The following is a 144,179-nucleotide window of genomic DNA, read 5'->3' as shown; positions in this document are numbered from 1 at the left end:
TAAATGGGAACACGTTTTTATCCTGTTTTAAATTGTACAGAAATATTATAGACAACTAGAAATTTATCTGACCTGCATATCCCTCTTCTACTTTGGTAGTGTGGAATTACACAGAATTGAATTCACTTGGGAACAACTGACTTTTTGATGTGAAATAGAGATAATATTTTTTCTTTTTACCTGCTATTTTAAAAAATTTTGATTGAATTTTGAGACATTATTGAATTTATGACAAGTTTCATGATATCTATTACAATTCTTATAACACGTTGAATATTAAAGGCATGAGAACACATTGCAAAATTAATAATCAAATAACCTAATAGCCTTGGAATAATTTAATTTACCATGGTCGTGAGTGTTTCCTCTATGTTTAAAATAAATTCATAGAAGGTAGACAGACAGAGGACGACAGAAAAATCTAAAGGAACACAGAAAACATGTCACTTATGCTGAAAAATGAAGACTGATATGTAATGATATTTTTGTTCTTTGATATGAAATAAGTAACATTACATTACATGTGAGTTATGGGAAAATACTAATTTTTCTTTCAAAATATTTTGGTAGGAAACATCTATGGGTGACCAATAATAATATAATAATGATAATAATCAATAACTTTATAGAGCTATCTTCTTGTGCATGCATTCTCCAATGTACTTATATACATTTTATTTTGTAATTATCAAATAATCCTATAGTAGATACTATTATGTCATCTCATTTTGCACATAACGAAACTGAGGTTTAAGCATATTGCTCAAATTTATCCAACTACTAAACAGTGGCATAGGTATTCAAACTCTAGAGACCTGGCCATTAAATATGAACTTTTACGTTTAGACAACCTTCAGATGAATGCAGCTACCAGTTTAAATGTTTATTATTAGATCAGTCATGTAACTTTTCTGAACTTCGTAATTCATGCTGATTAAATGTGAAATATACATTTATTTCACATTATATGAACTGTTTGTCCAGCGAATAGAATGCCTGATATAATAACATTTTCAAATACTGTTAATTTAAAATAATTTCATCTTAAATTTAAATCTACAGAAGACTTTCAAAATCATATTCATTGAATCTTGGCATCTGAGAAACACTGGAAAGCTGCCCTTAAGCTCAGGGCCTTAGCAGGTGGTTATCAAATCGCGGAAGCAGAGAATGAGCCCCGCTGGAAACAAATGAAACCAGTGCTCCAGTACAGCTGTCTACCAAAGTCTGCGAATTTTCCCAGTCTAGAAACAAGGAGAGTGGCTCATAGGAAAGTAAGTGACCTTCCCCAAATATCACACATATTTGTGAACAAAATATGGACAGGTCTTTAGAGTTCTGACTCCTAGTCTTCGTGTTATTTAAGCAACTCGTAACTCGTATGTCTATACCCAGTGTGCCCTGACCCAGGGCAGGCTTAAGTGAATGAACTTTGCATGTCATGACCTCCAGTTCAGCGGCAGCCAGAGACACAGACCTGTCCATCCACCCAATGCAGTGAGAAACGCTAACAAAGAAAATAGATTAGAAAAGGAAAATGTTTCCTTAAAAATAGAAAGTCATATGAATTTAAAAAGTAATAGGAAAACACAGCTTACCTGAAACTAATAGGAAAGTGAATACATTATTTAAAAAAAAAAAAATCTACAGACACAGACTACTTTACACCTATGTTTTAATGGCCTTTAAGGACACTGATTATCCCTATTTTGTTTAAAAAAAAAAAATCAGAGACTACAAATTAAAAGATGAACTATAGCAATACATTTTGTGAGTTTAATATGTTAAATATTCATGCATGCAAAGACAGTACAACGTAATATTAAATCAACAATGATCATAGATTCAAACAACTTATATATATACCAATAACAAGTTGTTTGATCCAAATAACATTGAAATTGTTTAAAATGGTAGCCTATTAATGAAATGCAGAACATTAATATTAAATTATTAATATCATATAAGTATCCCAAATATATGTAAGATAAAATGCAAAACTTCAGTCCAAAATAACAAAAATGTCAAATATATAAAATCAACTGGAGAAGATATTCACAATGCATATAAATAACAAGTTATAAAGATATGTAAATTATATATATAAATATATAAATTACAAAATACATGGGAAATTCTTTAAATTATTAAGAAAAAGCCAAACTAGAAACCATGAATAAGAGATAGTAACAGTTTGCAGAACAAATCCATGAGGTCGATGAATAGATTAAAACAGTTTCTGCCATGTAACTTAAGTGACATGCAATTTAAATTTATTTTCACACTTATATGATTGCTGTTAATTATCGCATCTAACAGTAAAATATGTGGAGGAATTATCACACAAATTGACAGTTGACTGGAGTGTAAAAGGTGGAGATGCAATTATCTTAAGCCCAAAATATTCTAGTAAAATATTTACTTGAGAAAATATTGCCACATGCACAAGGATATGGGTTATATTAACAAAAGATTGGAAAGAAGCTAAGTATTCTTAAATAAACATTATATATATATACACATCTATATTTATATATATATAAATTGCATATATATGATGTAATAAAAATTGGCAGTAGTTAACGATATATTAAACTGAATATATATATATTTCACTCAAAATATATATATTTGAGGGAACAAAGCATAAAAGAATGATATGCTCACTATTATAGCATATTTATATAAATTTTGAAAAATGGAACATCTACATATTTTAATGATATGAAAGTCATTGTTGGTATATACTAAGAATCAAAAAAATTTTAATATGTATTTAAGGTGTGAAGATCATAGACCATTCACAAAATTTGCAATGTTTTCCAAATAAGTTACAGAAAAACTAAAAAAGTATTTACTACACCACAGATTATGAATGAAGTCCAAACATAATACTGTTGGTAATCCTGAATTCACAGCTCTCTTTGAAAATTTGAATTTGTGAGCAAGAACACCACTTACCTAAGTATAATAGGTGAATCCATTTACTTGTGCATCCATTTCTACCACCAAAAATACTTACACGTAAAAGAAATGGAAGTTGTAGGTTCTAGTGAAAAGAGGAACTATTCTGAAAGTGAATGAGTACCTGTATATTTTACCTGTGGGAGATGTTGGACCTCAGGTTCATTATATGAGAATATCATTTGGATAAGTCATAATTAATGGATTAGTTTTTGTCTTCTACTTTTAAAAGTATAAGATTATTGATATCCAAATTTATATGAAAATTACATGCAATATGAATTATGTTCATTTATGAAATTATTAACTTTTTTTTGAATGGGTAAATCCAAAACACCTGTGCTGTCAAGTCAATTCTGACCCTATAGGACAGAGTAGACCTGCCCCATTGAGTTTCCAAGGAGTGGGTGGTGAGTTTGAACTGCCAACCTTTTGGTTAGCTGCCGAAAGCTTAACCACTGTGGCACCAGGGCTCCCTTAGAATGGATATATAAATTAAAACCAGCAGCATTGTTTAAGAACATAATACATAAAAGTTTAATTGTTGAGGGGGTTCTAAACTTAACGAGATGTAGGCACCATGATCCGGAACGCAAGTCATGATAATATAAATGATGTGGTGATGGGTACAGTAGAATCTGTGGCGGCTGAAAGCCTAGTGTGTTTAGAGCACAGGCTGCATGTAAGTGTGGAATAGAGAATTTTTGCTTCTGTTTTTTCCCCATCAAACTTAGTTTTATTGGTTGTAATTTTTTTTGAAACTTTTGAAATTTTAATTTGTCTTGATATTGAAGAAAATCATGTGAGAATACATTAAGCAAATATCTAAAACACATGCAAAAGTAATAACTATAGTCATATCACCTCAATACCTACTAAAGTGCATAAATCTGAATTTCCTTCAATATAGAAATACCCAAAGTGTAAAGAACTCGGATTGCGTAAGTAATATTTCTTAACACCATGAGTAAATTACGTGTGGCATACTGACAAATTATTAAAAAACAATAGAGGTATATTTGTACTACTGTATATGTATGTGTTATCTAATTTTGTGTGAATAAAAAATAATGTATAGTAACAGCAGAGATGGATAGTAGAGATGGATAGTAGTATGCTATGGCAAAAATCTTGTTTGTAAGTGAAAGATTAAAGTAGTAATTAGCCCTCCAAGTCTGAGATTTCCCAAGTCATTTGATCAAGTTTTCATAAAGATATGTACAAGCTTCCTTTTAAGCAAATCTCACTTCTGCATCATTCTTACATCTTTCAGGCACCAGTAGAGCCATGGTCAATGCAAACGGCACTACAGGAATAAACTTCATTCTTCTAGGGCTCTTTAACCACACACAGATCCACCTATTCCTGTTTGCCATGGTGCTTATGATCTTCATCACCTCACTGATGGGCAACACCCTTATGATCATTCTCATTCATGTGGACCCTCAACTCCACATGCCCATGCACTTCCTGCTTAGCCAGCTTTCTTTCATGGACATGCTGCTGGTCTCCACCATCGTTCCCAAAATGGCAGCCAACTACCTGAGGGACACTAGGTCTATCTCTCCCACTGGCTGTGGAGTCCAAATCTTCCTGCTTCTCACTCTGGGAGGGAGTGAATGCTTCCTCTTAATGGCCATGTCCTATGACTGCTATGTGGCCATATGTCACCCACTGCGCTACCCCATTCTCATGAGTCAGAAGCTCTGTTTACTCATGACATCAGGTTCCTGGCTCCTGGGAGGGATCGATGGGCTGATGCAGGCTGGTGCCACTTTGAGCTTCCCTTACTGTCACTCATGGGAAATCAATCACTTTTTTGTGAAGCACCATCACTGGTACGCCTTGCCTGTGCCGACACCACGATTTTTGAGTTTTTCATGTATGTCTGCTGCATTCAGATGCTCTTGATCCCTTTGTCTCTCGTTTTGGCCTCATACAGCCTTATCCTGGCTGCAGTGCTCCGCATGCGGTCAGCTGGAGCTGGGAAAAAAAGCCTTTAAGACCTGCTCCTCTCACCTGGTGGTTGTGGGACTCTTCTATGGCACCATCATGTTCATCTACATGAGGCCCAAATCTAACGATTCAGAGGACCATGATAAGGTGGTCTCAGTGTTTTATACCATCTTCACACCTGTCTTGAACCCTCTTATATACACTGTGAGAAATAAAGAAGTCAAGGGGGCCTTGAGGAGGTGGCTGGAAAAATATTTTATGTGATATCAATGCTGAGCATAATTCGCCAAAAGGGCAGCAACAAAACTGGATACAGGTTACGTTTCTAAAATATTGTTTTGCTATTTTGTTCATCCCATTTAAATTCTTCTTTTGTGTTGTATCAAGTTATTTTGCTCTTACTTTGCCAATCTGGCTGCATTGTTCCTATATGACTTTTTATATATGGTAAATTAATTAAAAATTATATTCGTCCTCCTGTCATAATTTGCAGTGGTGTTTTTGCTCTGAAATTAGGGCTCTGGCAATAAGTATGAGTGAGTGAGTTTCTAAATAGCATATGATAAGTGTATAATTTGTATTTTTTGATAAATAATAGAAATCATTAATTTTGATGGGGATAATACCTTTTGAAAACTAAATATAGATCCTAAATCACATAATGAAGATAAAATAAATTCAAATGAAATAAGGACCCAATGTGACCATCAAACATAAAATACGTAAGAAGACATCAAGAAATATTTGCAAAATGTTGCTGTGGGAAAATTTGTTAAAGAAACTTCCAGACAGAATATAAAAATGCTAATTGGCTTTTCATGACCTATGTTAAAACCTAAGAGTAGAGAGATGAGCTGAAGAAAAAAATATATTGTGTACAAAGGAGTCAGTACACAGTGGATTCAAAAATAAAACTTTCTTTCAGCGAAGAGGTCTCAAATTAAGAAAGGGCTTCAGGCCAAAGATCCAACACAAGTCGTGATTCTAAAATCATTTATTAAGGCTTCAGGACGATTTAATTTTTTTTACCTTAAATAAACATCCAAACAGACAAAAGACCTTCTATAAATCTTGAGAGTCTTGTAAATTCTCTTTAGTTAAAAATAAATAGGACTACTAAAATGTTTTAGGGCACTGTAGTGCAGCAGAGTCACAGGAAGCCCAAGGTTGGTAGTTGTGGGTTTTGTCTAATGGAGTAAATTCCAGTAAGATTCATGGAAAACTCGCAATGTTTGCAAGCATGTTTTTCTGACAGAGGTATCACTAGTTTGGTCTAAAGAGTAAGCTGATTGAGGTGACTACTCAGTTTTCTTATGGTAGAGCAAGGGTAACTCAGAAAGCAGAGGCAAAAATCATGTAGAATAATTCCCAGAGAATCACACTGAATCTTAATTAAGGAGCTGGCAACAATTTCTACCAGAATTGCAGAATTGCAAGTGACTGTATGCCGCCCCATTCCCTGTTTTAAGAAATGTCTTAAGAGTAATTGTGTTAGTGCAATTATATAATCCCCATGCTGTGACAAAGAGAGAAACCAAGACTTCTACTGCACATCCCCAGCTGAGAGCCCGGCCAAATTCAAAGCCATTTTTTTCAGTCCTTGGTGGCACATCATGCAAGTGTATCTTTCAGCTCCCAGTTGAGCCACTTCCACTGATGAAGTGTGGAGTAGAGATGAGCTGTCCCTGATGAAACCTGCTGAAATTGCAAATTCATTTGCAAAATAAATAATTGTTGTTTTAAACTGCTGTGCTTTGTGGATACACACACACACACACACACACACACTGGAATAGTGCTTAGGGGAATATATGTGTTACCTAAAACCCATAATAAAGGTATCAACTACATTTGAATAAAAGGGGTTATAATTCTCTTTCCCTACTTCATATAATCTGGAACCATTGTTCTGAAAATAATATTATTATCTGTTTAGAATTATTTTATATTACAGAGAAGTCTTACCACTTTGGCTTTGATTAAAGTTTTAAGATGTTCTAGAAGTGAAAAATCAAAAACAATGTGGTTGAGGAAAAACCACTTAGATTTTTCTGTGAGAAGGCCAGGGGTTGCCATCTGGGATCAGTCAACTAAGAACATGTACCTTGGGTAAGTTAGCTTCTCTGATATACAGCTATTCCGTCTATAAAAACAGCATTCCTAAAATTAAAAATATATACATAATCAAGATTAAATTTAAGTTAGTAATGTGAAAATAACATGACAGAGACTTCAGTACCTGGAAACATGGCAGATGAGGTATCATAACCAACACACAGAGCTAGTTGAATAGATAGACTTGGAAACACATTATAGGTATGTAGATCTAAGTTTTTCTTTCATGCATTAAAGAACTGCATATATATACCACAGACACACACATACACAAATAAAAACAGTAATTAGAACAATAAGGCAGAAGGAAATAGCTTCTTTACCAGAATGTTTGTCAAAGCAAATAAAAAAACAATGCTGTATCAACTTTCATGGCTCTGTGTTTCATGGACAACAGGAGATAAACTACAAGGCCCCTAAAGGTGAGGATTCAGAAGAACTCTGAATAAACCAGGGAATGTGAGGGACAACACAATTCTGTCTGAGTTAGCTAGAAATTAACCTCCCAGCTCCTCAAGTAGGTCCAGGAAATCTGCAGAAAATTCTTTCTCAGTGAATGGCACCAAGTAGAGTGGCTGAGAACTCGGTCAAGAACTTGTAGGTCACATAAAAAGCCCATAATTGTCTGCTGGAGAGAGAGGTCCCACGGAGCAGCATTGTGGCACTAGACATGGGAGTGAAGAAGTATTCTTGGACATCCAGCCCAACAGGTTTTCAGATGACTCCAGCCAGTATCTGATTGCAACTTCAAAATAGACATTCCAGCAGAGAACCAACCCACTCAACCCAGAATCCTGGGGAGATAATAACTTATTGTTTTAAACCGCCAAGTTTTGTGGTGTTTTGTTAGACAGCAATAGCTGTGAAGATACGAGTTAAAATATATAATACCTTTTATTGTTGGAGTAGATGAAGTTGTAATAAAATAAGTTTTTGATTAAGTGTATGATACATTGTCCTAGATTATCACTAAACATAAAGAAGTAAAGTGCATATTGTCTTAAATGATACAAAGAAATTGTGAAAAGCAAAAAATAATCAATCCAAAGAAGACAAGAATGAGATGAAGGGGGCACACGGAGAAGACAGGTAACTAAAAATCAGTACATTGAATAATATAAAGTTTTTTTTTTAATTTAAAATAAAAACACTAATAAGCTGAAAAACATAAGTTTTTCAGCAAATGTAAATAGACTAAACGTTCCATGCAAAGAATCTAGACTGGAGAAAACCTTTTAGTATTTTAAATTGTTGTTGTTAGGTTCCTTCATGTCGGTTCCTACTCAGAGCGACCCTATGTGCATCATAATGAAACACTGCCCCATTTTGCCCCAACCTAACTATCATTTCTATGTTTGAGCGCATTATTGCAGCCACTGTGTGAATCCATCATTTTTGCTTACCCTCTACTTCACCAAGCATGATGTCCTTCTCCAGGGACTGGTTCCTCCTCATAATATGTCCCATCTTCACTTCTAAGGCGCATTCTCGCTGTACTTCTTCGAAGACAAATTTGATTATTCTTTTGACAGTCCATTTTATATTCAATATTTTCCACCAACACCGTGATTCTAAGGCATCGATTCTTCTTTGGTCTTCCTTACTCATTGTCCATCTTTCACATGCATAAGAGGCAACTGAAAATACAATGGCTTGGGTCAGGTGCACCTTAGTCCTCAAAGCAACATTTTTGCTTTTTAACACTTTAAAGAGGGCTTTTGCAGCCAATTTGCCAAATGCAATACATCCTTTGATTTTTTTGACTGCTGCTTCCATTGGAGTTAAATGTAGATCAAAGTAAAATTAAGTCCTTGACGACGTCAGTATTTTCTCCGTTTATCATCATGTTGGTTACTGGTCCAGTTGTGAGGATTTTTGTTTTCTTTATTTTGAGGTGCAATTCATACTGAAGGCTGTAGTCTTTGATCTTCATCAGCAAGTGCTTCAAGTCCTCTTCACTTTCAACAGGCAAGGCTGTGTGTTCTGCATATTGCAGGTTGTTAATGAGTTTTTCTCTAATCCTGATGCTGCCTTCTTCATATAGTCCATCTCAGATCACTTGCTCAGCATACAGATTGAATAAGTGTGGTGAAAGGATACAATCCTGATGCACATCTTTTCTGATTTCAAACTAAGCAGTGTCCCATTGTTGTGTTGCAATTACTGCCTCTTGGTCTATGTAGAGAATCCACATGAGCAAAATTAACTGCCCTGGAATTCCCACTCTTTGCAATGTTATCCAAAATTTGTTATGGTCTACTCAGTCAAATGCCTTTGAATAGTCAATAATTAACACAGATAAAAATCTTTCTGTTCCACAGTCAGCCCCTGGCCTTGTTTTGACTGATGATATTGAGCTTTTCCTTTGTCTCTTTCCGTAGATGTAGTCGTTTTGATTTCTGTGTATTCCATCTGGCGAGGTCCATGTGCATAGTCGCCGTTTATGTTGGTGAAAAAAGGTATTTGCAATGAAGAAGTCATTGGTCTCGCAAAACTCTATCATTCAATCTCCGGCATTGTTTCTATCACCAAGGCCGTATTTTCCAACTACCAATTGTTCTTCTTTGTTTCCAACTTTCACATTCCAATCACCAGTAATTATCAGTGCATCCTGATTGCATGTTCAATCAATTTCAGACTACAGAAACTGAAAAAAATCTTCAATTTCTTCAACTTTGTTCTTAGTGGTTACTGTGTGAATTTGAATGATAGTCATATTAACTGGTCTTCCTTATACGCCTATGGATATTATCCTATCACTGACAGCACTGTACTTCAGGATAGACCTTGAATTATTCTTTTTTCTTTTTTTTTAATTAATTTTTATTAAGCTTCAAGTGAACATTTACCATTCTAATCAGTCTGTCACATGTAGGTTTACATACATCTTACTCCCTTCTCCCACTTGCTCTCCCCCTATTGAGTCAACCCTTTCAGTCTCTCGTTTCGTGCCAATTTTGCCATCTTCCCTCTCTCTCTATCTTCCCATCCCCCCTCCAGTCAAGAGTTGCCAACACACTCTGCAGTGTCCACCTAATTTAATTGGCTCACTCTTCATCAGCATCTCTCTCCCCCCCGCTGACCAGTCCTTCTCATGCCAATTAGGCTGACCTTCCTTGTATTGTGTGTTGTCTTTCCCTTCACCCAAAGCAGTTCATATCTACTGATTGATCAATAAAAAACCCTCTCCCTCCCTCCCCCCTTTGTAACCACAAAAGTATGTGTTCTCCGTTTTTTCTATTTCTCAAGATCTTATAATAGAGGTCTTATACAATATTTGACCTTTTTCCTCTGACTCATTTCGCTCAGCATAATGCCTTCCAGATTCCTCCATGTTATGAAATGTTTCAGAGATTCGTCACTGTTCTTTATCGATGCATAGTATTCCATTGTGTGAATATACCACAATTTATTTACCCATTCATCCATTGACGGACATCTTGGTTGCTTCCAGCTTTTTGCTATTGTAAACAGAGCTGCAATAAACATGGGTGTGCATATATCTGTTTGTGTGAAGGCTCTTGTATCTCTAGGGTATATTCCCAGGAGTGGGATTTCTGGGTTGTATGGTAGTTCTATTTCTAACTGTTTAAGATAACGCCAGATGGATTTCCAAAGTGGTTGTACCATTTTACAATCCCACCAGCAGTGTATGAGAGTTCCAATCTCTCCACAGCCTCTCCAACATTTATTATTTTGTGTTTTTTGGATTAATACCAGTCTAGTTGGTGTGAGATGGAATCTCATCGTAGTTTTAATTTGCATTTCTCTAACGGCTAATGATCGGGAGCATTTTCTCATGTGTCTATTGGCTGCCCGAATATCTTCTTTAGTGAAATGTGTGTTGATATCCTTTGCCCACTTCTTGATTGGGTTGTTTGTCTTTTTGTGGTTGAGTTTTGACAGAATCATGTAGATTTTAGAGATCAGGCGCTGGTCTGAGATGTCATAGCTGAATATTCTTTCCCAGTCTGTAGGTGGTCTTTTTACTCTTTTGGTGAAGTCTTTAGATGAGCATAGGTGTTTGATTTTTAGGAGCTCCCAATTATCTGGTTTCTCTTCGTCATTTTTGGTAATGTTTTGTATTCTGTTTATGCCCTGTATTAGGGCTCCTAGGGTTGTCCCAATTTTTTCTTCCATGATCTTTATCGTTTTAGTCTTTATGTTTAGGTCCTTGATCCACTTGGAGTTAGTTTTTGTGCATGGTGTGAGGTATGGGTCCTGTTTCATTCTTTTGCAAATGGATATCCAGTTATGCCAGCACCATTTGTTAGAAAGACTATCATTTCCCCAATTGACTGACACTGGTCCTTTGTCAAATATCAGCTGCTCATATGTGGATGGATTTATATCTGGGTTCTCAATTCTGTTCCACTGGTCTATGTGCCTGTTGTTGTACCAGTACCAGGCTGTTTTGACTACTGTAGCTGTATAATAGGTTCTAAAATCAGGTAGAGTGAGGCCTCCCACTTTCTTCTTCTTTTTCAGTAATGCTTTGCTTATCTGGGGCTTCTTTCCCTTCCATATGAAATTAGTGATTTGTTTCTCTATCCCCTTAAAATATGACATTGGTATTTGGATTGGAAGTGCTTTATATGTATAGATGGCTTTTGGTAGAATAGACATTTTTACTATGTTAAGTCTTCCTATCCATGAGCAAGGTATGTTTTTCCACTTAAGTATGTCATTTTGAATTTCTTGTAGCAGAGTTTTATAGTTTTCTTTGTATAGGTCTTTTATATCCTTGGTAAGATTTATTCCTAAGTATTTTATCTTCTTGGGGGCTACTGTGAATGGTATTGATTTGGTGATTTCCTCTTCGATGTTCTTTTTGTTGATGTAGAGGAATCCAAGTGATTTTTGTATGTTTATTTTATAACCTGAGACTCTTCCAAACTCTTCTATTAGTTTCAGTAGTTTTCTGGAGGATTCCTTAGGGTTTTCCATGTATACGATCATGTCATCTGCAAATAGTGATAGCTTTACTTCCTCCTTGCCAATCTGGATACCCTTTATTTCTTTGTCTAGCCTAATTGCCCTGGCTAGGACTTCAAGTACGATGTTGAATAAGAGCGGTGATAAAGGGCATCCTTGTCTGGTTCCCGTTCTCAAGGGAAATGCTTTCAGGTTCTCTCCATTTAGAGTGATATTGGCTGTTGGCTTTGCATAGATGCCCTTTACTATGTTGAGGAATTTTCCTTCAATTTCTATTTTGGTAAGAGTTTTTATCATAAATGGGTGTTGAACTTTGTCAAATGCGTTTTGTGCATCTATTGATAAGATCATGTGGTTTTTATCTTTTGTTTTATTTATGTGATCGAGTACATTAATGGTTTTTCTGATATTAAACCAGCCTTGCATACCTGGTATAAATCCCACTTGATCAGGGTGAATTATTTTTTTGATGTGTTGTTGGATTCTATTGGCTAGAATTTTGTTGAGGATTTTTGCATCTATGTTCATGAGGGATATAGGTCTATAATTTTCTTTTTTTGTAATGTCTTTACCTGGTTTTGGTATCAGGGAGATAGTAGCTACATAGAATGAGTTGGGTAGAATTCCGTGTTTTTCTATGCTTTGAAATACCTTCAGTAGTAGTGGTGTAAAGTCTTCTCTGAAGGTTTGGTAGAACTCTGCAGTGAAGCAGTCTGGGCCAGGACTTTTTTTTGCTGGAAGTTTTTTGATTACCGTTTCAATCTCTTTTTTTGTTATGGGTCTATTTAGTTGTTCTACTTCTGAATGTGTTAGTTTACGTAGGTAGTATTTTTCCAAGAATTTATCCATTTCTTCTAGGTTTTCAAATTTGTTAGAGTACAATTTTTCATAGTAATCTGAAATGATTCTTTTAATTTCATTTGGCTCTGTTGTGATGTGGTCCTTCTCGTTTCTTATTCGGGTTATTTGTTTCCTTTCCTGTTTTTCTTTAGTGAGTCTAGCCAATGGTTTATCAATTTTGTTAATTTTTCAAAGAACCAGCTTTTGGCTTTGTTAATTCTTTCAATTGTTTTTCTGTTCTCTAATTCATTTAGTTCGGCTCTAATTTTTATTATTTGTTTTCTTCTGGTGCCTGATGGGTTCTTTTGTTGCTCACTTTCTATTTGTTCAAGTTGTAGGGACAGTTCTCTGATTTTGGCTCTTTCTTCTTTTTGTATGTGTGCATTTATCGATATAAATTGGCCTCTGAGCACTGCTTTTGCTGTGTCCCAGAGCTTTTGATAGGAAGTATTTTCATTCTCGTTGCTTTCTATGAATTTCCTTATTCCCTCCTTGATGTCTTCTATAACCCAGTCTTTTTTGAGCAGTGTATTGTTCATTTTCCAAGTATTTGATTTCTTTTCCCCAGTTTTTCTGTTATTGATTTCTAGCTTCATTGCCTTGTGGTCTGAGAAGATGCTTTGTAATATTTCGATGTTTTGGATTCTGCAAAGGTTTGTTTTATGACCTAATATGTGGTCTATTCTAGAGAATGTTCCATGTGCACTAGAAAAAAAAGTATATTTTGCAGCAGTTGGGTGGAGAGTTCTGTATAAGTCAATGAGGTCAAGTTGGTTGATTGTTGTAAGTAGGTCTTCCGTGTCTCTATTGAGCTTCTTACTGGATGTGTTGTCCTTCTCCGAAAGTGGTGTGTTGAAGTCTTCTACTATAAATGTGGAGGTGTCTATCTCACTTTTCAATTCTGTCAAAATTTGATTTATGTATCTTGCAGCCCTGTCATTGGGTGCATAAATATTTAATATGGTTATGTCTTCCTGATCAATTGTCCCTTTTATCATTATATAGTGTCCTTCTTTATCCTTTGTGGCGGATTTAAGTCTAAAGTCTATTTTGTCAGAAATTAATATTGCTACTCCTCTTCTTTTTTGCTTATTATTTGCTTGATATTTTTTTTCCATCCTATGAGTTTTAGTTTGTTTGTGTCTCTAAGTCTAAGGTGTGTCTCTTGTAGGCAGCATATAGATGGATCGTGTTTCTTTATCCAGTCCGTGACTCTCTGTCTCTTTATTGGTGCATTTAGTCCATTTACATTCAGCGTAATTATAGATAAATAAGTTTTTAGTGCTGTCATTTTGATGCCTTTTCATGTGAGTTGTTGGCCGTTTCATTTTTCCACATACTTTTTTGTGCTGAGATGTTTTTCTTAGTAGATTGTGAGATCCTCATTTTCATAATGTTTAACTTTATGTTAGTTGAGTCGTTACGTTTTTCTTGGCTTTTTTCTTGAGTTATGGAACTGATATTCCTTTTTGTGGTTACCTTATTATTTACCCCTATTTTTCTAAGTAAAAACCTAACTTGTGTCGTTCTATATCGCCTTGTATCACTCTCCATCTGGCCGTTCAATGCCTCCTATATTTAGTCCCTCTTTTTGATTATTGTGATCGTTTATCTATTGATTCCCATGATTCCCTGTTATGTGTATTATTTTGTTTATTTATTTATTTTTTAGAATTAATCTTAATTTGTTTGTTTTTGTGCTTTCCCTATTTGAGTTGCATTGATATCAGGACGTTCTGTTTTGTGACCTTGTATTGTGCTTGTACCTGATATTATTGGTCATCAGGCCAAACAATCTCCTTTAGCATTTCTTGCAGTCTTGGTTTAGTTTTTGCAAATTCTCTAAACTTGTGTTTATCTGTAAATATCTTAATTTCGCCTTCATATTTCAGAGAGAGTTTTGCTGGATATATGGTCCTTGGTTGGCAGTTTTTCTCCTTCAGTGCTCTGTATATGTCGTCCCGTTCCCTTCTTGCCTGCATCGTTTCTGCTGAGTAGTCTGAACTTATTCTTATTGATTCTCCCTTGAAGGAAACCTTTCTTTTCTCCCTGGCTGCTTTTAAAATTTTCTGTTTGTCTTCGGTTTTGGCAAGTTTGATGATAATATGTCTTGGTGTTTTTCTTTTTGGATCAATCTTAAATGGGGTTTGGTGAGCATCTTGGATAGATATCCTTTCGTCTTTCATGATGTCAGGGAAGTTTTGTGTCAGGAGTTCTTCAACTATTTTCTCTGTTTTCTGTCCCCCCTCCCTGTTCTGGGACTCCAATCACTCGCAAGTTATCCTTCTTGATAAGAGTCCCACATGATTCTTAGGGTTTCTTCATTTTTCTAAATTCTTCTTTCTGATTTTTTTCCAGCTATGTTGGTGTTGATTCCCTGGTCCTCCAGAAGTCCCGGTCTACATTCTAATAGCTCGAGTCTGCTCCTCTGACTTCCTATTGCATTGTTTAATTCTGTAATTTTATTGTTAATCTTTTGGATTTCTACATGCTGTCTCTCTATGGATTCTTGCAACTTATTAATTTTTCCACTATGTTCTTGAATAATCTTTTTGAGTTCTTCAACAGTTTTATCAGTGTGTTCCTTGGCTTTTTCTGCAGTTAGCCTAATTTCATTTGTGATGTCTTTAAGCATTCTGTAAATTAGTTTTTTATATTCTGTATCTGATAATTCCAGGATTGTATCTTCATTTGGGAAAGATTTTGATTCTTTTGTTTGGGGGGGTTGGAGAAGCTGTCATGGTCTGTTTCTTTATGTGGTTTGATATGGACTGCTGTCTCCGAGGCATCACTGGGAAACTAGTTTTTCCAGGTAATCAGCTAAAAAAAAATGCAGTCAGATCCCTATCTGAATTCTCCCTCTGGCTCAGGGTATTTGGATGTTAATGGAGCCGCCTGGGGAGGGATCAGAGATCTAGGAGTGTAGCACCTTAGAATATAGAGCTGATCCCTGTGTTCACGCTCCACCCACGCCCGCCAAAATCCCGGCAGGACAGCTCCCCGGTTGGGACGCTGCTCTCCCCGCTCCAAGACCAGTCACTTCCTCTCGGGGACTTCTCCCTCCGGCGCGCCGTTCCGCTTTCGCTAACTGGGTGGGCATCGCCCGCACGAACGGCTTGGCCCCCCCCCGGGGTCAATTCTGACAAATATAACTGGTCCCCGCGCTCACGCCCAGCCCGCGCCAGCCAAAATCCCAGTGGGACGGCTCCCTGGCTGGGACGCTGCTCTCCCCGCTCCAAGATCAGTCACTGCCTCCCGGGTGCTTCTCCCACTGGCTGCGCCACTACGCCGCCCGTGCCAACCGGCTAGGCTCCCTCCCGGGATGAGCTCGGGGGGTAGGGCTGGGGCCCTTGTCTGTGCCGTCTGCCCCCCTGGGCTCTGCCCCAGATCGGGCTCCGAAGGTCACCTGCCTGGTACGCTGGCTCCTGGTTCTGAAAACGATCGCTGTCTGCCCGTATTTGTTCGTTCTCTGTCTCTAAGTCTGTGTTTGTTGTTCAGAGTTTGTAGGTTGTTATGTATGTGATCGATTCACTTGTTTTTCTGAGTCTTTGTTGCAAGAGGGATCCGCGGTAGCGTCCACCTAGTCCACCATCTTGGCCCCGCCTCTGAATTGTTCTTTTTGACGATGAATGTAACACCATTCCTCTTCAAGTTGTCATTTCTGGCGTAGTAGGCTATGTGTTGTCCAATTCAAAATGGCCAATACCAGTCCATTTCAGCTCACTAATGCCTAGGATATCGATGCTTATGTGTTCCATTTCGTTTTTGAAGATTTCCAATTTTCCTAGATTCATACTTCGTGTATTTCAGGTTCCAAGCATTAGTGATATTTTCAATTGCCTCACATGCATGTGAAAGCTGGACAATGAATAAGGAAGACCGAAGAAGAATTGATGCCTTTGAATTGTGGTGTTGGCAAAGAATATTTAATATACCAAAAGAACAAACAAATCTGTCTTGGGAGTAGTACAGCCAGAATGCTCCTTAGAAGCCAGCATGGTGATACTGCATCTTACATACTTTGGCCATGTTGTCAGAAGAGATCAGTCCCTGGAGAAGGACATCATGCCTGGTAAAGTACAGGGTCAGCTTTTAAAAGAGGAAGACCCTCAATGAGATGGATTGACACAGTGTCTGCAACTATGGGCTCAAGTATAACAACGATTGTAAGTATGGCATGGGACCGGACAGTGTTTCTTTCTGTGGTACATAGGATTGCTATGAGTTGGAAGCAACTCCACTGCACCTAATAACAACAACAATAAACATCTTTCTGGTATTCTCAGCTTTTAGCCAAGATCCACCAGACATCAGCAATTATATCCCTCCTTCCGTGTCATTTTCTTTATTTTTTTCTTTCAAATCAGGATTTTTTTATTTTAATATTTATTTAACCACAACTTATTTTTAAAAAAGAAAAGAAAAGAAAGGGAACATATATCTGTGTACCCAAAGCCTAGCACACAGAGCACATGTTTCTTGTAGATCAGAGTCATTATACATGGTTGTCTGCCCGATGGATCAGAATCAAGTCATACAGAAATACAGCTGTATATGGCTTCAGTATGTCATATCTTCTTTGACAAGACAAGTGATGGGACTTACCATTGTGCCAGTTGGGTAGTGCTCACATAGTTCATCTGAAGAGTTAGTGTTTCTTACTCTTTGGTCTGCCATCCCAATGATCCAGATCTTTCTTCATTATAATACCCTGATTCCATTATCTTTGAGATCCTTCCACTGGCTATATACTTACATATTCAAATTTATCTCTCTGGGTTTATAGTCTCAGTCTTCCTCAATACATTTAATCAATTAATATACAAAAACAGAACCACCGTGGCCAGAAGTAGAACTGAAGTTAATGTAACAGTGGTTAAGAATTTCAACCTAGGTTTACATTCCTACCCATTACTATCCACAGGACTCTGGATGTGAAAATAGCACCTACTTCATGGGGTAAATACGTGCATGGAACGTGCAATGTATGAAAAGTACTTGGTACTGTTCCTGACAGTGCACAATAAATGTTGTAATTATAATTAACAATAAACATGTTATAATTGTTATTATGTGATAGCAATGATGGAAATAATAGTAATTCCCAAATGTTATCAGGTGGATATTTTGATTTTTCTATCTCTTTTTTAAATTATGCTTTAGATGAAGATTTACAGAGCAAATTAATATCTCATTAGGCAATAAATACACATATTGTTTTGTCACATTGGTTGCCAATCCTACACCATGTCAACATTCTACCCATGTCAACCTTGGGTTCCCCATTATCAGCTTTCCTGTTCCCTCCAGCCTTCTCATCCTTGCCCCTGGGTTGGTGTGCCCATTTAGTCTTGATTTGTTTTACGGGTCTGTCTAAATTTTGGCTGAAGGGTGAACCTTCGGAGTGACTTCAGTACTGATTTAATAGGACACTTAGGGTCCATACTCTCGAGGTTTCTCCAGTCTCTGTCAGACCAGTAAGTATGGTCTTTTTTTGTAAGTTATAGTTTTGTTCTGCATTTTTCTCCAGTTCTGTCCTGGACCCTCTATTGTGATCCTTGTCAGAGCAGTTGGTGGTGGTAGCTGGGCACCATCTAGTTATGCTGGACTCAGTCTGGTGGAGACTGTGGTAGTTGCGGCCCATTAGTTTCCACATCCTTTTCTGAATCGGCTTGAATTTCTGGCAGTTTCCTGTTGATGTACTGCTGCAGCCATTTTTTAATTATCTTCAGCAAAATTTTACTTGAGTGAAATTTTAAGGAGGCATATTTAAATATAAAGACAAAGAATATATGAAATTTAAAAGGTCAAAAAGATACATAAGACAAATATTAATTAAAAGGAAAGGTGGTTTAGCTATAAAATATTAAACAAAGCAGATTTTAAGAAAAAAAACTCTAGATATGAAGATGCTCACACACACCATATAAGACAGGCTCTATTTTTTTTTGGATTATTAGCTTGGAGTCCTGGTGGTTCAGTGGTTAAAAGCTGACACTTATCAAAAGGTTGGCAGTTCAAATCCACCAGCTGCTCCTTGAAAACCCTACAAGGCAGTTCTGCTTTGCCCTATACGGTTGCTATGAGTTGTAATTGACTCAACATGACTGGTTTTTATTTTTTCATATTAGCCAGCATGTTTTGTAATGCTCCTTGGTTTTCAGATATTTTCACTGACTTTATTTGACTCTATACCAAGGAGAACTACATTTCCCAAGATCCTTTGCCAGCATATTTCTTGTAGGAAATCACAATGTAAGACTGTCGGAAGATTAGAAAGGCTATAGAACATAAGTCAGCAAATTTCTCCTTCTCTCTTTCCCCACTTCAACTATAGTTCCTGGAAGTAACCGTGGCTCGCCATGATTTCACTTCGAATAAATAGCCACTCTCTTCATGGTTTCAAATATTGTCTGCTGGTCCTCACCTTGGTTCTGGATTCTGCATGAGGGCCCCACCCATGGCATCCTGGAAGCCATCTTGTCCTGCTGTTTGACGGTTTCCAGGGTGTTGGGAGCAACATACTGATGGGAGTCTCTAGGTTGATTCAGCTTCCCTTGTTTGGCTCCTTGATTCCTTCATCTCCTATTGAAGTACTTATCTGAATTCTGTTCTCTCTTTTGAAATAGCTAGTGATCTCTCTCCTGATAACTGGTTTTTAGATGAGGAAATTAGGCTTAGAAAACTTAAATAAGTTTTTGAAAGAGACAACCTACTGGAGACATTTTCTTCTCATGATGATGGAAGAAACAATAGAGAAATATGAAAATATAATATCGCTGAAACTCTAGGCTTGGAAGTGGTATACAGACACTTTCAGCCACATGCTATTCAGCAAAGTTTATCACATCACTAGGTTAACGCGTGATGGAGTGAAGAAGTGTGCTCCTCATGTGATCAGCAGAAGGCAGTAAATACTTGTCAAATGATAGTCTCTTTATCACAGACTCCAATCACCATGGGCAGAAAGTTAGTTGAAAAAACTCTTTAGCAACCATAAGAGTATATTCCACAATTATCAAGGCAGATAGGAAACCCTGGTGGCGTAGTGGTTAAGTGCTATGGCTGTTAACCAAAAGGTTGGCAGTTCGAGTCCACCAGGCGCTCCTTGGAAACTCTATGGGGCAGTTGTACTCTGTCCTATAGGGTCGCTATGAGTCAGAATCGACTCAACAGCAGTGGGTTTTTTTGGGTTTTGCATCATGGCAGATAAGGCAATATGAATCTTTTAAAAAGCATATCTCAGAGAGAAGATCCAGGGGCAATGCTATCAAAAAAATGAAATGTGAAAACTACTCCAAGGAGGCAGAAAAGTGGCCTTATCAGTGACTATTCCTCATCAGAAATATAGTGGGCCTTTAAATGTCTGCCTAATGGAATTTCAGAATTTCTGGGGACCCACGATTCCTGTGGATATCTCATTCTTTCTTTCCTAATACCACTGTTTATTTCTGTTATCCTGTCCCTGTCCAACCAAGACATGCTGGATATTTGGATAACTGGGAAATTTAGATAATTCACAGGTCATCAGATAAAAGATGGACCTTATTGGTGACTGCTTATCACCAAGAGATCCTGGGCTTTGAGCTTATTCCATGACTGAATGGGACATTTGATTGTCTCCTTTGGAGAGGAGTTGGGACCCAGAAGGGTGAACTACTTGATTAGGAATGTGGGTTAGTCATCTGATCTTCATCCTTCCTGGCTCAAGTTTAGATTGCACTTCCCTTTTCTTTGAAGTTAGGTGTGGACTGTGAAACATCAGTGCAAGTGACATGTGTAACCCATGGCAAGAATTAAGAGCCAGTGAGTGAAATTCCATGTTCTTTATGTCTCGGAAACTCTATGGGGCAGTTCTACTCTGTCCTATAGGGTCGCTATGAGTCAGAATTGAGTCGACGGCACTGGGTTTTGAGTTTTACATCTTCCATAAATTGCTGTTGCTTCACAATGAGGGAAGCATCATCAGCCTGTGTCCCTGAGGGAGGACAAATCCCAAGATAACATGCAGCGTGATCCAGAAATCCACTATTGTGGTTTTATGACAGAGATTTTTTTAAATCACTGGTGTTATACTACAGCATAAACTAGAATATTATAACTAATTGCCCACATTCTAGACAAGAATTCATGTTTGTGATTCCACTCATCTAAAATTAACAAAATCTTGTCATTCCAGTGAGAAATTTGGGAATGTAGCTAAGTACACAGAGGGTAAAATTTCAGTGTTGAAGGGGAATTAGATTTGTGTATAAGTGGTAAAGACCAATGTTAAAATAATTTGGTAGTTTTTAAAATTTTTTCTAACAAAATAAGACATAAACTCTGAAGTAACCCAATCTTCAAAAATACTGATATAGGATAGATGGAAATTACATAGGAGAATACAAAATAAATTCTTTTGTTCTTCTCAAGTTTTATAGAATTAATTAGGAGTCCCAAAGAGAAGGATATAATCCCAGAAATTATACTTTTCATTAAGATTTCTGCCATTTTATTTTCATATCAAAAATATTTGAAAGGTAAAAATAAATATATCCTTCCAGCTTTCAAAAATAGTCACTGAGTGTATCACAATAAAGTGTTCTCTTAATTTGTTTTATTTCTGGGAGTATGCAATAAAATTGCCAAGGAAAACAATAAGGCATCAGCTGATATACTGGATTATGCAATGCTGAGTATATTCCTCAGCCTCCCTCAGAGGGTGCACATGACCCCTTTCCTCACGAAAGGTGCTCTCACTAGTAAATTACTTTCACAGAAAAACAAACAAATATTTCTAACGCTAAGAAAACGTGGCTATAGGCATCAGATGATAGTGGGTAGAGCACCAAAATCAGAAAAAAAGTATTTACTTTTTATTAGATGAAATAAATTTCTAAATGTTCACCATCACTACTCATTTTTCTTTTGGTATCTGGAGACCATAAACATCACTATTCGTGGCACCATGACCTGCACAGTGACTAATAAATGATAAGTGTTTGATAACCTAACTGTTGACCTAAATAATATGTAAATTGGTGGCTATATTTTCTTTTTTTATGTAGCAAAAAGTAAGTTCCCTAAAACTCGTTGCCATCGAGTGGGTTCTGACTCCTACCAACCCTACACGACAGAGTAGAACTGCTCCATAGGGTTTCCAAGGAGTACCTGGTGGATTTGAACTGCTAACCTTTTGGTTTGTAGCTGTAGCTCTTAACCGCTATGTTACCAGGGTTCCCAAAGTGAATCCAGGGTCTTATATCAAAACTTGCTACTACATTCTGTAAATTGTATTTCCAGGCTTGGAGTGGATAAGAAAAGAAATTATAAACAAGAAATTGAAAAATGGACTCATTGAGAAAAAATGTATATATATATAGTCCAATCAAATGAATTATTTGCAAAGGAAAAAGAATTAATATTTTGTTATAAAAGCTATGATTGGCAATAAATTTACTTTAAGTGAAATAATAATAGCAAGATATAAAATTGTTCTAATTTGAAATTTTTGAGCTTAGTTTAAAAATCATAAACAGAGTGAGGGTAATGGGGAAGTTATGGTATACGGAAGTTTTCAGAAGTAAATATTTAGCAAATGTGTATGGATAACAATTCTTTTTTTTAATATTAAGTATTCTTTTTATTGTGCTTTAAGTGAAAGTTTACAATTCGAGTAAGTTTCTCATACAAAAAACTTACACAGACATGGTTAAGGTGATCCTAGTTGCTCTCCCTACAATGTGACAGCACTCTCCTTCTTTCTCCCCTGTGTATTTCCTGTGTCCATTCATCCAGTTCCTGTCCCCCTCTGCCTTCTCATCTCGCCTCCAGACAGGCCATACCCACACAGTCACAATGTGTCTACCTGAGCTAAGAAGCACAATCCTCACCAGTTTCATTTTATGTCTTATAGTCCAGTCTAATCTTTGTCTGCAGAAGTGGCTTCGGAAGGGTTTTAGTTTTGGGCTAACAGAGAGTCCAAGGGCCATGACCTCTGGAGTCCTTCCAGTGTTCAGTCAGACCGTTTAGCCTGGTCTCTTTTACTAGAATTTGAGGTCTGCATTCCACTTTTCTCCTGCTCCATCAGAGATTCTCTGTTGTGTTCCCTTTCAGTGCAGTCATTGGTGGTAACCGGGCACCATCTAGTTATTTCCTTGAGTCTTTGGTGTTCTTCATTCTCCTTTGCTCCAGGCGGATTGAGATCAATTGATACATCTTATATGGCCGCTTGCTAACTTTCAAGACCCCAGACGCCACTCATCAAAGTGGGATGTGGAATACTTTCTTAACACAATTTGTTATGTCAGTTGACCTAGATGTCCCCTGAACCACGGTCCCCAGACCCCCACCCTTGCTACTCTGTCCCTCAAAGTGTTTCATTGTATTCAGGAAACTGCTTAGCTTTTGGATTAATCCAGTTGTGCTGATTTCCCCTGTATTGTGTGTTGTCCTTCCCTTCACCTAAAATAATTCTTGTCTACTCCGTAATTTTTTTTTTTTTACTCCGTAATTAGTGAATATCCCTCTTCCTCCTTCCCCATTCTCATAATCATCATAGAATGTTTTCTTCTGTGTTTAAACCTTTTCCTGAGTTCTTATAATAGTGGTCTCATGCAATATTTGTCCTGCGACTGACTAATTTCAATCAGCATACTGCCTTCCAGATTCCTACATGTTATGAGATGTTTCATGGATTCATTGTTTTTCTCTATTGTTCCATCCTATTCCATTGTGTGAATATACCATAATTTGTTTATCCATTTATCCATTGGTGGGCACCTTGATTGTTTCCATCTCTTTGCTATTGTAACAGTGCTGCAGTGAACATGGGTGTGCATATATCTATTCTTGTAGGGCTCTTATTTCTCTACACTATATTCCAAGGAGTGGGATTGCTGGATCGTATGGTACTCCTATCTTTTTAAGGAAACGCCAAATCGATTTCCTAAGTGGTTGTACCATTTTACATTCCCACCAGCAGTGTATAAGTGTTCCAGTCTCTCCACAACCTCTCCAACATTTGTTATTTTGTGTTTTTTAGATTAGAGCCAGCTTCGTTGTGGTAAGATGGTATCTGATTGTAGTTTTGATTTGCATTTCTCTAAAGGCTATTGATCATGAGCGTTTCCTAACGTAGCTGTTAGCCGCCTGAACGTCTTATTTGGTGAAGTTTCTGTTCATACCCTTTGCCCATTTTTTAGTTGGTTTATTTGTCTTTTTGTTGTTGAAGTTTGGCAGTATCTTGTAGATTTTAAAGATTTAGACACTGATCGGATTTGTTGTAGCCAAAATTTTTTTTCCCAGTCTATAGGTAGTCTTTTTACTCTTTTGGTGAGGCCTTCCTTTGGATGAGGATAAGTGTTTCATTTTTAGAAGCTCCCAGTTATCGACTTTACCTTCCAGTGTTTGTGCATTGTTGGCAATGTTTTGTATACTGTTTATGCTATGTTTGAGGGCTACTAGAGTTCTTCTTATTTTTTCTTCCATGATCTTTATCATTTTAGATTTTATATTTAGGTCTTTGATCCATTTTGAGTTAGTTTTTCTGCATGGTGTGAGAGGTATGGGTCTTGTTTCATTTTTTTGCAGATGGATATCCAGTTATTCCAGCACCATTTGTTAAAGAGACTGTCTTTTCTCCATTTAATGGACTTTGGGCCTTTGTTAAATACAAGCTGCTCATACATGGATGAATTTATGTCTGAATTCTCAATTCTGTTCCATTGGTCTATGTACCTGCTGTTGTGCCAGTACCAGGCTGTTTTGACTACCCTGGTGTTATGATATGCACTAAAATCAGGTAGTGTGAGGCCTCCCACTTTGTTCTAATTTTTCAGTACTGTTTTACTTATCTACGGCCTATTCCCTTTCCATATGAACTTGGTGATTTGTTTCTCCATCTCATTAAAAAATGCCATTGGAGTTTGGATCAGGCTTGCATTTATCTACAGATTGCTTGGAGTAGAATAAACATTTTCACAATCTTGAGTCTTCCCATTGAAGAACAAGGTATGTTTTTTCACTTATGTAGGTCTCTTTCGGTTTCTTGTAGCAGTGTCTCATAGTTTTCTTTGTATAGGTCTTTTGTGTCTCTGGTTAGATTTGTTCCTAAGTATTTAATCTTCTTGGGGCTATTGTAAATGGTATTCATTTCATGATTTCCTCTTTGACTTTCTCTTTGCTCATATAGAGGAATCCAACTGGTTTTTGCATGTTTATCTTGTGTCCCGATACTTTGCTGAAATCTTCTATTAGTTCCAGTAGTTTTCTTGTGGATTCTTTAGGGTTTTCTGTGTATAAAATCATATCATCTGCAAATAGAGATAGTTTATTTCTTCCTTACCAATTTGGATGCTTTTTTTTTTTTTCCCCTAGACTAATAGCTCCGGCTAGGACCTCCAGAACAATGTTGAATAAAAGTGATGATAAAGGGCATCCTTGTCTGGTTCCCGTTCTCAAGGGGAATGATTTCAGACTTGCTCTATTTAGGGTGCTGTTGGCTGTTGGCTTTACATAAATGCCCTTTATTATGTGGAGGAATTTTCCTTCTATTCCTATTTTGCTGAGAGTCTTTATCATGAATGGGTGTTGGACTTTGTCAAATGCCTTTTCTGCATTAATCCATAAGATCATGTGGTTCTTGTCTTTTATTTATATGATGGATTACACTGATTGTTTTTTAAATGTTAAACCATCTCAGCATACCTAGTATGAATCCTACTTGGTCATGGTGAATTACTTTTTCAATATGTTGTTGGCTAGAATTTTGCTGAGGGTTTTTGTGTCTAAGTTCATGAGGAATATTGGTCTGTAATTTTCTTTTTTTTGTGGTGTCTTTTTTTTTTAGAATGAGATTGGGAGTATTCCATCCTTTGGTATGTTCTGAAATACCTTTAATAGTAGTGGTGTTAACACTTCTCTGAAAGTTTGGTAGAATTCTCCAGTGAAGTCATCAGGGCCAGGGCTTTTATTTATTGGGAATTTTTAATTATCTTTTCTTCTTTTGTTATAGGTTTATTTAGTTGTTCTATATCTGTTTGTGTTAGATTAGGTAGGTAGTGTGTTTCTAGAAATTTATCCAATTCTTCTAGGTTTTCAAATTTGTTGGAGTACAATTTTTCATAATATTCTGTTATGATTCTTTTAATTTCAGTTGGGTCTGTTGTAATATTGCCGATCTCATTTCTTATTTGGGTTATTTGCTTTCTCTCCTATTTTTCTTTTGTTCATTTGGCCAATGGTTTATCGATTTTGTTGATCTTTTCATAGAACCAGCTGTTGGTCTTGTTAACTCTTTCAATTGTTTTTCTTTTTTCTATTTCATTTAATTCTGCTCTAATTTTTATTATTTTGTTTCTACTGGTACCCTAGGACTTCTTTTGCTGCTTTCTTTCTATTTCTTTGAGTTGTAGGGATAATTCTTTGATTTTGGCCTTTTCTTCTTTTGGATATGTGCATTTATTGCTATAAATTGACCTCTGAGCACTGCTTTTGCTGTGTCCCACAGGTCTTGGTAGGAAGTGTTTTCATTCTCATTTGATTCTACGAATTTCTTTATTCCATCCTTAATTTCTTCTATAACCCAGTAGTATTTCAGCAAGGTGTTGTTCAGTTTCTGTGTGTTCGATTTTTTTTTCACTTGCTTTGTGTTATTGGTTTCTACTTTTATGCCTTTACGGTCAGAAAAGGTGCTTCGAGATATTTTGATGTCTTGGATTCTGTTAAGACTTGCTTATGACCTAATATGTGGTCTATTCTGGAGAACGTTCCATGTGCATTGGAAAAGAAAATATGCTTGTCTGCCGTTGGGTGGGGTGTTCTGTATGTGCCTATGAGATCAGGTTGGTTGATTGTGGCATTTAGATTTTCACTGTCTTTATTTAGCTTCTTTCTGGATATTCCGTCCTTCACCAAAAGTGGTGTGTTGAAGCCTCCTACTATTATTGTAGAGCTGCCCATCTCTGTTTTTAGTGCTTTTAGAGTTCATTTTATGTATTTTGGAGCCCTGTCATTGGGTGCACAAAAGGGTCCTTCCTTATCCTTTGTGGTAGAGTTGACTTTAAAGTCTATTTTGTTAGAAATTAATATTGCCACTCTTCTTTTTTGGTTGTTCTTTGTTTGGTATCTCTTTTCCATCCTTTGAGTTTTAGTTTGTTTGTATCTTTATGTCTAAGGTGTGTCTCTTGTAGGCAACATATAGGCAGATCATTTTTTTTAATCCATTCTGCCACTCTCTGTCTCTTTATTGGTGCATTTAGTACATTTACATTCAGCGTAATTATGTCTAGGTATGAGTTTAGTGCTGTCATTTTGATGCCTTTTTTGGGGTTGTTGACAGTTTCTTTTTTCCACTGAATTTTCTGTGCTGAGTAATTTTTCTTTATATATTGTCTTTTCCTCTTTTCCATTGCTTTTGCTTTTGTTTTTGCTGTCTTCATGTTTTTCTTTTTTTATTATTATTTTGATGTGCAGGATTGTTATTTTCCTTTGTGATTACCTTGATATTTACCCCTATTTTCATACTCCATATGAAAGATCTATGACTATATCTTTTAGTCCTTCTTTTTTGAGTTAATGTTGTCATCTTTTACTTCTTGATGTCTGTTTCCCTGTTCTGAGCATTTTAACTTTGATTTAGTTTTGTGATTTCTCTGTCTTGGATGATATCTGGTTTCCCTGTTCTCTGTTCTGGTCGTGGATTGTTATCTGATGTTATTGAGTTTCTAACTGGAGGATTTCCTTTAGAATTTCTTGTAATTTTGGTTTGGTTTTGGCAATGTCCCTCAACTTCTGTTTATCTGGAAATGCCATAATTCACCTTCATATTTGAGACAGTTTTGCTGGATATATAATTCTTGGCTGGCAATTATTTTCCCTTCAAGTCTTTATATATGTCCTCCCATTGTCTTCTTGCCTGCATGGTTTCTGCTGAGTAGTCCAAGATTAGTCTTACTGACTGTCCTTCGCAGGTGACTTTTTGTTTATCCCTAGCTGCTCTTAAAATTCTCTTTTATCTTTGGTTTTGGCAAGATTGACTATAATATGTCTTGATATCTTTCTTTTGAGATCTACCTTCTGTGGGGTTAGATGAGCATCTTGGATGGATATCTCATCTTTCATGATATCAGGGAGGTTTTCTGCCAACAAATTTTCAACAATTTTCTGTGTATTTTCTGTTTTTCCTCCCTGTTCTGGTACTCTGATTACTCGTAGGCTATTTCTCTTGATAGAGTCCCACATGATTCTTAGGGTTTTTTCATTTCTTAAAATTCTTTTATCTGATTTTTCTTTGAATATATTGGTGCCAAGTATTTTGTTTTCAGTCTCACTCATTCTGACTTCACCTTCCTGAATTCTGCTCCTTTGACTTTCTACTGAGTTGTCTAATTCTGAAATTTTATTGTTGATCTTCTGAGTTTCTGACTGCTGTCTCTCTAAGGATTCTTGAAGCCTATTAAATTTTTCGTTATTCTCTTGAATAACCTTCTTAATTCCCTCAACTGCTTTATCTGTGTGTTCCTTGCCTTGTTCTGCATTTTGCCTGATCTCTTTTTTATTTTTTTTCTTTCCTGATATCTTGAAGAGTTCTGTATATTAATATTTTGTATTCTATCTCTGGTAATTCTAGGAATATATCTTCATCTGGAAGATTCCTCAATTCTTTGCTTTGGAAGCTTGCTGACATGATCATCGTCTGCTTCTTTATGTGATTTGATATTGACTGTTGTCTCTGTATGTTTGCATACTGTGTCCTAGCTTCTTGCTCTGTTTTGTTTTGAAATACTTAATAGGCTGCTCAAATTAGTTGGCTTGATTAATGGAGCCTTTGATGCTCTAATGTCCTGTCACCAGATGGCTAGAGCTGTTATCAGATATATGAGCCTAGAAGTCCATTCAGTTTTCTTGTAAGGATTCAGCTCATATTTCCAGGTAGTTGGTCACCAAGTGTGTGGTGTAGGCTCTCACCTACTGTCTTTGAGGAGCAGTGGTGATTGGTGTATGCACAAGTCTCTTGTTGCATCAGGTGGTCACACTCTGAGCAAGGTAGGGGGCTGACAACCTTTCCCTGAGCGTTTGTGAGGAAGACACGTCCCTGTTCTCTAGAGTGCACAAGCGGGTGGGCTCTGCAGCCATACCATTGACACCCGATACTTTTAACTGTAAGGACTGGGAGACACCACTTATCCTTGTATCCCTGATATGGGTGGCTAGGTGGCATAGGTGGAGCCACCAGTCCTCAGGCCCCTGATGTGGGTAGTTGAGGACCCTGCTTAATAGAGCAGTGTCAAGCATCAAGAACCCACCTCGCCACTGCACAGCTGAAACCGTTAAAGTCAGACCTTAGGCCACACGCCCATGCAGTGTAAGAAGAACCCAGCTCCTGAAATGGGCCACACAGTTCTATGCAGGGGTGAAAGCCATTCAAAGTCTATGGACCACTAGTGCCTGGACAGGAGCTGCTTCTGCCCTGAGTTTCCAGCTTAGAGGAGCCATCAGATTATTTTTTCCCTCTTTGTTAATTTGTTCCTTCTCCAATGGCTCTGGTTGCGTGCCAGGACCTATCTCAGGCCCAGGGAAATCGAATGTCACTGAAGCCAGCTCGGGGGCCTGGGACAGAGGGGTGAGGGATCAGATAAATGGGGGAGAGTTCCTTTGAAAGGGGAGGTATATGATCTGTGCAGTGAATTAAATGCTAGCACTTATGCAGAGAGCGCTGTTCTTCTCTGATTCTGGAGGCGTGAGTAGACTCTGTGCCACTGGCTCTCTGTGGCTGGGGAAACCGTGTACAGAAAGCTACTGCCAGCCCCTCTGCAGTCACACCAGCAGATCAGGGATGAGGGGCGCTGGTTCACACTGAGTTAGGTCCGGCAACTTCTTGCTGCTTCTGAACCGTATCTCCCTCCCTCTGTTGCTAAGTCCAATTTCTTAACTTTGCCTTTGATGTTCAGGGCTCCTAGCTTGTCATATATATAATCAATTTACTTGTTTTTTCAGGTCTTTGTTGTAAGAAGGACTATCAGAAGCATCTGACTACTCCACTGTCGTGGCCCTGCCTGCATCTGATGCATTCTTGTCTAGCTATATTTGATAGATATTTTTCTAGGTTAGAATATAAGTTTTCCTCATGCTTTCAAAGTAGACATTATGTTCTCATGCCTGACTGATGGAAATTCACAGTCATGGGAATTCTTTCCTTTTTTTTTTTTTTTTGATTCAAAAAATCCTCTTATAAAATGTAATGAAGAAAAGTATGTAAAATTGTCTATGTGCATTTTATGAATTCCTAACTTGGATTATTTCTAGCATAAATATAAATATTGAAAACTGCAAATATATCATCACAAAGTTTCACAATCCATATTTGCAACAATGGTTGAGGGCACCTGCTTTCCCTTGGACCATTACTATTTTTAAATCTTCCAATATCTGCTAAACCATTTGGAAAAATGATGAATTCCAACTGCCATTTTAATTTAAATTTTTTTTTAGTGAAATTAGATAAATTTCCATGAATATATTAGTGCCTTCTTATCTTCTACTGGACTCTCCTGACATATATTTTGCTCATTTTTATACTTTTATGTTGATTTGAGGAGTGCTATAGGAAACCCTGGTGGCATAGTGGTTAAGAGCTATGACTGCCAGTCAGAAGGTCGGCAGTTTGAATCCACCAGGTGCTCTTTGGAAACCCTATGGGGCAGTTCTACTCTGTCAAAATAGACTCAATGACAATAGGTTTTGGTTTATATGTATCATAAAGACAGGAAAGAAAGAAAAGACCAAAACGGATGTCAAAAGAGACTTCAAAACTTGCTCTAAAATATCCGGTAGCTAATGGGAATAGAAGAAATTAAGAAGTAGAAGAGCTGAACAGAAGATTCAAAGGGCAGCTTGAAAGACAAAATAAAATATTATAATGAACTGTGCAAAGATCTGGAGGTAGAAAATCAAAAGGGAAGAAAACTCTCAGTATTTCTCAAGTCAAAAGAACTGAAGAAAAATTCAAGCTGCAAGTCGCAATATTGAAGGATTCTATGGGCAAAATATTGAACAACTCAGGAAACATCGAGAGAAAGATGGAAGGAATACACAGAGTCATTATACCAAAACTAATTGGTCAATGTTCAACATTTCAGGATGTAGCATATGATCAAGATCCAATGGTACTGCAGGAAGAAGTCCATGCTATGCTGAAAGGAATGGCAAAAAACAAGGGTCCAGGAACTGACAGAATACCAATTGAGATGTTTGAACAAACAAATGCAGCACTGGAAGTGCTCACTTGTCTATGCCAAGAAATTTGGAAGAGAGCTACCTGGCCAACCAACTGGAAGAGAGCCAATATATACGCCTATACCCAAGAAAGGAGGTCCAATCAAATGCAGAAATTCTTGAACAATATCATTAATATCACATACAAGCAAAATTTTGCTAAAGATCATTCAAAAGTGGCTGTAGCAGTGTATTAACAGGGAACTGCCAGAAGTTCAAGACGAATTCAGGAGAGGATATGGAATGAGGGATATCATTGCTGATGTCAGATGGATCCTGGCTGAAAGCAGAGAATACCAGAAAGATGTTTACCTGTGTTTTATTGACTATGCAAAGACATTCAACTGTGTGGATCATAACCAATTATGGATAACATAGCAAAGAATGGGAATTTAGAGCACTGAATTTTGCTCATGAGAAACTTGGACATAGATCAAGAGGCAATCGTTCCAACAGAACAAGGGGATACTTCATGGTTTAAAGTTAAGAAAGATGTGCATCAGGTTTGTATCTTTTCACCATACTTATTCAATCTGTGCGCTGACCAAGTAACCTGAGAAGCCAGACTGTATAGAAGAACTTGACATCAGGATTAGAGGAAGACTCATTAACAACCTGTGATATGCAGATGACAAGACCATGCTTACTGAAAGTGAGGAGGACTTGAAGCACTTAGTGATAAAGATCAAAAACCACAGCCTTCATTATAGATTACACCTCAACATAAAGAAAACAGAAATCCTCACAACCAGACCAGTAAGAAACGTCAAGATAAAAGGAGAAAATATTGAACTTGTCAAGGATTTCATTTTACTTGGAGTGACAATCAAAGCAGCATTCAAGAAATCAAATGACGTGTTACTTTAGGCAAATCTGCTGCAAAAGCTTTCCTTAAAGTGTTAAAAAGCAAAGACGTCACTTTAAGGACTACAGAGTGCCTGATCCAAGCTATGGTGTTTTCAACTGCCTTACACCTGTGTGAAAGCTGGACAAGGAGTAAGGAAGACCAGAGAAGAGTTGGTGCCTTTGAATAATGGTTTTAGTGAAGAATATTTAATGTACCGTGGACTGCCAAAAGGAGAAAAAAAATCTGTCTTGGAAGAAGTACAGCAAGAATATCCTACTGAGCAGTTACATCTCTCTTATAGGGTTGCTGTAAGTTGGAATCAACTCAATAACAATGGGTTTCATTTAGTTTAAGTGGAGTTCAAGGCAAAAATGTTTTATATAAATATCACAAAATACATTTCCTAAATCTAAATTGATAATTTAGATTTAGGAAATGTATAAATTTTGTTGCATTTTTTATTTATGAGAAAATAAAATTTGTAACTCTTCAGGGTTATACTTTATCTATATTAATGGGGTGCCAATTATACTTTCTGAGCATTCTTTTTAGTTCATATGATTTTTCAGTTGAGTCTAATAGTGTTTCAGGTTGATTATATCATACGTAATTACCGTTCGTTTTTGCTAGCTTTTCAAAGGTAAGATATTTTTGGTTCCAGTGTTGTTTGCCATGATATCCAGGTCTACGATTTCCAAGAAAAATGTTGAGTATTTGATCCTTAATGTTTGATTCTAACATTGATGGAAAACATTAACAGTGTTTTATTTTCCATTTAAAATATGTATGCATTTTATCATATTACAGATTTTTTTCTGCCTCTTCTAGACTATCAAAAAAAATTAGTATGTTTGTATTTAGTGTTCTATGGGAATTTGTATTATTTTTTACCAAAAATGTTTATCCCCCACTTATGTGATGTCAGGATTTTTCTCTAATTTGGAGTCATCATTGACTTCTCTCTTTCTCTAACATCTTATATACAACACTTTCTGTTGGTTGTATCTTCAGAATAGATTCCATATCTGCCCACTTCTAAATTACTCCCTTGCCAACACCCAGGGCCTGGCTGCCACTACAGCTTGCTCAGACACTGCAAGGGCCTCCTAACTGCTCTCCCAACCTTCAATTTTTCCCTCTAGAGTCTAATCAGACAACAACCAGGGGGAAGTTCTTAAAACATTAATTAGGTGACATGTCTCTCTGATCAAATCTTTCCAAAGATTTTAAATAAATCCAAGTCCTTTAGGCTGCCATGATAGTCTTTTGGACATATCTCTCACCTCACTACAGAGCACCCCTCTCTCCCTTGATTTCTGCTGTGCATCCTCCTTGTTTTGTTTCATTGCCTCCAGGCCTTTGGACTGGGGTTGGTTCTCTCTCCTAGCATTTTGGCGTTTTTTTTTTTTTTTTTGCATATTTTCCTGTTGGTTGTCTCTCCCCTTTCTTTCAGATCTCTGCTCAGATATCACTCTTAAGAAAGGACTTTGCTGACCAACTAATTTAACCTATAAATTAACATTCTACTTCAATGCCTTGCTCATTTTGTAAGCATTAGCATTACTTTGAATTTTACTGTATCTCTATTTGTATACGCATTTTTTGTGTATTTCTACATTGGAATGTAAGTTTCTGATGGGCAGAGATTTGTCTGATGGTTTACTTCTGTTTCTATGGGACCTGAAACAGCAGTTGACAAACAATATGCACTTACTTAATATTTTTTAATGAATGGATTATTGTACTGGTCCTATTGTAGGGCCATCTTAGGAATTTTGTAATTACAAATATACGTTTAAAATGCAGTATCTTTTTTATCTACTGACAGCATTCATTTTCTGGGATTTGATTTATGGTATTAAATAATATGCATAAGTGAGGCTTGTCCAACTTTATATTTTTGTTCTTTTTATCAAATGTTTCAGTGATAATGCCATAAATATTCATGATATATTGATAACAATTTCTGATAACAATTAAGTAGCAACTACAATATACCAAGCAGTGTTCTACACATTTTGTTTATAATAAGTCACTTAACTTTCACAGGGAGTCCCTAGTTGCACTAAAAAAAAAAAAAAAATTTTTTTTTTTTTTTTTTGCTGTTAACCAAAATATTTGTGGCTTCAGTCTGCCCAGATGCACCTCAGAAGAAAGACCTAGTGATCTACCTCCAAAAGGTCACAGCAATTGAAAGCCCTACAGAGTATGGGTTTGCCATGAGATGAAATCAGTTGGATGGCAACTAGTTAATCCTCACAACATCAAAACCTATTACTTCTATTGAATCTGTTACTGTTGTTACTGCCATTGTACAGATGACAAAGTTGAGGCTCAGAGAGGTTAAGTAACTTGTTCTTGGTCATGCAACTAGAATTCATATGATTATTATTAATCACACGGTTTTGTTCTATTTTATATTCTCCATTGTCTAAACAGAAGCATCGCAAAAGGGGGGCAGAGGAGGGCACATGCACCAGGGTCCAAGTCCAAGGGTGCAGCAGACAAGGTACAGAATACTTTTAGGCACCACAAATATGAAAGCCAGACAAGAGGGGGAAGACATTTCTGCTGACTCATCAACATCTATTCATCTTGAAATTTGGGATAGGGAAAGGCTGAACATAGAGATTGCCCCTGGAAACTCCTTACCCTCACTATGCCCTGTGTCTGCAATATATTACAAAGTATGAGAATTGCAAGTTTCTTGCTATTTTGATAAAAGTAACATAAAAATTACATGACAGTGATTTGCTTTGGATTTTAATGGCTCAGTAGCTTTCTAGTTTAGGTATTTTCTATTCAGTGTTTTTTTGGTATTTTATTGATTATATTTTGTTGATGTATATCTGTGAACAGACTTACACGGGTGTATATGAACACACACATGCATGCACACACTCCTACACTCATGAACACACATATCCACTCAAGGATTTCACGGATAAAATTATAATATTGACATGAAGGTAAATCTCAATAATTCTTGAGATATAGAAAGTTAATGGTTAAGAAGACTAAATTCCATCAATACTGTTTATATATTCTATGCAAATCTAATAAAAATCACAACAAAATTTGTAAAGAAAATGACAAACTAATTCTAAAACTTACGTAGGTATGTAAAGGCCCAATAGTAGCTAGAGTAGTACTAAAAAATAAGTAACAGCCCCTACCAGATACCTGACATTTTGTAATAAATGAACAGTGCTGTGTCCTTATTTAAATAAACAGACTTCTCATTTGACTAAATCGTTTATGTCATTGTTTAATTTCTATCTCTATGTTTACAACTACCAAATTTATATCTCCAAATAGAATCTCTTCCCTGAAATCTATGGTTGAATATCAACTTCCAAGTTAATCTCTCCATGAGGATATATGTTAAGTATTCAAAGTTGACGTACTTGAAGTTTAAAGGTTGATTAGGCTCTCCAAGATATTTTTCTGCTCAATCTTCATCCTATCAATAAATGATGCCTTTATTCAACCAAAGCTTTAGTAGCATCCCTGACTCCACTGTTCTCTCAAAGAATGCATTGTTCAGCATTTGCTCATTGTCTTCAGGATTTTGCTACTTTTGCTATTTTCCATACTTGATGGTTCAAGTCATCATACTTACTCACCTGTACTTTTGTAATATCTATCTAAATTGTCTTACTGTGCCCATCTTTGTACCATAAAGCACATGGAATAATCCATTTAAAGTATGTTAGATTTTATTACGGTTCTATTCAATTTTACAAAAACCTGAGTTGAATGGAAAGCTTTTAAAATTAAACTCAAGGCCCAACTCCACCTGGCCTCCATTGTTGTGTGCTCCTCAATTCCTATTACATCACTGGGCTCTTTCATTGTATTACAGCTATATTTTGCTGAGGTTTCTTCTTTGGATACTAACTCATCTCTTATTTCAGGGCTTTAGCCAGTTCATTTGCTTTGAGCAGTCTGCTTCTAGAAATGATAGAGAGACTTCATCCCTGAACCAGTTACTATCTTGTCCTTTACCCTACTTTTTAAATTTTTCTTCAGAGAGCAAGGCACCATCTAACTATATATGTAATTATGTGTATCTATTTCTGTCTACTACTAGAAAAAGAATTGATGCATGCAAACTCCAGCGTTGATGAAGAATATTGAATATACCATAGACTCCCAATAGAATGAATGTTTACTCATGCAGTCTTAGAAGAAATACAACCAAAATATACCTTAGAAATTAGGACGGTGTTTTAGTCATCTAATGCTGCTATATCAGAAATACCACAGGAGGATGGCTTTAACAACGAAAAATTTATTCTGTCACTGTCTAGTAGGCTACAAGTCCAAATTCAGGTCGTCGGCTCCAGGGGAAGGCTTTCTCTCTCTGTCTGCTCTGGAGGAATGCCCTTGTCATCAATCTTCCCTTGGTCTGGGAGCATCTCAGTGCAGGAATCTCAGACCCAAAGGACATGCTCTGCTCCAGCACTCCTTTCTTGGTGGTATGAGGCCTCCATGTCTCTCTTCTCACTTCTCTCTTTTGTATCTCAAAAGAGATCCACTTAAGACACTACCTGATCTTATAGATTTCATCAACATAACTTCTGCTAATACATTTTATTACATCATAGTGATAGGGTGTACAACACTTAGCGAAACCACATCAGATCGTAAAATGATAGGCAATCATAGAATCGGACAAGGGAATCATGACCTAGGCAAGTTGACAGATATTTTGGGGGGGGGACACAATTCAATCCATGACAGATGGTGAGACTTCAAATTGCTTACTTTGGACGTGTCATCAGGAAAAACCAATTGCTAGAAAAAGGTACCATGTTTGGTAAAGTAGAGAGCCAACCAAAATGGGGGAAACCCTCAGTGAGACGGAATAACTCAATAGCTGCAACAATGGACTCAAAATACCAAAGATCATGAAGATGTTACAGGACATGGCAATCTTTCATTTTATTATGCATAAAGTCACCGTAACTCGGAACCAACTTGATGGCAGCTAACAACAACTAGAATGCATATACTTTGAATCCTGCTTTGGTATCTGAAAAAAATATTTGTGTCCAGAAAGTATTTCTTGGATGAGTGAATGCAACTTGTGTAGATTAGATTATTAGTCACCAAATATTGACATTATTCCCCTGCTTGACCCCCTCCCCACAGACCTACACTGTCTCCATGGGAGGAGTATATTTCCTGACCCATTGACACTAGTCTTGGCCATGTTACTTGGTTAATGGAATGTGGATATGAGTGTGAGTGTGGTGTTTCCCAGCCTAGTCTGTAAGAGACTTCTCCTCTGAAAGCTTGAAGTTCTACCATGAGATGAACTTGCCTCAAGTGTCTGCCGCCCCTTCAACTTGTCCAAGGAAATTAAGAGATGCATGGAAACAACCTGAACTCAAAACCTAGCTGATTTGTAGAGTTGCATGAAATACTTTTTATTACATGTCACTAAGATTTTGTGGTTGTCTTTTATGCATCATTATTGTAGTAAAATTCTGACTAATATCCCAACCCAGTGCCTTCGAGTCGATTCCATGACTAATATAGGAACATGATATGGAAGCCAAATACAGACCTAATGGTATATGAAGTATATGATTAATTCACTATACCTAGAAACAAGGGAGAGGGTTATCCTTGGTGCATCCTGAGTAGCGGGGTATTTCTCATCTCTTCCACATCAGGATTTGCCATATGACTTGCTGGGCAAATGGAATATGAATGAAGTGAAAGATTCCACTTTCAAACAGAAGAATTAAGTGCCATTTCCCTGGTTCCATCCATATTCCTATGCATTTGCCATGATAGTGACTAACATAAGAGCTGCTAACCAGAAATGAAATAGGAAAGATGATAATACAGAGCAGATTTGCACTTGACTCACACCCAAGAGGTATTATAAATGAGAAATATCCCCACATTTTAAGTCAATGAAACTTGTGGATTGTCAATCAACTAGGATAGAGTTCAAGCCCGGTTCCAAGGATATAACCCAACCATTTCACCAATAACAGTAATCCCATTTGTCGTGATTATTTCTGGAGCATGAATTAAACCAGATGTTGTCTAATTAGGTCAACTGTTTATTTATTCTAGAAGGGGTTCATGCACCTGTAATTATTATACAAGTTTGAACCCAGGTTTTTTTTTTTTTTTAACCCAGTTAACACAAATTTTAACTGATTTAGTGATAATGCAAAAAAAGTGCTGCTGCTGATGATAATGGCGATGATATACACCCATCCCAACCCATATGTATTTTATATAATTAATACTGACAGAAGCTTGGGTGAAATTTTGACTTGCTCTACAAGCATGACTAGAAACCAGTGAGATATCACAGGTGTCTCCTATGAACAATAGGCATATTGGTTTTGACAGACCCTAAACCAAAGATGTCCCTATAATAGCTGACTTGAATATCATATTTTTAATACCATTAGGTGACCATTTATATATTTTTATAACTGGTCCTTATTAATGGTAAGATAAACGGGACATTAATAGATTTGAATATCAGTATAACAACAGAGAACTGCAAAAAATTCAAGCCAGATTCAGAAGAGGGAGTGGAACCAGGGATATCATTGCTGATGTCAGATGGATCCTGGCTGAAAGCAGAGAATACCAGAAGGATGTTTACTTGTGTTTTACTGGCTATGCAAAGGCATTCGACTATGTGTGGATCATAACAAATTATGGATAACATTGTGAAGAATGGGAATTCCAGAACACATAATTGTGTTATCAGGAATCTGTACATGGATCAAGAGGCAATTGTTCAGACAGAACATGGGGAGACTGAGTAGTTTACCGTGAAGAAAGATGAATGTCAGGGTTGTGTCCTTTCACCATACCTATTCAATCTCTATGCTGAGCAAATAATCTGAGGAACTGGACTGTATGAAGAAGAATGAGGTATCAGAATTGGAGGAAGACTCATTACAGCCTGCATTATGCAGATGACACAACCTTGCTTGCTGAAAGTGAAGAGGATTTGAAGCATTTACTGAGGAAAATCAAAGACTACAGCCTTCATTATGGATTACACTTCAACACAAAAAAACAAAAATCCTCACAACTGGACCAATAAGCCAAACCACGATAAACAGAGAAAACATTGAAGTTGTCAAGGATTTCATTTTACTTGGATCCATAATCAATACCATAGCAGCAGCAATCAAGAAATCAAAAGATGCTATTTCCAGAGGCAGAGCCAAGGTGGCAGAATAGACAGGCGCTTCCAGCAAACTCTCTTTACAACAAACACCTGAAAAAAACAAGTGAAACAAGTATATTTATGACAAGCTAGGAGCCCTGAGTATCAAAGGCAAGCTTAGAAAAAGAACTGAGGGGCAGGGGGAGGAAGAGATGGTTCAGAAGTGGAGAGGAGTTACCAGACCTGAATCATGGGGAGCCCTTAGGCCCCATTCCCAGGAGCTGCAGTGGCGGGTTGGTACTAGTGTTCGGCCACAGTTTCCTCAGGGAGAAGCAGCCAGCCATACAGCCTACTCAGACCTCTGGAACCAGAGAAGAATGGCGCTCTCAGCAAAAGCTAATTACCTGCATATATTTCACTGCACCCCCCACTCTGCCCCCCCGCCCCCCCTACTCCCAAGATGGCTTCAGTGGCTGACTTCCCTGGGCCTGAGATAGGTCCTGTTGAGAGCCTAGACCTATCCTCACGGGCTTTGAGAAGGAATAAATTTGCAATTGGGGAAAAACATAATTTACCAGCTCCATTAACTGGGGAAGCTCAGGACAGAAGCAGCTCCTGATCAGACATAAACGGTCTGTGGACTTTGACAACCTTTCCCCTCTGCATGGACCTGTCTGGGCCTATTTCAGGAGAATAGGCCCCTGTTGGCAAACACCAACTCTTTCAGCTGTGTGGTGGAGAGGTGGGTGTTTGATGTTTGACATTGCTTTGCCTATTAAACAGGGTCCTCACCTACCCATATCAGGGGCCTAAAGACAGATGGCTCCACTCAGGTCACCCAGCCACCCGCAAAAGGGGTCTGAGGATAACTGGTACTTCTCAGTCCTTACAACCAAAAATATTGGGTGCCCATGGTCCGTCTGAAGAACCCACCCAACTGTACACTCTAGGGAATAGGGGCACACTTTCCTCAGAGACACTTGGGGGATGATTCTCAGCCCCCTGCCTTGTTCAGAGTATGACCATCTGCTACAACCAGATACAGGTACCTGCACCAATCACCCCTGCCCCTCTAAGGGTGTGGGACACAGCCTGTACCACACACTTGATGATCAGCTACCTAGACACCTGAGCTGAATTCACACAAGAAAACCGAATGCACTCCTAGACTGATCTACCTGATAACAGCTCTAACCATCTGGTGAGAGGACATCTGAGCTCCAAAAGTGAAAATAATCAAGTTAGCTCACTCAAGCAACCATCTGGGCATATCAAAACAAAACAAAGCAAGAAGCTATGACACAGTAAGCAAACATAAAATAAACTAATGCAATAACTTATAGATGGCTCAAAAAAAAACAGTCAATTTCAAGTCACATAAAGAAACAGACCATAATTACCTCAACAAACTCTCAAAACAAAGAATCAAGGGATCTTCTAGATGAAAGTGCATTTCTGGAATTACCAGAGGCAGAAAACAAAACATTAATATGCAGAACCTTTCAAGACATCAAGAAGGAAATAAGGCAATGTGCAGAACAAGCCAAGGAACATACAGATGAAGCAATTGAAAAAATTAAAAAGATTATTCAGGAACATAATGAAAAATTTCATAAGCTGGAAAAATCCATAGACAGACAGCAATCAGAAATTCAGAAAATTAACAATAAAAATAAAGAAATAGACAACTCAATAGAAAGCCAGAGAAGCAGATTTGAGCAAATGGAAGGCAGAATTTCTGAACTTGAAGATAAAGCACTTGGCAGTCATATGTTTGAAGAAAAATCAGACAAAAGAATTTTTAAAAAATGAAGAAAGCTTAAGAATCATGGCAGACTGTATCAAGGGAAATAACCTACGAATGATTGGAGTATCAGAACAGGGAGGGATAACACAAAATACAGAGAAAATTGTTGAAGATTTTTTAGCAGAAAACTTCCCTGATATCATGAAAGAGGAGAAGATATCTATCCAAGATACTCGTCTAACTGAACATGAGGCAGATGTCAAAAGAAAGTCTCCAAGACAGATTATACTTGAACTTGCCAAAACCAAAGATAAAGAAAGAATTTTAAGAGCAGCTAGGGATAAAGGAAAAGTCACCTAGAAAGGAGAGCCAATAAGAATAAGCTTGGACTACTAGGCAGAAACCACACAGGCAAGAAGGCAATGGGATGACATATAAAAAGTTGAAGGAAAAAATTGCCAGCCAAGAATCATATATCCAGCAAAAATGTCTCTCAAATATAAAGGTGAAATTAAGACATTTCCAGGTAAACAGAAGTTTAGAGAATTCATAAAAACCAATGCAAAACTACAAGAAACACTAAAGGGAGTTCTTTGGCTAGAAAATCGATAATATCAGGTATCAACCCAAGACTAGAACACTGGGCAGAGCAACCAGAAGTCAACCCAGATAGGGAAATCCAAAAAAACAAAGCAAGATTATTTAAAAAAAAAAAAAAAACCCTCAAAACAGGGTAACAGCAATGTTATCATAGAAAAGAAGACAACATTAGAATAATAAAGAGGGAGTAAGAAATGTTATCATACACCTTCCATATGGAGTGGAAAATACGGCAATACAAAGAAATAAAAGTTACATTTAAATTTAGAAAATTAAGGGTAAATAATAAGGTAACCACAAAGGAGACAAGCTACCCTACTCATTAAAAAAAAAAAAATAGAGACTCAGCAGAAACAAAATCAACAACAACAGATATGAGGAAAGGACAATATATAAAGAAAATCTACTCAGCACAAAAAATCAAGTGGAAAAAAGAAACTGTCAATACACAAAAAAAGACATCAAAATGATAGCACTAAATTCACACCTATCCATAATTACTCTGAATGTAAATGGACTAAATGCACCAATAAAGAGTCAGAGAGTCTCAGACTGGATAAAGAAACACGATCTGTCTATATGCTGCCTACAAGAGACACACCTTAGACTTAGAGACACAAACTAAAACTCAAAGGATGGAAAAAATATATCAAGCAAACAATAAGCAAAAAAGAGCAGGAGTAGCAATATTAATTTCTGACAAAATAGGCTTTAAAGTTAAATCCATCAGAAAAGATAAGGAAGGACACTATATAATGATTAAAGGAACAATACACCAAGAAGCTATAACCATATTAAATATTTACACACCCAATGACAGGGCTGCAAGATACATAAAACAAACTCTATCAGCATTGAATAGTGAGATAGATAGCTCCACAATAATACTGGGATACTTCAACACACCACTTTCGCTGAAGAACAGGATATCCAGAAAGAAGCTCAGTAAAGACACGGAAGATCTAAATGCCACAATCAACTAACATGACCTCATAGACATATACAGAACACTCCACCCAACAGCAACCAACTAAACTTTCTTTTCTAGTGCACATGGAACATTCTATAGAATAGACCACATATTAGGTCATAAAGCAAGCCTTAGCAGAATCCAAAACACTGAAATATTACAAAGCATTTTCTCTGACCAGAAGGCCATAAAAGTGGAAATCAATAACAGGAAAAGCAGGAAAAAGAAATCAAACACTAACTAAACAATACCCTGCTCAAAAAAGATTGGATTATAGAAGACATTAAAAAAAAAAAAATAAGGATGGAATAAAGAAATTCATAGAATCCAATAAGATGAAAACACTTCCTAACAGAACCTTTGGGACACAGCAAAAGCGGTGCTCAGAGGCCAATTTATATCAATAAATGCACACATACAAAAAGAAAAAATGGCCAAAATGAAAGAATTATCTCTACAACTTGAAGAAATAGAAACAGAGCAACAAAAAAAAACTCACAGACACTAGAAGAAAACAAATAATAAAAATTAGAGCAGAACTAAATGAAATAGAAAACAGAAAAACAATTGAAAGAATTAATAAGACCAAAAGCTAGTTTTTTTGAAAAAAATCAACAAAATTGATAAACTACTGGCCAAACTGACAAAAGAAAAACAGGAGAGGAAGCAAATAACCCGAATAAGAAATGAGATGGGCGATATTACAACACACCCAACTGAAATTAAAAGAATCATATCAGATTACTCTGAAAAATTGTACTCTAACAATTTGAAAACCTAGAAGAAATGGATGAATTCCTAGAAACACATTACCTACTTAAACTAACACAAACAGAGGTAGTACAACTAAATAGAGCCATAACAAAAGACAAAGCGAAAAGGGTAATCAAAAAACTGCCCCCCCCAAAAAAGCTCTGGCCCGGACAGTTTCACTGAAGAGTTCTACCAAACTTTCAGAGAAGGGATAACACCACTACTACTACAGGTATTTCAGAGAGCAGAGAACAGAAAAGGACAGAATACTCCCAAACTCATTCTATGAAGCCACCATATCCCTGATACCAAAACCACATAAAGACATCACACACACACAAAATTACAGACCTATATCCCTCATGAACTTAGATGCCAAAATCCTCAACAAAACTCTAGCCAATAGAGTTCAACAACATATCAAAAAAAAATAATTCACCATGACCAAGTGGGATTCATACCACGTATACAGGAATGTTTCAACATTAGAAAAACCATTAATGTAATCCATCATATAAATAAAACAAAAGACAAGAATCACATGATTTCATCAATTGATGCAGAAAAGGCATTTGACAAAGTTCAACACCATTCATGACAAAAACTCTCAGCAAAATAGGAATACAAGGAAAATTCCTCAACATAATAAAGGGCATTGATACAAAACCGATAGCCAACATCATCCTAAATGGAGAGAGCCTGAAAGTATTCCCCTTGAGATAGGGAACCAGACAAGGATGCCCTTTATCACCACTCTTATTGAACACTGTGCTGGAGGTCCTATCCATAGCAATTAGGCTAGATAAAGACATAAAGGGCATCCAGATTGGCAAGGAAAAAGTAAAAGTATCTCTATTTGCAGATGACATGATCTTATACACAGAAAACCCTAAGGAATCCTCCAGAAAACTACTGAAACTAATAGAAGAGTTCAGCAGAGTATCAGGATACAAGACAAACATACAAAAATCAGTTGGATTCCTCTACACCAACAAAAAGAACATCGAAGAGGAAATCACCAAATCAATACCATTTACAATAGCCCCGAAGAAGATAAAATACTTAGGAATACATCTTACCAGAGATGTAAAATACCTAAACATAGAAAACTAGAAGACACTACTGCAAGAAACCAAAAGAGACCTACCTATGTGGAAAAACATACGTTGCTCATGGATAGGAAGACTTAACATTATAAAAATGTCTATTCTACCAAAGGCAATCTATAGATTTAATGCAATTCCGAGCCAAATTCCAACTTTTTAAAAATAATTTGTATTGTGCTTTAAGTGAAAGCTTACAAATCAAGTCAGTCTCTCACATATAAACTTATAATATACGCCTTACTACACAATGAGACAGCCCGCTCCCTCCTTCCAGTCTCTTTTTTGGTGACCATTTTGTAAGCTTCTAACCGTCCCATCTTCCCTCCAAACAGGAGATGCCAACATAGTCTCAGGTGTCCACCTGATACAAGTAGCTCACTCCTCATCATCTCTCGCTCCAATCCATTGTCCAGTCCAATCCATGTCTAATGAGTCCAATGACATTTTTTAATGATAAGTAAAGCATTACTGCAAAAGAAGAATAAAGTGGGAGGCCTCACTCTACCTGATTTTAGAACATATTATACTGCCACAGTAGTCAAAACAGCCTGGTACTCCTACAACAACAGATTCATAGACCACTGGAACAGATTTGAGAATCCAGACATAAATCCATCCACATATGAGCAGTTGATATATGACTAAGGCACCAAAACAGTTAAATAGGGAAAAGACAGTTTTTTAAACAAATGATGCTGGCATAACTGGATATCCATCTGCAAAAAAATCAAACAAGACCCATACCTCACCCCATGCACAAAAACAAACTCAAAATGGATCAAAGACCTAAATATAAAATCTAAAATGATAAAGATCATGGAAGAAAAAATAGGGACACTGTTCGGAGCCCTAATACATGGCATAAAGAGTATATGAAACATTATTAATAATGCAGAAGAAAAACCAGGTAACTGGGCGCTCCTAAAAATCAAACACCTATGCTCATCCAAAGACTTCACCAAAAGAGTTAAAAGATTACCTAGACTGAGGAAAAGTTTTTAGGTATGACATTTCCAATCAGTGCCTGATCCCTAGAATCTACATGATACTGCAAAAATTCAACTACAAAAAGACAAATAACACAATTAAAAAATTGTCAAAAGATATGAACAGACACCTCACTAAAGAAGACATTCAGGTAGCTAACAGATACATGAGGAAATATTCATGGTCGTTAGCCATTAGAGAAATGCAGATCAAAACTACAATGACATTTCATCTCACTCCAACAAGGCTGGCATTAATCCAAAAAACACAAAACAAGAAATGCTGGGGAAGTTGTGGAGAGATTGGAACACTTACACACGGTTGGTGGGAATGTAAAGTGGTACAACCACTTTTGAAATCAATTTGGCGCTTCCTTAAAAAGCTACAAATAGAACTACCATAAGATCCAGCAATCCCACTCCTTGGAATATATCCTAGAGAAATAAGAACTTTTACAGGAACAGATATACGCACCCTTATGTTCATTGCAGCACTGTTTAGAATAGCAAAAAGATGGAAGCAACCAAGGTGCCCATCAATGAATGAGTGAATAAATAAACTATGGTATATTCACATGACAGAATACTGCGCATTGATAAAGAACAGTGATGAATCTGTGAAACATTTCATAACATGGAGGAACCTGGAAGGCATTATGTTGAGTGAAATTAGTTACAACAGAATAAGTATTGTATAAGACCACTACTATAAGAACTGAGAAATAGTTTAAACAGAGAAGAAAATATTCTTTGATGGTTAAGAGAGATGGGAGGGAGGGAAGGAGGGAGGGAGGGAGGGAAGGAGAGGGATATTCACTAATTAGGTAGTAGATAAGAACTACTTTAGGTAGTAGATAAGAACTACTTTAGGTGACGGGAAAGACAACACACAATACAGGGGAGGTCAGCACAACTGGACTAAACCAAAAGCAAAGAAGTTTCCTGAATAAACTGAACGCTTCGAAAGCCAGAGTAGCTGGGGCAGGGGTTTGGGGACCATGGTTTCAAGGGACATCTAAGTCAATTGGCATAATAAAATCTATTAAGAAAACATTCTGCATCCCACTTTGGAGATTGGCATCTGGAGTCTTCGGCCCTAGCAAGCGGCCATCTAAGATGCATCAACTGGTCTCAGTCCACCTGGATCAAAGGAGAATGTAGAACACCAAGGACACAAGGTCATTAAGAGCCCAAGAGACAGAAAGGGCCACATAAACCAGAGACTACATCAGCCTGAGACCAGAAGAACTAGATGGTGCCCAGCTACAACTGATGACTGCTCTGACAGGGAACACAGAGAACTCCTGAGGGAGCAGGAGAGCAGTGGGATGCAGACTCCAAATTCTCGTAAAAAGACCAGACTTAATGGTCTGACTGAGACTAGAAGGACCCTGGTGGTCATGGCCCCCAGACCTTCTCTTGGCCCAGGACAGGAACCAACTCTTCAGACAGGGATTGGACTGGACAATAGGTTGGAGAGGGATGCTGGTGAGGAGTGAGCTTCTTGGATCAGGTGGACACTTGAGACTGTGTTGGCATCTCCTGTCTGGAGGGAAGAGGAGAGGGTAGAGAGGGTTAGAAGCTGGAGGAATGGACATGAAAAGAGAGAGTGGAGGGAGGGAGTAGGTTGTCTCATTAGGGGAAGAGCAATTGGGAGTATGTAACAAGGTGTATATAAGTTTTTGTGTGAGAGACTGACTTGATTTGTAAACTTTCGCTTAAAGCACAACAAAAATTAAAAAAAAAAAAGAAAGAAATCAAAAGACGCATTGCATTGGGCAAATCTGCTGCAAAGGACTTCTTTAAAGTGTTGAAAAGCAAATATGTCACCTTGAAGACTAAGGTGTGCCTGACCCAAGGCATTGTGTTTTCAATCGCCTAATATGCATGTGAAAACTGGACAATGAATAAGGAAGACCAAAAAAGAATTGACGCCTTTGAATTGTGGCGTTGGCAAAGAATATTGAATGCACTGCCAAGAGAAGGAACAAATCTGTCTTGGAAGAAGTACAACCAGAATGCTCCTTAGAAGCAAGGATGGCGAGACTGTGTCTTACATACTTTGTACATGTTGTCAGGAAAGATCAGCTCCTGGAGAAGGACATCATGCTTGGTAAAGTACAGGATCAGCGGAAAAAAAGGAAGACCCTCAAAGAGAGAGATTGACACAGTGGGTGCTACAATGGGCTCCAGGATAGTAACGATTTTAAGAATGGCACAGGACCAGGCAGTGTTTTGTTCTGTGATACATAGGTTGGCTATGAGTCAGAACAGACTTGATGGCACCTAACAACAACAATCAATTTGAAAATGATACCTTCAGTTCTTTTTTACTCCAATTTACTGAACGCTCTGTAATTCTGGTTGACTCATAGTGCCACAGTATTTCAAATTTATTTTCCTAACTTTTTTCAGATTCTTCGAAATCATCCTACTGAGTGATTTGGATAACTTTTATATACAACTTCCATCAACCTAGTTGCATGGTACATTCAAATATTAACAAAAAAAAAATTAGTCAACCCATTTATTTAAGTCTGATTAGAGCCACTTCATTTCTCACAAAAAGATTTAATAAATATAGAATTATTTTACAAATAGTTGTGTTGACATTTGTAAACATATTCCATTTTCTCATGCTTTACTTGAGTCATATTAAGCCCTGATATCCTCCTTCCTTTTGGGAATGTGAGAGTGGAGAGGCAATTAAGAATAATCCACAGCTGGCTCTAGTCAGGCATCTCCTTTCCATGAACCCTTCCTTTATGATAAAAATCTCACATGAGATGATTCTAGATGATGTAATTATCAAGGAAGAGTAAAATTCCCATGTTTCCATATGAGGTTTCATTTCACTGAGAATTAAGTTACCTTGATTAGTGTTTATTTTCCTCGTGCCACACACAAGCAGTTGCACCTAGAAGATATTGCTTGTTTAAGATATTTCTGTTCATTTGTTTAACTTTAAGAGTCTTCTTTGGGACCCAGTCAAGACAGCCAAATTGCATTTGGTTCTTTTTCTGGTCTTTAGGAGCCAATGATGTAACCACCAGGAAGGTAAGTAGCTATAAAAACGAATGTTTCTGCACAAATGAGTTCAAATGCTTGACTGCAGGACATCAGGAATGTTCTGGATGAAATATGATGAATATGTTGTTGCTTCTAAGATTTTGTGGAAACTCTGGTGACATAGTGGTTAAGTGCTACAGCTGCTAACCAAAGGGTCAGCAGTTTGAATCTGCCAGGCGCTCCTCGGAAACTCTATGGGGCAGTTCTACTCTGTCCTATAGGGTCGCCATGAGTAGGAATCACCTCGACGGCACTGGGTTTGGTTTGGTTTTTTGGTTCTAAGATTTTGCAGGTAAGGATAAATTTTCTTAATCTTTTTATTCCCATAAATGATTGTCTAATCAAATATACATTATTCTATTTTAAACACCATTGTAGAAGCAATCTTCTGTATGTTCCTGCTATGAACATATTTTACATTTTGTTTGATTATTACTGTTCTAGTCCTACCCTTCTGAGAACCAATCCTTTTGAAATCCTCACCTGCTCTTCATATTAGGTTTCTAACTTACTCTTCTTACATTAATAACAAAATATTAATATCTATATTTATAAATTTATCACTTCAACATGACAGTTAAATTATCTAGCCTGATGTATGGATTCAATAGATAATAAGTAACATATTTATATTTTCTTACTATTTTAAATAACTTTCGCATGCCATGTGAGGCAGGCAGTGCAGGAATTATCTATATTTTAATTTCAGGAAGGTAAATTGCTTACTTAGATGCATACCCCCAATAGCATATAAACACTGAAATTCAACCTAGTGTTTGTGAATTCACAATGAAACTGAAAGGGAAACAAAAAGAGGTAGCATAGAAAGAAAGAAGAAGGGAAGGAAGGAAACGTATCTGAGCAAACTGTCTAGAAGCTTGGAGTGAGTAAAGAAGGTAGGTAGAAGAAATAGCAATATTTGTTAGTATTGGCTTTGTTTCATCCATTGTCAGAAGTAAGTTTCATACGTATGTATATATATATATGTATATTCTTTCCAGATGAGGGTCATCATCCCATTTTGTGGGTGAGGAAATCAAGGCTACGGAAAGTAAAGAAGCATACTTAAAGTCATCAGCCAATTAAGGGCAGAGTGGGATTACAAATACAAATCTGCGTAATTAAAAAGCCAACATTGTATCAATGATATTTCCCTTAACTTTATAATGGCTCCCACTTTATACTTACAAGGTAAGCATTGCTGGACAGTATAAAATACCTATTTGATTCCTGAGTTTCCTATACAAAAAAGTAATGATGAAAGTGGTGAGAAATTTAAAGTATTGAACACTACAAACACTCTGGGCTGTACCATACGTAATACGACATGAACAATTGACTTCGTTCTCCAAAAGTAAAAGATAAGAAATATTAGACAGTAAAGATAATTTAAATCTATTAGCCAGCAAAACATGTGAAAATAGTAGCCCAACCACTCCTGACTGTCTACTATGTTAGTATCATAATCACTATTCAGAGACTGATGCTGAGTTTGTGCCATTGAGAATGGGTGAAAACAGGAGCACCAACTGGTCTCAAAGGCATTTAAACCCCTACTGAGAACTGGAGCTAATCACTTTATCTTACTTATTTGGAATTTATTATAATTTTTGATCAATTCACATTTAAAATTTTAAACATTACATAATTCTCTTTGACATATTTCATGCACTAAATACATAGCTGGAATATAAGCTTATCAATTTATCTGACTTATTACAAGAAAGGAATCCTGGTGATGTAGCGGATTCCAACCTGGCTGCTAACCAAAAGGCCGACAGCTCAAATCCACCAGCCACTCCTTGGAAGCCCTTATGGGGCAGCTCTCCTCTGTCCTACAGAGTCGGTATGAGTTGGAATCAACTTGATGACAACAGGTTTGGTTTAGTTTTTTTTAACACAAGAAAAATCTAAATGTTAACATCATTTTTGGTGAATTTATATTTTGAAATTAAAAAGAAATGTATATATCTAAAAAAAGCATAGATAGATTGTAACCTGTTTTACAAATGTTGAAATTAAGTTTTATAGTCAGTAAGTATTGCCGATATACAGCTAGTCAACGAAGGAAGTAAAACCCAGGTAATTAAAACTTGATTCTAAATCCCATTCTGTCTCCACAAAAATGTAATTACTTTTTAATCATGCCTGAACTCTGAGTGGACAAGAATATAATAAAAGAAAAAAACAACAGCAAATAAAATGAAACACTCTTTTAACTGTTAAGGTAGAGAAATAAGAAAGACATTTAAAAGTAAATAACAAGGCTTCAACAACAGGTGAAGAGCGCAATAAGGCAGTAAACATGTTGAGTCGACAATAGTGACCATAGTGCTATAAAAAAATATATATATATAGGATGTTAAAAAAAAAAAAAAGACTTCACAGGGACACACAGTGATCAGTATCACATAAAATGGTGGTGGGACTAGAACTTGGGTTTACAGCACTGTGAAGATTTTCAAAGCTATTTAGGAAGTGGTAAAGGGAAAGTAATGCATTCAGAATGGGAAGAGTTGTGAGCAAAGCTATGTTTATGTAATGATTTAAGCATTTTTTCTACAGCATGGGACTTGTAAAATGATTTATTGCATTAAAATAATACTTGAATGACATGGACAGCTAGTTTAATTCCAATAAATCAGAAATTGCAACACCTGCTAAAGGGAAAAGCTGCTGGATGCACATTTTGAAGCATCTAGCTATTTTATTTCGGTGTCAAGATGCTCCTCTCTTTTACATAACGCTGGTAACCTCTGCTGCACTTATTTTTTATTCTTTGTTTTCTGTTTGTATCTGTCATGACAATAGATATCTATTGACTTATTCTGCTGTTTAATGTGTTTTTATTTGTTTTTGTCTTTTTTAACCGTCCGAATTATTACATTAAACATTTACCTACAAGTACACCTATAGTTATGGAACATATTTGTTGTTGAAACTTTCATGTCAAAATATTTTTTGATTCAGTATTCCCTAGCCACAATAGTCCCTCCAACTCTTTAAACCATTGGAACATCACTTTATAATTTGAAATGTAGTGTTATACACATTATTACACACCTGATTGTTGTCTTAAGCCACATAAAAAAAAAACATAGTGGTGAAAAATTTATATAGAGACGATGATTTGATGAAATAGTGGTTTGCCTAATAATAAAACTTAACATTTTTATAAGATTTTTCACTGTAATTTTCAAGGAGAGATTTGGAGCCAATTCTTGAACAATGCTCTTGGCAGGCTGAAGAGTTTTTACCTTAGTAGAAGGTGAAGAGCAGTGGCAAATATTGAGACAAAGCTGTCTTTCTTCCTGTGCTGAGATGAAGGTCCGTGTTGCTGTGTGGAACTGCATCAGGTAGAGAATTTCTAAAGGGAGCCAAGACCCACTATGCAATTTCTTCATCCTTAGAGTTAAATAACCGTAAGAATATTTCCTATACTTCAATTTATTCTTGAACATTGAGTGAATGGTCAAAAAAATGAATGATATTGGGTAATATTTGTGAGAAAACTACGTGTAGAATGTTCATTATATGTACACAGAACTCTGGGTATATGAAGCAAGAAAAATATCTACAAAAAATATGAATTAATCAAGAGAATTAGATTCTGGCAACCAGCACAGAACCAATATGCACTTATGTCTTTAGTGATGTTCAATAGCCAATGCCTTTATTTTCAATTGACTTGCTTACAGAGCTGTGTTTTGTTCTAGAGATCAGTGTTATGAAGGCAAGTGGGACTTGCTGAGGCACCGCAAATGCAGTCAGTGTGATTGTGTGTATCCAACTGGGGATCCGTCACCAACACTGTTGGGAAACTGCTGGTAAGTAAGCACTTTTATTCAACCTATTTCTGACTAAAAGGGCCAGTCCCCAAAATATACTAAAAGGTGCATGTCATGGATTGTATTATTTCCCCCTCAAAATGTGTGTATCAAGTTGGTTAGGCCATGATTCCCAGTGCTCTGTAGTTGTCCTCCATTTTGTGATTGTAATTTTATGTTAAAGAGGATTAGGGTGGGATTGTGACAAAAACATTACTAACAATGTACAAGTACCCAAAGAGAAATTGGATAACTCCTAAAAATCAAACACTTATGCTCATCCAAAGTCTTCACCAGAAGAGTAAACTGATTACCGACAGACTGGGAAACAGTTTTGAGCTATAACATTTCCGATCAGCATCTGATCTCTAAAATCTACATGATATTGCAAAAACTCAATAGCAAAAAGACAAATAATCCATTTTAAAAATGGGCAAAGGATAGGAACAGGTGCTTCAACGAAGAAGACATTCAGGCAGGTAACAGATACATGAGGAAATGCTCATAATCAGTAGCCGTTAGAGAAATGTAAATCAAAACTACAATGAGATACCATCTCACTCCAACAAGGCTGCCATTAATCCCAAATCACAAAATAATAAATGTTGGAGAGGTTGTAGAGAGACTGGAACACTTATTCACTGCTGGTGGGAATTTAAAATGGTGCAGCCACTTTGGAAATCAATCTGGCACTTCCTTAAAAAGCTAGCAATAGAACTACCATAGAATATGGCAATCCCACTCCTTGGAATATATCTTAGAGAAATAAGAGCCTTTATATGAACAGATATATGCACAACCATGTTCATTGCAGCACTGTTTACAATAGCAGAAAGATGGAAGTAACCAAGGTGCCCATCAACAGATGAATGGATAAATAAATTTTGGTACATTCACACGATGGAATACTTCACATAGATCAAGAACAATGATGAATCCGTGAAATATTTCATAGCTTGGAGGAATCTGGAGGGCATTATGCTGAGTGAAATTAGTCAGTTGCAAAAGGACGAATATTGTATGAGACCTCTATTATAAGAACTCAAGAAATAGTTTAAACAGAGAAGAAAATATTCTTTGATGGTTATGAGGGTGGGGAGAAAGGGAGGGAGAAGGATATTCGCAAATTAGATAGTAGACAAGAACTATTTTAGGTGAAGGGAAAGACAACATACAATAAAGGAGAGGTCAGCATAACTGGACTAAACCAAAAGCAGTTTCCTGAATAAACCAAAAGCTCCAAAGGCCAGAGTAGCAGGGGCAGCAGTTGGGTGACCATGTTTTCAGGGGACATCTAGGTCAATCGACATAATAAAATCTATTAAGAAAACATTCTGCATCCCACTTTGGTGAGTGGCATCTGCAGTCTTAAAAACACTATCAAGCGGCCATCTAAGATGCATCAATTGGTCTCAACTCACCTGGAGAAAAGGAGAATGAAGAACACCAAAGATACAAGGTAATTATGAGTCCAAAAGACAGAAATGGCCACGTAAATCCAAGACTACATCAGCCTGAGACCGGAAGAACTAGATGGTGTCTGTCTACAACTGAAGACTGCCCCGACAGGGAACGAAACAGAGCATCCCTGACGGAGCACGAGAGCAGTGAGATGCAGACCTCAAAGTCCCATAAAAAAATCAGACTTAATGATCTGACTGAGACTAGAGGAACCCTGGAGGTCACGGTCCCCAGACCTTCTGTTGGCCCAAGACTGGAACCATTCCCAAAGCCAACTCTTCAGACAGGGATTGGACTGGATTATACGATAGAAAATGGTAGCGGTGAGGAGTGACCTTCTGGTCTCAAGTGGACACATGAGACTATGTGGGCAGCTCCCGTTTGGAGGGGAGATGAGAAGGCAGAGTGGGACAGAAAGTGGCTGAATGGACACAGGGAATACAGGGTTGAGAGAAGGAGTGTGCTGTCTCATTGGTGGGAGAGGAACTAGGAGTACATAGCAAGCTGTATACAAATTTTTGTATGAGAGACTGACTTGATTTGTAAAGTTTCACTTAAAGCACACACACAAAAGATGGAAAGAATACACAGAGTCACAGTACCAAAAGAAATGGTTAACTTTCAGTCGTTTCATGAGGTGGCACATGATGAAGAACTGGTAGTAGTGAAGCAAGAAGTCCAAGCTACACTGAAGGCACTGGCGAAAAACAAGGCTCCAGGAGCTGAGAGAATACCCACTGAGTTGTTTCAACAAACAGATGCAGCACTGTTCATGCCCACTCCACCATGCAAAGAAATTTGGAAGCTAGCTACCTGGCCAACAGACTGCAAGAGATGCACGTTTGTATCCATTCCAAAGAAAAGCGATCCAACAGACTGTGGAAGTTAACAAATGTAAGTGATAGTATTAGTAAATATGGTAAACAAACAAACAAAGAAACTCTATTTTTCTACAGTGAATATGACATTCTATTCCCAGGAGATCTAGTGAGTTTATGATGTTGTTGTTAGGTGCTGTTGGGTCAGTTCCAACTCATAGCGACCCTGTGTACAACAGAACGAAACAGTGCCCAGCCCTGGGCCTTTCTCATTGCAATGTTTGAGCCCACTGTTGCGGCCACCGTCTCAATCTGTCTCATTGAGGATCTTTGTCTTTTTCACTGACCCTCTACTTTACCAAGCATGATGTCTTTTTCCAGGGACTGATTCCTCCTGATAATATGTCCAGAGTACGTGAGACCAAGTCTTGCCACCCACCTTTCTAAGGAGCATTCTGGCTGTACTTCTTCCAAGACAGGTGTGTTCATTCTTCTGGCAGTCCATGGTATATTCATTATTCTTCACCAACAACATAATTCAAGTTTCAGTTCTTTTGCCTTCCTTATTCATTGCCCAGCTTTAGCTGCACATGAGGCGACTGAAAATATCATGGCTTGGTTCAGGCACACCTTAGTCCTCAAAGTGACATCTTCGATTTTTAACACTTTAAAGAGGTCTTTTGTAGCAGATTTGCCCAATAAAATATGTCGTTTGATTTCTTGACGGCTGCTTCCATGGGTGTTGATTGTGGATCCAAGTAAAATGAAATCCTTGATGACTTCAGTATTTTGTCTGTTTACTGTGATTTTTTTATTGTTCCAGTTGTGAGGATTTTTGTTTTCTTTATGTTGAAGTGTAATCCATACTGAAGGCTGAAGTCTTTGATCCTCATCAGTAAGTGCTTCAAGTCGTCTTCACTTTCAGTAAGCAAGGTTGTGTCATCTGCATGTCTAGGCTGTTAATGAGTCTTCGTCCTATCCTGATGCCCCTTCTTCTTCATATAATACAGCTTCTTGGACTGTTTGGATTATATGTTTTTTTAAAGACACTGAGTTTTTGGTAATTTACTATGGCAGCCCTAGAAAATGAATACAGAGCCCTTCACCAAGAACAAGTCAAGTTAGCACCAAAAATGCTCCTGTAAGGGTTGCCACGTAACATGAGACATGGCAGTTTTAAAAAGTATGAAGTAAAACTCTCAGCTTTGACAGACAAAGAGCTCCTCTAAGACTAAGTTCATTGCTGTTGAGTCGATTCTATCTCATAGTGACCCTAAAGGACAGAGTAGAATTGACCCATAGGGTTTCCAAGGAGTGGCTGGTAGATTCGAACTGCTTGAATAAGTATTGTGAAAAAATACAACCCTGACACACAACTTTTCTGAGCTTAGTATTAAAACAAAACAAAACAAAGTCGCTATCAAGTGGATTCTGACTCATAGGGACCCTATAGGACAGAGTAGAGCTTCCCCACAGGGTTTCCAAGGAGCGACTGGTAGATTCAAACTGCAGACCTTTTGGTAGCACCCAAATGCAGTATCATCGCACCACCAGTGGCTTTCAAATCAGCTATAGGCTGATCTCCAAATCCTTAGAACCCAGAAAAGTACTCTACCTCTGAGTGGTATCCACAGCTGGGAACTGTTCTCCACACTTGGATGACCTCAGACATGCAAATCTAACATGTCCAGAAAAAATCTTTTGGTCATTTTCTCAAGTTTGTTCCTCCATGATTTTCCACATGGTAGAGAATGGCTCTGGTGACCATGTGCTCATGGTAGCCTGAATTCTAGAAGTCACCTTTGATTCTCCGTTCCCCTCATCCCATACATCTGATCCACCAGCAATTCTTGGCAGCTCAAGCTCCAAAGTACACCTCAAGCCTGCCCACTGTTCCCACCTGCACTACCACCATCACTCCTCACCCTGACCACTGCAGAAGCATCCTGACCGGTCCTCTGTGTTTGCTGTCTTCAAGTTCTCCTGGGCTACAGTTAATTCCTGGGACACATTCTTTCTCAAGACCATTGAACAATAGAAGGAGAAGGGCATTTAGTTGTATGCTACCTCCTCCGCTTGAGCTGCATGTCCCTCAGAAATCACTTTTCACTGTCCACTCTATAATGTCTCTATTCCAATTTCCTGTCTTTGGCCGCACTGCTTTGATAGCGTGCATGCATGCGTGCTTCAGGGGTCATGTAGACAGCTGCTTGGAGGAATTTTTCTTAGTACAATCATGGTTGTGTGCCATCAAGAGATTCTGACTCATATCAACCCTGTATGACAACTTAGAACTGCCTCACAAGGTTTCCTAGGTTGCAGTCTTTATGGCACAGCCCTGGTGGCCCCGTGGTTAAGAGCTTGGCCGCTAACCAAAGGGTGGACAGTTCGAATTTACCAGTTGGTTCTTTGCAGAAAGACATGGCAGTCTGCTTCTGTAAAGACTTATAGTCTTAGAAACCCTGTGGGGCAGTTCTGCTCTGCCCTATAGGGTCACTATGAGTCAGAATTGATTCAACAGCAACTGGTTTGGATTTTGTTTGGTTAGAATCTTTATGGGAGCCCATCTCCAGATCTTTTCAACCCCTGAGCTGGTGGGTTCCAACGGCCCACCTTTCAGTTAGCCAAGCACTTAACCGTTGCACCTCCAATACTTAACTCTGCACGCGAGAGGGCCCTCTCCTCACGTCTCCCGTCTCCTCACCCCGCACACTTTGGCGTTGTCCTTGCTTCTAGACCCCACGCTCCCCTCTGGAGGCCCAACCCCCCCACGCCCGCCCCCTACCCGGGCCGCTGGGCGGGGCCGGCAGCCATGTTCCTCGCTGTCCAGCCAGTTACTCACGGAAGCGCTCGGACGGGTGGTGAGGGGCCCGGGCCAGATGGCGCGCCTTAGAGAGGATGCTGTTCGTGCTGCTTTCCCTGCCGTGTTCTCTGAAAGGTATGAAACTCCGACACCTGGCTGGAGGGATCTGCTCCCAGACTGAACAAGCCTGGCCCCTCGAAGGTGTGGAGGGAAGGCGCCAGGAGTGTGGGTCCCAGTCCCAGCATCCCGTGGCCTCCAGAGGTTGGAGAGTCCGGACGTTGGGTTAGCAGCTTGCGTTGCCCCCTCCAGCGTACCCCGTCCCGAGTGATCCCCAGGGGCGGACGCTGCGCGGGGGCCGGCGGACGCAGCCACTCTAGGGGCTGCGAGAGGGAGCCTCTGGCCCGGGAGATGCAGCTGGTCCGCGAAATTTGCATCCCAATGGATTTGCGGCGGGGGGGGGGTCCAGCCGCGGGATCCAGCTGCGGAGTGCCCTCGGGCCTGGGGGCTTGAAGGGCTTGGGGAGAAAGGCCGTGTCCAGGGCTGCACCCAGGTCCCTACTCTGCCCGGGGCGGGTTTGCGGGTCAAGCTGGAGGATGGAGGCCTGCCCACCCCGCCCCCCACCTGCTCCCTGTGCCAGGGGGGGAACCAAGGCCCAGAGTTCGCCCGGGCGGGTGAGATTCCAGACTGAGGGCGGGGCACTCGCCCCCATTCCTCCTCCCACCCCCACCAGACTCCGTAGGGTGCCACGGACAGGGGACAGAGGGATCCCCCGCCCAAGGCCCTGCTGCCCCTTACTGTTTTGGGCGCTGTGCCTGGGAGGCTGAGGCACCCCGCGCCCGCGCCCGGCCGGTCTACTCTCGGGGCTGGGGCGTCGGCGCGGCCCCACCGGGAAAGGAAGGGGTCCTGGGAATCTGTGGAGCAGCGCGGGGACCCTACTCCTTGTGGAAGCAGTGATTCAGTGTGTGTTAACAGTGTGGATGCCGGGTCCCGCTCCCCCTCTGGGTGGCGGGGGTGGGGGTAGCAGGAAGGGGTCCTAAGCAACCAGGTCATTTGTTAACTTAAACGTTTGTGCAGCGCTGTGTACCGGTCGCTGTGGACGCGGTCTCTGGTGCTGAGGGGATTTGAGGGTTCCTCACACTGGCGGGATTTGGAGCCTCTACCCTGGTGGCAGTAGGTTTAGTGGGTTACCCTGGTGGCATAGTGGTTACGTGCTAAGGCTGCTAGTCAAAAGGTTGGCAGTTTGAATCCACCAGGTGCTCCTTGGAAACTGTGGGGCAGTTCTACTCTGTCCTATAGGGTCGCTATGAGTCAGAATTGACTGGATGGCAACGGGTGTGTTTTGTTTTTTTTTTTAGGTTGGAGATTAGGTGTCTCTCAGGCTGACATTTGAAGGTCTGGAGCTGACGGTTTATGAGGGTTTCTAAGGGTTTTAAGTGCTCCGGCCATGGGCACCAACCCGATCTTCCAGCACCTGCGGACGGACCGCCCCCCCCCCGGGGGATTGGCTGCTCTGGGACCCCAAGCCCAGAGGGCGGTGAGAAGCTGACAAACGTGAGTGATGTCCTGCAGGCTCCAGTTGGCGGGGCAGCCCTGCTCACATGGTCTCAATACCGGCAATCGGGCAATCGGCTTCGTGCCTGGGGGTGGTTTCCGAATGTTCCCTCGTGTCCCCCCACCCGTGCGGGGCGACAACTCTCCCCTCGGCGGGGACCTAGTAGAGGCCTGCAGGGCATCAGGGTATGGAGGGGCAGAGCTTGGGCGGGGAGGATGCAGCCCTGCAGGTTCCTCTACGTGACCACGGCGGGGGGGTGCGGGTCATGAAGGCTGGGCCTGGTAGAGGACCCACTAGGGCGCGCAGAAGGAGTGGGTTAGGATAATCATAGCATTAATGGGAGTATTGAGAGAGCGCCCTGGGGCGTTGGGTCCCTCGGGAAGAAAAGCTTCTGCTATCGCCACTGGAGCAGTACCCAGGTCAGTCCCGGCTTAGGTCCAGGAGGTTCCCATGCTCCGAGGGTCTGGTGGGCAGAACAGAACCGGCGGTGCGCGCGCCCTCTCGCGGCCTTGCACCGAATCGCTGAAGTTCAGTGTCAGGCGATTCTAAGCCATGGTTTTGGAACTGAATAGTGAAGCAGAGCAAATGATGCAGTGCCTTGATGGGACCGGTGGAGACAACAAGAAGCAAAGCACAGCTCAAACTTCAAAATTCCACTGAGTGTTAGTAGGATTTGGAGGAAGAAAATAGACGGAGAGTCGAGAGGCCCAGAGATGCAGAAGGGTTAGAGGATTAGGGTTAGGGGTTAGGGTTTGGTGTTAGGGGTTCAGGTTGGGGGGTTAGAGGTTTGGGAGTTAGGTTTAGGGGTATAGGTTTTAGGTGGTTGGGGGTTGGGGTTAGGGCTGGGGTTACTAGGCTCGGGCACAATTGGTTTAGGGTTAGGGTTAGAGTGAGGCTGAGGTTGATTCCCCAGTCTTGTGTACCGTCTTTCCTTTGCCAGAGTTACCACATATCTGTCGTTTGGTTGGAAACCCTGATGGCGTAGTGGTTAAGAGCCACCGGTGCTAACCAAAGGTCTGCAGTTCGAATCCACCAGGCACTCCTTGGAAACTCTATGGGGCAGTTCTAATCTGTCCTGTAGGGTCACTATGAGCTGGAATTGACTCGACAGCAGTGGGTTTGGTTTTTTTGGTTATTGTTTAGTTGGCTTTTCTCTACCCGCTCTTCGTCTCCCTGGTGAACATCAAGGATTGTTTCTGTGCATAAATGTTTTCAGGAGTTTTTATGATAGTGGTCTCTTACTGTATATGTCGTTTTGTGATTGGCTTAGTGTGATGCGCCCCAGATTCATCCATGGTGTGAGATGTTTCGGAGATTCATCATTGGTCTTTATTGTCGTGTAGTGTTCCACTGTGTGTACGTACCGTAGTTTGTTTATCCATTCCTCTGTGGACGAGCACTTAGGTTGTTTCCATCTTTTTGCTACTGTGAATAATGTTGCAGTGAACACGGGTGTGCATATGTCTATTCCTGTGACTGCTCATGGAAACCCTGGTGGCTAGTGGTTAAGTGCTACTGCTGCTAACAAAAAGGGTTAGGGTTTGGGGTTAGGGATGTTAGGGTTAGGGTTGTTAGAGTTAGGGTCGTTAGGGTTTGGGGTTAGAGTTTAGGGTTAGGGTTTTTTGGTTGGGGTTAGGTGTTAGGGTTAGGTTTAGGGTTTGAGGTTAGAGTTTGGAGTTACAGGTTAGGTGTTAGGGGTTGCAGTTTGGGGTTTAGGGTTTTGGGGTTTAGTCGTTAGGGTTTGGGTTACGTTTTAGGGGTTAGGGTTTAGGTTTAGGATTGGGGTTGGTGTTGGGTTTGTTTGGGATATGTGGTTTGGGGTTAGAGGGTCGGTGTTAGAGGGTTGGAGTCTAGAGGGTTGGGGGTTAGAGATTGAGGGAGTTAGAGGGTGAGGGGTTAGAAGGTGAGGGGGTTAGAAGTTGAGAAGATTATAGAGTGAGGGAGTGAGAAGGTGAGGGTGTGAGGGGGTGAAGGTTAGGGTTTAGGGTTAGAGGGTTTAGGCTTAGGGTTCAGAAGCTTGGGGTTAGGGGGTTAGGGTTTCAGGGTTCAGAGGTTGGGGTTGGTGTTGTGGTTAGGGTTAGAGAGTTAGGGTTAGAGGATTAGGGTTAGGGGTTAGGGCTAGGGCTTAGGGGTTCAGGTTTAGGGGTTTGGGATGGGTTTGGGGTAAGGTTTTAGGGTTTAGGATTAGAGGGTTAGGCTTAGGGCTTAGAGTTTAGGGTTTTAGGATTTAGAGTTTAGGGCTTAGGGCTTAGAGCCTAGGGTTTAGGGCTTAAGGTTTAAGGCTTAGAGTGAGCGTTAAGGCTGGGGGCTGGGGTTAGGGTTTAGGGTATTAGGGTTAGAGGGTTAGACGGTTTAGTGTTTAAGTTTAGGGTTTAGGGGTTAGGGGTTGGGGTTAAGGGTGTTAGTGTTTAGGGTTGTGGCGTTTAGGGTGTTAGGGTTAAATGTGTTAGGGCTAAGGGTGTTAGGGTTTTAAGTGTTATGGTTTAGGGTTTAGAGTTAAGTGATAGGGTTAGGCTTAGGCTCATTCTTAGGTTTAGGGCTAGGGATTTGAGGTTTAGGGTTTGGGGTTAGGTTTGGAGGTTGGGGTTAGGATTAGGGCTAGGGTTAGAGGGTTAGAGGTTAGAGTTAGAGGGTTAGGGTTTCGGATTAGGGTTTCATGTTAGCGTTAGAGGGTTAGGGTTCGAGGGTTAGGGTTAGGGTCATTAGGGTTAGGGTGGTTAGGGGTTAGGGTTAGGTGTTAGGGTTTAGGGTTTACGGTTAGGTTTAGGGTTTGGAATTTGAGGTTTGGGTTTAGGGTTTGAGGCTTAGAGTATAGGGTTTAGTGTGTAGGGTTTTGATGTGTAGTGTTTTGGGGTGTAGGTGTTTAGGTTGTAGAGTTTAGGCTATAGGGGTTAGGGTTTGGGTTAGGGTTAGGGTTTAGGGCCTTGGGGGTTAGGACCTAAGGGCTTAGGGTCTTAGGGGCTTTGGGGCTCAGGGCTTAGGGGCTAGAGTTAGAGGGCTAAGGCCAGAGGGCCAGAAGGCCAGAGGGCCAGGGTTATGGTTTGATTCCTGGCTGGCAATTTTTTTCCTTCAATATTTTGTGTAAGTCATCCCTTTGCCTTCTTGCCTGCATGATTTCTGCTGAGTAGTCCAAGTTTTTTATTATTTACTCTCCTTTGTTGGTGACTTCCTTTATCCCTAGCCTCTCTTAAAATTCTCTTTATATTTGATTTTGGCAAGTTTGATTATTATGTGTCTCGGTCACTTTCTTTTGAGATCTACCTTATGTGGAATTCGATGAGCATCTTTCATGATATCATGGAAGTTTTCTGCCAACAAATCTTCAACAGTTCCCTTTGTATTTTCTGTTAGCCCTCCCTGTTCTGGTACTGAAATCACTCATAGTTATTTCTCTTGATAAAGTCCCATATGATTCTTTGGATTTCTTCATTTAAATTTCTTTTATCTGCTTTCTCTTCAAATATATTAGTCCCAAGAGTTTCACCTTCAATCTCAGTAATTCTGCCTTCCAATTCCTCAGTTGTGCTCTTCTTACTTTCTATTGAGTTTTCTAACTCTGTAATTTTATTGTTAATCTTCTGAATCTCTGATTGCAGTCTCTCTATGGTTTCTTGCAGCTTATTAAATTTTTAACTATGTTCTTGAGTAACCTTTTTAATTTCTTCAGCTGCTTTATCTTTATGTTCCTTGGCTTGATCTGCATTTTGCCTCATTGGAGAAATCCTTGGGCCCTTCACTGGCTCGCCATGCAGCTCCACAACGTCCACTCCTGGCCGTGGCATTTGGCCGGTGCCCGACTGAACGTGTGCTCCGGAACCATGTTTCTCCACCCATCACTATCATTCTGCCACCAGGGGATATGTGAGTATGGGAGTCACCATTTCTCACTGGCAGCAGCGTCACAAGTCACTAGACTTCCAGGTACCCGCAGACCTAGGCTGCCTTCTGCCTCAGGCAAGGTCCCGAATCCTTTATACCAGATGCTGACACCGGGCAACTGGTGAACATTCATTTTGATCGACACAGAGGTCTGAGTGAGGGTCAGCAGGCCAGGTAGGTGAAGTCAAGGCCAGGTGGGCGGGACTAAGGTTTCTTTGCCATCACCATGGAGAGAGTCTCCCCACCGGAAGAGTGGGCAGAGCTTATGATGGGCCTGGTGACAAGACTCAGCCAATGGCAGAGATCCAGTCCACCAGGCAGATGACACAGGGTCCTCCATTGTGACCTAGGACACCTAGTGGCCACAGGATTTGAGCACACCCTGGGAAAGGCTACGCAGGCACAAGGGAGCCCCTGGTGCGGACTGCTTCAGGGCATTGGCAGAGCAGGCCAGGGTCCAATTTTCCCACTTTCCTCAGGATATCAGTACGCAAGACATCCTCACTCAGCATCTCTTGCCTCTCTCTCTGTATGTGTTCATTCTCTGAAATCTCTTCCTTCTCTCCCTGAGTCACTTCACAGCTTGGAGTGCCTGATAGAGTGCCTAGAGACGAAAGAGCAAAGGGGGAAGGTGACTGATTGGGGAGCTACATCACGGGTGTACTCTGGCCAGGTGAAGCTTGTTGACATGTGGCAGCCTCTCCGGAGACTACTAATTCCGCTGACGACATTCTATGCAAATACCCGGGTGAGTGCCATGGGCAGAAAACATTGACACATACCTGCCAGAGGCCTATCCTGGGTCTGAAGAGTCCACCCCGGTCTCCAGCGACTCATCATCTCAGCACACACTTTCCTGCACGCATGGAAATCGCCTCTCTCCACGAATGCCTTCACCTGCTAGGAAACACACGATGTCACTCAGCCAAAGGAGAGCACAGGCAAAGTCAACTGAAGCCCCCATTGTCAAGATTTTGCTTCTGCTGGGCCACAGCCCCCGGTGGCACACTGCATGCGCGTCACTTCTCCAAAGACAAGGCCGAATTCTGGACAACCAGGGCCCCAGCAGTCCAGAGTCTGCAGAAGGCGGCACATGGATCGCCTCTTTGCCACATACAGGAGGGAGGCCTGTGCCCTAGACTGGCTCCGCTAGAGCTCCACGACCTCAGCTATTTTCCCTGACCTTTGGCCCGTGCCCTCATGAGTGTGTTATCTCTAGTTACACTTCTCCTCCGACCACTCTGAATCCACCACCTGCGGATACCTGAGTATGGAAATTAACATCTATCACTCGCTGCAGTGTCACAGGTCGGTCACTAGGTGTCTAGGCTCAGACTGACCTTGGCTGTCTTCTGCCCAGGCAACTAGCCTAAGCCTTCAAAGGAAATGAGGACACGTGGTCACTGGCCGACATCCTTTAACCAACACTGAGTCCCTGGTCAGCATCCTGGAGTCCTGGCAAGAAGAGCCAGGCACCTCCAGGAGCATCTGGAGGAGGAGACAGGGGCTGAACAGGCTACCACACCTACTGGTGCTGCTACACATGTGGGAGACCTGGCTGCAGAGGGTGCAGGCATGGCCTCAGGGTCAAAGGAGAAAGCACCTGAAGACGTGCTAGGACCCTTAGACTGAGAGAAGCAGGATGTCTGGACTGCAAAATATGCACTCTTCAGGGAAGAAGTTCATTCAAGCTTCTTAAACCCACCTCACCTGGAAAATCCATCCTCTTTTAGCCTTGTGCCCCTTCCACACCCCTTCTAGTACAAAGAGAGATGCAGCCCTACGGCACCAGGGTGGAAGAAGCCCCAGGATAGCTGTCCGAAGACATGAGGTCCACTCCAAAGCTTCCCCCGCCAAGGAGAGAAGAGGACAAGACTTACCTGCAGATGAGGTCTCAGGGCCCTGAGAATGAGCATAATGTCTGTAAGGAAAGAGAAATAGGATTTCAGTGGGACATGGAAGTCTGAGAAAGAGCCTCTGCAAAGATAGCTCTAAGGGAGGTGTGATTGTGAAGGTGGGCTGGTCACTGAGTTCTTTGTAGTACAAGGTAGCAGACAGAAGCCAGACTCTGGGGGGAACCTGCCTGCCGGTGAGCAGTGGGCATAAAACCCTAAACCAATGAGAATCGAATCCCTTCCCAGCAGCTTCTGCACAGATCAGTGATGTTTGCTTGGTCTTTCTCTTTTCTGTGGTCTAACCTGATCTGTTCTGAGATCAGAGAGTTGGAATAGAAAAGCCTGACTGAGATGAAACGAGCAAAGAGAAGACAAGGCCTCCTAAATCTGGTGAAGACAGAACACAGATAACCAAAGGTGAGGATGGGAAGAAACAGATTCAGTTCCAAGTCCCATCCACAGTATCCCAGGGCCTGGAATCCCTGGAAGTGCCAGAGGTGTGTACTCCCTGGGAGATGCGACCCCAAGTGTCAGAGGAAGCCCTGTGGAGCAAGGAAGGGAGGGCAGGGCCTCTAGGATGGGCACTTCCATACAGGCTGCCCATGTGAATTTCTCAGAGTGACCGTGACAGATCCTGAGAGGGACAGTTTGAGGCAAAGGAAAGTAAGTTTTCTGAAGAGGGGTGAATTCCACAGTCGCCTGATAATGAAACAGAAATCCCGTCCTGCTCAGAGGTACTGAGTAGGAGGGATTGTGAATTCCCATCCTGCACAGAGGTTGGCTGGGAAGTTCGACTGTCTAAAGACAATGTGGCCAAAGTCTTCTTTATCTTTCAAAGATATATCTTTAACTTCCTGCAAATTCAATCCTGAAAAAAAGCCTAGAATATACAAGTGTGGGTTTTTCAGGAGAGCAACAAGGGGAGAAGGTGATAGTGGCATATCAGAGAAGGAGAACAATAGTCTAAGGGTCCCTGTGTTACTTAATGAATCACACACGGTGTCAAGCATTCTTCCTTACCTGTAGACATGCAAATTCAGTAGATGTTTTAGCAATAACTGAATTAATCCTCAGAATTCTTTTTGGCCATTTCGAGGCATAGAGACCAGAAGAAGTCATTAGTTACAAGAGCAAGCAATAATTCGCTGGTCTGAATTTTGTTCAATTTCTGTGTTTGCCCTTCATAGATGGATAAAAGTCTCTGAATCTGGCATTGAAGACAGTGTTTTCTCTATTGTTATGGATTGAATAGTGTCCCCCAAAATGTGTGTCAACCTGGCCAGGCCATGATTCCCAGTATTGTGTGGTTGTCCTGCATTTTGTGATCTGATGTGATTACTTATGTGTTGTAAATTCTAACCTCTGTGATGTTAATGAGGCAGGATTAGAGGCAGTTAGGTTAATGAGGGAGGACACAATCTGCAGGATTAGGGTGAGTCTTGAGTCAGTCTCTTTTGAGATACAAAGAGAAAAGTGAGCAGAAATGAGAGGGACCTCATACCACCAAGGAAGAAGTGCCTGGAGTGGAGCATGTCCTTTTGACCCAGCGTCCAGGCGCTGAGAATTTCCTAGGCCAGGGGAAGATGGATGACAAGGACTTTCCCCCAGAGCCACAAAGAGAGAAAGCTTTCTCCTAGAGCTGGTGCCCTGACTTCAAACTTCTTGCTTCTTAAACTGTGAGAGAATAAGTTTCTGTTTGTTAAAGCCATCCACTTGTGCTATCTCTGCTATAGCCACACTAGATAACTAAAAAACACATATATAAAATAGTAAAAAAAAAATGTTTCAAATACACACACACACGTATGATGTTATTAAACTTTAAAAGATTTTACATTCTTATAACACATTTAACAACAGAGATTTGTATACAGAAGTGATAATAAGAGCCATCCCCACATAAGTATATTGTACCTGCTCCCCCAAAGTGTCCAGTGTCCAAAGATACATATGTACCCTTTTACACACTTCTTTTTGCCGGGACACGTGTAAGTACATTCATTTGTTTGTTTTTATGGAAATTAGGTCACATTCTACCCATGTTTTTCTCTGAATCACTCTTCACTTGACAATTTTTCATGGATCCTCTAAATCAGCAGACATGGAAGAAGCACTCTTTTTGGTTCTTCTTATTTTTAACTCCCACCACTCTTCTGTCAGTTTGTTGTAGTGTGGTGGCTTGCATGTTGCTGTGATGTTAGAAGCTATGCCACCGGTATTTCAAATACCACCAGGTTCACTGATGGTAGACTGGTTTGAGTGGAGCTCTGGATTTAGACAGACTAGGAAAAAGGACCTAGTGACCTATTTCTAAAAACAACTGGCCAGTGAAATCTTACAAATAGTACTGGAACACTGTCTGATGGAATGACAGAGGATAACCCCTTAGGTTGGAAGGCACTCAAAATACAAGTGGGGAAGAGCTACCTCCTCAAAGTAGATCCCACTTTAATGACGTTTCCTGATGGGGCACAACTCATAATGAGAAGAAACTGATGCAAATATCCTTTAATAATCAGAACGTGGAATGAAGGAAGTATGAATCTAGGGAAATTGGAAGTCATCAAAAATGAAATGGAATGCATAAAGGTCAGTAATCCAAGGCATTAGTGAGCTGAAATAACTTGGTTTTGGACCTTTTAAACTAGACAATGATATGTTCTACTATGCCAGGATTGAGATACTGAAGAGAACGGCATCATATTCATCGATAAAAAGAACATTTCAAGATCTTTTCTGAAGTAGAACACTACGAACAATAGGATAATATTCACAGGCCTACCAGGAAGACCAGTTAATAAGACTATTATTCAAATTTACACACACATTATGAATGTGAAAGATGAAGAAGTTGAAGGTTTTTACTAAGTTCCGCAGTTTGAAACTGATCAAACGTGATGCATTCATCAATCAAGATGTACTGATAATTACGTAATTAGAATGCGAAGTTGAAAACAAAGCAGACAAATCAGCAGTTGGAAAATAAGGTATTGATGATAGAAATGACAATGAAGCTTACCTGATAGAATTTGGCAAGACCAATGACTTATTCATTGCACATACCTTTCGTCAGGAACATAAATGGTGACTATACTCGTGAACCATTCCAGGCAGAATAGATAGGAATCAAATTTGTGGAAGGTGATGATGGAGAAGGTCAATACCATGAGTCAGAATCAGGCCAGGGGCTGACTGCAGAACAGATGATCAGTTGCTCATATTCACGTTCAAGTAGAAGCTGAAGAAAATTAAAACAAGTCCATGAGTCAAAGTATGCCCTTGAGTATATCAAACCTGAATTTAGAGACCATCTCAAGAATAGATTTGATGCACTGCACACTAATGATCGAAGACCAGATTAGTTGTGGGATGATAACAAGGACATCATATATGAAAAAAACAAAAAGTCATTAGAAAGACAGGAAAGAAAGCAAAGACCAAAGAGGATGTCACAAGAGACTCTGAATCTTGCTCTTGAATGTACAGTACCTAAAGAGAATGGAAGGAAAAATAAAGTAAAAGAGCTCAACAGAATACCTGAAAGGGAAGCTGGAGAAGACAAAGTATGATAATAATAATGTGAACAGATCTGGAGTTAGAAAACCAAAAGGGAAGAAAACACCTGGCATTTCTCAAGCTGAAAGAACTGAAGGAAATATTCAAGCCTCTAGGTGCAATACTGAAGGAAGGATTCTATGGGCAAAATATCGAACAACACAGGAAACATCAAAAGAAGACGGAAGGAATACACAGACTCAATACACCAAAAAGAATTGGTCGACATTCAACCATTTCAGGAGGTAGCATTGGATCAAGAGCTGATGGTACTGAAGGAAGAACTCCAAGCTGCACTGAAGGCATTGGCAAAAAACACGGCTCCAGGAACTGATGGAGTACCAAATGAGATGTTTCAACACAGGGACGCAGTGCTGGAGGCACTCACTTGACTATTCCAATATATTTGGAAGACAGCCACCTGACCAAATGACTGAAAGAGATCTATATGTGTACCCATTTCAAAGAGAGGTGGTCCAACGCAATGTGGAAATTATCGAGCAATGTAATGTCATTAACATCCCACGCAAGAAAAATTTTGCTGAATATAATTTAAAAACAGTTGCAGCAGTACACAGACAGGCAACTACCAAAAATTCAAGCTGGATTCAGAGGAAGACATGGAATGTGGGATATCATTTCTGATGTCTGATGGATCTTGGCTGAAAGTAGAGTATATCAGTAAGATGTTTACCTGTTTTTGTTTCCTATACAAGGACACTCAACTGTGTGGCTCATGACAAATTATGGATAGCTTAGCAAAGAATGGGAATTCCAGAACACTTAACTGTATTCATGCGGAATATCTACGTAGACCAAGAGGCAGTCATTTGAGTAGGGCAAGGGGATACTGTGTGGTTTAAAATCAGAAAGTTATGTGTCATGGTGGTATCCTTTCACCATACTTACTCAATCTGTATGCTGAGCAAACATTCTGAGAAGCTGGTTTCGAAGAACAAGAACATGGCATCAGTTTTGGAGAAAGATTCACTAACAACCTATGATATGCAGCTGATACGACCTTGCTTGCTGAAAGTAAAGAGGACTTGAAGCAGTTACTGATGAAGAGCAACCACTACAGCCTTCAGTATGGATTACACCTCAACATAAAAAAAACAAAAATTCTCACAACTGGACCAGTAAGCAACACCATGATAAACAGAGAAAATACTGAAGTCATCAAGCATTTCATTTAACTTGAATCCATAATCAATGCCCACAGAAGCAGCAGTCAAGAATTCAAACAATGTATTGCATTGGGCAAATCTGTTGCAAAAGACCTCCTTAAAGTGTTGAGAAAGAAAGATGTCACTTTGAGGACTAAGGTGTGCCTGAGCAAAGCCATGATATTTTCTATCACCTCACATGCTTGAGCAAGTTAGACAATGAATACGGAAAACCGAAGAACTGATTCATTTAAAATATGGTGTTGGCAAAGAATACTGAATGTACCATGGACTGCCAGAAGAATAAACAAAACCATCTTGGAAGAAGTACACCAAGAATGCACCTTAGAAGCAAGGATGGCGAGACTTCGTTTCACGTGCCTTGGACATATTTTCAGGAGGGACCTGTCCCAGGAGAGGCTCATCATGCTTGGAAAAGCTGAGGGTCAGAAAAAAAGAGGAAGGCGCTCAACAACATGAACTGACACACTGGCTGCAAGAATGGGCTCAAACATAGCAATGATTGTGAGGATGGTTCAGGATCAGGCGGTGTTTCATTCTGTTTTACACAGGATCGATGGCATCTAACATCCACAACTAACATATGTATGCATATATATATGTATGTGTGTATGTGTGTGTGTGTATATATATATACCCATTGCCATCGAGTCGTTTCCAACTCATAGTGACCCTACAGGACAAAGTAGAACTGCCCCACAGAGTTCCCAAGGAGCGCCTGGTGGATTCGAACTGCTAACCTTTTGGTTAGCAGCTATAGCTATTAACCATTATGCGACTAGGGTTTCCATATATATATATATATTCTCTTCACTAGTTTTGCATCTCTAGAGATCCCAGGCTAAGACATTTGGTACCTACTGTGGTTCTAGAGGAACCAAATCTTAAGGATGAGTTTTCTGAATTGATTCTCAAGTCTGGCTAGTCTTAAAGGCACTGATGACTGTCTCCAGTAGTAAACAGGCTATTGCTAATCCATGGTGGGAGGTGACAATAGAAATACGCAAAATACTACTACCACTGGATCAAATATTTGTGAGAGACAAGGCTCTGCCTGATTACATATTTGATACTTTTCTATAATTTTGTCAGAATAAGAATAATAAGGAAGCTGCTTGGTTAGTCCTGCTTTTGCTAGTCACACTGGTGAATGAAAGAAATGGGCTCAAAGCTGAAGCACCACATACAAGATCTGAAAGCTGCCACTTGTGCCCAGAAAGAAAACCATATTTCTTATAGTAACAAGGCTAATGCTGCCAAAAATAAACTCAGATTCTTATCATAAGAGTGACTGAATTAAAGCGCCAATTGAATATCCAGCCTCAAATGGTGTCTGAAGTTAGAGTGAGGGTACTGATTGGGAAGAAATGGGATCCTGAAACTCGGGATGAGGACATATGGGCAGACAGTCAGGAAGTGGGGGACAATGAACCTCCAATTTCTGTTGAATCACTCTTCCTAACAGAACCAGACCTCTTACTCCCATCTGAAGAGATTCTCTAACTTTGCCTGCTAAGGCACCCTTCCCAGTAAAACAATTATCCCTTCCACCTCCATCTAATGAGATTACCCTCAGCTGTGCCTGAAGTGTCTTGTTTGAATTATCTCCTGGGGTGGTATCTGGGGCATTGCCTGGGGCATCACCTTAGGCAGATGTCTTATAAGACATGGCTGAACATCCCACTGCCACTGCCCATTTTTGCTTCTAGACCTATACCTAGACTTCAGTCCCAACAAGCCCCAAAAGGTGAACTATGAAGTGTGACCCAGGAGAAAGTATGCTAAACTCCAAAAGAACTGCTTGATTTTTCTAATACATACATACATACATACAGAAACCTGGTGAATATGTGTGGGAATGGCTATTATGGGTGTGGGATAATGGTGCAAGCGACATAAAGGTGGATTAGTCTGAGTTTATTGATATAGACCCAGGAAGCATAGATTCTTCATTCAGTGTTTCAGCTTCAGAGGTTAGAAAAGGATCTCATAGTTTATTTGGTTGGTTTACTGAAGCATGGATTAAGTGGTGGCCTACAATAAATCAAGTGGAAATGGCAGATCTGCCATTGTATACTGTAGGAGAAGGTAACCAAAGGCTGAGGGAAACTGGCAGGTTAGAATGGATTTATTAGGCTGGACCCACAGATCCACACACGGAGTGCCCAGAGGGCTCTCTTTGTACCATAGCGGTGAGGTACAAATTTGGGAAGCAAGCCCCAGCATTATTGAAGACTTCTGTGGTTGCTATTTTATGTAAGTAAGAGTCCACAGTGAGAACTGCCCTAACTGAATTAAGACACCTAACTACAATGCAGTTGACTGGACCCCGTGGTGGTAGCAGCCAAGTGGTGGCACTCAATCAACAAAGACAAGGTGTGTGTGGTTACCATAACAGACAGTAGAGTCAAAGCAGTAATCAGAATAGTCTGCTCACATGGATTTATGGCAATGGCTACTTAGTCATAGTGGCCCTGGGAGTGAAAGAGCTGGGAAATGGACATCTCCTGGTACCTAGTGTCTTAGATATCTAGTGCTCCTGTAACAGAAATACCACAAATGGATGACTTTAACAAAGAAAATTATTCCCTCACAGTCCAGGAGGCTCTATAAGTCCAAATTCAGGGTGCCAATTCCAGGGGAAGACTTTTTCTCTCTGTCACTCCTAGGGGAAGGTCGTTGTCACCAATCTTCCCCTGGACAAGAAGGTTCTCAGCACAGGGACCCTAGGTCCAAAGTATGCACTGCTCCTGACACTTCTTTCTTGGTGGTACTGAGGTCCCCCTGTCTCTCTGCTCTTTTCTCTTTTATATCTCAAAAGAGACTGACTTAAAACACAACTTAATCTTGTAGATTGAGCCCTGCCTCCTTAACATAACTGCTTCAAATCTTCGCTCATTAACATCATAGAGGTAGGATTTACAATACATTGGAAAATCACACCAGCTGACAAAATGGTGGATAATCGCACAATACTGGGAAGCATGGCCTATTCAAGCTGATATATACATTTTGGGAAGACAGAGTTTAATCCGTAACACCTAGTATGCAGCTATCGACCTGTTAATGCCTTTTTCTCCATACCTGTTTGGAAGTATCACCAGAAACAGTGTGCCTTCTCTCTGACCTAAGTATATAAGGACCAAATAATATAGAGGAATCTCTGTTACATTTTCTCCATCTTACCGTTATTTGGCCTCATAGGCAGACCCAGTCACTTAATTGCACGGCAGAATGAAGAGATTAAAGCCCCAACATTCTTGCCAGTGGACCAGGAAGGTAGCTGCTCAGACATCAGAGAGCCTCAGAGAGACAGAGACCAGGCGGCTCAAGAGAGGGATACCATAAAGTTGTTTTTCATACCCCCCTCCACTCCCATAGTTGCATATGCTTTGCTCTGACCCCAAGAAGTAGATCAATCCTTTGAGAACTGCATTATGGGTTAGAACACCAACAAGGTCCCAGACTGAGTGACACTCCCATAGATTACATCCAAATATCATTGCAAAGTCTTCAAAATCTGAACTGACATCTGAGCCACAGCATCCAGAAGTTGGGAAAGAACCTGCAGCCTGAACATAACTGGGTCAAGTGATTGCTAAAACAAACAACATCAACATTTTCTGTAAGATTGAAGTAAGACATAGTCTTGGAATCATAGACAAAAACTTTAAAAAGCTACTTTAACCACGCTCAAAGAAGTAACAGGCACACCTTAGAAAAATAGAAAAATACATAGAAACCATTCACAAATGAAAATTTTAGACAGGAAAAATAGAGATAAAAAATTCACTTGATCAGCGGAATGCTGTTGACAGACAAAAGGATCAATGAGATGAAAATAGTTCAATTGAAAATATCCAATCTGAAAACAGAGGACAAATATTGAAAAAAAAATGAACAGAGCCTCAAAAAAATCCAAAAATATCTAACATTTATTTATTGGAATTCCATAAGGTGTAGAGAAAATATGTGGTGTAGAAAAAAGTATCTGAAGAAATACTGGCTGAACACTTTCCCAATTTGTTGAAAGACATAAACTTACAGATTCAAGAAGCTATGCAAACTCCAGCAAGTTAAACTCACATAATTTTACGCCCAAATGCCTCACTGTCAATTGTGGAATAACAAGGACCAAGAAAATATCTTCAAAGAAGCTAGAGAGAAAACAACTCATTTCACACAGGGGAAACAATTGGAATGACTCTGTATTCATCATCTGTAGCCATGGAGGCCAAAAGGCTGTGAAAACAACATTTTTTCAACACTGAAAGAAAAGAAACATTAACCCAGTGTTCTATAGGCTGTTACTTCTTTCATGAGTAAAGGAAAAATATTGACATTCTCAGGTGAAGGACGCTTAAGAGAATTCATCGCCACCAGACTTGTTCTAAATGAAACACTAAGGAAGTTCTTCAGGTGGTAGACTTGGAATTTCAGGAGTTATGGAAAGCAACAAAGTCGAAAGTACCTTCTGAAGTTTGCCGATCAGCCAAAGATTAGACAGGTCTATAAAACAAACAATAACACACGTGAAGAAAGTGTTTCTTAGTTCAATTGTGTGTATGAGACCAAAAGTACAAAACCTGCCCAAAAGCACAGAAAAGAGGGCAGGACGGAACAGGAATCATGGCGGATGGAAACGGGGAACCGAAGCATAGAAGAGAATATTGACACATCATGAATATTGCCACCAATGTCACAAAACAATTGTGTATAAATGGCTGAACAAGAAAGTAATTTGCTCTGTAAAGTTTCAAATAAAGCACAATAAAAAATTTTTAAAAAGTGGTAGGTATCTGGGTAAACATATTATGCCAACCCTGCTGTCACTGCACAACATGGTGCAGGACTCCCCTCTTTGGAAAGACTTGCTAGCCTATTGGAAACACTTTGGAATATACTCTTGGTGGCAAATTAGTATTAGAGAATGGGATTATTTTGAAAATATGAGATGTCTGTACTCATGTCTGGTGAATAAACTGGATAATAAAATTTTCAGAGCGAAATGAGATGTTCTAACAGAAAAATAGGCCTGAATTCCCACGTGGGCCATGAGCCTAATCTGAAGGCCTTTCCCAGAGAGGCATTTCAGGCACTTCTAGAGCAGCAGGAGCGCTGGGGAATGCAGGTGTCAACCTCCCCCAGGGCCTTCTCTGAGGAGTAAGTACCTGCTTTAGTACTAAGCTTAGGGGTTCATAAATAGTCATTCTGCATAAGGTCTTCAGGTTCAAGTCTGTAATCCAGCTGGGATTCTGTGTGTGCTGCATCTCTGCATCAAAAGAACATGCTTCTAGAAGCAGAATGCCAGGAGAGAGGCGGTTGGGCAGTTGGGGGTGGGGGGTGCTGCGCAGACAGGGGTGCCCAAGGGAGGCACAATATAGTCATTCTGCAGCAGGTCTAGTCATTCTGCATAAGAATTAGAATGCTTCTGTCAATGCATAATAGTTTACATGCAGGACATAAACAAAGTGACTGAAGGACAAAGTCGAATAGTAAACCAAGCCACTCCCTGTCAATCCTTACCTGAGAGGGTCTTCATGAAGACTTCCGGGGATGGAGAAGGACACAGTAAATGCTGATTTATTTTACCTCTTCCTTCCTCAAGAAACAGGAACTGGTGTTAAGATGTCAGGTGTCAAGCCCCAAACTCCTCTTCTGGTCTGTATTTAAGCTGTATAATAAAACTGGGATCAGGCAATCAGCCGTGAGCAGACAGACCCAGAGTATTCCCAGTGCCCCACATCTTTGAGCTCCAGTGAGATCCTGTTCTTAGTCACTAGATTAGCAGAGGAGCTGAAAGACTGAAATTCCGTGTTTTAAGGCAACTTGGGCTTCAAACAGTCACTTATTGCTAAAGTCGTATTTCTCTGTGTTAATTTATGATCCTTAACTCAAATCCGGAGTTTGGAGCTCATTTTGATAACTCCTCATTAGTCTGCATAGACTAGAGTCTGCTCACAGTCAGTGATGACAATGGAGGAAACAAAGTCCCTAGCCCAGAGGAGGGACTGCTCCCCATATTTGGGGAAATGCCCCTGGGAAGCATCGGCGAGGTGCACTTTGGCCTCTGTGGCTTTGCCTTCTGCTCCTGGAATTGCACCCTGGGGGCCTCCATATGCAGACCCAGAGTCCGTGGGTGACCACAACTCCCCCCTTCTGGGTCATCGTCCGGACACACGTTGCGATATGCTTCCTGCCCTCCTTTCCAGCATAAGCGCTGCGATCACAAGTGGCAGAACCAGTTCTCAGGTCCAGACCCTAGACCTTGCCCTCCTTGGCCTTAGGCTTCCCCTAGTCCTGGTGGAACCTGCAAGCCTGGCGGATGCGAGGTTAGCACCCGGCTGGGTGGGCTTGGGCCTGTCTCAAAAGGCTCATGGCGCACGCGGGTTCCGCCTCCTTGGAGCCTGCAGGCTTGCGGCCGGCAGCCCGGCATCTCCTGCCTCCCTCGGGCGCCCTCTCTGAGCAGCAGCTCCCCTCCCCCTCCCCCGCCAACCACCCAACAGTCGCACTGCCTGCTTTCTGCTTCTAGAAGCGTGTTCTTTTGATGCACACATGCAGCACACACAGAAGCTCAGTTGGATTACAGACTTGAACCTGAAACGCACAACTTTAAAACTACTAGACTGGCGGGGGGCAGGGGTATTGGCAGTGAAAAAAGGAAAAAAAAAAAATAAGAAAGAGAACAATTACAAAAAAAGCATTAGAAGACTATATCCTCACATTATGGACTCAAGAAGGTTGTGGATAAACAACTGCGCAGATAGCATACTGTTGTCTCTTTGCAAATAAGTCTTAAATGAGGGAATTTGGTACCGGGAAGAGTTGCAGAGCCTGACTTTGGGGAAATCTGGGATTGATGAATTGCCTTCCATGAGGCTACAAGCCCTGATAATCAATATTTGAAGATGAGATTCGAGCAACCTAGAACATGCATCAGAATTTTTTCTAAGTAAATTAGCACCAGAAGATGCCTTTAACCACTAAATAAAATGGGTCAGTAGTTCAAGATCTCCCTACAAAGAAAACGGCAGACCTAGATCGTTTCCAGTCAGGTTCCAGCAAACATGCAAGAAACAGTCATTTTAATCTTGTACATAGTCAACAGAGATTAGAAAACCATGAGATACTCCCCTAACTTGATCCTTAAGGCTAGTTTAAAAATGATAACAAATTAGAGAAGGATGGTAGAAGAAGAGTTAGAGGACAAGCACACTCAGTAACTGAGATGCAAAACCCTATGTAAGATGCCAGCAAAGGAAATCCAACAAAGGATAAACCACGTAACATGCCATGATCAAGGCGTTTTATTGTAGGCATACAAATTTGAGTGAACGTTAAAGATTTAGTAATTTCATTCACCACATGCATAGGTGAAAGAAGAGAAGACATATGCTCACCTCAAGAGATGGGGGCAAAGCAGGTTGATAAAATCCAATCACACGGAGAGATAAGGACTAGGAGCAAATATGGAACAGAAAAGGAGTTCCCGAACATGGAAAACTACAACTAGCACGATAGTTCATGGTGACGTGTGGGACATTCTCTTTAAAATTAATAAACAATAAAATAAGGGTGCTTCTATCATTACTTTTATTAAACATTGAACACTGGAAGTGTAAGCTAGTACAAAAAGAGAAAAAGTATAACTGCTATTCATAGATTATAGGACTGTCTCCATTGAAAACTGTAGAAAATACTGGAATTAATAGTAATCATAAATAAAAAATAAATTGAAATTTCAATGCGTCACCATCGAGCTGACTCTGTCATAGCTCTTAGGTGAAAGCAAAGGACACTGATAGGGAAAGAGCAGGTTCGGGTGGTCTAGACCAAGGAGGGAAGAAAATTATTCTGCACTGGGCTGAACTTATAAGAACGGGTATGTGTGTTAGTTACCTAGTCCCTCCATAACAAAAAATAACACAACTGGATGGCTTTAAAGAACAGAAGTTTATTTTCTCACAGTTTAGCAGGTAGTCGTTCGAATTCAGGGCATGGCTGTAGTGGGAGGTCCTTCCTTGTCTACCTCAGCTTCTAGTAGATGCCAGCAATCATTTGTGTTCCTGGCCTTCTAGAAGCATCTGTCTTCTTTGTCTGTCTTCCTTTTCACCTGTTTGTGTCTGTGTGTATTCTGCTCCTTTTATAACTAAGAAGAGTTAGGCTTAGGACCCACCCTACATTGGTATGACCTCATTCACATAATAAAAGCAGGCCCCCTCTTTCCTAACAAGGTCAGATTTACAGGTACAGGGGTTAGGATTTCCACATACATTTTGGAGGGACACAATTCAATCCCTAACAGTCGATTTACCAGATATTCTGGATTGAGAGTACTCGCATGAACAGCTCAGAGTGGTTCCAATTCTTTGCTACATTCGTTGGCTGAAACTTGTCTCAATGGTCACCCAAAGGAACGCTGGAGCAATTTATTGTGTAGGACCTGGCCAACCATTCCTAATCACATCCATTGTGTGGAAAAACACACAATCCCATCACCGAAGCCTTGAGAAATTCATGGATAAGAAAAGAATAGTGGCTGGAACAAAGAATTGTTTCATAGCCTAGATAACATGGTGTAGGTGTTAGATATTCACATGGAGATGTCAGGTAATAAAACTTCACCCCACACGGGGATGTCAAGGATAATACCAACAGCTAATGTTCATTGAGTACCTACACTGGTGCCAGGCACTCCTGTGCTTTTCCTTTCATGTTTGCTTTTCATGATGGCCATATGAGGAATGTATCATTATAATGCATAAAGAGGTCAATACAGAGAGTTAGGCTGACATTTCAATATATGAGTCTGGACCCAGGAGGAGTTTGAATGGATGGAGGTATAAACCTCAGGTCCTTAGCTACAAATAGACAGCAGTGAACTCACTGAGGCATCCTAGAGGGAGGGTGTCAATAGAGAGAGGAGCAGGCACCAAGCCCAAGGGTACTCGGGTATCTAGAAGCCTGCCAGGTGAACAGCAGCCAACAAGCCTCTCTGAAGTCCAGTGTGGTTCCTGGAGGGTTGTCTGTCCTTGCTCTCAGCTGCATTTCCCCAGTGCTCCTCCCACCTGCACTGGGTTGTCCCCTTCATGAGGACAGGGACAGTGTGTACCTTTCACCACTGTATCTGCATAACATAGACTATTTCTGGCCCATGGAATATACTGACTGAAAGAAAAATAAACAAACGATAAGTACGTAAAATCCTTCGTAGTTGATACCTTGGGATACATTAAGGGGCTTCATGAGTAAGAGGGAGAAAAACTGATCAGGGCTGCTTCTGAGACCATCTCTTAGGCGTAAAGAGTGTTAAACAATAATTAAACAAAGAGATTTAATGGCAGAGATGTATGTTAAAAAGATGTAAGTATAGGTTGAAGATTACTAGAAACATGCACATTTATTATTGCAACTATAGTCAAATCGTTAAAAAACATATACTACATGCACACAGAATATTATAAAGTAATTTAATGCCCTCATTAAAAAAAAACAAAAAAAATTTATCATGAGAAAAGACTAATGATGAACGAAAATATCAGGATATAATATCTGTGTTAATATACATAAATGTGTGTGCTAATACACACATAAAACCAGTTGCCACTGAGTCAGTTCTGATTCATGATGACACCAGGGTGCCAGAGTAGAACTGTACTCCATAGGGGTTTCAGTGTTTGGGTTTTCGGAAGTAGGCTGCCAGACCTCTCTTTCACAGCAATTCTGGGTGGACCTGAACTCCAACTTTCTGTCAGCAGCTCAAGATATTAACCATTTGCATCAACCAGAGACTCTAATACACATACATGCCAATGTAAGTAAGATAACAGACATATCGGAACGTTAATAATTTATTCTATGCATTACGTATGTTTTCTTGTTATTTATTGCATACTTTCCCATTGCTTCCAAGTTTTTGAGGAATAGAATGTACTTCTGGAAAAATTCATGAGAGATTTTTAAGTAATGAAATAATTAACAGAAACAGAATGAGTAAATCTGTGGCAAGGCAGCCCAGGAACCCAAGATTACAGTAACACTGGTATGAAAAGGAGAATTGTGGAGTCCTGAAGCTCAGTGGTCCCATGCATGCATCAGGAAAGAGGGAAGAGCAAATAAACAAGGAGAAAATACAGTGAGCCAGAGGAGTGGGAGCCCTCTGTTGTGGGCACAGTTTTCTCATGAAACTTTAGATGGACACAATGGGTGGGATTATCCACTTCCATCACACAAACATTTTTATTACCCTTGATTTTAACGGAACTATGTTATAAAAACAAATGATAAAATAAAGTATAATAAAAGAATAAATCTCATAGTGGACTACTATCATTTTCCCCGGCCACTGAGGAGGGCAGGAGACACACACGGGAAAGAAGATGGAGCAGTGTGAAGAATCATGCTTAGTGAGGAGGGGAGTGTTTCTGAGACAGGCCTTACCTGCTACCACCTAGGGAAGTAGGCAGCCGTGCACAACCAACTGGAAGAAATGGCACATTATTTCTGAGACCTACTCCAGCTCATAACAAATTATGGATAACATGGGAAAGAATGAGATTTCCAGGACACTTAATTGTTCTCATGAGAAACCTGTACATAGAAAAAGAGGCAGTCATCTAAATAGAACAAGGAATACTGCATGGTTTAAAGTCAAGAAAGGTATGCGTCTCCATTGTATCCTTTCACCATACCTATTCGACCTGTATGCTGAGCAAATAATCCGAGAAGCTGGACTGTCTGAAGAAGAATAAGGCGTCAGGATTGGAGGAAGACTCATTAATAACCTGAGATATGCAGATGATACAATCTCGCTTGTTGAAAGTGAAGAGGCCTTAAAGCATTTACTGAAGAAAATCAAAGACTACAGACCAACAGCCTAACAACAGGACCAATAAGCAACATCATGACAATGGAGAAAATGTTGACATCACTAAGGGCTTCATTTTACTTGGATCCACAATAAACACCCATGGAAGCAGCAGTCAAGAAATCAAACGACACATTGCATTGGGCAAATCTGCTGCCAGAGGCCTCTTAAAGTGTTCAAACGCACAGATGTCACCTTGAAAACTAATGTGCACCTGACTCAAGCCATGGTGCTTTCAGTCGCCTCATACGCACACGAAAGGTGGGCAATGAATAAGGAAGACTAAAGAAAAATTGAAGGCACTGAATTACGGTATTTGCAAAGAATATTGAATATACCACGGACTGCCAAAAGAATGAACAAATCTGTCTTGAAAGAAGTACAGCCAGAATATTCCTTAGAAGCAAGAATGACGAGGCTTCATCTCACATATTTTGGACACGTTGTCAGGAAAGATCGGTCCCTGGAGAAGAAAGTCATACTTGGTAACAAGTGGCCACAACAATCGGCTCAAACATAACAACGACTGTGACGGCGACGATAGGTAGTTTAACATACATTTAGACCCATACGAATTAAAATTTAAACAATTATTTCATGCCTTTTTGTAGCGGTTTCAGAATATACAATTAAAATAAATGTAAACAATTAATAGAAAAAATCTCTGAAAATAAAATTTAATTTTTTTAAGTCACTGCTCCATAGCCCAAATCTAAATGGCTTGATATAAAGCACTGGTTTTTGTGATTCACAAAAAGCAGGTGCCAATTCCTGAACAAGAACTGAAGTGACAGGAGAAACTCCCCATGCTGTTAGAGCCCTGAGTATGGGCCCTAATCCAATAATCTGTCCTCATTAATTCCTTTTCATTTCATCTCTGTGAAAGAGGGGAGGGAGAAGGTGAGAGAGGGTTACATGTGCCTATTCTGTTCTTTAGCATGTAGTTAACTGCCAGGAACATGTATTCATAACAGTCTAAAAAACGTTAAAGTACAAATAAGGAGGAAAACCTCCTAGTATATATATGTATGAGGTAGCACAAAGAGTTAAGTGCTCAGCTACTAACTGAAAGGTTGGCAGTTTAAATCCACTCAGAGTTGCCTTGGAAGAAAGGCCTGGCAATCTACCTCCAAATGGTCACAGCTGTTGAAAACCGTATGGAGGGCAGTCCTACTCTGAAAACTCACGGGGTCCTCAGGAGTGAAAATCTCCTCAACGGCAACTGGATTGGTAATCTATATATGGCATAAATGTTCGGAAAATTAGTTTCTGAACATATACACGGCATACAGAATACACTGCACATTAGTATTATGTGCCAAAACCCACTGTCATCAAGTCGATTCTAACTCATAGTGACCCCAAAGGACAGAGTAAAACTGCCACATAGGGTTTCCAAGGCTGTAAGTCTTCACTGAAGCAGACTGCCACATCTGACTCCTGCAGAGAGGCGGTTGGGTTCGAACCACTGACCTTTCAGTTAGCAGCCAAGTTCTTTAGCCACACAGCCACTAGGGCTCACTGCTGTCATGTACAGTGATTACATAAGCAAATTCTGAAACAAACTGCCTGGGTTTAAATCCTAACTCAATCTATCAGCTGGTTGATCTGGGCACATTACTTTACCTCTCACTGCCTCAGTTTCCCATTTCTAAAATGGGTCTTATTCAAAAGGTTGTTACGCAGGTTAAATAAAACACACAAGGCACTTAGAAAAAGGCCTTACACACAGAATGAACACAATAAATGTTAGCTTTCACAATTATTAAGGGAATACAAACAGCTTAGTTGAAGAAACTTCCATTGAGAAATAGTTGCGTTCCAAAATTCATGTGTAAAGTCATTTATATCAACTGTTAAAGTTGTATGTTTAGATTCAAGTGATTACTGAGGTGTGTTATGATCTTGAACAGAGTTCAGGGGACTATACAGGCTGACTCTGCATGCCCTTCTCCTGCACATCCATTCCATCTCCCTTGGAGCCCAGACATCATGTTATCAATTAAACCCCTCCCACACTGGTGGTGTACTGTTTAAGAGCTATGGCTGCTAACCAAAAGGTCATCAGTTCAAATCCACCAGGCACTCCTTGGAAAGTCTATGGCACAGTTCTGCTCTGCCCTATTGGGCCGCTATGAGTTGGAATAGACTCAGTGGCAATGGGTTTTTAATGGGTATGAGTTAACTGTTCAGTGCTTAAAGACATACCAAAAGCAACCACGAACACAAAAGTATAGTAAAAAGTTCTTATTTCAGAATAGCAAAGCCTTTTTCTAACACAGTGGTGAATTAGGGTGGACTGTGGATCAAGAGGAGGCCTGGTGGCATAGTGGTTAAGAGCTCAGCTGCTAACCAAAAGGTCAGCAGTTCGAATCCACCAACTAGACCTTGGAAACTCTATGAGGTAGTTCTACTCTATGCTATAGGGTCTCTATGAGTTAATATCAACTAGGGTCTCTATGGGTTGGAATCAACTTGATGGTGACAAGTTTGATTTGGTTTGGATTAAATTATGACCCTAAAAAACGTGTGTTTCAACTTGGTTAGGCCATGATTCCCACTATTGCCTAGTTGTCCTTCATTTTGTGATTGTAATTTTACTGTAAGAGGATTAGGGTGGGATTGTAACACCACCCTCACTCAGGTCACCTTTCCCTGTGGTGTGACCTGCACCACCTTTTATCTCGCAAGAGGTAAAAGGAAAGGGAAGCAAGCGGAGAGTTGGGGGCCTCAGACTATCAAGAAAGCAGCACCAGGAGCAGAGCATGTCCTCTGGACCCAGGGTCCCTGCACCTGAGAAGCTCCTTGACCATGGGAAGGCTAAGGACAAGGACCTTCTTCCAGAGCCGAAAGAGAGAGAAAGCTTTCCCCTAGAGCTGATGCCTTGAATTTGGACTATTAGCCTACTTTAATGTGAGGTATTACATTTCTCTTGGTTAAAGCCATCCACTCATGGTATTTCTGTTACGGCAGCACTAGATGATGAAGACAGTGGGTCAAGGTGGAAGGGGTGGATGAAGGACAAAAAAAGAAAAATGGACAACAAGAGAAATATAAGAATTCAGAGAACTGTGAAAATTTAATTCCTGAATATACTTTCTTTCTCCTCCCTATAACTGGAAGGACTTTTCTCATATACAGCATATATAAGTAAATCCTTGCAATATTTAAAACACTTAGATTTTTGTAAAACTCATTCTCTGAAAACTCATGGTGGCCCCATTAATTTGTGGCTTAAAAACAACTCAGAACTAAAAAGAAGCATAAATAAATAAATAAAGGCACTGCTGTCATTTGCGGGTGATGTTCTTTTCCTGTTATCCACAACCCACACACTCGGGTTAATTTTCCAGGGTCAGTGTTCATAGACCATCCTCTTTCTCGCACCACCACCCCACCACCCTTAATTATTTAGAAAACGCAGTGCCAGTCAGTGCTCCAAATATCAAGTTTTCTCTCCAAAATGCCAACTCGCACTTGGGGAGCAGGCTACATTCTCAGCTATCAGCAATTCCACTAGCCCCTGCAGATAAGGAACATGTCTCCACTGAACTGTTCGTTGTAATTAAAAAAAAAAAAAAAGTAAAAAACTGTTTCTTAAAACCAGAAAAAAAAAAAAAACAGGCATTTCCCTATTACCCACCCACCCCACTCTCCCACACCGAGTGCTCCCCTCACCACACACACACTCAAATATTTCCTACCAAGGGTGTGTCCCAAGCGCGGGGTCTGGCTCCACTCTTCTTTTACACCCCTTGGAGGCCTCTGGAGAAACCATACCTTTGGTTGGCAATTCCCTGAACCCTGCCTATTCAAGCTGGCACTTATTCAAAAAGGCAGGTGAGTCTTCAAGTCAGGTTTTTAAAAGGAGTTTAAGAGGAGCCAGGTGATATGCCTACTCACCCTCAAGTTTCTCAAAGGTAATAATTTCTTGAGATGTTTACAATGTCTCAACTATGGGTTAATTAAATCCCTTAGGATGGTGGTCATAGGAAAATCCTCCATCTCAATGCCCCCCACTTTGAAAAAAAAGAGGGGGAATCTCCAAAATCACAAATTTGAATATCTACATACTTGATTGAACTAAGGAGTAAGTTCCTCATCTGTGTTATTCTTGGTTTGAGCCTGGTGGTGCAGTGGTTAAGAGCTCAGCTGCTAACCAAAAGGTCTGCTGTTTGAATCCAACAGCTGCTCCTTAGAAACCGTATGGGGTAGTTCTACTCCGTCCTAGAGGGTTGCTAAGAGTCAGAATTCACTGGATGGCAATTGGTTTGTTTGTTTTTCAATCTTTGGCTGAAAGGTGGACTTTGTTATCAATTTATTAAATCAACTGGTAATTTGCTGGATATTTCTCATACACGAACTTATGATGTCTTCAAATCCAGCCAATCAGGTTTAGGAAGAGAGAAACTTCTCTACCTTAGCCTCCCTGCCACTCCCAAACCTTTTTCATTGATTTCCATGCCCTGTTTAAGTAACATCATTCATTACTTCTCACTATCTAGGTTATCTGAGCCAATTCATGGCAGTCAATTCCACCTGAGCCCTAGGATACCCTCATTTACATACTCTGCCCTGTTGTTCCTTCACCAATGGCTGACCTCACATCTTCCCTTGAATGTCTACTAGGCATCTCAAACTTTATGTGGTTCAAATAAAATTCTTCGTCCAAGTGTCTTATCTACCTCCCAGTCTTCCTTATCTCAGCAAATGTTCTCACTATCCTCTGGGTTGTTCAGGACAAAAACCTAGAAATCATCCTTGATTTCTCTCCTTTATTCAAATCTTGCATCCAATCCATTGACACATATTCTGGACTCTTGGCACTACCTTAACATAAATCCTGACTCTATCCACTTCTCACTACCTCCACCTTACAGCCACCATCATCTCTTGGTTAAAACTGGACTCCGTGCCACCGATCTTCCCTCTTACAGTCTACATAACAGCATCACCTCAGTGGCTTCTCATGGCAATTAGGAAAAATTCCCAAATCCTTCCCATGGTCTTTCATGATGCGGGGCTTGCCCACCATACTAACCTCATTTCCTAACAGTCTTCCCTCGGTTCACTCCACACTAGCCATGACTTATTTCCTGAGCTTCCTCAAAACATGCCAGAACACTTGGTTATTTAAGGGCCTCAGAAACAACTCTTTCCTTTATTGGCAATATCCTCCCTCCAGAACTTCATACAGCTATTCTCTCCTTTGATATAGGTCAGTTATCTCCTCAAATATCCTGATCCCATAAGCCTTTACTAACTATTAATCTAAAACAGCTCACCCCACTCATTCCCTCACATGCAACTCTGTCTTATTTTCAAAATATTTAGCTGTCCTTGACATTTTTTGTTAATTATTACCTGTAAATGTGTTTTTTGTGGTTGAGAATATATGCAGCAAAACATACACCAACTTAACAGTTTCTACCTGTACAATTTAATGACATCGGTTACATTCAAGTTGTGCAACCATTCTCACCCTCCTTTTCTGAGTAGTTCCTCTGTCATTAGCATAAACCCACTGCTCCTTAAGGTTCCTATCTAATCTTTTCAGTAGCTGTTGTCAATCTGATGCCATATAGACAGTTCTTAAAAGAGCATATGCTCAAGGTAGACCATTTTTATTAGTTAAGTAGCTAATGTTCTGGAGCCCTCGTGGCACAGTGGTTAAGTGATACGGTAGCCAGGCAAAAGAAGAGCAGTTTGAATCCACCACCTGCACCTTGGAAACTCTATGGGGCAGTGCTATTCTGTCCTATAGGGTCTCTGAGTCAGAATCAACTCAACAGCAACAGTATGGTGTTTTCTTTTTTATACTTCAGTTTTAAGATGATTCAAGGGAATGCTTTTGGTGTAATGTTTAAAGATTATCTCACGGCAATAGTTTCAGGAGTTCATTCACCCTCAATGGCTCCAAAAAGTCTAGGGTTCATGAGAATTTGAAATTCTGTTCTGCATTTTCCCCCTTTTGATCAGGGCTTTGCTGTGGACTCTTTGATCAAAATGTTCAGTGACAGTAGCCGGGAACCTTCTGGTTCTTCTGGTCTCATGGCATGCTAGATGTTCTTTTAAAAAACATGAGTGGATGCTGGAGGTTATCAAATACTTATTTTATTACACCTATTAATATAACCACATTTATTTTTCCTGTACATATGGCAAATTATACTGATTCATTTTTGAATGTTAAACTAACCTTGAATTCTTGGGATAGACCCAACTTGGTCATACTATATTCTTCTTTAGAGTATTGCTGGATTTGTTTTGCCTATTTCTTTTTATATTTTGCATCTATGTTCATCAGTGACATTGGCCTGTAATTTTCCCATCTTGTGCTGCTCTTGTCAGGTTTTGGTATCAATATTCATTCTACAAGCTTTATAAAATGAGTTTGGGCATATATTTCATTTCATATTGAAGAATTTGTGAAGTATTTCTTGAATATTTGGCAGAATTTGCAGGAAAAGCCATCTGACATGAAGTTTTCTTTTTGAGAATAGTTTGAGCTCTAATTCAATTCTATTAACAATTGTGGAATTACTTTTGCTTCCTGTTTCTTCTTGAATCGTTGTTATTAACTTACATGGTATGATACGTTTGCCTACTTTACCTAAATTTGCAAATTTATTAGCTAATATGGTTCATAACATTCTCACATTATCTTTAAGTTCTGCAAGATCTGTAGTCATTTTCTTTCTAATTCCTGATATTCGTTATTTATACCTTCATTCTTTTTCACTTGATCAATCTTGCCTAAAGTTTGTCAATTTTACCAGCATTTTCTAAGAATCAACTTTAGTCTTTGTTGATCGTCTGTTGCATGTATCCAATCATTAATAGAAACAAAAATTCCTATGAATGTTTGTTTCTGTTTTTTTCCCAACATTTTGAATGGATGTTTAACTCACTTATTTTTCAAAATTTGTTCTTTCCAATTATATTTTTAAGGCTATAAGTTTCCTATATTATATTGTCTGTACTGCACCAATTTTTATATGCACTATGTTCATAATTGTTCACTTCAAAATATATTCTAATTTTCATTATGATGTCTTTTTTAATGCCTAGTATTTTAAAATATCCAAGCACATGGAGATTTTGTATTTTCTTTTTCTAATATGTTTTTTTTTAATTATGCTGTACTTACACAGTATCCTCTATATTATTGCAGACTCTTGAAATTTGTTGAGACTTGCTTTGTAACACAGTATACAGTCAATTTTTATAAACACTATGTATGTGCATGAGATGAATGTATATTCTTTAGTGGTTAGATAATACACACACATACACATATATCAATTTGGTATTTTTATACATGTTAAATCTTCTGTACCCTTGACAATTTATGGACTTCTATGTTTCTGAGGGGTGTGTTAAAAATCTATTATGATGCATGATGTCAAAAGGAGCCCCAGTAGTGCAGTGGTTAAGCACTCAGCTGTTAAACCTTTTGATTTGATCCACCAACTACTCCACAGGAGAAAGATATGACGATTTCCTTCCATAAAGATTACAGCCTTAGAAACCCTTTGGAGAAGTTCTATTCCATCCTATAGTCACTATGAGTCAGAATTGACTCATCAGCACATAAGAAAAAATGTATGATGTAATGGAAACTGAGCAGTACGAAGGTATAAGAATTGGTCCTACCTCCAGGGTCAAAGGATGAAGGACAGAGAAAACAGCAGAGACATCCAAAAGCTTGGAAAAAAGGGGGCTGAGAGGACAATGGTTGGTGGTTTAAGGGCTTTGAAGGGCTACCACATATACTGAGGAATCTGGAGTGCAATATTCTTGCCTAAGGATGAAGACATGCTCATAAAGATCCTGACAAAGCTTTAGGCTTGCACCTCTGGCTGATCTTTGGGCTCCACGGGGGCAGGAAGTGAAGGCTAAGGCAGAGTTTTAGGCGCTTTTGCTTAGCACTGAAAGAACACCCCAGTTCAGAGCCAATCTGCAAAGACTGGGATAATGTTCCTTTTTCTTTTTGGCTACAAGCATTTAAAGAAATCACTGTCAGGTCATGAACTGACTGCTGACATAACAGAACAGAACTTCAGTGTCCACACATGAGAAGACATACAATCTTTGCAGAAATAGTTTGGAAACATCACTAAGCAAATGGATGACTGGTCCTCAACAATTAAAAAAAAAAAAAAGCAAACCCTAATGACTGGAGGGACTCTGATTTCCAGAGTTACATTATAATATTTAAGATATCCAGTTTTCAACACACTATTTTAAGTCATAAAAGGAAAAAGAAAAGGATGGTTCATTTGTTAAGAAGAAAGAAAGAAGAGAATGAACAGAAAGCATCCCTAAGGAAACACAGATATTGGGATTACTAGACAAAGATTTTAAACCAATTGTCTTAAATTTCCTCAAAGAGCTAAAGAAACCATAGACAAAAAAAAAAGGAAACCAAAAGAATGCATGAACAAGTAGAAAATATTAATAAAGAAATATTATACAAAAGAACCAAATAGAAATTATAGAGCTGAAAAGTAGAATAGCTGAAATAAAATTTTCATTAGAGGAGCTCAACAGCAGATTTGAGCAAGAAAGCAGGAAAATGTAAACTTGAAAAAGCACAACTGAAATTGTTCTAACTGAGGAGCATAAAGGAAAAAGAATGAAGAAAATGAACAGAGCCTAAGGGACCTGCGGGACAACATCAAGCATACCAATATACTCATTAAGGAGTCCCAGAAAGGAAAGAAAGATGAAAGGACAGAAAGAATATTTGAAAACGTAATGACTGGAAGGTTCCCAAATGTCATCTAGATATCCAAGAAGCTCAATAAACTCAAAGGACAATAAATACATAGATATCCACAGAGAGACATAATCAAAATGTCAAGAGACGAAGACAGAAACTTGAAAATAGCAAGAGATAAGTGACCCTAATGTACAAGAAGAGAGTCTCAACAAGTTTAACTGTTGATTTTTCATCAGACACCATTGAGATGAGAAAATAGTGGGATGATGTATTTAAGATACTGGAAAAAAAATACAGAAACAAAACTATGAACCAAGATGTCAATATCTAGCAAAACTATCTTTCAAAAATGAAGGGGAAATTAAGACATGCCCAGATACACAAAACCTGAGGGAGTGTGTTAGCAGCAGAACTGCCTTATGAGAAATGCCACAGGGAATCATTCTGGCTGGCATGGAAGGACACTAGACAGTAACTGGAAGCCATAAAAAGAAACAAAGACTCCGTAAAGGTAACTACTTAGATAAAACAAAGTCAGTAATATTTTTATATCACGCCTCTCTTTTTTTCATATATGATTTAAAGCACGAATGCATAAAAATACTTACACATCTCTCTTAATGGACACACAATGTATAAAGATGCAATTTTTGTACCAGCAACGTAAGTAGGGGAGGTAACTGAGCTGAATAAAAGCAGAATTTTCTATACTGTTGAAGCTAAATTTGTATTAATTAAAAGAAGATTGTTATAAATATAAGATATTAATTGTAATCCTCATGCTCACCACTAAGAAGTTAAAAAATATAAGGAAAGGAAACAAGGAGAGGATCAAAATTGTACACTTGAAAAAAAAATCAGTCAAACACAAAAGTGGACAGTAGTGAAGAAAATGAGAAACAAAGTACGTATATGACCTACTATTACAAAGTAGAAGATATAAGTCCTTCCTTATCATTAATCGCTTTAAATATAAATAGATTAAATTCACAATTGGGATCATTAAAGTTGTGTGTCAACTTTGTCGGACCATGATTCTCAGTGCTTTGGCAGTTATGATGTAGTTTAGCAGTCGTAAAACGATGCAATCACTTCCATGATGAGATGTGATATAATGTGATTACCTCCATGATGGGATCTGCTGTGAGTAGCCAATCAGATGTAAAGGAGTTTCCTCAGGGGTGTGGACTGCATCCAATATAGGTGGACTTTCTGGCAAGGCTCTTGAGCTTTTGCTCACTCTGAATCCTGCAGCTGGCTCCTCGTCATCTGATCTCAAATTTTTGGGACTCGAACTCTCAGCTTACCTTCCAATTTTGGGATTCATCAGCCTCCGCAGTCTGTGAGGCACGGCCTGCCAGCTTACCTGCCGATCTTGAGATTTGTCAGCCTTTGCAGCCTGTGAGCCACAGACCTGTTGTATGACCTGCAGATCTTGAGTTCTGCAGTCCCTGCATCTATGTGAGTCAGGAGAAGCCACCAGCCTGACCCATGGACTTGAGACTTACCAGCCTCTATAGCCTTGGGAGCCATTTCCTTGATATAAATCTATTTATATATAAATACATACATATATATATCTCACTGGTTTTGCTTCTCTAGAGAACCCAGCCTAAGATACCAATTAAAAGACAAACACTGGCAGAATGAATAAAAAAATCATTCAATTGCTATCAAGCTGATCTGACTCATGGTGACCCCTCCCCCCATGTGTGTCAGAGTAGTAGTGACACTCAAGTGTGTCAGTTCAACAGCTAATTTTTCAAAAGTAGACCGCCAAGCCTTTCTTCCGAAGTGCCTCTGGGTGGACTCAAACCTCCAACATTTTGGTTAGCAGCTGAATGCATTAACCGTTTGCACCTCCCAAGGACTCTATGTTTATTTCTGTATTACTTATCTTTATACTATATACATACACAGACACATAGACATCCATGAGTGGTTCATACAGATGCTTTGGACTTCGACTAGCAGGGCTCTATTAATTATTGATAGAAAAGTACTGATACCAATTACAAATGCGTATTTGTCCATGTCCCCTTTCAGATTTATTAGTTTTTGTATTTTGGAGCCCTGTTGTTAAATATGTACACATTTAGGATGGTTGTATCTTTTTGGAGAAGTGAACCTTTATTATGTTATGTCCCTACCTATTCCCAATAATACTCCTTTTTCTGAAGTATAATTTGTCTGATATTAATATAGTACTGCAGTAGAACTGGATAATTTTCAACCATTTCAAGAGGTAGCATAAGATCAAGAACTGATGGTATAAAAGGAAGAAATCGAAGCTGCATTGAAGGCATTGGTGAAAAAACTATCCTCTCTCCACCATCTTCACTAACTCTGACACCAACTGTCCCTCACACAGCACTCCCTACTTCTCTGCTGGGTTCAATAATTCATTGCAACGGCCACACAGAGCTCACAGTCCATATTCATGATTATGGGGTTTATTAGGGAAGTAACAGTTATAACTCAGGCTCAAAGACACTCAGAATACAGTTCTTCTATTGGGACAGCCTCTCCCCTCCTGTGCTCATAGGTGTGCCTCTGCCTGGCCTTGGGCCTCTCTCCAAAGGCACTCAGCTTTCCTTCTCCCTGGGCCATCATCTCCTATAGCCGGGTCACTGTTGCTTGGTCTCTCCTGCCATGGCATCTTACCGTCTTCAGGGTTACAGCTTCCTCTCTCTATCTCAGTCTCTGCTTCTAGGAGCTTCTCAGTGCAGGGATCTCAGGTCCATAATATATGCTCAGCTCCTGGCTGTTCTTCCTTGATGGGAGTTGAATCCTCCTCTTTGCTCTGGAACTGGTTCTCTTTGAAGGGAAAACTAAACAATCCCCTTGGTGAGCCACAATTACCCTATCACACAGTCCTGCCCAAGTACCAGGGTAGATGTTATAAGACCATGGCTAGAAAGGCCACACGAAGTAAACAATCACATCACAGTACCTTGGACTCATTTTTCGAGTGAAGTATCAAAAATCCCATCAGAACGGATTGATAAAGAACATAATCAATAGCAAGAACATTTTCATAATTATGTTTTCTGTATTTGGAAGAAATCTATAGCACTATTCTTATTTTGCCAATTCACAGGGATCACAGAGATTAGTGGTAGATATCGCAGTACCAGAAAACTCTCTGGTGAAACAGTCTCTGAGCAGTCTTACAAACACGGATATTCCACCAGAGTCAAAAGAATGACGTTACATTAATCATCAAAGAGAACATTTCAAGATCTAGCCTGAAGTACAATGTTGTCACTGATAGGCTAATATCCATACACTTACAAGGAAGACCAGTTTATATGACTATTCAAATTTATGCACCAACCACCAATGCCAAAGACAAAGAAATTGAAGATTTTAAACAACTTCTGCAGCCTGAGATTGATCAAACATGCAATCAAGATGCATTGATAATTACTGGTCATTAGAATGTTAAAGTTGGAAACAAAGAAGGAAAAGTAGTTGGAAAATACAGCATTGCTGATAGAAATGATGCCAGAAATCTCATGAAAGAATTTTGCAAGACCAGTGACTCATCCAACTATTTTTTTTTCACCAACATAAACGGCAGCTATACACGTGGACTTTACCAGATGGAATACACAGGAATCAAACTGACTACATCTGTGGAAAGAGAAGATGGGAAAACTCATATCATCAGTCAGAACAAGGCCAGGGATCGATTGTGAAACAGACTGTCAATTGCTCATATGGGAGTTCAAGTTGAAACTGAAGAAAATTAGAATAAGTCAAAAAGGGCCAAAGTACAACCTTCAGTATATCTCACCTGTATTTAGAGACCACCTCAAGAATACATTTTACATGTTACACACTAACGACTGACGACCACGTGAGTTGGGGAATGACATCAAGGACATCACACATGAAGAAAGCAAGAGGTCCTTTAAAAGACAGGAAAGAAAGAAAAGACCAAACGGATGTCGGAAGAGACTCTGAACCTTGCTCTTGAATGTCGGGTAGCTAAAGTGAAAGGAAGAAATGACGAAGTAATAGAGCTGAACAGAAGATTTCAAAGGGTGGCTTGAGAAGAAAAAGTATTATAATGACATGTGTAAAGATCTGGAGATGGATAACCAAAACGGAAGAACACTCAGCATTTCTCAAGCTGAAAGAACTGAAGAAAAAATTCAACCCTTGAGTTGCAATACTGAAGGTTTCTACGAGTATAATATTAAACGACGCAGGAAGCATCAAAAGAAGATGAAAGTAATACCCACAGTCACTATGCCAAAAAGGATTGGTCGACCTTCAACCATTTCAGGAAGTAGCATATGATCAGAAACCGATGGTACTGAAGGAAGAAGTCCATGCTGCACTGAAGGAATTGGTGAGAAAAAAAAGCCTCCAAGAATTGACGGAATACCAACTGAGATGTTTCACCAAATGGATGCACCACTGGAATCACTCACTTGTCTAATCCCAAGAAATTTGGAATACAGCTACCTGGCCTATGAACTGGAAAGGATCCATATTTACACCTATTGCTAAGAAAGGTGATCCAACCAAATGTGGAAATTGTCAAACAATATCATTAATATCACATGCAAGTAATATTCTGCTAAAAATCATTCAAAAGCAGCTGCAGCAGTACATTGACAGGGAACTGCCAGAAATTTAAGCAGGATTCAGAAGAGGACATGGAAGAAGGGATATCACAGCTGATGTCATATCGATTCTGGCTGAAAGCAGAGAATACCAGAAAGATGTTTAAACCTGAGTTTTATTGACTATGCAAAGGCCTTTGACTGCTTGGATCATAACAAATTATGGATAACATTGCGAAGAGTGGGAATCCCAGAACACTTCATTATGCTGATGAGGAACCTGATCAAGAGGTAGACGTTCAAACAGAAAAAGGTGATACTGCGTGGTTTAAAGTCAGGAAAGGTGTGTGTCAGGGTTGTATCCTTTCACAATACTTATTTAATCTGCAAATAATCTGAGAAGCTGGACTATACAAAGAACACGACATCAGGATTGGAGGAAGACTCATTAACAACCTGCATTTTGCAGATGACACAACCCTGCTTGCTAAAAGATAAGAGGACTTGAAGCACTTACTGATGAAGATCAAAGACCGCGGCCTTCAGTAGAGATTGCACTTCAACATAAAGAAAACAAAAATCCTCACAACTGGATCAATGAGCAGCATCATGATTAACGGAGAAAAGATAGAAGTTGTCAAGGATTTCATTTTATTTGGATCCACAATCGACACCCATGGAAACAGCAGTTAAGAAATCAAAAGATGCACTGCCATCAGGCAAATCGGTGCAAAAGACCTCCAAAGTGTTGAAAAGCAAAGACATCACCTTGAAAACTAAGATGCAACTGATCCAAGCCAAGGTGTTTTCAGTGGCCTCGTATGTGTGGGAAAGCTGGCCGATGAATAAGGAAGACTCTAGAAGAATTGATGCCTTTTAATTGTGTTGGTGAAGAATTCTGAATATACCATGAACTGCCAAAAGAACGAAAAAATCTATCCTGAAAGAAGTATAACCAGAATGTACCCTAGCCTAGAAGCAAAATGGCTAGACTACATCCTACATACTTTGGACCTGTTTTCAGAAGGAATTAGTCCATGGAGAAGGATATCATGTACTATTTCTTTGGACTATCTAAGACCTGAAGAACAAAATCTCATGGTCCAAATTAACGTTTTTACTTACTAATTTTCAAATGTAGCCCTGGTGGAAGAGTGGTTAAAAGCCTGGCTGAAACTAAAAGGTTTCAACCAGCCTCTCCTTAGAAACCCTACTGTGCAGTTCTATTCTGTCCAATAGGGTCACTGTTAGTTAAAATTTAATCCACAGCAATGAGTTATTTAATTTTCAAATATAAATTTTTTTGTGTTAATGTCTAAATTCTAAAGTAAATTTCATTTTATAAACTTCTGGTTTTATAAATTTATTTTCTATTATTCAAATTTATTGTTATGGCAGAATCAAATTTAAAAAGTGACATAATTTTCAATCCAGGCAAAATGAAACGGCAATAACTAAGTGCAGTGCAAAAATGGAAGCCTGCAGAAGATAAAAAGAAAATGATCTGTGAATCCCTAAAGACTATTCCAAAATTCGTTTTTAGAATGTAATAAATCAGCAGAGACTTCTTCCATTAAAGGTACGTGCTTAATGGGTGGGAATCATCCTACTAGTACCACTAGTGCTGAAATTAACGATGGCAATACAAATATAACAGAATTTGTTCCAAATTCTGCATCCATTTCTTGCTGTAGTAAAAAAAAAAAAGAAATTAGTAATGATCTAGAAAGTGAAACTAAGAATATTAAATTGTCACATCTGCAGACCCCATAAATAACAGAAATGCAGATCCTGCCTTGTGGAATAATTTTCTTCTAATGAAGTAAATTACTGGATCAAAAGAGGCCCAAGTGATTGTCAACATCACAGTTGTCCACTTGTAAATTCGTGTTGAAAATTCCTGGACGGTAAACAAAGTTCTGCAGCCAGAATTTTTTCTAGAGTGCAAAGTTAATGATGAAAATTATAAGAGGGAGTGGCTACTGCAATCTCCATCAGTCAGCTCTGTGTACTGCTTTGTTTGCAAACCTACTAACCAAACAAACAAACCCGTCATCCTCATTTAATTCTCGAATTGTTACAGATGAATTTAGCAATTGGTGCAAATTGAATAGGATCGGTAAACATGAAAATAGTTCAATTCACAGAGATTATGTTATCATATTTAAACCAAACACATTGTTCTGGCTTAATTTATGAACTGGAATCACAAATTAATGAACATCAGTATTGAAAAGCCATTTTGTAATGTGTCGTTGTTGTCATAACAATCACTGAAAGTGGACTATCTTCGTGAAAAAGAAATGAAGTCTTTGGGTCCCCACGAAATGGAAAATTTTAAAGTTGGCTTCAACTTGCTGCTCATTTGATCTATTTTTAGCAAGTCACATCTCAAAACACGGTAACACAGGAAAGGGCAATCCATCCCATAATTCTAAAATAATGTGTAAAAAATTTATAATCTTGATAAGTGATGAAGTTCAATCAACTACTGTCAGTGAAATAAGTATAGCTCGATATTTGATTTTGTCTGTGGATTCCACTTCTGAGCCTTCTCATACAGGCCAGCTAAGGATTGTTTAAAGATCCGTATCTCCAACAGATAGAAAACCTGTGTGGTGATTTATCACATTTGCTAGCTTAAAAAATCTAAAAAATCATACTGGTAAAGACATTGCAAAGCAAGTGTTTCACTAATTATGTGAAGTTTGCAAAATTGATTTTTCTAAGTGCAGAGACCAATCCTATGACAATGCTGCCATTACGTCACTGCATTACAAAGGCATACAACAGAAAATTCTGGAATGAAATTAATATGCCCTTTTCATACCAAGGTGCTGCACATTCACTTAATTTTGTAGGATGTATCACAATAGATTTTTTTTGTCCAAAAGCAATTGATGTTTTTTCTAATATTCAGTTACTTTACAAATTTTTTGCCACCTCTACTCACTGATGAGCTGTTCTTAAAACACATTCAGGCAATGATTTAGCATTAAAATGTCTAATACACATTGGGAAGCACATGCTATAGCAACAAGTACAATTCTAGGCGCCACACAGAATATTGCTGAAGACCAGATACAGAAAGGAAACTCCAAAACAGAAGCTAAAATCATCGCTGCCTTAGTCACCTAGTGCTGCCACAACAGATACCATAAGTGGATGGCTTTAACAAAGAGAAATTTATTTTCTCACAGTCTAGTAGGTTACAAGTCCAAATTCAAGACATCAGCTCCAGGGGAAGGTTTTCTCTCTCTGTTGATTCTGGAAGAAGGTCCTTGTCCTCCATCTTCCCATGGTCAAGGAGCTTCTCAGGCGCAGGGACCCCGGGTCCAAAGGACATGCTCTACTCTTGGTAGTATGAGGTCCCCAACTCTCTATCCTTTCATCTCCTGGGAGATAAAAGGTGGTGCAGGCCACGCCCTAGGGAAACTCCCTGTATCTCAAATCAGGGAGGTGTTAAAATCCCACCCTAATCCTCTCAACATAAAATTACCATCACAAAATGGAGGACAACCTCACATGGCCTATCCAAGTTGATACACACATTTTGGGGGGACATAATTCAATCCATGACATTCTACCCTTTGGCCCCACCAAAATCACATTCTTGCAAATGGAAAACATATTCATCCCATCACAAACCAAAACCAAACCCACTGCCGTCCAGTCGATTCTGACTCATAGCGACCCTATAGGACAGAGTAGAACTTCCCCATAGAGTTTCCAAGGAGCGCCTGGCAGATTCGAACTGCCAACCTTTCAGTTAGCAGCTGTAGCACTTAACCACTACGCCACCAGGGTTTCCTCATCCCATCATAGCATTGAAAAAGTCTTAAATCAAGTCCAAGTCCAAAATTCAAAAACCCCTCTTCATCTGTGAAATCTAGGACACAAGTTATCTGCTTCCAAAGGTACAATGGCATAAAAGGAACAAGCTAGACATTTCCATTACAAACTGAAGAACTTGAGGGAAAGAAGGCATAACATGCACCAAGCGAGTCAGGAGAACACATCGCGTTAGCCCTCAAAGACATTGCAAACCAAGTGTTTCACTAATTAGATGAAGCTTGCAAAATTGATTTTTCTAAGTGCAGAGACCAATCCTATGACAATGCTGAGAAATGTCACTGCATTATAAAGGCATGCAACAGAAAATTCTGGAATGTAATGAATATGCCATTTTCATACCAAGGTGCTGCATATTCACTTAATTTTGTAGGATGTATCACAATGGATTTTTGTCCAAAAAATGATTTTTTTCTTCTATTCAGATATTTTACAAATTTTTTGCCATCTCTATTCACCGATGAGCTGTTCATAGGCCATGATCAGCATTAAAATGTCTTTCTAATACCCACTGGGAAGCACATGCTATAGCAACGAATGCAATCCTGGAATCACACGCTCAGATTCTAGGTTCCATAGAGAATATTGCTGAAGACCAGTCACAAAAAGGAGATACCAGAACAGAAGCTTAAAACGTCACCAACAAAATGTAAACACAGCCCATATATTTATGTTTGTTATGTATAATAATATATAGCATCATTTTCATTTGATGAGTCAATTCTCCAAGATTCAGAAATAAATTTATAGACATGCATAGATCTCTACCAGCTATTAACAAGATATTTACATAAGAGAATATTTTGAAAACACAATAAAACAAATACTGCCAAATACTGATTATCAAGCAGTTCCTTGTTGCAGAAGCATTAAAAGAAACAAGTAAATGACAGAAATGCTCCAGAAGTATTGAGTGCCAGGGATCAATTTCACACAACCATCCTCACTGACACACTTGAATCTTGCATGAAATGAAGGGTGAAGATGTATGAAGTTCCTTCTGATATTTTTTTCCTTCTTAATGTGAATATAACTGATGAAGAATTCCTGAAGGTACCCAATAAACCAGCACAGGCTTATCCTGACGAGGAAACCCTGGTGGCACAGTGGGTAAGTGCTACGACTGCTAACCAAGAGGACGGCAGTTCAAATCCACCAGGTGCCCCTTGGAAACTCTATCGGGCAGTTCTACTCTGTCCTATAGGGGCAGGATGAGTCAGAATCGACTCGACAGCAGTGGGTTTCGTTTTTATCCTGATGACTTAAGATAAACCTTCATGGAGAAGTGCTACAATTTCATTCTCACATTAGAATTAAGTTTAGAGATTCAAGACAAATTTTACTCATGTAGGCGTGTAAACCAAAAAACCAAACCCATTGCTGGTGAATTGATTTCAGCACATAGCAACGCTATAGGACAGAGTAGAATTGCCCCCATAGGGTTTCCATGGAGCAGCTAATGTATTCGAACTGCCAAGCTTTTGGTTAGCAGCTGAGTTCTTAACCACTGCACCACCAGTGCTCCAAATATACTCTGGCCCAGTAGTTCAAATGCAACACCCGCTCCTTGAAAACCCTATGAGGCAGTTCTACTCTGACCTATAGGGTCATTATGCATCAGAATGGACTCCAACCCAGCAGGTTTGTTCTGCCTACTGCCTCATCCCTATTTCATTTTCTCAGAGATAAGTTTCTGTGATAGTGTCAGATTCAGGAATGTGATGAAAAATGTCTCTTGTAGGGGTGGGGCCAAGATGGCAGAATAGTCAGATGCTTTGTGTAGCCCCTCTTATAACAAAGACCCAGAGAAGTAAATCGATTATATATGACAATCTAGGAGCCCTGAACATCAAAGGTGAAGTCACAGAATTGGACTTAGTGGCAGGGGGAGGGGGATGTGGTTCAGAAGCAGTGAGAGGTTGACAGATCTGACCCGGCAGAAACCAGCACCCTGCAGGCTGGATCGGATGGCATGTGCGGTGACGCAAGCAGTGACGCTCGGGACATGTTTTTCACATCAGAAGAGACCGAGTGGTAGAAAGTCTACACAAGCCTCCAGAACCAGTGAAAAGCAGTGCCAAGTTGGCAAAAGATAAGTACATGCATTTAAAATGCCACACAAATCAAAAATCATCCCCTTTGGGAAGAACATCTCTCCCATTTACCTGCTTCCTCCCTCTCTGTTTTTAGTCTTAGACCAGCTTCGGCTATTTCTGGGTCCTCTGGGCCAGAAGTAGGAACTATCACATGCCCTGGAGCAGGAACAAACAACAAAAAATAATCTGCCAGCTTCCCTAAGCTAGGAACTCAGGGAAGGCACAGACATAAGGGGTCCAAGGACTCTGAATGCCTTTCACCCTTGCATAGACCTGTGTGGGCCCATTTCAACAGCGTAGGCCCTCATTAGCACACTACAATTTTATTTTCAACTGTATCAGCTATAAAGTGGAGTGGCAGGTTCGTGATATTTTACAACGTTCTGCCAATTAAACAGGGTCCTCACCTACCCTCATCAGTGACCTGAGGGTTGGTGGCTCCACCCACGTCACCTAGCCACCCAATTCAGGAGTCCAAGAATAAGTGGTGAATCCCAGTACTTACAACCAACAGCATTGGGTGCCCATGGTCTGGCTGCAAAACCCACCCACCTATGTGCTCTAGGGAACAGGGACATGCTTTCCTCCCAGACACTCAGGGGCAGTCATTCCCCCCACAGTAGGCAGACACCTGTACCTACACCAATCAACCCTGTCTATGCAGGACTGTAGGTGAGAGCCTAAACCACACACTTGGTGACCGACTACATGGACAACTGAGCTGAATCCATACAAGAAAAGTAAAAGGGCTCCTAGGCTCACATACCTATTAACAGCTCTGATCACCTGGTGACAGGATGTAAGAGCTTCAAGAGTGCCAATAATCAAACTAGCTCAACCAAGCAGCCTATTTGGGCATATTAAAATAAAACAAGAAGCTAGGACACAATACAACAACAACAACAACAAAAAAACCAAACCCAGTGCCATCAAGTAGGTTCCGACTCAGTAAGCAAACATGAAATAAATGAATATAATAACTTATTGATGGCTCAGAGACAAGTGTAGATATCAAATAACATAAAGAGGCAGACCATGATGGATTCAGGAAGCTCCCAAAACAACAAATCAAGAAATCTTCCAAATGAAGAAAAATTCCAGGAATTACTGGAGGTAGAATTTAAAAGATTAATAGACCAAGCCCTTCAAGAGATCCAGGAGGAGATCAGGCAAAACGAAGAACAAGCCAAGGAACACACAGATAAAACAATAGAGGAACTTAAGAAAGTTACACAAGACTATAATGACAAATGTAACAGGCTGCAAAAATCCATAGAAAGACAGCAAGCAAATCCAAAAGAGTAACAATAAAATTTCAGAATTAGACAACCCAATAGAAAATGAGAGGAGCAGAATTGAGGCACTGGAAGTCAGAATTAGTGAGACTGAAGATAAAGCTCTTGACGCCAACTTATTTGAGGAAAAATCAGATAAAGTAATTTTTTAAAATTGAAGAAACGCTAAGAATTATGAGGGACTCTATCAAGAGTGATTGGAACACCAGAATCGGGGTGGGGGGTGGAGGATAACAGAAAACACAGTGAGAATTGTTGAAGACTTCCTGGCTAAAATCTTAACTGATCTTGTGAAAGATAAGAAGATATCTACCCAAGATGCTTACTGAACCCCACGCAAGGTAGATGCCAAGATAAAGTCACCAGGACATATTATAATCTTGCTTGTCAAAACCAAATATAAAGAGAGAATTTTAAGAGTAGCTAGGGATAAACAAAAAGTCACCTATAAAGAAGCGTCAGTAAGACTAAGCTCGGACTACTCAGCAGAAACCATGCAGGCAAGAAGGACATATACAAAGCCCTGAAGGAAAAAAAAATAAAAAAATTGCCTGCCAAGAACTATATATCCAGCAAAACTGTGTCTCAAATATGACGGTGAAATTAGGACACTTCCAGATAAGCAGAAGTTTAGGGAATTTTTAAAAAACTAACCAATATGACAAGAAATAATAAAGGGAGTTCTCCAGTTAGAAAATCAATGACATCAGCTAACAACCCAAGACTAGAACACGGGACAGAACAACCAGATAGCAACCCACGTAGAGATGTCACAAATAAATCAAAGCTAAAACACTGAAAATGTAGAAACAGAGACATCGATCTGTAAAAGATGACAACATTAAGACAAAAAAGAGGGACTAAATAATGTAGTCATAGATCTTTCATATGGAGAGGAAGTCAAGACGATATAAAGAAATAAAAGATTGGTTTAAATTTAGAAAAACAGAGGTAAATGTTAAGGTAACCCAAAGGAAACTAACAATCCTACACATTAAAATAAAAAAAAAAAAACAAGGAAAACATAAATTTTCGGCAAATACAAAAGCAACAACAAGGAAAAAGATGAAAGACTAAAAAGAAAAACGATTCAGCACAGAAAAAATTAATTAGCAGTAAATACAAAGGCAACAAAAATGAAGAGGATGGAAAGAAAATGCACAAAGAACAACGACTCAACAGAGAAAATTAAGTGGAATAAGGAAAATGTCAAAAAGACATACAGAAAAAAGACGAAAATGACAGCACTAAACTCATAACTATGAATAATTACGATAAATGTAAATGGTTTAATTGCACCAATAAGGAGACAGAGAGTAGCAGAATGGATTAAAAACCATGATCCGTCTGTATGCAGACTGCAAGAGACACACCATAGACTCAAAGACATAAACAAACTAAATCTCAAAGAATGAAAATATATATATATATATATCAAGCAGACAACAATAAAAAATAAGAGTGGCAATATTAATCTCTGATAAAACAGGCTTTAAAGTAAAATCCGCCACAAAGGAAAAGGAAATACACTATATAATGATTAAAGGGTCAATATACCAGGAAGACAAAATCATAATAAATACTTACATACCCAATGACAGTGCTCCAAAACACATAAAACAAACTCAAACAGCATTGAAAAGAGAAATAGCTCCACAATAATAGTCGAAGACTTCAACATACCACTTCTGATGACAGACAGGATATCCATAAACAAGCTCAATAAAGACACGGAAGATCTAAATACCACAATCAGCCAACTTGGTCTCATAGACTTAAACACAACACTTCACCCAACGGTAGTCAAGGAAACTTTCTTTTCTAACGCTCATGGAGCATTCTTGAGAATAGACCACGTATTAGGCCACAAAGCAAGCATTAACAGAATCCAAGACATCAAAATATTACACAGCATGTTTCCTGACCATAAAGCCATAAAAGTCAAAATGCTGTCGTTCTCATACATTTTAATTTCTTACATATTTTAGACCCAATAAAGTCTATTCTTATTATGTTATGCAGTCAGTAATCCTCTATTTTTACCCATTTCATTAACTTTCATTCCTTCTTGCATCTTAAGCCTTTCACCTTATTTTCTTTCTGCTTGAAGAATACCTTTGGAATTTTCTTTAATGTGGGCATGCTGATGTTAACTTATCTAGGTTTTGTTTGTCTGAAAACAAAGGTCTTTGCTCATTCATGAAGGATGTTTTTCCTCAGCATAGAGTTCTGGGTTGCCATGGATTTTCTCTCTGTAATTTAAATATATCATCTCATTGTCTTAGGGTTTTCACTATTTCTGTAGAGAAGTCATCGGTCAGTTTTTTTGTTTGTCCTTTAAAGATAATCTCTTCCATTCTTTAGTAGTGTTCAATTATTTGCTTTCTGTGGGGTTTTTTGTCTTTAGCTTCAGCAGTCCTACTATGAATTTCTTTGTATTTACCCTACATGGGTCTTATAAGGAAACCCTGGTGGCGTAGTGATTAAGCGTTATGGCTGCTAAGCAAAAGGTCAGCAGTTCGAATCCACCAGGCGCTCCTTGGAAACTCTACGGGGCAGTTCTACTCTGTCCTATAGGGTCGCTTTGAGTCGGAATCGACTCGACGGCAGTGGCTTGGTTCCTTTTTTTTTTTTTTTTTTGGTTTGGGTTTTGTAAGTCTTCTAGAATCTGTAACTTGATATCTTTAATCATTTGAGGAAACTTCTCAGCCATAATCTCAGTTTTTCTGCCTCATTCTTTTTCTTCCTTCTTAAAGTATCTTATGCTGGATATTTTCATTGTATTCTCTGTATCTTATTTGTTTTTATATTATATATATTTTTCCTTTTGTCTATGCCTCTATTTTCTTCCAACATGTCTTCCACTAAATCTCTCTTCAGCATTTGTAATCTGCTGTTATATACATACATTAAGATTTTAACTTCAGCTATAGTTTTCAGTTGACTTTCTAAGTTGATCTGTTTTGTAGTTTCTAGTTTTTTGCCAAATTTCTAAGTCTTGCCTTTATTTCTTTGAACATAATAGAGTTATTTCAGTGTCTTTGTCTGATAGCTCCAATATCTAGTTTTTCTGTGGATCTCATTCTGTTATTTGTTGTTTCTACAGGTTTCACTCTTTTCTTTCTTTTTTAAAAAAATTGTTGATTATATTAGAGAGGCGAGGCCAAGATGGCAGAGTAGTGAGACGCTGCCAGTGATCCCTCTTAGAAAAAAGACCCGAAAAAACAAGTGAAGCAATTATATTTATGACAAGCTAGGAGCCCTGAACATCAAAGGCAAAGTTAGAAAACGGACTCAACGGCAGGGGGAGGGAGAGACTATTCAGAAGTGGAGAGGAGTTACTGGACCTGAATAGCCAGGAACCCTCAGGCACCGTTCCCTGGAGCGAGTGCAGTGGGGCTGGCAGTAGCGTTCCAGAGGCGCTTCACTCAGGGAAAGACAGCAAGTTGCACAGACTACTCACACCTCCAGAACAAGAGAAGAATGGCACTCGCAGCAAAAGCTAATTACTTGTGTTTATTTTACCACGCCCCCAACCCCCAAGCTGGCTTCAGTGGCTGTCAATTTCCCTGGGCCTGAGATAGGCCCCGGTACCACTCTGAGCCATTCTTCCGTCCTTGAAGAAGGTATAAGTTCACAACTGGGGGAAAGGTAATCTGCCAGCTCAATTAAGCTGGGGAGCTCAGGACAGAAGTAGCTCTTGTTCAGGCACAAACGGTCCATGGGCTTTGAATACCTTTCACCCCAGCATGGACCTGTGTGGGCCCATTTCAGGAGAATAGGCCCTTGTTGCCAGACTGCAATGGTTTCAGCTGGACAGTGGAAAGATGGGTGTTTGATGTTTGACACTGCTTTGCCTATTAAACGGCGTCTTCACCTACCCACATCAGGGGCCTAAGGACTGCTGGCTCCACCCACAATACCTGGCCACCTGTGACAGAGCTCCAAGGATAAGTAGTACCGCCCAGAACTTACAACCAAAAGCATTGGGTACCCATCGCCCTTCTGCAGAACCCACCCGTGTGCTCTACAGAACAGGGATGTGCTTTCCTCACAGACACTCAGAGGACAGCTGTCAGACCCCTGCCTTGATCAGAGCCTGACCACCTACTGCAGCCAGATACTTCTGCCTACACCAATAACCCCTGCCCCTCTAAGACTGTAGGACAGAGCCTGTACCTTACACTTTATGACCAACTACCTGGGCACCTGAGTTGAATCCATACAAGAAAAGTAAATGAACTCCTAGGCTCATATACCTGGTAACAGTGCTAGCCATCTGGTGATAGTACATTAGAGCTTCAAAGGTGAAAATAATCAACCTAGTGCACTCAAGCAGCTTATCTGGGTATACCAAAACTAAACAAAGCAAGAAGCTAGGATACAAAAAGCAAGCATAAAATAAACCAATACAATAACTTATAGATGGCTCAGAGACAACAGTCAATATCAAATCACATAAAGAGGCAGACACGGGGGCAGGACCAAGATGGCTGACTAGGTAGAAGCTTCCGCTTATCCCTCTTGAAACAAAGACTCGAAAAAACAAGTGAACTGATTACATAAAGGACAATCTACAAACCCTGACCATCAAACACAGAACTAAGGAGTTGACCTGAGTGACAGGGGAGTGAAAAGCCACACTGCAGCAGCGACCGCTTCCGGAGCCAGTGTCCCACGCCACAGCCTTGAGCCCTCGCAGTTTCCTGGTGCCAGAGTGGTGGGGCTGATTGTGGCTTACTGAGACAGGGAAGCACGGATGTAGGCCTAACCCTCAGGACCAACCTCGGAGGGGACCCAGGCAGCACACGCAGGCTCCACACAGACGTGGCTGGCAGGGAAATGAAAAACCACGGGGAAGCAGCGACTGGTTTTGGAGCCTGGAGTGCAGCACCCCAGAAAGGAAACCTTGGTGCTGGGCGTTGGACTAAGTGTGGGGGAGCTGATTGCAGCTTCCTGAGATGGTGTGAGCATGGACGCAACCCTAACCCTCTGGGACAGTCTCAGCAGGGATACAGCCAGCACACGCAAGCTACACAACGCTCTGGAATCTCAGAAAAAACAGTCCTCACCAAACAACATAAGTAACTTTGTATATTTTGCCAGGCTACTCTCTTCTATATATCTGATTCCACCCCTCATTGCCCCAGCCAGCTTCATTAAGACTGGAATTCCCTGTGCCAGAGAGTGAAGTGCACTGCTCGATTTTTTTTCTTCTTTCTTTTCTAACCCGTTCTCCTGGCCTGAGAAAAGCACCATTTAGCAATCAAAGAAAAAATCCTTCCCTGACTTCCCTAAACTGCAATTAACAATACAGAATCAGCTCCATCCAGGCATTAAGAGACCCATAGTCTTTGGCTTTCACCCTACAGGTAACTAGGTGGCTATTATAATGCAAAGGCAATTCTGATAGACATCTGACCATAATTGTTTTAGCTCAGCAGTGGAAAGGCAAGTTTTGGAGGTCAGATACCTCTCTACCTATTAAACAGAGACCTCACTGGTCCACACCAGTGAAAAGAGGGCTGAGACTCCACCCACACCACCTAGCCACCTGCTAGAGGGATCTGAGAATAGTGATGTCTACCCTAGCATTGGGTGCCTAAGATACAGCTGCAGAGCTCACCCACCAGAGCACTCTAGAGAATAGAGCCACACCTACCTCACTGACACTTGAAGGAAGGCTGTCAGCATCCTGCCCTCCTCGAAATGTGACCCCCTGCCACTAATAGAAACTGGTGCATACAACCATCACCACTACTCCTCTAAGATAATAGGTGAGAGCCTACACCACACACTAGGTGACCAGCTATCAGGACACCTGAGCTGATTCTATTCAAGAATAGTGAATGGACTCATACACTTACATACCTGGGAACAGCTCAGGCAAGCTGGTAACAGGACGTAAGTGATTCAAAAGCTACAGCAATCACGATACCACAATCTAGTAGCCCATCTGGGTGTATTGTAACAAAACAAAACAAGAAGACAAGACTCAGTGAGCAAATATAAAAGAAAATATTACAATAGCTTATAGATGGCTCAGAGACAGCAGTCAACATCAAATCACATGAAGAAGCAGACCATGATTGCTTCTACAAACCCCCAAATCAAAGAATCAAAATCATTCCCGGATGTAGATACATTCCTAGAATTGCCAAATGTAGAATATAAAAAAATTGTATACAGAATGCCTCAAGACATCAGGAATGACCTCACAAATGAAATAAGGCAATCTACAGAAAAAGCCAAGGTATACACGGATAAAGCAGTTGAAGAAATCCAAAAGATTATTCAAGAACATAGTGAAAAAATTAATAAGCTGTAAGAATCCATAGAGAGATAGCATTCAGAAATCCAAAATATTAACAATAAAGTCACAGAATCAGACAACTCAATAGGAAGTCAGAGGAGCAGACTCGAGGAACTGGAATGCAGAGTGGGGGAGCTGGAGGATAAGGCAATTGACACAAATATAGTTGAAGAAAAATCAAATAGAATTTAAAACTATGAAGAAACCCTAAGAATCATGGGGGACTCTATCAAGAATAACTTGCGTGTGATTGGAGTTCCGGAAGAGGGAGGGATAACCGAAAATACACAGAGAATAGTGGAAGATCTGATGGCAGAAAAATTCCCTGGCATCGTGAAAGATGAAAAGGTATCTACCCAAGATGTTCATCGAACCTCATACAAGATAGATCCCAAAAGAAAATCACCAAGACATATCCTCAAACCTGCCAAAACCAAAGATAAAGAGAAAATTTTAAAAGCACCCAGGCATAAACGAAAAGTTACCTACAAAGGAGAATCAATAAGTTTGCACTACTCGGCAGAAACCATGCAGCCAAGAAGGCAATGGGATGACGTATATAGAGCACTCAAAGAGGAAAAACTCTCAGCCAAGAATCATACATCCGGCAAAACTCTAAAACATGAAGGTGAAATTAAGATATTTACAGATAAACACAAGCTTAGAGAATTTGCAAAAAACGAACCAAAACTGCAAGAATTACTAAAGGAAATTCTTTGGTCAGAAAATCAATAATATCAGATACCAACACAAGGTCACAGAACAAAACATCCTGATATCAACTCAGATAGGGAAATCACAAAAACAAAATAAGATTAATTAAAAAAAAATTACTCAAAACAGGGAATCATTGATGTCATTATGTAAAAGATTACAACAGACAAAAAAGAGGGACTAAATACAGGAGACATAGATCTTACATATGTAGAGGAAACCAAGGTGATATAGGGTGAAACAAGTTAGGTTTTTACTTAGTCAAACTGGGGTAAATATTAAGGTAACCACAATGAGGTCTAACAATTCCATACTTCAAAATAAAAACCAAGATAAACATAACGACTCAGCAAAATAAATTCAACTACTATAAAAAGGAGGAACACACATTCTACAAAGAAAAACTCAGCGCAAAAAAGTAAATGGAAAAATGAAATTGTCAAAAACAGGCATCAAAATGACAGCACTAAACTCATAAAAAAAAAAAACTCATACTTATCTAAAATTACACTTAATGTAAATGGACTAAATTCACCAATAAAGAGACAGAAAGTTGCAGACTGGATAAAAAAACACGATCAGTCTGTATGCTGCATAAAAGAGACACACCTTAGACTTAGAGACACAAATAAACTACAACTGAAAGGATGGATAAAAATATATCAAGCAAACAACAATCAAGAAAGAGCAGGAGAGGCAATATTAATTTCCTACAAAATAGACTTTAAAGTTAAATCCACCACAAAGGATAAAGAAGGACACTACATAATGATTAAAGGGACAATTTACCAGGAAGATACAACCATATTAAATATTTATGCACCCAATGACAGGGCCACAACATTCATAAAACAAACGTTAACAGAATTAAAAAGTGAGATAGACACCTCCACAATTATAGTAGGAGACTTCAACACAACACTCTCGGTGAAGGGTAGGAAATGCAGTTAGAAGCTCAATAGAGACACAGAAGATCTAATTGCTACAATTAAACAACTTCACTTCATAGACTTATACACAACACTCCACCCAACAGCTGCAAACTATAATTTCTTTTCTAGTGCACATGAAACATTCTCTAGGATAGATCACATATTAGGTCATAAAACAAGCCTTTGCAGAACCCAAAACATTGAAATATTACAAAACATCTTCTCTGAATGAAAGACCATAAAAGTAAAAATCAATAACAGAAAAACCAGGGAAAAGAAATCAAATGCTTGGAACTGCACAATACCCTGCTCAAAAAAGACTGGGTTATGGAAGACCTTAAGGAGGGGATAAAGAAATTCACAGAATTCAACAAGACTGAAAACACTTCCTATGAAAACCTTTGGGACATGGTGAAAGCAGTGCTCAGAGGTCAATTTATATCAATAAAGGCACACATATTAAAGAAGAGCCAAAATGAAAGAACCGTCCCTACAACTTGAACAAACACAAAGAGAGCAACAAAAGAAACTGTCAGGCACCAGAAGAAAGCAAAAAATAAAAACTACAGCAAAATTAAATGAATTAGAGAATAGAAAAACAATTGAAAGAGTTAACAAGGCCAAAAACTGCTTCTTGGAAAAAATTAACAAATTTGATAAACCACTGGCCAGACTGACTAAAGAAATACAGGAAAAGAAACCAATAACCCGAATAAGAAATGGGACGGGCCATATCACAACAGATCCAACTGAAATTAAAACAATCATATCAAATTACTACAAAAAATTGTACTCTAGCAAATTTGAAAACCTAGAAAAAATGGATGAATTCCTAGAAACACACTGCCTACCTAAACTAACACACACTGAAGTAGAACAACTAAATAGACCGATAACAAAAAAAGAGATTGAAAAGGTAATCAAAACACTCCCAACAAAAAAAAGCTCTGGACCTGACGGCTTCACTGCAAAGTTCTACCAAACTTTCAGGGAAGACTTACCACTACTACTGAAGGTATTTCAAAGCATAGAAAAGGACAGAATACTACCTAACTCCTTCTATGAAGCCAGCATAACCCTGATACCAAAACCAGCTAAAGGCAACACAAAAAAAGAAAATTACAGACCTATATCCCTCATGAACATAGATGCAAAAATCCTCAACAAAATTCGAGCCAGTAGAATTCAACAACATATCAAAAAAATAATCCACCATAACCAAGTAGGATTTATACCAGGTATGCAAGGTTGGTTCAATATTAGAAAAACAATTGATGTAATCCACCACATAAAAAAAAGACAAGAACCACGTAATTTTATCAATTGATGCAGAAAAGGCATTGGACAAAGTCCAACACCCACTCATGATAAAAACTCTCAGCAAAATAGGAATAGAAGGAAAATTCCTCAACATAATAAAGGGTATTGATACAAAGCCAATACCCAGCATCATCCTAAATGGAGAGAGCCTGAAAGCATTTCCCTTGAGAACGGGAAACAGACAAGGATCCCCTTTATCACTGCTCTTATTCAGCATTGTGCTAGAGGTCCTAGCCAGAGCAACTGGGCTAGACAAAGAAATAAAGGGCATCCAGATTGGTAAGGAAGAAATAAAATTATCTCTATTTCCAAAGACATTATCTTATACACAGAAAACCCTGAGGAATCCTCAAGAAAACTAATAGAAGGGTTCAGCAAAGTTTCAGATTACAATACAAACACACAAAATCAGTTGGATTCCTCTATATCAACAAAAAGAACATTGAAGAGGAAATCATCAAATGAATACCATTCACAGCAGCCCCCAAGAAGATAAAATACTTAGGAATAAACCTTACCAAAAATGTAAAAGAGCTATACCAAGAAAACTACAAGGTACTACTGCAAAAAAACCAAAAGGGACCTACGTAATTGGAAAAACATATCTTGCTCGTGGATAGGAAGACAACATTGTAAAATTGTCCATTCTATCAAAAGCCATCTATAGATACAATGCACTTCCGATCCAAATTCCAATGACATTTTTTAAACAGATGGAGAAACAAATCACCAACTTCATATGGAAGGGAAAGAAGTCGCGGATAAGTAAAGCATTACTAAAAAAGAACAAAGTGGGAGGACTCACTCTGCCTGATATTAGAACCAATTATACCGCCACAGTAGTCAAAACAGCCTGATACTGGTACAACAACAGACACGTAGACCAATGGAACAATATTGAGAATCCAGATATAAATCCATCCACATATGAGCAGCTGATATTTGACAAAGGCCCAGTGTCAGTTAATTGGGGAAAAGACAGTCTTTTTAACAAAAGGTGCTGGCGTAACTGTATATCCATCTGCAAAAAATGGAACAGGACCCATACCAGGACCCATACCACACACCATGCACAAAAACTAACTCCAAATGGATCAAAGACCTAAACATAAAATCTAAAACGATAAAGATCATGGAAGAAAAAATAGGGACAACATTAGGAGACCTAATACATGGCATAAACAGAATACAAAACATTACTAAAAATGACGAAGAGAAACCAGATAACTGGGAGCTCCTAAAAATCAAACACCTATGCTCATCTAAAGACTTCACCAAAAGAGTATAAAGACCACCTACAGACTGGGAATAAGTTTTCAGCTAAGACATCTCCCCCTGGCACCTGATCTCTAAAATCTACACGACTCTGCTAAAACTCAACCACAAAAAGACAAACAACCCAATTAAAAAATGGGCAAAGGATATGAACAGGCACTTCACTAAAGAAGACATTCAGGCGGCTAACAGATATATGAGGAAATGCTCTCGATCATTAGCCATTAGAGAAACGCAAATCAAAACTACAATGAGATTCCATCTCACTCCAACGAGGCTGGCATTAATCCAAAACACACAAAATAATAAATGTTGGAGAGGCTGTGGAGAGACTGGAACACTTATACACTGCTGGTGGGAATGTAAAATGGTATACAACCACTTTGGAAATCAATTTGGCGCTTCCTTAAAAAGCTAGAAATAGAACTACCATACAACCCAGGAATCCCACTCCTCAGAATATATCCTAGAGAAATAAGAGCCTTTACACAAATAGATATATGCACATCTATGTTTATTGCAGCACTGTTTACAATAGCAAAAAGATGGAAGCAACCAAGGTGCCCATCAATGGATGAATGGATAAATTATAGTATATTCACACAATGGAATACTACACTTCGATAAAGAACAGTGACGAATCTGTGAAATACTTCATAACATGGAGAAACCTGGAAGGCATTATGCTGAGTGAAATTAGTTGCAAAAGGTCAAATAGTGTATAAGACCACTATTATAAGATCTTGAGAAATAGTTTAAACTGAGAAGAACATATTCCTTTGTTGTTATGAGGGGGGGCGTGAGGGAGGGTAGGAGAGGGGTATTTACTAAAGAGATAGACAAGAGCTACTATGGGTGAATGGAAGGACAACAAGAGATAGACAAGAGCTACTATGGGTGAATGGAAGGACAACACTCAACACAGTGGAGGTCAGCACAACTGGACTAAACCAAAGCAGTTTCCTGAATGAACTGAACGCTTCAAAGGTCAGCAAAGCAGGGGCAGATGTTTGGGAACCATGTTTTCAGGGGACATCTAAGTCAACTGGCATAATAAAATCTATTAAGAAAACATTCTGCATCCCACTTTGAAATGTGGCGTCTGGGGTCTTAAATGCTAACAAGCGGCCATCTCAGATGCATCGATGATTCTCAACCCACCCGGATCAAGGGAGAATGCAGAACACCAAGAACATAAGATAATAACGAGCCCAAGAGACAGAAAGGACTACATGAACTACAGACTACATCATCCTGAGACCAGAAGAGCTAGATAGTGCTGGGCCACAACCAATGACTGCCCTGACAGGGAACATAACAGAGATCCCTTGAGGGAGCAGGAGAACAGTGGGATGCAGACCCCAAATTCTCATAAAAAGACCAGACTTAATGGTCTGACTGAGACTGGAAGGACTCTAGTGATCATGGCCCCCACACCTTCCGTTTACCCACTATGGGAACCATCCCCAAAGCCAGTTCATCAGACATGGATTGGACTAGACAATGGGTTGGAGAGGGATGCTGGTGAGGCGTGAGCTACTTGGTTTGGGTGGACACTTGAGACAATGTTGGCATCTCCTGCCTGGAAGGGAGATGGGTGGGTAGAGGGGCTTAGAAACTGGCAAAATGGTCACGGAAAGAAAGAGTGGAAGGAGGGAGTGGGCTGTCCCATTGGGGGGAAAGTAATTGGGAATATGTAACAAGTTGTGTATAAGTTTTTATGTGAGAGACTGGCTTGATTTGTAAACTCTCACGTAAAACACAACAAAAATTATTAAAATAAAAAAAAAAGAAGCTGACCCATGATTGCTTCAACAAGCTCTCAGAACAAAGACTCAAGGAATCTTCTGGATGAAGGTGCAATCCTGGAATTACCAGATGCAGAATACAAAAGATTAATATACAGAACTCTCAAAGACATCAGGAAGGAAATGAGGCAAAATGCAGAACAAGCCATGGAACACACAGATAAAGCAGCTGAAGAAATTAAAAAGGTTACTCAAGAACATAATAAAAATTTAATAGGCAGCAAGAAACCATAGAGAGACTGCAATCAGAAATTCAGAAGATAAACAATAAAATTACAGAGTTAGAAAACTCAACTGAAAGTAAGAAGAGCACAATTGAAGAACTGGAAGGCAGAATTACTGAGATTGAAGATAAAACACTTGGGACCAATATATTTGAAAAGAAACCAGATAAAAGAATTTAAAAAATGAAGAAATCCAAAGAATCATGTGGGACTTTATCAAGAGAAATAAGTATGAGTGATTGGAGTACCAGAACAGGGAGGGCTAACAGAAAATACAGAGGGAACTGTTGAAGATTTGTTGGCAAAAAACTTCCCTGATATCATGAAAGATGCTCATCGAATTCCACATACGGTAGATCTCAAAAGAAAGTGACCAAGACATATAATAATCAAACTTGCCAAAATCAAATATAAAGAGAATTTTAAGAGAGGCTAGGGATAAAAGAAGTCACCAACAAAGGAAAGTAAATAATAATAAACTTGGACTACTCAGCAGAAATCATGCTGGCAAGAAGGCAATGGGATGACTTATACAAAATATTGAAGGAAAAAAATTGCCATCCAGGAATCAAACCATAACCCTGGCCCTCTGGCCCTCTGGCCCTCTGGCCTTAGCCCTCTAACTCTAGCCCCTAAGCCCTGAGCCCCAAAGCCCCTAAGACCCTAAGCCCTTAGGTCCTAACCACCAAGGCCCTAAACTCTAACCCTAACCCAAACTGTAACCATATACCCTAAACCCTACAATCTAAACACCTACACCCCAAAACACTACACACAAAAACCATACACACTAAACCCTATACTCGAAGCCCCAAACCCTAAACCCAAACCTCAAGCCCCAAAGCCCAAACCCAAAACCTAACCGTAAGCCCTAAACCCTAACACCTAACCCTAAACCCTAACCACCCTAACCTTAACGACCCTAACCCTAACTACTCTAGCCCTAACCCTCAAACCCTAACCCTCTAAGGCTAACCTGAAACCCTAACCCTCTAACTCAACCTCCAACCCTCAAACCCAACCCCAAACACTAAACCTCAAATCCCTAGCCCTAAACCTAAGAATGAGCCTAAGCCTAACCCTAACACAACCCTAAACCCTAAACCATAACACTTAAAACCCTAACACCCTTAGCCCTAACACATTTAACCCTAACATCCTAAATGCCAAAACCCTAAACACTAACACCCTTAACCCCAACCACTAACCCCTAAACCCTAACTTAAAGCCTAAGTCATCTAACCCTCTAACCCTAATACCCTAACTCTAAACCCTAAAACCTAAACCCTAACCCCAGCCCCCAGCCCTAACCCTCACTCTAAGCCTTAAACCCTAAACCCTAAGTCCTAAAACCCTAAACTCTAAGCCCTAAGCCCTAAACCTAACCCTCTAACCCTAAACCCCAAAACCTTACCCCAAACCCATCCCAAACCCCTAAACCTGAACCCCTAAACCCTAGCCCTAACCCGTAACCCTAAACCTCTAAACTATACCTCTAACCCTAACCACAACACCAACCCCAACCTCTGAACCCCGAAACCCTAACCCCCAACCCTAAGCCTCTGAACCCTAAGCCTAAACCCTCTAACCCTAAACCCTAACCTTCACCCCCTCACATCCTCACCTTCTCACTCCCTCACTCTATAATCTTCTCAACCTCTAACCCCCTCACCCTCTAACCCCTCACCCTGACTCCCTCAATCTCTAACCCCCAAACTCTAAACCCCAACCCTCTAACACCCACCCTCTAACCCCAACCCTCTAACCCCAAACCACAAATCCCAAACAAACCCAACCCCAAGCCTAAACCTAAACCCCTAAAACCTAACCCAAACCCTAATGACTAAACCCCAAAACCCTAAACCCCCAAAACCCTAAACCCCAAACTGCAACCCCTAACACCTAACCTGTAACTCCGAACTCTAACCTCAAACCCTAAACCTAACACGTACCCCCATCCCAAAAACCCTAACCAAAAAACCCAGCCCTAAACTCTAACCCCCAAACCCCAACCCCTAACCCCAAACCCTAACGACCCTAACTCTAACAACCCTAACCCTAACATCCCTAACCCCAAACCCTAACCCTTTTTGTTAGCAGCAGTAGCACTTAACCACTAGCCACCAGGGTTTCCATGAGCAGTCACAGGAATAGACATATGCACACCCGTGTTCACTGCAACATTATTCACAGTAGCAAAAAGATGGAAACAACCTAAGTGCTCATCCACAGAGGAACGGATAAACAAACTATGGTACATACACACAGTGGAACACTACACGACAATAAAGACCAATGATGAATCTCCGAAACATCTCACGCCATGGATGAATCTGGAGCGCATCATACTAAGTCAGTCACAAAACGACATATACAGTAAGAGACCACTATCATAAAAACTCATGAAAACATTTACGCACAGGAACAATCCTTGATGTTCACCAGGGAGACGAAGAGCGGGTAGAGAAAAGCTAACTAAACAATAACCAAAAAAACCAAACCCACTGCCGTCGAGTCGATTCCAGCTCATAGCGACCATACAGGACAGATTAGAACTGCCCTATAGAGTTTCCAAGGAGCGCCTGGTGGATTTGAACTGCAGGCCTTTGGTTAGCACCGGTGGCTCTTAACCACTACGCCATCAGGGTTTCCAACCAAACGACAGATATGTGGTAACTCTGGTGAAGGAAGAGACAGTACACAAGACTGGGAAATCAACCTCAGCCTCACCCTAACCCTAACCATAACCCTAAACCTCTTGTGCCCTAGCCTAGTAACCCCAACCCCCAACCACCTAAAACCTATACCCCTAAACCTAACTCCCAAACCTCTAACCCCCCAACCTGAACCCCTAACACCAAACCCTAACCCCTAACCCTAATCCTCTAACCCTTCTGCATCTCTGGGCCTCTCGACTCTCCGTCTATTTTCTTCCTCCAAATCCTACTAACACTCAGTGGAATTTTGAAGTTTGAGCTGTGCTTTGCTTCTTGTTGTCTCCACCGGTCCCATCAAGGCACTGCATCATTTGCTCTGCTTCACTATTCAGTTCCAAAACCATGGCTTAGAATCGCCTGACACTGAACTTCAGCGATTCGGTGCAAGGCCGCGAGAGGGCGCGCGCACCGCCAGTTCCGTTCTGCCCACCAGACCCTCGGAGCATGGGAACCTCCTGGACCTAAGCCGGGACTGACCTGGGTACTGCTCCAGTGGCGATAGCAGAAGCTTTTCTTCCCAAGGGACCCAACGCCCCAGGGCGCTCTCTCAATACTCCCATTAATGCTGTTACTATCCTAACCCACTCCTTCTGCGCGACCTAGTGGGTCCTCGACCAGGCCCAGCCTTCACGACCCGCACCCCCCTGCCGTGGTCACGTAGAGGAACCTGCAGGGCCGCGCCCTCCCCGCCCAAGCTCTGCCCCTCCATACCCTGATGCCCTGCAGGCCTCTACTAGGTCCCCGCCCAGAGGAGAGTTGTCGCCCTGCACGGGGTGGGGGGACACGAGTGAACAATCGGAAACCACACCCCAGGCACGAAGCCCACTGCCCATATTGAGATCATGTGAGCAGGGCTGCCCCGCCGACTGGAGCCTGCACGACATCACTCACGTTTGTCAGCTTCTCACCGCCCTCTGGGCTCAGGGTCCCAGAGCAGCCAATCCCCCCGGGGCGGGGGAGGTCGCCCGTCCGCAGGGGCTGGAAGATCGGGTTGGCGCCCATGGCCGGAGCGCTTAAAACCCTTATAAACCCTCATAAAAGGCCAGCTCCAGACCTTCAAGTGTCAGCCCGAGAGACACCTAATCTCCTCCAACCTAAAAAAAAAAAAAACACACCCGTTGCCCTCGAGTCAATTCTGACTCATAGCGACCCTGCCCCACAGAGTTTCCAAGGAGCGCCTGGTGGATTCAAACTGCCAACCTTTTGGCTAGCAGCCTTAGCACTTAACCACTACACCACCAGGGTAACCCACGAACCCACTGCCACTAGGGTAGAGGCTCCAAATCCCGCCAGTGTGAGGAACCCTCAAATCCCCTCAGCACCAGAGACCGCGTCCACAGCGACCGGTACACAGCGCTGCACAAATGTTTAAGTTAACAAATGACCTGGTTGCTCAGGACCCCTTCCTGCTACCCCCACCCCGCCACCCAGAGGGGGAGCGGGACCCGGCATCCACACTGTTAACAGACACTGAATCGCTGCATCCACAAGGAGTAGGATCCCCGCGCTGCTCCACAGATTCCCAGGACCCCTTCCTTTCCCGGTGGGGCCGCGCCGACGCCCCAGCCCCGAGAGTAGACCAGCTGGGCGCGGGCGAGGGCGCGGGGTGCCTCAGCCTCCCAGGCACAGCGCCCAAAACAGTAAGGGGCAGCATGGCCTTGGGCGGGGGATCCCTCTCTCCCCGTCCCTGGCACCCTACGGAGTCTGGTGGGGGTGGGAGGAGGAATGGGGGCGAGTGCCCCGCCCTCAGTCTGGAGTCTCACCCGCCCGGGCGAACTCTGGGCCTTGGTTTCCCCCCTGGCACAGGGAGCAGGTGGGGGGCGGGGGGGGGCAGGCGCCCATCCCCCAGCGTGGCCCGCAAACCTGCCCCGGGCAGAGTAGGGACCTTGGTGCAGCCCTGGACACGGACTTTCTCCCCAAGCCCTTCAAGCCCCCAGGCCCGAGGGCACTCCGCAGCTGGATCCCGCGGCTGGAACCCCCCCCCCGCAAATCCATGGGGATGCAAATTTCGCAGACCAGCTGCGTCTCCCGGGCCAGAGGCTCCCTCTCGCAGCCCCTAGAGTGGCTGCGTCCACCCGGCCCCACGCCGCGTCCGCTCCTGGGGATCACTTGGGACGGGGTACGCTGGAGGGGGCGATGCAAGCTGCTAAACCAACGTCCGGACTCCCCAACCTCTGGAGCCCACGGGATGCTGGGACTGGGACCCGCCCTCCTGGCGCCTTCCCTCCACACCTTCGAGGGGCCAGGCTTGTTCAGTCTGGGAGCGGGCCCCTCCGTCCAGCTGCCGGAGTTTCATACCTTTCAGAAAACACGGCACGGAAAGCAGCACGAACAGCATCCTCTCTAAGGCGCGCCATCCGGCCCGGACCCCTCACCACCCGTCCCAGCGCTTCCGGGAGTAACTGGCTGGACGGCGAGGAACATGGCTGCCGGCCCCCCCCAGCGGCCTGGGTGTGGGGCGGGCGTGGGGGGGTTGGGCCTCCAGAGGGGAGGGCGGGGTCTAGAAGCAAGGACAACGCCAAAGTGTGCGGGGTGAGGAGACGGGAGACGTGAGGAGAGGGCCCTCTCGCGTGCAGAGTTAAGTATTGGAGGTGCAACGGTTAAGTGCTTGGCTAACTGAAAGGTGGGCCGTTGGAACCCACCAGCTCAGGGGTTGAAAAGATCTGGAGATGGGCTCCCATAAAGATTCTAACCAAACAAAATCCAAACCAGTTGCTGTTGAATCAATTCTGACTCATAGTGACCCTATAGGGCAGAGCAGAACTGCCCCACAGGGTTTCTAAGACTATAAGTCTTTACAGAAGCAGACTGCCATGTCTTTCTGCAAAGAACCAACTGGTAGATTCGAACTGTCCACCCTTTGGTTAGCAGCCGAGCTCTTAACCACGGGGCCACCAGGGCTGTGCCATAAAGACTGCAACCTAGGAAACCTTGTGAGGCAGTTCTAAGTTGTCGTACAGGGTTGATATGAGTCAGAATCTCTTGATGGCACACAACCATGATTGTACTAAGAAAAATTCCTCCAAGCAGCTGTCTACATGACCCCTGAAGCACACATGCATGCACGCTATCAAAGCAGTGCGGCCAAAGACAGGAAATTGGAATAGAGACATTATAGAGTGGACAGTGAAAAGTGATTTCTGAGGGGTATGCAGCTCAAGCGGAGGAGGTAGCATACAACTAAATGCCCTTCTCCTATTGTTCAATGGTCTTGAGAAAGAATGTGTCCCAGGAAGTAACTGTAGCCCAGGAGAACTTGAAGACAGCAAATACAGAGGACCGGTCAGGATGCTTCTGCAGTGGTCAGGGTGAGGAGTGATGGTGGTAGTGCAGGTGGGAACAGTGGGCAGGCTTGAGGTGTACTTTGGAGCTTGAGCTGCCAAGAATTGCTGGTGGATCAGACGTATGGGATGAGGGGGATGGAGAATCAAAGGTGACTTCTAGAATTCAGGCTACCATGAGCGCATGGTCACCAGAGCCATTCTCTACCATGTGGAAAACCATGGAGGAACAAACTTGAGAAAATGACCAAAAGATTTTTTCTGGACATGTTAGATTTGCATGTCTGAGGTCATCCAAGTGTGGAGAACAGTTCCCAGCTGTGGATACCACTCTGAGGTAGAGTACTTTTCTGGGTTCTAAGAATTTGGAGATCATCAGCCTATAGCTGATTTGAAAGCCACTGGTGGTGCGATGATTATGCATTTGGGTGCTACCAAAAGGTCTGCAGTTTGAATCTACCAGTCGCTCCTTGGAAACCCTGTGGGGAAGCTCTATTCTGTCCTGTACGGTTCCTGTGAGTGAGAATCCACTCGATAGCGACTTTGTTTTGTTTTGTTTTGTTTTAATACTAAGCTCAGAAAAGTTGTGTGTCAGGGTTGTATTTTTTCACAATACTTATTCAAGCAGTTCGAATCTACCAGCCACTCCTTGGAAGCCCTATGGGTCAATTCTACTCTGTCCTTTAGGGTCTCTATGAGATAGAATCGACTCAACAGCAATGAACTTAGTCTTAGAGGAGCTCTTTGTCTGTCAAAGCTGAGAGTTTTACTTCATACTTTTTAAAACTGCCATGTCTCATGCTACGCGGCTACCCTTACAGGAGCATTTTTGGTGCTAACTTGACTTGTTCTTGGTGAAGGGCTCTGTATTCATTTTCTAGGGCTGCCATAGTAAATTACCAAAAACTGAGTGTCTTTAAAAAAACGTATAATCCATACAGTCCAAGAAGTTGTATTATATGAAGAAGAAGGGGCATCAGGATTAGAGGAAGACTCATTAACAGCCTAGACATGCAGATGACACAACCTTGCTTACTGAAAGTGAAAAGGACTTGAAGCACTTACTGATGAGGATCAAAGACTTCAGCCTTCAGTATGGATTACACTTCAACATAAAGAAAACAAAAATCCTCACAACTGGAACAATAAACAGAGAAAATACTGAAGTCATCAAGGATTTCATTTTACTTGGATCCACAATCAACACCCATGGAACCACACTTCGAGAAATCAAACGACATATTTTATTGGGCAAATCTGCTACAAAAGACCTCTTTAAAGTGTTAAAAATCGAAGATGTCACTTTGAGGACTAAGGTGTGCCTGAACCAAGCCATGATATTTTCAGTCGCCTCATGTGCAGCTAAAGCTGGGCAATGAATAAGGAAGGCAAAAGAACTGAAACTTGAATTATGTTGTTGGTGAAGAATAATGAATATACCATGGACTGCTAGAAGAATGAACACACCTGTCTTGGAAGAAGTACAGCCAGAATGCTCCTTAGAAAGGTGGGTGGCAAGACTTGGTCTCACGTACTCTGGACATATTATCAGGAGGAATCAGTCCCTGGAAAAAGACATCATGCTTGGTAAAGTAGAGGGTCAGTGAAAAAGACAAAGATCCTCAATGAGACAGATTGAGACGGTGGCCGCAACAGTGGGCTCAGACATAGCAATGAGAAAGGCCCAGGGCTGGGCACTGTTCCGTTCTGTTGTACACAGGGTCGCTATGAGTTGGAACTGACCCAACAGCACCTAACAACAACATCATAAACTCACTAGATCTCCTGGGGATAGAATGTCATATTCACTGTAGAATAGATAGAGTTTCTTTGTTTGTTTGTTTACCATATTTACTAATACTATGATTTACATTTGATAACTTCCACATTCTGTTGGATTGCTTTTCTTTGGAATGGACACAAACGTGCATCTCTTGCAGTCTGTTGGCCAGGTAGCTAGCTTCCAAATTTCTTTGCATGGTGGAGTGAGCATCTGCAGTGCTGCATCTGTTTGTTGAACCAACTCAGTGGGTATTCTGTCAGTTCCTGGAGCCTTGTTTTTCGCCAGTGCCTTCAGTGTAGCTTGGACTTCTTGCTTCACTACTACCAGTTCTTGATCATATGCCACCTCATGAAACGACTGAGAGTCGACCATTTCTTTTGGTACTGTGACTCTGTGTATTCTTTCCATCTTTTGTGTGTGTGCTTTAAGTGAAACTTTACAAATCAAGTCAGTCTCTCATACAAAAACTTGTATACAGCTTGCTATGTACTCCTAGTTCCTCTCCCACCAATGAGACAGCACACTCCTTCTCTCAACCCTGTATTCCCCGTGTCCATTCAGCCACTTTCTGTCCCCCTCTTGCCTTCTCATCTCCCCTCCAAACGGGAGCTGCCCACATAGTCTCATGTGTCCACTTGAGACCAGAAGGTCACTCCTCACCACTATTTTTTCTATCCTATAATCCAGTCCAATCCCTGTCTGAAGAGTTGGCTTTGGGAATGATTCCAGTCTTGGGCCAACAGAAGGTCTGGGGACCATGACCTCCAGGGTTCCTCTAGTGTCAGTCAGATCATTAAGTCTGATTTTTTTACGGAAGTTTGAGGTCTGCATCTCACTGCTCTCATGCTCCGTCAGGGATGCTCTGTTTCGTTCCCTGTCGGGGCAGTCTTTGGTTGTAGACGGGCACCATCTAGTTCTTCCGGTCTCAGGCTGATGTAGTCTTGGATTTACGTGGCCATTTCTGTCTTTTGGACTCATAATTACCTTGTATCTTTGGTGTTCTTCGTTCTCCTTTGCTCCAGGTGGGTTGAGACCAAATGATGCATCTTAGATGGCCGCTTGATAGTGTTTTTAAGACTGCAGATGCTACTCACCAAAGTGGGATGCAGAATGTTTTCTTAATAGATTTTATTATGCCAATTGACCTAGATGTCCCCTGAAAACATGGTCCCCCCACTGCTGCCCCTGCTACTCTGGCCTTTGGAGCATTTGGTTTATTCAGGAAACTGCTTTTGGTTTAGTCCAGTTATGCTGACCTCTCCTTTATTGTATATTGTCTTTCCCTTCACCTAAAATAGTTCTTGTCTACTATTTAAATTTGCGAATATCCTTCTCCCTCCCTTTCTCCCCACCCTCATAACCATCAAAGAATATTTTCTTCTCTGTTTAAACTATTTCTTGAGTTCTTATAATAGTGGTCTCATACAATATTTGTCCTTTTGCAACTGACTAATTTCACTCAGCCTAATGCCCTCCAGATTCCTCCAAGCTATGAAATATTTCACGGGGGGGAGGGAGGGAGGGAGGGAGAGGGTTTTTTACTGATTAATTAGTAGGTAAGAACTGCTTTAGGTGAAGGGAATGACAACACTCAATACATGGAAGGTCAGCTCAATTGGACTGGACCAAAAGCAGAGAAGTTTCCAGGATAAAATGAATGCTTCAAAGGTCAGCGGAGCAAGGGCGGGGTTTTGGGGACCATGGTTTAAGGGGACTTCTAAGTCAATTGGCAAAATAATTCTATTATGAAAACATTCTGCATCCCACTTTGAAATGTGGCGTCTGGGGTCTTAAATGCTAACAAGCGGCCCTCTAAGATGCAGCAATTGGTCTCAACCCACCTGGAGCAAAGGAGAATGAAGAACACCAAGGTCACACAACAACTAAGAGCCCAAGAGACAGAAAGGGCCACATGAACTAGAGACCTACATCATCCTGAGACCAGAAGAACTAGTTGGTGCCTGGCCACAATCGATGACTTCCCTGACAGGGAGCACAACAGAGAACCCCTGAGGGAGCAGGAGATCAGTGGGATGCAGACCCCAAATTCTCATAAAAAGACCATACTTAATGGTCTGACTGAGACTAGAGGAATCCTGGCGGCCATGGTCCCCAGACCTTCTGTTGGCACAGGACAGGAACCATCCCCGAAGACAACTCATCAGACATGAAAGGGACTGGACAGTGCGGGGGGGAGAGATGCTGATGAAGAGTGAGCTAATTATATCAGGTGGACACTTGAGATTGTGTTGGCATCTCATGTCTGGAGGGGAGATGGGAGGACAGAGAGAGTGGGAAGCTGGCAAAATTGTCACGAAAGGAGAGACTGGAAGGACTGACTCATTAGGGGGAGAGCAAGTGGGAGTACGGAGTAAGATGTATGTAAACTTATATGTGACAGACTGACTTGTAAACGTTCACTTGAAGCTCAATAAAAGTTAATAAATATATATATATATAAATGGTCACCTAATGGTATTAAAAATATGATATTCAAGTCAGCTATTATAGGGACATCTTTGGTTTAGGGTCTGTCAAAACCAATATGCCTATTGTTCATAGGAGACACCTGTGATATCTCACTGGTTTCTAGTCATGCTTGTAGAGCAAGTCAAAGTTTCACCCAAGCTTCTGTCAGTATTAATTATATAAAATACATATGGGTTGGGACGGGTGTATATCATCACCATTATCATCAGCAGCAGCACTTTTTTTGCATTATCACTAAATCAGTTAAAATTTGTGTTAACTGGGTTAAAAAAAAAAAAAACCTGAGTTCAAACTTGTGTAATAATTACAGGTGCATGAACCCCTTCTAGAATAAATAAACAATTGACCTAATTAGACAACATCTGGTTTAAATCATGCTCCAGAAATAATCACGACAAATGGGATTACTGTTATTGGTGAAATGGTTGGGTTATATCCTTAGAACTGGGCTTGAACTCTATCCTAGTTGATTGACAATCCACAAATTTCATTGACTTAAAATGTGGGGATATTTCTCATTTATAATACCTCTTGGGTGTGAGTCAAGTGCAAATCTGCTCTGAATTATCATCTTTCCTATTTCATTTCTGGTTAGCAGCTCTTATGTTAGTCACTATCATGGCAAATGCATAGGAATATGGATGGAACCAGGTAAATGGCACTTAATTCTTCTGTTTGAATGTGGAATCTTTCACTTCACTCATATTCCATTTGCCCAGCAAGTCATATGGCAAATCCTGACGTGAAAGAGATGAGAAATACCCCGCTACTCAGGATGCACCAAGGATAACCCTTTCCCTTGTTTCTAGGTATAGTGAATTAATCATATATTTCATATACCATTAGGTCTGTATTTGGCTTCCATATCACGTTCCTATATTAGTCATGGAATCGACTCGAAGGCACTGGGTTGGGATATTAGTCAGAATTTTACTACAATAATGATGCATAAAAGACAACCACAAAATCTTAGTGACATGTAATAAAAAGTATTTCATGCAACTCTACAGATCAGCTAGGTTTTGAGTTCAGGTTGTTTCCATGCATCTCTTAATTTCCTTGGACAAGTTGAAGGGGCAGCAGACACTTGAGGCATGTTCATCTCATGGTAGAACTTCAAGCTTTCAGAGGAGAAGTCTCTTACAGACTAGGCTGGGAAACACCACACTCACACTCATATCCACATTCCATTAACCAAGTACCATGGCCAAGACTAGTGTCAGTGGGTCAGGAAATATACTCCTCCCACGGAGACAGTGTAGATCTATGTGTGTGGGGGCAAGCAGGGGAATAATGTCAATATTTGGTGACTAATAATCTAATCTACACGAGTTGCATTCACTCATCCAAGAAATACTTTCTGGACACAAATATTTTTTTCAGATACCAAAGCAGGATTCAAAGTATATGCATTCTAGTTGTTGTTAGCTGCCATCAAGTTGGTTCCGAGTTACGGTGACTTTATGCATAATAAAATGAAAGATTGCCATGTCCTGTAACATCTTCATGATCTTTGGTATTTTGAGTCCGTTGTTGCAGCTATTGGGTTAATCCGTCTCACGAGGGTTTCCCCCATTTTGGTTGGCTCTCTACTTTACCAAACATGGTACCTTTTTCTAGCAATTGGTTTTTCCTGATGACATGTTCAAAGTAAGAATTTGAAGTCTCACCGTCTGTCATGGATTGAATTGTGTCCCCCCCCCGAAAATATCTGTCAACTTGCCTAGGTCATGATTACCTTGTGTGATTCTATGATTGCCTATCATTTTACGATCTGATGTGGTTTCCGTAAGTGTTGTACACCCTATCACTATGATGTAATAAGATGGATTAGCAGAAGTTATGTTGATGAAATGTATAAGATCAGGTAGTGTCTTAAGTGAATCTCTTTTGAGATACAAAAGAGCAAAGTGAGAAGAGAGACATGGGAGCCTCATACCACCAAGAAAGGAGTGCTGGAGCAGAGCATGTCCTTTGGGTCTGAGATTCCTGCACTGAGATGCTCCCAGACCAAGGGAAGATTGATGACAAGGACATTCCTCCAGAGCAGACAGAGAGAGAAAGCCTTCCACTGGAGCTGACGACCTGAATTTGGACTTGTAGCCTACTAGACAGTGAGAGAATAAATTTTTCTTTGTTAAAGCCATCCTCCTGTGGTATTTCTGATATAGCAGCATTAGATGACTAAGACACCATCCTAATTTCTAAGTACATTTTGGTTGTATTTCTTCTAAGACTGAATGAGTAAACATTCATTCTATTGGGAGTCTATGGTATATTCAACATTCTTCATCAACGCTGGAGTTTGCATGCATCAATTCTTTTTCTAGTAGTAGATAGAAATAGATACACATAATTACATATATATAGTTAGATGGTGCCTTGCTATCTGAAGAAAAATTTAAAAAGGAGGGTAAAAGGACAAGATAGTAACTGGTTCAGGGATGAAGTCTCTCTATCATTTCTAGAAGCAGACTGCTCAAAGCAAATGAACTGGCTAAAGCCCTAAAATAGAAGAAACCTCAGCAAAATATAGCTGTAATACAATGAAAGAGCCCAGTGATGTAATAGGAATTGAGGAGCATACAATAATGGAGGCCAGGTGGAGTTGGGCCTTGAGTTTTTTAAGAGCTTTCCATTCAACTCAGGTTTTTGTAAAATTGAATAGAACCTTAATAAAATCTAACATACTTTAAATGGATTATTCCATGTACCATAAAGCACATGGTACAAAGATGGGCACAGTAAGACCATTTAGATAGATATTACAAAAGTACAGGTGAGTAAGTATGATGACTTGAACCATCAAGTATGGAAAATAGCAAAAGTAGCAAAATCCTGAAGACAATGAGCAAATGCTGAATAATGCATTCTTTGAGAGAACAGTGGAGTCAGGGATGCTACTAAAGCTTTGGTTGAATAAAGGCATCATTTATTGATAGGATGAAGATTGGGCAGGAAAATATCTTGGAGAGCCTAATCAACCTTTAAACTTCAAATAAGTCAATTTTGAATACTTAATATATAACCTCATGGAGAGATTAACTTGGAAGTTGATATTCAACCATGGATTTCAGGGAAGAGATTCTATTTGGAGATATAAATTTGGTAGTTGTAAGCATAGAGATAGAAATTAAACAATGACATAAACTAGATTTAGTCAAATGAGAAGTCTGTTTATTTAGGTAAGGACACAGCACTGTTCATTTATTACAAAATGTCAGGTATCTGGTAGGGGCTGTTACTTATTTTTTAGTACTACTCTAGCTACTATTGGGCCTTTACATACCTACATAAGTTTTAGAATTAGGTTGTCATTTTCTTTACAAATTTTGTTGTGATTTTTATTAGATTTGCATAGAATATATAAACAGTATTGGTTGAATTTGGTCTTCTTAACCATTAACTTTCTATATCTCAAGAATTATTGAGGTCTACCTTCATGTCAATATTATAATTTTATCCATGAAATCCTTGAGTGGATATGTGTGTTCATGAGTGTAGGAGTGTGTGCATGCATGTGTGTGTTCATATACACGCGTGTAAGTCTGTTCAAAGATATACATTAACAAAATATAATCAATAAAATACCAAAAAAATACTGAATAGAAAATACCTAAACTAGAAAGCTACTGAACCATTAAAATCCAAAGCAAATCACTGTCATATAATTTTTATGTTACTTTTATCAAAATAGCAAGAAACTTGCAATTCTTATACTTTGTAATAAATTTCAGACACAGGGCATAGTGAGGGTAAGGAGTTTCCAGGGCCAATCTCTAAGTTCAGCCTTTCCCTATCCCAAATTTCAAGACGAATAGATGTTGATGAGTCAGCAGAAATGTCTCCCCCTCTTGTCTGGCTTTCATATTTGTGGCACCTAAAAGCATTCTGTACCTTGTCTGCTGCACCCTTGGACTTGGACCCTGGTGCATGTGCCCTCCTCTGCCCCCCTTTTGCTATGCTTCTGTTTAGACAATGGAGAATATAAAATAGAACAAAACCCTGTGATTAATAATAATCATACAAATTCTAGTTGCCTGACCAAGAACAAGTTACTTAATCTCTCTGAGCCTCAACTTTGTCATCTGTACAATGGCAGTAATAACAGTAACAGATTCAATAGAAGTAATAGGTCTTGACGTTGTGAGGATTAACGAGTTGCCATCCAACTAATTTCATCTCATGGCAAACCCATGTCTGTCAGAGCAGAACTGTACTCTGTAGGGCTTTCAATTGCTGTGGCCTTTTGGAGGTAGATCACTAGGTCTTTCTTCTGAGGTGCCTCTGGGCAGATTGAAACCACAAATATTTTGGTTAACAGCAAAGAGCTTAATAATTTGTGCAACTAGGGACTCCCTGTGAAAGTTAAGTGACTTATTATAAACAAAATGTGTAGAACACTGCTTGGTATATTGTAGTTGCTACTTAATTGTTATCAATATATCATGAATATTTATGGCATTATCACTGAAACATTTGATAACAAAGAGAACAAAAATATAAAGTTGGACAAGTCTCACTTATGCATATTATTTAATATCATAAATAAAATCCCAGAAAATGTGTGCTATCAGTAAATAAAAAGATACTGTATTTTAAACATATATTTGTAATCACAAAATTCCTAAGATGGTCCTACAATAGGACCAGTACAATCATCCATTCATTAAAAAATATTAAGTAAGTGCATATTGTTTGTCAACTGCTGTTTCAGGTCCCATAGAAATGGAAGTAAACCATCAGACAAATTCTCTGCCCATCAGAAACTTACATTCCAATGTAGAAATACACAAAAAATGCATATACAAATAGAGATACAGTAAAATTCAAAGTAATGCTAATGCTTACAAAATGAGCAAGGCATTGAAGTAGAATGTTAATTTATAGGTTAAATTAGTTGGTCAGCAAAGTCCTTTCTTAAGAGTGATATCTGAGCAGAGATCTGAATGAAAGGGGAGAGACAACCAACAGGAAAATATGCAAAAAAAAAAAAAAATACTAGGAGAGAGAACCAACCCCAGTCCAAAGGCCTGGAGGCAATGAAACAAAACAAGGAGGATGCACAGCAGAAATCAAGGGAGAGAGGGGTGCTCTGTAGTGAGGTGAGAGATATGTCCAAAAGATTATCATGGCAGCCTAAAGGACTTGGATTTATTTAAAATCTTTGAAAAGATTTGATCAGAGAGACATGTCCCCTGAGTAATGTTTTGAGAACTTCCACCTGGTTGTTGTCTGATTAGACTCTAGAGGGAAAAATTTAAGGTTGGGAGAGCAGTTAGGAGGCCCTTACAGTGTCTGAGCAAGCTGTAATGGCAGCCAGGCCCAGGGTGTTGGCAAGGGAGTAATTTAGAAGTGGGCAGATATGGAATCTATTCTGAAGATACAACCAACAGAAAGTGTTGTATATAAGATGTTAGAGAAAGAGAGAAGTCCATGAATACTCCAGATTAGAGAAAAACCCTGACATCACATCAGTGGAGGAGAAACATTTTGAGTAAAAAATAATACAAATTCCCATAGAACACTAAATACAAACATACTAATTTTTTTTAATAGTCTAGAAGAGGCAGAAAAAAAATCTGTAATATGATAAAATGCATACATATTTTAAATGGAAAATAAAACACTGTTAATGTTTTCCATCAATGTTAGAATCAAACATTAAGGATCCAATACTCAACATTTTTCTTGGAAATCGTAGATCTGATATCAACACTGGAACTAAAAATATCTTACCTTTGAAAAGCTAGCAAAAATGAATGGTATTTACGTATGATATAATCAACCTGAAACACTATTAGACTCAACTGAAAAATCATATAAACTAAAAAGAATGCTCAGAAAGTATAATTGGCACCCCATTAATATAGATAAAGTATAACCCTGAAGAGTTATAAATTTTATTTTCTTATAAAATCAAAAATGCAACAAAATTTATACATTTCCTAAATATAAATTATCAATTTAGATTTAGGAAATGTATTTTGTGATATTTATATAAAACATTTTTGCCTTGAACGCCACTTAAACCAAATGAAACCCAGTGTTATTGAGTTGATTCCAACTTACAGCAACCCTATAAGAGAGATGTAACTGCTCAGTAGGACATTCTTGCTGTACTTCTTCCAAGACAGATTTTTTTCTCCTTTTGGCAGTCCACGGTACATTAAATATTCTTCACTAAAACCATTATTCAAAGGCACCAACTCTTCTTTGGTCTTCCTTACTCCTTGTCCAGCTTTCACACACATATAAGGCTGTTGAAAACACCATGGCTTGGATCAGGCACTCCGTGGTCCTTAAAGTGACATCTTTGCTTTTTAACACTTTAAGGAAAGCTTTTGCAGCAGATTTGCCTAAAGTAACACGTCATTTGATTTCTTGAATGCTGCTTTGATTGTCACTCCAAGTAAAATGAAATCCTTGACAAGTTCAATATTTTCTCCTTTTATCATGACATTTCTTACCGGCCTGGTTGTGAGCATTTCTGTTCTCTTTATGTTGAGGTGTAGTCTATAATGAAGGCTGTGGTTTTTGATCTTTATCACTAAGTGCTTCAAGTCCTCTTCACTTTCAGTAAGCATCGTCTTGTCATCTGCATATCATAGATTGTTAATGAGTCTTCCTCTAATCCTGATGCCAAATTCTTCTATACAGTCTGGCTTCTCAGGTTACTTGGTCAGCGTACAGATTGAATAAGTATGGTGAAAATAGAGAAAACAAAAATCATCAAAAGTGAACCAATAAGCAGCATCATGATAAACAGAGAAAAGACTGAAGTTGTAGAGGATTTCGTTTTGCTTGGATCCACAATCAACACCCAGGAAAGCAGCTGTCAAAAAAATCAAATGTCTTATTGTATTGGGCAGATTGGCTGCAAAAGAGTTCTTTAAAGTGTTCAAAAGCAAATATGACACTCTGAGGTCTAAGGTGGGCCTGACCCAAGCCATGGTATTTTCCATCACCTTATATGCATTTTTTTTTTACATGCATGCAAAAGCTGGGACAATAAATAAGGAAGGCCGAAGAAGTATTGACACCTTCGAATTATGGTGTTGGCAAAAAAATATTGAATATACCATGGGCTACCAGAAGTAGAAACAAATCTGTTTTGGAAGAAGTATGACCACAGTGCTCCTTAGAAGCGAGGATGATGAGGCTCTGTCTCACGTACTTTGGACATGTTATCAGGAGGAACCAGTCCCTGGACAAAGACATCGTGCTTGATAAAGTAGAAGCTCAGCAAAAAAGAGGAAGTTCCTCAATGAGATGGATTAACACAGTGACTGCAACAGTGGTCTCCAACATGGTGACAACTGTGAGGATGGCGCAGGACTGGGCAGTGTTTCCATCTGTGGTCCATAAGGTCAGTATGAGCTGGAACTGATTAGACCCACCTAACAACAACAACACAACAGCAACAATGTACGGCGAGCAATTTCACATGGGTTTCACTACGTCTTTGATGTGGTGGTTGACAGGTGAAATGGTGCGCTGTAGATTAGTGGGAAGGCACAACTGGACCCATGCATAACCTTGCTTATTGGGTCACAGGCTGTGACAGTAATAATTCCTGCTTAGGAGAATTTGAAAGCTGTTCATTGTGGATGTGTGAGGGACTCCGAAATACTTGCAGAAATTTCCAAGTGGGTGGGGTGCTCTAGTGTGAGCATCGGGAGGAATGGACCCCATGTGTGCTTTACATCTTCTGCAGATTATGACACAATCAAACATTCCCTTTTCACTGTCTTGCAAATTGTAAGAGAACAGGGGGAATTTTTAGGCAGGACGCTTTCAAAACACATGGCAAGAAAATTTATTGAAACATTAAATTCAAAATAAAATTTTCCTATATTTTTCTTCCTTCTCTATCTTATTTCAAGGAGGTAGTTGGACTCACAGGGTTGAACCTCTGAAACTTTGAGACCCTGAAGAGCCTGTTGTAAAAGCCTCAGCTCACTGGAGTAATCACACTGCGTGAATTGAAACCCAGGGGAGGAGTGAGAGTCGGATAGCAGAGTCCTAGAAATAGGAAAGGGGTTGGCCCTGCTTCTTGACAGTGCCCTGGGGTAGACGGCAGCACCTCAAAGGATAATGCAGGCACATAGGTACACAAACCCCATCATGGTGTTCGCAGCCCTGCCAAGGTTCTCCTGCTCCAGCTAGGAATGGAAGGAGCAGAGCCAATACTTCTAGAGAAATCACCCACGTAGGCTGGGGCAATGGGTGTTTTGAAGCCTGTCTCCAAACCTTGGTCCTTCATTAAAGGCCCCAGGAATTATTGCATATCTGGATGAGGAGGAAATCTAAAAATGAGTAAGGTGAAAATCCACCACCCCGTCCCCCCCCCACCCCCCAATTTGGTAAGCAGGCTGCTCTGAGCTGGAATTCAGTTTATTTAAAGAAATATCATGCTTTTTTTCACACAGGATTTTATGCAGATTCACACTTATGATTCATATTATTCATTTATCCATTAAGTCAACAAAGATTCACTGTATACTGACTACATGTCAGACCCTATGCCATGTACTCTTGATGATAAGATAACTCAGAGAAGGTCCCTCATTGCCTGATCAGAGAAAGAGCCAAGTTAACCGTTGTATCAGTTGTGTATTGCTGTGTAACAAATGACCCCAAAATGTAGCACTTAAAAGAACAACCACTTACTAAGCTCAGAGTTATTCTGGTTGTCAATTTGGGGATCTTCCTATCTGGGCCAGGCACAGTGACTCGCAGCAGGCCTTCCTCATGTGTCTACAATTCGCTTCCAGGTCAGCTAGGAGCCATTTCATCTAAAATCAACTCAGTGAAACTGCTGGATCCTCTCTCCAATGGTCTCCCATCATCCAGCAGGCTGGCCTGGGTCCGTTCCCATGGGTTCTCAGGCTTTAAGAGCAACAAAAGGGCAAGTCTGAATGCAAAGTCCTTTCAACTCTCACCTTGTATCCGGTTCACTACTATCCTAATGGCCAAAGCAACCGTAAGGTCAGCCTCAACTGAGGGTGCAGAAAGACTCCTGCTGCTGAGGAAAGGCGCTCCAGAGTCTCACAGAAGGCATGGACACAGAGAGAGGGAGAATGTGTCGACCTTCCTAAAATCATCTGTGGCAAGTAAATGGAATTGTGTTTTATGTGGTGGTAAAGGGTATCTTAAATACAAAGGTGTACAGAGCAAGAAGTGGACAAATTTACCAGGAAAAGGGTCAGGGAAGATCTCAACTAGGAAGTGATGCCTGAACCAAGTTGGGAATATGGTTGGATAGTTAAGGGATGACAAAGGCCCAGAATCCAGGAAACCCCAAGAATTCTCCAGAGGCTTCAGTACAAGGTGAGGGATGGCTTGATGAGAACATTCTGAGGAGACAGAGTGAAGCCACTGGTGCATTTGTCAACAGGCACAGATCGTCTTTTGTTCTGTTTTCCAACCAGTCCTCCCTCCTATACAGTTGGGAGTCACACAAAACGAGCCCCTAGCATCTTCGTGTTGTAATTTCTATTTTCTACCGAGAAGTCAGCACCTCTCTCGTCACCTCCCCAACTTTCCTAATTTCTTCCGTAATAGATCTCCCCATTTCCAGGATCTTTTTCTAAATGGCATCCAAAACAAAAATAGAGTCTGGAAGAAGCAGAGGTCATGGGCTTTCCCAAGTCAACTCCTAAACCTCCTATTCTGGCTGCATAAAAGTCCTGAGTCTTAGGTCTTTTTGGTGAGGCCATAAGCCTAACCTGTTTCAACAGGGTCAGTTCTCTTCACCACATACTTCACCAGGGAGAGTAGGCCGGGAGATGGGAAGGGGGACAACATCTCCTAGTCAGAGTGAAGAGCCTGTGTGAAGCCTCAGAGGCTAAGGAGACCTGAAAAGGGTGCAGAGTGGATGTTGTATGACCAGGGCTGGAGAGACGATTCAAACTGAGTTAAATGAGAGGATTTGGTGGAAGCAACTGCCTATCACACTATTTTCATTCCCTGTATGCTCTCTCTCCCTCCCAAGGGATGGTAACCTCTTTGAGTGCAGAGAGAAGTTTTAATTTATTTTTAATATATAATCTCCCTCCTCCCAGCCCCCAAGCCCCTACTTCAACAGTTGCCATATTTTCCTTGCTGCCCAGCTTTGCTTCAAACTGGGCCCATAGAACCGAGCAGTGTCAACAATGATGTCACACAAGGGCTATGGAAGTCTTGGTGCTCGCTCAGATGTCAACTGCTCTTTGGAGAGGGTGCCGATCTGAGGTCTCCTGCAGGAGAGTGTTTTTAGATAGCAAATCCAGGAAATTCAGGACTACATCAGAGTCTCCAAGTCATGAAAGATTCAGATATCATCAGTAACTGGGAGGAGGGATAGAGATCCTTCAGAGTACCATTATTTTTGGATGTCTTCACCCAGACAGGATGAATCAGTGATAAACAAAGAAGAGGCCTTTCTCTAAGACTCTAAATAAGAGTGAGAGGAAAAATCTCCCAGATGGGTGAGAGCTAGGGAACTAGGGGATCTGATTTCCACAGAAATCAGAGCTATGACAGGAGAAGATGAAGGATTTGAGGTGAACAGATAGGGTCATAAGGAGGATTGACCTAAGAAAGCATTTCCTGTCATTTAGTAGATAATTCACCAAAGTTTGTAATGTCAATGGGAAATGCAGGAATAAATCAATGATCAAACTTAGGATTCTGAGAAATTTCTGGAATAAGTGCAGAAATAATACTCAATTGTTCTGGCCTTTAAACCTGATGGAAAGGAAGGAAGCCAGTGTACAACTGGGACAGAGAATGTAGGACTGAGGAAAGGGTGGTGAGGGAAAAGTGTATTGCATTATTATATTTTCTAATGAGATGGAATGAACATACTATGTGAAGAACTAAGAAAATTTTCAGGAGGTTCTAGGAGTGGGTGGTGTGAAGAAGCACAGGGCCCACATCATTGTGAACCATGCAGCCCCAGCCTGTTAGGGCAGAAGAAGGTCTTTCAGACTCCTTCCCTAGACCCAGGAATGCGCCTTTTCCTCCTATGTCTCCTCCCCACCTCTCCCCAAGGACCTAAATCCCTCACAGCAAAGATAGCTACAGGATAGAATTTTTTACATTCCTACTTGACTTAACCTGAGCTTCATCTAGGATTACTAATTTCCCACTGTATCACAGGCCAGTTTTGTTGCTCTCCCCACTACCATTATCTCTGCTGCCCCCTAGCCTATGCTGCCCTCCCCTGGCCGTGCTTCCTGCTCCTTCCTGGTTTTCTGACACCCTCTTGACAAGTCCCCCATCCCATCTTCTGTCTGTCCCTGGAGCTTTCACTCCCCTCCCAAACTGCTTCCATTCATTTCTTCGTTAACTCACCAATCCTTCCTTCATATTCAGAAATGTGCACAGACCGTTAGGCTGACATTACAGCACACCCAGACACACTCAGGTGAGGTTCTTGTATGTTGCCCACCTGAGGTTTGTGGCATCAAAACTCTCAGAAATGGACATCTGTTTCTGCATCACCCTGAAGGAGTGCTTCTCATAGCAGCATGGTAAGGGCCTTCTGTTCAGAAAAGGGCAATTTTAACCTTCTACCCTGGGTTGGTTAAGGATACAAGGAGAAGCTTTATATGCATATAAAATACAAATTTTTCTAAGTATGCTTCCTCCTATAAATACCCTTCCCTTAAAAGAAGGCTGAAAAAAGTTTAAAAAGTGATGACAATTTCTCCTGTTTCACTGTTTACACTCTAAATCTGTTATGAAAATCACTTTCATAGAAAATGTCTCTCAGAGAAGTCATGTGTGATTATGAAAGATCAGGCAAATGAGGTCATTTTCAAGTTCCAAAGGAACAATTTCATTTGGCATTCAACAAATGCCAAAAAAATTAATGTGGAGACCCTCTCTTTGCAATAGAAATTATCAGTGTATTATAGTCCTTTGAAAGACTATAGACTTCTGTTATGAAGTGCTAATATCACAAAAGATTTCCCAGAGGAGACTTGGTCTCCCACAGTGATGTTCCCCAAAGATGGAAGGTCCCCAGGGAAAAAGGAAGAAACCACAGGTCCTGCAGAGGTGGAGGACAGTGATGATGGAGAGGCTCCCAGGGACACCTGAAACCAGGGTCTTGGGTCACAGTTGAGAACTCAGTGCCCAGAGGGTTCATGTAAGTTAACTCTTTATTATCAGAAGTCTCAACCCAAGAGGAAAGTGCCACTCAAGCTAGAATATCGGAAGCAAAAAACGTAAGCTTCAGGTCCAGGAAGACTCCTTAAGAATCAGAGAGGTCTTCTTTCTCAGCTTCCTCTGAACAGATATCTCACTCATCAAGCTACTCCAGAGAAGCCATGAGTCAAGTATGTGTACTTCACCCAAGTGTGTACAGTTAAGGGGGTAGCCGTGGTCCGGCAGACCAAAACATCCCCTGCCTCCGTAGGCAAGATGCCCCCAGTCTTGAGGCCAAGTTCTCAAAGACAGCCCCATCGGCTCTGCTTCCAGTCTACACAATACCTAAGCCTCGGTCAGCATCCTGGAGTCCTGGCAAGAAGAGCCGGGCACCTTCAGGAGCATCTAGAGGAGCAGAGACAGGGGCTGGAGAGACTACAGCATCTACTGGTGCTGCTGCAGATGTGGGAGACCTGGCTACAGAGGGTACAGGCATGGCCTCAAAATGTGGGCCCTTCTGGAAAGACGTCCTTTCAGGCTCCTTTCACCCACTACACCTGTAAAACCCTCACATGTGCCTTCCTCCCCACCCCACTCCACCCCCTTAACTGCATGGAGAGCTCCAGCCGGAGGGGGAACTGGATGGAAGAAACCTCAGGACAGCTGACCATAGACACCAGGTCTGCTCAGAGGCTCTCTTGGAGAGGAAAGGACAGGCCTCATCTGGATGGTGAGCTCTTGAGGCCTTGAGGATGAGCACAGCATTAGTAGGGAAAGTGAAATGGGATTTCAGTGGGACTTGGGAGACTGAGAGGGAGCCTCTGTAATGACAGCTCTAAGGGAAGTGTGACGGTGAAGGGGGCATCACTACGTTCTTTGTGACAGAAGGAGCCAATGAGACAGTAGGCTGTGGGAAAACCTGCCTGCAGGTGAGCAGTGGGCATAAAGCCCTAAGCCAATGACAGTCAATTCCTTTCCCAGCAGCCTCCACACATAATCAATGACACTTGTTTCATCTTTCTCTTTTCTGTGGTCTAGCCTGAACTGCCCTGAGATCAGAGAACTGGAAGAGAAAAGCCTGACTGAGATGAAAGGAGCAAAAGAGAAGGCAAGGCCTCCTAAACCTGGTAAAGACAGCCAGAGTACAGATAACCAAAGGTTGAGGGTAGGAAGGGGCAGCTTGAGGCCCAGGCTCTGCAGGCCCAGAAAAGCCCAAGTCCCATCCTCAATATCAAGCTCCAGGGCCTGGGAAGCCCTGGAAGTGCCAGAGGTATGTCCACCCTGGGAAATGAAACCCCAGTTGGCACAGGGAAGCCCTCAGGGGTAAGGAAGGATAGACAGGGACTCCAGGTCAGGCACCTCCACCTGCAGGCTGTCCTACTTTTATTTCTCAGAGTGGAAGTGAGGGGTCCTATATGGGACTGGTTGGGGTTGATGGCAGCAAGGGTTCTGAAGTGGGTAAATTCTGCAGTCTCCTGATAAAGAAACAGAAAGACTGAAATGCTCAGAGATACTGAGTGAGAGGGGTCTTGCATTCCCATCCTATGCAGAGGCTGCCTGGGAGGTCCACATGTCTAAAGACCTTGTGGACAAAATCTTCTTTATCTTTAAAAGATGTATCTTTCCAGTTAACTTCCTCTATGTTGAGTCCTGAAAAAAGGCCTACAATGTATACCGTGGGTTTTCCAGTAGAGCAACAAGGGGAGGAACGTGGTAGTGGGACATCAGAGAAAGAACTGTCTAATGGTCCACTTGTTACTTAATGAATTGCACATGGTGTCCAGCATTCTTCCTTACCCCGAAGACATGTACATGCAGTAGATGTTTGAACAATGACTGCATTAATCCTGACAGAACTCTTTTTGGCCATTTCCAGGTATAGAGACCAGAAGAGGTCATTAGCTCCAAGAACAAGCAAGAAATTTGCTGAGACCTTTGTTCCATCTCTGAGTTTGCTCTTCACCCAGTGGTGAAAGTCTCTGAATCCAGTATTGATGACAGTGTTTTGCCTATATAAAATAACAGCCAATAAAACTGTTTTAAATATATACATATATATATTTCTATGATTTTTTTTTACTTTGAAAACTCTTGTATTCTTATTATAACACATTTAACAAGTCAGATTTTTATAAGAATTATAATAAGAGTCATCCCCACATGTGTAAATTTTACCTGCTTCTCCAAAGTGTCCATGTTCAAAGACACATGTGTACCTCTTCACGCATTCCTGCTTGCTGGAACACATATGCATAGTCACAGGTACACATGTAGCTTTATGGTTTGTTTGCTTTTCTGGAGATTAGGTCACACTCTACCCACATGTTTCTCTGCACCATTCTTCACTTGACAATTTATCTTGGTTCCCGTAAGTCAGTAGCCATGGCAGTAACACTATCTTTTTGGTTCTTCTAACTTTTAACTCATATATAAATGGGAACATACCAAAAAAACAAAAAACCCAAACTCACTGCCAGCAAGTTGATTCCGACTCATAGCAACCCTATAGAACAGAGTAGAGCTGCCCATGGGATTTCTAAGGAGCAGCTGGTGGATTTGAACCACCAATCTTTTGGTTAGCAAGCGAGCTTTTAGCCACTGTGCCACCAGGGCAGTACACACTATCAACAGTCACATACAACTCTACAGAAATGAAAAGACATATCATCAATGCTTTTGAAGCATACTGTTTCTATATGTTTTAACTCTCCTCTGCCTGTCTTTTCCGACAAGTGAATCCAAGGGAATTCACACTAAGAATCTGTTAAGTTTATCTCATTATCCTTGCTTAAACCATTAAACAGTTATAAAACTCTGCAGATTCCCTATTTAAATTACACGTTCATGAAGAAACGTGCATTTTCTTCCTGAAATAATATGATAAATTCACATTATCAAGGTTGAGCAAATCAGTGTTGTTTCCATGTCCCCGTGGTAGACATTAATTCAGCAGTCAATTAACAAAAAATGTTTTAAGAGAATTATTTAAACTGTGAATTCCTCTGAGATTGAAAATATACCAAGTATAAATGCAACACTTTGCACTGAGTTTTTCTCCTGGAAATGAACACATTTTTCTTTCAAGTTTATTTTTCATGTCCTTTGGTACTAAGTACTTCTCTCTAAGACCTCAACTAGAAGGCTGGGAAGGCTTATCTCCTGAGAAGGAACCAAAGAGATCTCACTTACTGACAGAAAGATGGGGCCAAACCAGACCTCAGGGATGACAATCCATTTTGTAATGGGCCCAAGAACTCACATGCATTATATTTGATTTCTCTGAGATCCAGGTCAGTCATGGTGCTTCCCAAACTTCATTGTGCACCCAGATCACCTAAGGATCGTGTTAAAATGATGAGTCTGAGTCAGGAGGTCTGGGTTGAGGCCCAAGAGTCTACATTTCCATCAAGGTTCCAGGTGCTACCAGTGCTGCTGGTCCCTGGATCCCAGTCTGAGGAGAGAGGTCCTAGAATATCCAAATGAAGAATTCAGATACGAGAAGATTCAGGGAATAAAGAGGAAACATCTACTTCAATTAAACTGGCCATACCTCTGAGAGGGGTGGGGATCAAAGGTACCTAGAGCAACCATCCTTCATTCCCAAACCCAACCGGGATATCAGAGCAGTAGCCAGAGCCATGGCTGGCTTCCCAGAAGCTCCTTACTGTGCTCAGCCCACCAAGGTACAAAGGAGAGTAATAGGGATTGATGAAGTCAAAAGTGGCCGAGTCTACTTCTATCATAAGCACGGGTGTGAGTGTTGACCTCAATACATGCAGGCCCAACTTGTGACTCCCTCCTTCTAGACCTGGTGAGGCTCCATGACCTATGATCAGCTCTGAATTCTTCCATAGGAGACACCTCTGAGACAAATTTGATGAGAAGATCTGTGGGCTTGGGATTTTCTGATGGGTTTGATGTCTGTCTTGGGGCACAGATTTGACATGGGGGGGCCTTTCTTTCTTTCCATGGGGCTCTCTGACCCTTGCTGACATCGGAAGATCAGATGCAGCGAGTGCCCAAAAGAGCAAAAAAGAGGGGATGTTGGTTGGGCCTGGGTGAGGGGTGTCAACCTGAATCTCAGTGGTGGGAGGGGGACATGGAGCGTTTCACGTGCATGTCTCCAGCATAAAGAGTAGTTAGGAAATCCCAGTCTACAGCTTTGGGTGCAAATGAGAGGCATGGAAAGCCCTGGAGACACCAGAGATGTGACAGTTGTGCCCCCATTATTGGGAGAAGAGACAGGAGAGAGTTTCCCTGTTCGAGCTGTCTTTCTTTGGATTCATGCACCCATTCCACAAATATTGAACTACCTAAAACATACTACACTAGAAAGTGTTCTATCTATGATTGGGGGATATATCAATGCATAAAGCACACAAAAATTCCTGTCCTCACTAAGCTTATAGTCCAGTGGAGAGACAATAGATAATAAATGTAATAAACTAGGAAATATTTATTATGTTAAAGGTGATAAGTGCTAGTAATAAAATAGGGCACAATTAGTGAAGGTGACAAAGACTTCCTCCAAAACTGATAGAGAAAGCCTTCTCCTGGAGCTGACACTGTGAATTTGGACCACCAGACTACTAGACTGTGAGAAAATAAATTTCTCTTTGTTAAAGCCATCCTCTTGTGGTATTTCTGTTGTAGCACCACTAGATGACTAAGAAAGAATTTGATACTGAGAGAATGTGGTGCTGCTCTAACAGACACTTAAAATGTGGAAGTGGTTTTGAAACTGTGAATGGACAGACTCAGAAGGAAGTGAGGAGAACTGGTAACACCAGAGAAGGTACAGATGGTGAGAAACAGCAGCAGAGGACCAGCAGCAGCAGGGAGCCAGGAGCAGCACACCCAGGAAACCAGGGCCAGGCAGTGCTGAAGTCAACCCAAGGAGTGAGAGAGCTGAGTGCCTGTGTGCTGGAGGCTTCCTAGCAGAGTGGGGTGCCTCCAGGCACTTATTTGGGGAGCTACTGAGCTTTGGAACACTTGCCCCAATAGGACAGATGTGGTCATAAGGCCAGAGGGCCAAGAAGCCAAAAAGCAGAGTTTAAAGAGACAAGGAACACCGGAAGTTGAGCTGCCTTAGTCTCAAAAGGTATAGCCTTGACCTTTGGGATTTCAAAGTGGAGCCATGGCTTCTGGTGTTTCTAAGGGTTGAGTCGCCACTAAGATGGACCAGGAGAATGCTATGACTAAAGTCAAGGGAGCAGAGTTGCCATCCCAGTGGGTCAGGAAGGCAGAGGTGAAGCCCAGGGCCCTGGGGCCTCCGCTCAGAATCCGGAGAGTGTGGCCAATACCTAGAGTTCAGAGAGCTGGGCCATTGTGTAAATGGTCTCAAAAACAGAGGATTATTTGCAAAGCCTTTAGGGCTAATGTAATGGGCTCTGTTAACTTGCTTGGTGCTTGTTATCCCTTCTATTCTTCCAGTTTCTCCATTTGTAATGGAAATATACAGCTTGCACTTGTCCTGCCACTGCATTTGAAAACAGAAAACTTATATTCTAGATTTCACAGATGAAGAGGAATTTTTGGATTTTAGACTAGGAGTTGATTTAAGACTTTTGCTGTGATATGATGGAGTAAATGCGTCTTACATGTAGCAAGGACATGCATTTGGTTGGGGGGCAAAGGGTGGAATGTCATGGATCAAACTGTGTCTTCCCAAAATATGTCTCAACTTGGTTAGGCCATAATTCCTAGTATTGTGTGCTTGCCCTTCATTTTGTGATTGTAATTTTATGTTAAAGAGGATTAGGGTGGGATTGTAACCCCCTTACTAAGGTCACATCCCTGATGCAATGTAAAGGGAGTTTCTCCGGGGTATGGCCTACACCACCTTTTATTTTCAAGAGATAAAATGAAAGAGAAGTAAGCAGAGAGTTGGAGATCTCATAACACTAAGAAAGCAGTGCTGGGGTTCCTGCACAGAGAAGCTCCTAGTCCAGGGATAGATTGGTAACAAGGACCTTCCTCCAGAGATGACAGAGAGAGAAAGACTTCCACTGGAGCTGGTGCTCTGATTTTGGACTTTTAGCCTACTAGGGTATGAGAAAATAAATTTCCCTTTGTTAAAGCCATCAGCTTGTGGTATTTCTGTTACAGCAGCACTAGATGACTAAGACAGTTAAAGGTGATAAGTGCTAGTAATAAAATAGGGCAGGGCTAGGGAGCATGTGAGTGTGAATGGGAGGGAAGAGATTTTCTGGTTGCAATTTTAAAAGGGTGGTCAGGGTAACCCTTAATAAGGAAATGGATTTTGAGCAATGAATTTTAAATGGTGAGCTAATTAGTCACATCTAAATCCTAGATTCTGGGGGCCAGAGGTGGTGCTGGAATGGGCCAGGGCATGGGCAGAGCTGTGAGCTCATCTCAGGGAACCATGGAGATTTCCCTCTCAATATGGCCATGCTGTGCCACCTTGAAATAGGCTATAGGATTTCAGGGCTGGCCCCAGGGAAATAGGTCATCTGCCCATCTGCGCACTGCATGGGTTTTCCCTCTGATTTTCTCCTCTTGGGCAGCAGACACCCGTTTTGAGAAGCTGGGCTAAGGGAAATAAACCCCACCCTATAAGGTCACCTGTTTTTTTTATTTAACCAGAAGCAGAACCTAGGTATTCTGGTCAAAGGCATGCAGGATGCCGAGTGGGCCCCAGTGGTGGTATAGACTGATCCTCTTTTCTCAGTGATAGCTTCATAACACATTCCTTCAGGGGCCTGGCCCTGGACTGCTCCCTGTGTGGGAAGGACTATTCTGTGTGGTCTCTGTGATGATCCCTGATTACTTCTGAGGAGCTCAGGTTTATAGGCCATTTTAGGTGCCTCTGCTATAATCTGCCTTCTAGTGACTCTTCTCCATTGGGTTTTTGCTTTTTCTCTATTCACTGAGAGAGATCTTAACATATTCTGAATGCCTATCCTTACGTAGTTATGTTCATTGCAAATATCCCCGCCCGCCCCCCCCCCGAGTTTGTGGCATTTTTTTCCCTCCTTTTTCAGTAAGAATGAAGACTTCATTGGTTTGAAAAATACTGAATTTAAGAAGTGCCTTTCTTGCAGGATTTTCTTCTAAGAATTCCCATATTGTCTCTTAGTCACACTCACAGCAGAGGCCTTGGAAATGAGACATTGGGCAATATCATTCTGGACCCCAAATGAGCAGTGTTAACAGAAAAACGGGACTGAATTCCCACGTGGCCAGGAACCAGCCCCGAAGGCCTTCCCCAGGGAGGCATTTCAAAGATGTCTGGAGCAACGGGTGTGCCTCCCAGGGAATCGTGAATGAACCTCTCCACAGGCCTGCTTTGAGGGGTCCCCACTCCCTTATGTACCAAGCTTAGCACTTAATATGTCCTCATTCTGCTTACAGTCTAGGTAAGAATTAGAATGCTTCCCTGAGGGGAAAATTCTTCATATGTGCTCCATAATCAAAGCACCTCAGGACAAAGTTTAAAAGAAAAGCAAGGCACTTCCCAACAGTCCTTAACTGAGAGGGTCTTTGTGAGAATTTTGTGAGACTCAAGGAAAAAAAAAGGACACAGTAAATGCCGCCTTCTTTTCTCCTCAAGAAAAAAAAAAACTGGCGCTAAGATGTCAGGCATTCCACAATCTCCTCTTCTCGTCCCTTATCTAACTTTTCTAATAAAACTAGGAACCAGGCGATGAGCTGCTGTGAGAAGAGAACCCAGGAGTATTTCCAGTCTATGTTATGTTTGAGCTTCAGTGAAATCCTGTTTCAAGTCATTAGATCGGTGGAGGAGCTGGAAGGCTGAAACTACTGGCCCTCGGACTTGCGGGAAGGACGGAGTGTGGTGGGCAGGGCCTCCTGGGCCATCCTTTGCCCCAAGAGGCTTTGGAGGCTCCTTCATGTTAAAGCAAAGGCCTTTCAGGCCTAGCCAATAAGAGCAGCGAAAGACTTTGAAAAGGTTTTGAAAGAAGAAACAGACTCAGGAGGGGCAGGTTTGAAGCTTTTTGTCTTCAGTCAGCTTTCTGGCTTCAGGTCACCCTGGCCCCTGGCTGCCTACAGACCGGGCCTTTCTAACTCACCCACCTCTCTCTCCCTCCCAGCTTTCCCTCAGCACCATAGGCTGTGGCTTCTGCCAGTTATGATGGTGTCCTTTCAGTAGCTCCTTGCACCTTTCAGAGGGGGCAGGTGCTCAAGTTATAGAGCACAAACCCACAGTGCCCTTAAAAACCCAAACCTACTGCAATTAAGTCGATTCCAACTCATAGAGACCCTATACGACACAGTAGAACTGCCCCACAGGGTTTCCAAGGCTGTAAATCTTCACAAAAGCAGACTGCCACCTCTTCTCCTGTGGAGTGGCTGGCAGGTTTGAACCACCAAACTTTTGGCTAGCCGCTGAGCACTTTAACCACTGTGCCACCAGGGCTCCTTACAGTACCCTCTGTTGTCCTTTAGCAGAAACACTGCTGAGAGGACATGAGGCCTGACTGATCCCGAGGCTCAGATGGGGAGAACCTG

The 144,179-nt window shown here is 40.6% G+C and overlaps 1 long non-coding RNA gene across 1 annotated transcript; it reads right to left on the bottom strand.

Annotated features, from left to right (window-relative positions):
- Window positions 1-61,240: 61,240 nt before the first annotated feature.
- On the bottom strand, window positions 61,241-118,415 carry LOC135229172 (uncharacterized). The gene is made up of 4 exons (XR_010319934.1): window positions 118,296-118,415; window positions 74,809-74,956; window positions 67,604-67,778; window positions 61,241-63,545 (listed from the first exon to the last, which is right to left on the bottom strand). It is a non-coding gene; the product is annotated as an uncharacterized LOC135229172 (long non-coding RNA).
- Window positions 118,416-144,179: the final 25,764 nt, after the last annotated feature.

Source organism: Loxodonta africana, unplaced genomic scaffold (genome assembly GCF_030014295.1).
Source record: "Loxodonta africana isolate mLoxAfr1 unplaced genomic scaffold, mLoxAfr1.hap2 scaffold_107, whole genome shotgun sequence".
Lineage (NCBI taxonomy): Eukaryota > Metazoa > Chordata > Mammalia > Proboscidea > Elephantidae > Loxodonta > Loxodonta africana.
This window is presented reverse-complemented; position numbering and strand designations above follow the sequence as displayed.